Source organism: Dendropsophus ebraccatus, chromosome 4 (assembly GCF_027789765.1).
Source record: "Dendropsophus ebraccatus isolate aDenEbr1 chromosome 4, aDenEbr1.pat, whole genome shotgun sequence".
Classification (NCBI taxonomy): domain Eukaryota; kingdom Metazoa; phylum Chordata; class Amphibia; order Anura; family Hylidae; genus Dendropsophus; species Dendropsophus ebraccatus.
In genome coordinates, this window is record NC_091457.1 from 78,358,189 (window position 1) to 78,502,367 (window position 144,179).

Genomic DNA, 144,179 nt, shown 5'->3' on the forward strand with positions numbered 1-144,179 from the left:
ATAGTTGTAAAGAAGTAAGGAGAAATGAAGATAAATTTGAACCTTAGCTTCTTTTTTTTGCCCGAATAAGGGCATATAAGATTTTTTTTCTCCGTGGAGGGGAGAGATTTTTCTCTGCTGGAGAGCAGAGCTCTGTTTTATTCTAGATTCCTGAAAACTTGCTGTGAACTGGAGTTTGGGGTCGGTCCTGCCCCTTTCAAAGCTTTCATCCTTGGCGGCTATTTCCTGTCTCTTGGGAAGGGGAAGGACGCTCTCCAGGGGTGCTGTCATGGGCTCACAGAAAAACAATTACCAGTGAGTAATTTACGTTTTCAGTTAGTGCACATGTGAAAATCCCCTTAGGCCGCTTTACACAGGCCGATTAGCAATAAGTGTTCCAAACTCATTGAGCCGCTAATCAGACCATGTGTCAGCGATCAGCCGACAAGAGGGAAAAGCCCACTCGTTGGCTGATCGCGTCTTTTGTGCAGTGACAAAATCCATTGTCATTGGACGCACATCTCTGTAAACAGGAAAGGTGTGGCCGATTACAATGAATGTCAATGGCCGCACAAATGATATAGCGAACATTAGTGCAGCCTGCCCTCGTGATTCACTGTGCCTTGTAAAAGCATTGCTAGTGATCTTGCTGATTGCCACTCGTTTGCCGACATACTGAAACATCTTTTAATGTAAAGGGACCCATAAACTTAAACAATGTTTCACCTCTTTTCTGACAGAAATGAAATTGTCTGGAGCAATGTTTTTCAGCTCCAGTTCTCAAGGCCAACAGGTCATGTTCTAAGGATTTTCCTTGACTAAATTTCCACATTTGTGTTCAGCAACATTGCATGGCTATTGGGGATATAGTTTTGGCCATGCCATACTGAACCCAAATGTGAAAACACAGCATTAGTATTTCACAGGTGATATAATTCTGGTTAGTGCATCAGGTCTTCATTGTATGGGATATCCTCCAATCATGACCTGTTTGGACTACTTGAGAAACTGGTCTAGAATGTTGCAAGAACGCAACGCAAGTAACCAACTTTGTTGGCTGATCGTTTAATTCTTACATGACAAAAAAAAAATTATCTGCTGTCAGACACACATCTTCCGTGTAATAGGGGATGTGCAGCCACAGCTGGTTAAAGCAAATGGCAGCACTAACAATCTAGCAATTGTTCATGCAGCCAACGTGATCATTGAGCCTTGTAGTAGGCCCTGTAAACAAGTGCCGATCTAGGAGATAGACACTCGCTTACAGCATGCCTTGCCCTGTGTATTACAGCCGTAAAACTACTTCCTCCTTCATTACAGGCTCCAATTGCTGCAATATCTCTTCCTTGCACTTTACATTGCAGCTCCATCTGTTCAGATTGGCCATATACAGTACCTAGCAACAACTGTGTATTCCATCATTTTGCCAACAGCTGAGTCTTCTAGCATCATGATACATCCCTCACACTAAGTGAATGATATATTATTGGCAGATCAAGTAGAGGAAATTATTATAGAATCATCAACAAGAAAACTCTCAGTTCTTACTTTGTTCTTTCTCTCACTTTTATGACACCGGAGTGCTGTGAGGTCTGGGCTTTACTACTGCTAAACAATATGCTACATCACCCAGCAAAGTGGTGACAGTTCACCTTACAGGATGGAAACTTGTCATGGACCTGCTTAATGTTCACCACAAAGCCTCCAGTGACATCAGAAAATAGTGCTTTGTCTACAGAGAGATGAAGGAGAACTGTAGACAGTACATAATGGCCCAGATTTTTAAAAAGACAAAAATCTGACACTTTTTTTTTTTTTTAATTCTCTGTTTTCTTAAAGTTATTCAAATATAACAAAAACAAGCGACAGACTAGATGCAGGCAAGGAGACAATTAACAAGTTTACATGCGGTAGATCTAGCAACAGAAACAATCCACAATGGGTATAACAGGCAACGTCATAAAGTGCAGTAACCAAAAAGGGCCAAGGTCCAGGCAGCGGAGGGGCAAAAAGAGGGAAGAGAGGAAGAAGAGCACCATTATTCAGCTAGGAGAGTTTTGAACTCAGAAGTGTCTGTAAACTGGTCTCGATAATACCACGTCCGGAAGAATCGGGCAGAACGGTCATAGAGCTGCGCCTGTGAGATCCTTCATACCTATGATGTCTTCTACCCTGCACAATCACATAGACATATAATGGGTGCGGGCAGCTATGCAAGCTCTTTCAGCATTGACCATGTGACGGAGCACTGAGTTGGCAGTAGGTTGAGGTTTTGAGGGGGATGTCAGAGTGAAAGTCACTGGGTAGTTTCTGTAAAGGTAGAGGCTAAACAGAATGTCACATATTTAGGGCAACTCCAGAAAGTGTGAACGAAAGAGCCCTCCTCTCCACAATTCCTCCAACACATTGACAAAACATCTGGAAAGATCCTATGAATTTGTGCGGGTATCCGATACCACCTGGACAGGACCTTGTACCCGGCTTCCTATATCCGAGAAAAAAAAGAGACATGACGAGTGGGTTAACATGAAAACCCAGGAGACAGGGAGAAGCCCACGCAGAGCCAGGAGGAGGCCTGCAGTAAGGTCCTGGCTCTAAAGTTGTCTGCCTTGGACCATCTGCAAAAGGTAGGATCTTGCATCCCTGGAGTGAAGGCGGGATTATGGAGCATGGGAAACAACATGTAGGGATGGGGTGCCAAAAAATTGGCAGATAGATGTTTGTGGCCTATTCTAAGTGTTAGTGTAACGACCATAGAATGGAGTCTATGGCATGGGCGGAAATGTGTGCGGGGCAAAGCTGCGGCATCTGCCGCGGTTGATCAGTGCGGATTCCGTAGTGTGCACATACCCTATCACTGACCAACCTAAGAGAATGTAACCCTGTAACACCTCTGCAAGTCCTCAGTGATCTTTTTAAACATAGGAAAAAAACTTTTCTTTAAAGGGGTTATCCAGCGCTGCAAAAACATAGCCACTTTTGCCCCACTCGTCTCGAGATTGAGAAACTCAGTTCCATTGAAGTAAATGGAGCTTAATTGCAAACCGCACCTGACCTGGAGACAAGAGTGGGGCAAAAGTGGCCTTGTTTTTGTAGCGCTGGATAACCCCTTTAAACAGGTCAGCTGTGTTTGCTGTAAGCTGGCCTCCTAGATAAATTAGAGAAGTTTTTCCCACCATAAAGAGGATGTACTACCAGGTACATCCTCTTTAATCTGAACCGACGGATCAAACTGCACCGTCACGGGGAAGCCGGTGCCACGGTCCGTTTTTCGGACCGCAGCCCGGTTCTCGTGCACGGCGCCGTTCTATGCACCGGAACCTGGTGGTACATCCTGTTTAAGGGAAAGGAGGTTTCAGGGATTGGGCTGTGGAAAGGGGTAGTGATATATTTAGAGCCTCAGACTTTTGTAGATTTATTTTATGCCACGACTTGGTGCTCCTGGCCTCCTAGGGGAACCAGAAATATCAGTGTTCTGGCAAACGTGGTGCAGAAAATACTCCAGGGTAAGGATAAAAATAAGGGGCAAGAGAGGGGAACCTTGTCAAGTACCACTGGAGATAGAGAATGGCGTGGAAAGGAGACCATTAACCAAGATTGTTCCAGAAAGGCAGGCTGGCCAGCATTGGGTAAGTAGGCAGTACCAAAGGTACATAGAAGACCCATCATCATACCTTTTACAAAAAGATACCGCCGGTCTGGATCGGCACAGTGATCAACATGCTCCCAGGGAGCTGATTGAGCAATCAAGATGGATACACCTTTGGTTTTGGAGCCAGGAGAGCAGCTGTGGAAGACATTTGGGTCAAATTACGTTGCCAGGCAAGGAGGCTAACAGACCTTCTTGCCTGTCAATCACCCTGCAGAGCGTGCTGACAGGACAGGTCCCGCTCCTCCATACCTTAGATGGCCGCCCATCCTGCACTGCCGCGCTCTCAGCAAGCCGCCGCCACTGCTGAGCCCCCTCTGTCCCAAGACTTTCCTCCCTTCCTCCGTGAGGAGACCTCACAGGACAAGGCCGCAACCCCCCCGCTGGGGACCGTGAGTACAGGCACTTTGCCAACCGCCTCTGGGGCAGACATCTTAGCTCTCAGGGAGCAAATGGCCGCATTCCCTACTAAGCAAGATATGGAAGGGTACATGAGCAGAATGGAGGCTGTATGTAAAACTGAAATACGCTCCCTGCACACTGATCTTGTTTCTCTGACTTCCACAGTTCAATCACTAGAACAAACCACCTCTCAGTTACAATCTGACCAACAAACCCAGCAGCAGCAAATAGACCTGCATACTCAGCAAATACAGCAGCTCTATGACATGGTGGATGATGCGGAAAATAGGAACCGCTGCAATAGCATAAGAGTACGGGGTATCCCAGAGGCAGTACAACAACAGGATCTCATGCCCACCCTGCAGGGAATCTTTAACATACTCTTCAACAGACCCCCCCCCCCCCCCATTGAACCTATAGTGACTGACCGAGCGCACAGGACGCTGGGTCCTCCCAGCACTGACTTCCCAGGGATGTGGTGTGCAGAATCCATTATTTTCTTGTCAAAGAGGATATAATGCGCAAGGCCAGGGAGAGGGGCACCATAGACTTTGACGGGGCACAGATACAGCTCCTGACGGATCTGTCCCGTACTACTCTGGCCAAAAGACGAGCACTGAGACCGTTATTAAACGTCCTGAGGGAGAACAACATCTTATACTCTTGGGGCTACCCCTTCCAATTACAGGTCCGGCAGAGGAATAGGGCATACCATCTACGCACCCCAGATGACCTCCCGGAGCTATTAACCGCACTGGACTTGCCACCAGTCACACTTGCAGAGTGGCCCTGCTTTCCATTACCGCTGCAACGCTTTTCGCGGGCCGCTCCCCTGGCCCCAAGCCGCCTCGAAGCAGCAGGCGACGTAGGCGCACCCTGGAGCCAATGCAGGCTGAACTGTGATCCTTTTGTTGCTTTCTGCCCTTTCACTCTGCTCTAATGTTTTCACTACCGGACCCAATATGGAAATGTTATCAGAGATACGGAGCTGAGCCGTTGGACAGTGGAGTTCCATTAACTTTCCTCTCTACCAGATGCCTTACCTTGTCCCTGGCTTTGTTTCTGTGGTTCCCAGCATATACCCATCTTTTCCTGTGTTGAAGTCTCGGGGCTGTACCGTTAATGGCCCCTATGTTCTCTGTGGTGACTGCCACTTCCCGGGATCCCTGGAACTTATGCAGATGTCCGACCATGGGGGGTTGTCAGTGACATTTTCTCCATGAGGCCGGGATGACACAGTGCTGCCACTGGCCTCTTGCCGCTCATGCCACGGTCGAATAATGAGTGTCACCCTGCCACTGACCTATAACCCTCCCACAGCATGAGCGCTTTATCTTTGAACTGTAAAGCGACTATACCCCGTGTTGACTTTGCTTACTATGTGGTATTATTTTCATTAGGTTAAGGGTTAAGATGTAACCTCTACCTTGGTTAGAACTACCTCTGACCATGCTGCCTGCGATTGATCCCTCACCTGAGGTCATCTGGGCACGCTTATTATTGTGGCCCACCACAACTCTCTTGTTATTGCTATCTTCAGTGTTGACGCATCTTCTAGCTGCCCGGTGAATCCTGGGTCCGGGGACCCCTTATCTGTTATATTTTAGATATTTTACTGTTGGCTGTTGTAGTCATTATGTTCTTGAGTTAGCTTTGTAGTTTTTCCCACATTTAGGTTTTTCTGTTCCTCTCATTATATTTCTATCTGGCACAGACTAGTTCACACAGGGGGAGGCACTGGAGCTAGCTTTTTGCTCTTTCTTTCTCCAGACACCTCCCACATAGATACTAAACATGTAGATTTTTACACGATACTTGTATTGTAGTTCTCCCCTCTATCCTTAGTGGATAGTGGAGGACAGCTCTTCTTTAGACCTGTACTGTACTTTTGTCTGTTTGTTCGTTCTGCTCTCTTGTTGTCTGTCTCTTTGTCTTTTTCTGTACCATACATTGACGGCCATTCCCCCCCCCCCTCCCCTACTTTCCTTCCCTCTCCTGGTACCCCTCCCTATAGGGCCAGTTGCACCGCTCACAGATGGCGTCCTTGAAATTGACCTCGCTTAATGTTAGAGGCTTCAATAAGCCAGAACGGCGCTCACAGGTCCTGTATCACTTACAAAAAACAACGCACCCACGTAGTGCTACTCCAGGAAATCGGGGCATGTTCCTTCCATGCCAACCCGCTATTACACTCAATGGTTCCACGGCACGAACCCGGAGGCAAAGACTAAGGGTGTGAGTATAGCTCTACACAAATCCTTGTGCGCGACAGTTCTGGGCACGGAGATTGACCCTAATGGGCGCTACTTATTTCTTAAAGTGTGTATTGCTGCCAAAGTGTATACCATTGCTAATGTGTACCTTCCTAATCACAACCAGGTTCGGATCGGGATGAGGTACCTCAAGGCGCATGGGAGGTTCGCGGAGGGCCTCATCATCACAGCCGGAGACTTCAACCTGGTACTTGATAGAGTCTTGGATTCCTCTTCGGGCAGGTCTTCCATCTCCTCATCACAGGCACGCTCCCTTAAGAGACGGCTGTTTGACCTTAAGCTGGTAGATGTCTGGAGAATCCTGCACCCAGGGGTGAGAGACTATACATTTTACTCCTCGGTACACCACTCATACAGCAGGATAGATATGTTCCTAGTCAGTCACCATTTACTCTCCTGGCACCCCAGGGCGACCATTGATCCCATGACTTGGGCTGATCACGCCCCGGTCACACTCGTGTTGACTCTCCCGGATTCCACCCCCAAGGAGTGGAATTGGCGAACCCGAATTTGACATCTGTTGTCAGGCCGACATCCGGAACGCTATTACGGAGTTCCTCCAAACACGCAGATGATAGCACCCCCCTGCCCACACAGTGGGAGGCGCTTAAATGCGTCCTTCGAGGGGTTCTAATACGGTGTGGGGCGCGCCTAAAGAGAGACCTTTTATCCAAAATGTCCCAACTCCTTACCAAGATCCACACAGCAGAAACGTCCCATAAACAATCCCAAGACCCACAAGTGTGTCACGGCCGCGGCGGCGTCCCGTGTTCCGGGCCGCCGCCGCGACCTCCTCCTGCCCCATGCAGCCGCCGGGGTCCTTGTGCAGGGACCTGGCGCTGCTGCTTGTTCGGCCCCTGGGGGCGCCTCACCTCTCCTCCGCTCCTGTCTCCGTCTGTGACGGCAGGCGCGCGCGTCCCCGCCTCCTAGGGCGCGCACGCGCCGGCTGTCTCAGATTTAAAGGGCCAGTCCGCCCCTAATTGGTTAGTTGCACCAATCACTCCCTATATATTCCAGCCCTGCCCCACTACAGGTGTTGGAGCCTCTACATGCTTCCCATAGCGTTTGGCCCAGCCCCCTGTTGTTCCTGATTCCTATCCGCTACCTGGTCCCAAGTCCTTGTTCCTGATACCTATCCGCTACCTGGTCCCTAGTCCTTGTTCCTGGTTCCTGCTCCCCTGTCACTCCATTGCTCCTGTGTTCAGCCTGTCACCTGCGGTTACGCCTACAGACCTCTGTCAGCACCATCTCCTGCCTACTGCTCCTGCCACGCCTCGCCTGCCGTCACTAGCAACCAAGCCAGGGGTAGCGACCTGGGGGTCGCCTGCCGCAGCAAGTCCATCCTGCCTTGCGGCGGGCTCTGGTGAAAACCAGCGGCCCCTTAGACTCCGCTCCCTGGTGAGGTTAGTGCCATCGCTGGTGACGGTCCAGTGGATCCACTACAGGCGTTACAGTAGGCTCCAACCATGGATCCCGGCGAGGTGCCTGATATCCGTGACATAGCCCGAGTGGTCGCCCAACAGGCGCAACAAATCCAGCAACAGTTGCAGCAGATCCAGCAACTCACTGCCGCCTTACAGCAGCATACTACAGCCCAGCGCTCACCACCTCCTGCTGCTTTTTCTACACTTTGACTGGCTCTCCCAAGTAAATACTCTGGTGACTCCAAGTTGTGCAGAGGATTCCTGACCCAATGCACCATGCATATCGAACTTCTAAGCAGTCAGTTTGCCACCGAGCGCTCTAAAGTGGCTTTCATCATCAGCCTATTGGAAGCTAGAGCTCTGGCCTGGGCCACACCACTGTGGGACCGTGATGATCCTGTGGCTGCTAATCTCCGAATTTTCCTGGCCGAGTTCCGCTCTGTCTTTGAGGAACCTGCCCGTGCGTCTTCGGCTAAAACTGCTCTCCTCAACCTATCCCAAGGAACTTCCTCTGTTGGTGACTACGCCATCCAGTTCCGCACCCTGGCGGCAGAATTAGACTGGAATGAGGCCGCTCTAATAGCCACCTTCAAGAGGGGCCTGTCCAGTCGGGTGAGAGACGTGCTTTCCGCACGAGACCTACCTACCTCCCTGAACGAACTCATCCTACTGGCCACCAGGGTCGATACTCGTTTTTCTGAGAGAGAGGAGGAGGTCTGGCATGAACGGCGACTAAGCCTGTCCCGTCGCCATCACCAGCTGGCGCCGGTCTTCCAGAATCCTGACGTTCCGGTGTCCCAGCCGACTCCTGAGATTCCCATGCAGGTGGAACGGGCTCACCTGACGCCTGATGAAAGAATTTGTCGTCTGGAGCTGAATCTCTGCCTCTACTGCGGTGGTTCGGATCACTTTCGGCTGAGATGTCCCCAACGTCCTCAAGCGTCCGGGAAACGCCAGCACCTAGGTCCGGTGGGAGAGGTCCTCCTGAGTGTGAATGCCACCTCTCCAAAGTTGTCTGTGCCAGTCTCCATCCAGACACCCTCAGGACAAACTCTCCAGACTACTGCCTTTCTCGATTCTGGGTCAGCAGGCAATTTTATTGCAGCTACATTGGTCCAGAGATGGCGGCTACCCGTGACCCCACTAGCCAGACCCCTGACTATCTCCTCGGTCACGGGCGAGATTCTTACCGACCATGTGCACTACCAGACCGCACCTCTAGTCCTCCAGGTGGGCACTTCACATCTGGAAAAGATCTCCTTCTACGTCCTGCCCCATTCTTCTTCCACCATCCTCCTGGGACTCCCTTGGCTGCAATTACATGCCCCTAAGCTGGACTGGAGAACCGGGAAGATTCTTAGTTGGGGTCAGGACTGTTCCAACCAGTGTCTGAGGTCACCTCAGCCCAAGTGCTCTATGTTGTCACCCGAGCCCGCCAAACCTTTGTCCGGCCTACCGGCGGAATACCAAGACTTGCCTGATGCCTCCATCTGCAGGCAAGAAAGAGGGGGAGGCCAAAGGGGGGGGGGTACTGTCACGGCCGCGGCGGCGTCCCGTGTTCCGGGCCGCTGCCGCGACCTCCTCCTGCCCCATGCAGCCGCCGGGGTCCTTGTGCAGGGACCCGGCGCTGCTGCTTGTTCGGCCCCTGGGGGCGCCTCACCTCTCCTCCGCTCCTGTCTCCGTCTGTGCCGGCCGGCGCGCGCGTCCCCGCCTCCTAGGGCGCCCGCGGCGGCTGTCTCAGATTTAAAGGGCCAGTCCGCCCCTAATTGGTTAGTTGCACCAATCACTCCCTATATATTCCAGCCCTGCCCCACTACAGGTGTTGGAGCCTCTACATGCTTCCCATAGCGTTTGGCCCAGCCCCCTGTTGTTCCTGATTCCTATCCGCTACCTGGTCCCAAGTCCTTGTTCCTGATACCTATCCGCTACCTGGTCCCTAGTCCTTGTTCCTGGTTCCTGCTCCCCTGTCACTCCATTGCTCCTGTGTTCAGCCTGTCACCTGCGGTTACGCCTACAGACATCTGTCAGCACCATCTCCTGCCTACTGCTCCTGCCACGCCTCGCCTGCCGTCACTAGCAACCAAGCCAGGGGTAGCGACCTGGGGGTCGCTGATATGCCCCCGGATACATTCGCTGCCAGGGTGACACACTACATAGAGAACACCCCGCTCCCTACGCTACCTGTGGAGGCCGTGGAAGACTTAGAGACCCCTTTCTCAGAACAGGAGTTGTTGCAGGTTATTAAGGGTACGCCTAGCGGCAAGAGCCCTGGCCCTGATGGGTTCACGGCAGCGTTTTATAAAATGTTTGCTTCACAATTATCCCCCTTCATGACACGGGCCTTCAATGCAGTCTCCCCCTCCTGCCCAGACACCTCCTCCTGTTCTAATTACCGGCCCATTTCATTTGTAAATGGGGACGTCAAAATGTTCTCGAAAATTATTGCCAACCGGTTAGGGCCGCTTTTGCCGGAGCTCATACATACTGATCAAGTGGGCTTTGTCCCACGTAGGGAAGCAAGGGACAATCTTAACAAAACCCTTCTCCTTCAGTCTCATGCACAGAGGTCCAGGAGAAGGCATTCGACAGGGTGCACTGGACCTTTTTGCGGGCTACTTTAGAACAAATTGGACTGGGGAGGTCCCTGCGGGACAAGATCGCTTCTCTATACCTGAACCCCACAGCGCGTGTTAGAGTTAACGGCTTGCTCTCCACATCTATTGCAGTAGCAAACGGCACGCGTCAGGGTTGCCCCCTGTCGCCAATGCTCTATGTTCTAGTAATGGAGCATTTAGCTGTGGCTCTTCGGAGGGCCCCTGACGTTTCTGGCATCACTCTGGCCAACACTCAATATAAATTGGCTCTCTATGCCGCCGATCTTTTGCTTTATATAACTGACCCACTCACGTCCTTTCCAGCTATCCTCAGGGAATTTGACAAATTCGGCAGCGTGAGTAATTTTAAGGTTAATTACACCAAGACAGAAATCCTTAATGTCTCCCTGCCGCAGCTCCTGGTTTGCCGACTTCGGGAATCTTTCCCCTTCAAATGGCAATCTCCGGCCATTAAATACCTTGGGGTCTGGGTCCCCACAGACATGTCCGCACTATTCTCACTTAATTTTCTGCCGTTACTTGCATGCACCAAATTTGACTTGGCCTCCTATGACAAATCCCAGCTGTCTTGGTTCGGTCGCATAAATGTTATCAAAATGGATGTTTTGCCTAGGTTCCTATACTCCAGGGGTACTCAACAACTTTTAGTGAAGGTCCACTTATCGGGGTCTATTGTCAGGTGAAGGTCCGAGCTGAACATCAGTAGGAAACGTGTTTTGTTACTTTGTCACAAACGTTCAACTATTTATATACAGAATTGCTGCTTATTAGCGGGAAAACTGGCATTTTTTTCTCTCTCACCAGGCCTTTGATATTAGGTACAAAGGGGGTGACAGCCCTGGTAGTATATAGCCCCCCTGTTGCTCCCCCAGTAGTGTATAGCCCCCCCTGTGCGCTCTCCCTCAGTAGTATATAGCCCCCTGTTGCTCCCCCAGTAGTATATAGCCCCCCTGTGCGCTCTCCCCCTGTAGTATATAGCCCCCTGTGAGCTCCCCGCAGTAGTATATAGCCTCCCTGTGCGCTCTCCCCCTGTAGAATATAGCCCCCTGTGAGCTCCCCCCAGTAGTATATAGCCCCCTGTGAGCTCCCCCCAGTAGTATATAGCCCCCCTGTGCTCTCCCCCTGTAGTATATAGCCCCCTGTGAGGTCCCCCCAGTAGTATATAGCCCCCATGAGCTCCCCCCAAGTAGTATATAGCCCCCCTGTGAGCTCCCCCCTGTAGTATATAGCCCCCTGTGAGCTCCCCCTGTAGTATATAGCCCCCCCGTGCGCTGTCCCCCTGTAGTATATAGCCCCCTGTGAGCTCCCCCCAGTAGTATATAGCGCCCCTGTGCTCTCCCCCCAGTAGTATATAGCCCCCTGTGAGGTCCCCCCCAGTAGTATATAGCCCCCCTTGTGCTTTCCCCCTGTAGTATATAGCCCCTGTAGTATATAACCCCCTGTGCGCTCCCCCCAGTAGTATATAGCCCCCTCAGTAGTATATAGCCCCCTGTGAGGTCCCCCCTGTAGTATATAGCCCCCTGTGCGCTCCCCCCAGTAGTATATAGCCCCCTGTGAGGTCCCCCCTGTAGTATATAGCCCCCTGTGCGCTCCCCCCAGTAGTATATAGCCCCCTCAGTAGTATATAGCCCCCTGTGAGGTCCCCCCTGTAGTATATAGTCCACCTGTGCGCTCTCCCCTTGTAGATGCCCCCCAGACAGAAAAAAAAAAAAATAACAAAAACAACTCACCTAGCACCTCGTTCCCCGCTGCGGCTGTCTTCTTCTCTTCCCGTCGGTACGGCCCCCGGCTAATACGCGCTCTGTAGGGATGTCCCGGGGATTCCCCAGCAGAGCGCGCATCAGTGACCTCAGCGTACGCCGCCGGCCTGCACTTCCGGGAAGGACAGGCCGGCAGCGTACACTGAGGTCTGTGGTGCGCGCTCTGCTGGGGAATCCCCGGGACATCCCCAGAGAGCGCATATCAGCCGGGGGCCGGACTGACACTGCCCCCAGCCCCACAGGCATACTGACATGTAAGGACAGTACGACTATGGGGCAGGAGGCAGTGCGGTGGGGAGCGGGACGGACCGGATCCGGGGCGGTTAGGAGGTCTGACCAGGGGTCCGGACAGCTGGCCTCCGCGGTCCGGGTTCGGACCGCGGTCCGCCAGTTGAGGACCCCTGCTATACTCCTTTCAGGCGCTTTCCATACCTGTACCCACCTCTTACTTCAACCAGCTCCACACTATCTTACGCAAATTTGTCTGGGGCCCAGTCAGGCCACACATTAAGTACAAAACTCTCACGAGACACAAGCTGGACGGTGGAGCGGGATTACCCGATTTCTCCATATATTACAAAGCCTCTGTCCTACTTAGAGTGAATGACTGGCTTCACAATGCCACGGATAAACAATGGGTGCTTTTGGAGGGTGCGTTTTCTCCTATTGCTCTCTGGTCCCTACCATGGGTGTTCCCGATCCACCGCCCACCATTAGATACTTTTCCACATCTGACTAGGTGGCTCTTGAGATTGTGGGATAGGCTGCTCCTCTCCCACAATGTCTCTCATCGCTCCGGCATCATGAGTCCGCTTTTTGACAATCCTGCCTTCCCCCCGGCCTGTGGCGGAGAATCTTTTCTGGGTTGGCCGTTGTCAGGGGGTGCCAGGATGGGACAGATATTGGGATCCCATAAGACGTTGGGACCACTCCAAACGCTGCAAGAGGCCTGCCCGGAGAGGATCCTATCATGGTTGGAGTATGAACAGTTGAAAGCTTACCTACGTACTTCCTTCCCACAGGGAATCCCTGTGACAGCTCCCACTGATCTGGAAGCGCTCCTCCTGGAGTCCGCACTACCGCTGAAGGTGCTCTCCCGACTGTATGGTATTTTACTGGTGGCGGACGCCGATCCCGAACCCGCTTATTTGCACACTTGGGAAACTAAGTTAGGAGTTACCTTCTCAGGCCCTAATAAGCAGAAATATTCACTCTTACGCATAAAATGCCCATGGCCTGTCTCGCACAAAAGAAAAATTTTAAGATTTTGTCACGTTGGTACAGATATCCGAAGCTCCTACACCAATGTTATCCTGAGGTATCGGAACTGTGTCGGTACGATGGTGCATGTGTGGTGGAGCTGCCCTGTCCTCGTTCCTTTCTGGGATGCGGTCTTTGCTATATACAAACAGATCACGGGCAAGCCGGTCACACCTTCACCTAGTTTAGCCTTGCTCTCACTGATCCCAGGGTCTTCTTCGGCCGTCAAAGAGGGCCTCCTGCGCCACTTCCTCACTGCTGCCAGGATTGTGATTCCTAGACACTGGAAATCCACGACTCCCCCATCCATTGCTGAATGGGTGACAGAGATGGACCTTCTTTACCGCATGGAATCTTTGACGGCTGAGGAACACTCAAGGGGAACTAAGGTAGACCGCTTGTGGCTGGCCTGGACAACCTATAAAGAGGGTCCCCTGTTTGCCCATTGGTTAACCCGCTAGGCACATGTCTCCGATACACCCCTTGGGTTCCCTCACCTTCCCTCCCACCCCCCCTCTTTTCCTATCTGTCAGTGTGTGGACAGTCTTTATCCCCCCTGGGGACTCATACCTCCTCTTTTGGTCACGTCTACTTGTATGTTTTGTGTTTCTCCTATGTCTTCTGCTAGTAATATGTTCACCAGATTATTTGTTGATATGTTTCGTACATACTTGACCGAGCCTTGTTCTTTGTTTTACTGGCGTGACAGCTTGCTATATGTGACCGGTGTTGGTCGCCTCTCTCTTTGATGTACGAATTACCTAATTTGTGTGTGCACTTCTTGTTCTGTACACATTCTCCTTGTGTTGTACTTTGTTCTTTCTATGCAAAATTGTAAAATCAATAAAACCTGATTTACCAAAAAAAAAAAAAAAAATGGAAGTACAAATCTATATAACTTTCCAACAGCAACTCATTTGAAAGAAAAACAATTAGCCAGAGTTCCCCTTTAGGATTAGGTTTACCCTTACACCAGGACTCCATTTGGGGCGTTCCATTGAAAGTTTAATTTTGCAGGATCTGAGATGGACCACATTGGGATCTTTCTGGTATCCGCCTACATCTTTCCATACTGTGGTGCCAAACCGACTACAAAAGAGGGTGTGAACAGAGCTCTGGCGGAAATGTGACCCCAGCCGGAACAAGGACCTTTTTTATATTAGAAGGAAAAGGAAGCTTTTAAAGATCAACTATCTAACACAGATCCATTATATCAAACAAAAAAATGCAGTGTGAACATGGCCTTAACCCCTTGCCGCAAAATGACGTTTGGGGAACGTCATGTAAAGTAGGTAGTTAATGCAACACGACGTTCCAAAAACGTCATGTTGTTCCTGCCTCCCCCTGCTGTCGGTAAGTGAGATCGGGCAGCGGGAGGAGGCAGTATCACACCACATCCTCCCGCTGCCTCTGCCCGGGGGGAGCCGCGCTCCCCCTGGGCAGTTAACCCCATAAACGCCGCGGTCAATGCGACCGCAGCGTCTATGGGGGAGATGTCATGTTTGCCGCCAATCGGGCGGCGGGAGGAGGCTGCAGCACGTTGCCTCCTCCCGCCGCCACTGTCACCGTGTCCCCCGGCCCCCCTTCCCCTGCCGCCGGTCAACGCTATAACGGCAATCTCCGGTACAGCTTTCATCTCCCCCCACCATGAATCCCCCCACCGTGGGGGGAGATGAAAATGTAATAATCAGACCCCAGATCAGCCCCCCTAGTGCCCCGATCACTAACCCGCTCCCTCCCTGGGCGGCCATCAAATCCAAGATGGCCGCCCCCATCCCTGCGAACAAACGATGTTTGTTCGCAGGGATGGAAATGAAAAAATGATCAAAGCCCCATGCTCTCCGCCACCGGAGGTAGCGGAGAGCATGGGGCAGTGATCGGTGACCCCCCTGTGGGGTCCCGGAACAGGCGATCGGCGGTATATACTATATACCGCTGATCGCCTGTTCCCAGTGCTGCCGGCACTTTTTATCCCCTGTCACCATAAATCATTGGTGACAGGGGATAAAAAGTGTTAGTCGCCCCCCACCCCCCCAGTCACCCGCCCTTCCCCATATACTCACTGGATCCACGGAGCTCCTTCCTCCTCGACGTCCTGACTGCTTCTGATGTGCGCATGCGCGCCAGAAGCAGCCAGCTCTGAAAATGTAAAGTGACAGAGACCAATTTGGTCTCTGTCACTGAACTATAATTACTGTGATAGAAAATATCACAGTAATCATAGTAATACAGTGAAAATGAATGTATAAAGTACAAAAAGTGACAAACATACAAAAAAATAAAACACACACTTTTTATTATAGTAATAATTGCAGTTTACTCCCAAATTACCCCTAACCCCCCCAGATTACCCGTAACCACCGCACGTTGCCCATAACCGCCCCAGGTTGTCCGTAATCACGCCAGATTGCACGTAACCACCGCACATTGCCCGTAACAACCGCACGTTGCCCGTAACCACCGCACGTTGCCTGTAACCACCGCACGTTGCCCGTAATCACGCCAGATTGCACGTAATCATGCCATATTGCACGTAATCACGCAAGATTGCACGTAACCACCGCACGTTGCCCCTAACCGCCCCAGGTTGCCTGTAATCACACCAGATTACCCGTAACCACCGCACGTTGCCCCTAACCGCCCCAGGTTGCCCGTAATCACGCCAGATTACACGTAACCACCGCACGTTGCCACTGACGGCCGCACGTTGCCACTGACGGCCGCACGTTGCCACTGACCGCCACACACTGCCTCTAACCACCCCAAATTGCCAAAGACCCCCTCCAGATTGCCGTAACCAACCCAAATTACATATAAGCACTTCAGTTTATCCGTAACCAACCCAGATTGTCCGTAACCACCCCACGTTGGCCGTAACCACAGCAGGTTACCTGTAACCACCGCAGATTACCCGTAACCACCTCCAGATTACCCGTAACCACCCCACATTACCTGTAATCTAATTTTTTTTTCGTATTTTAGTAACTGCGCTATTCTAATAACTGTTTCTAGCTGAGGTTTTGCTCCAGCAAATTGGCGCTCCCTTCCTTCTGAGCCCTGCTGTGTGCCCATACAGTGGTTTATGCCCACATATGGGGTACCGTTCTACTCACGAGAACCTGCGTTGTAAATTTTTGGGTAAATTTTTTCTCCTGTTCCTCGTGAAATTGAGAAATTTCAAACTAAACAAACATATTATTGGAAAAATTCGAGTTTTTCTTTTTTACTCTCTACTTTTAAATACTTTCCTCTAATACCTGTGGGGTCAAAATGGTCACCACACCCCAAGATGAATTCTTTGAGGGGTGTACTTTCCTAAATGGGGTCACTTTTGGGGGGGTTCTATTCTGCTGACACTACAGGGGTTCTGCAAACGCACCTGCCGCTCAGAAACTTCTTCGGAAAAATCTGCACTGAAAATGCTAATTGGCGCTCCTTCCCTTCTGAGCCCGGCTGGGTGCCCATACAGTGGTTTATGCCCACATATGGGATACCGTTCTACTCAGGAGAACCTGCGTTACAGATTTGGGCATGCAGCTTCTACCTTGTTCCTAGTGAAATTGAGAAATTTCAAACTAAACGAACATATTATTGGAAAAATTCTAGTTTTTCAATTTTACTGTCTTATTTTGAATACTTTCCTCTAATACCTGTGGGGTCAAAATGGGGGGTGTACTTTCCAAAATGGGGTGACTTTTGGGGGGGGTTCTCTTCTGAGGACACTACAGGGGCACTACAAACGCACCTGGCGCTCAGAAACTACTTTAGCAAAATCTGAACTGAAAATGCTAATTGGCGCTCTCTTCCTTCTGAGCCCTCCTGTGTGGCCATACAGTGGTTTATGCCCACATATGGGGTACCGTTGTACTCAGGAGAACCTGTGTTACAAATTTTGGGGTGCGGATTCTCTCATGTTCCTTGTGAAATTGAGAAATTTTAAACTAAACAAACATATTATTGGAAAAATTCCAGTTTTTCATTTTTACTGTCTAATTTTAAATACTTTCCTCTAATACCTGTGGGGTCAAAATGGTCACCACACCCCAAGATTAATTCTTTGAGGGGTGTACTTTCCAAAATGGGGTGACTTTTGGGGGGGTTCTCTTCTGCGGACACTACAGGGGCGCTGCAAACTCACCTGGCGCTCAGAAACTTCTTCAGCAAAATCTGCATTAAAAAAGCTAATTGGCGCTCCTTCCCTTCTGACACCGGCTGTGTGCCCATACAGTGGTTTACACCCACATATGGGGTACCGTTGTATTCAGGAGAACCTGCGTTACAAATTTTGGTATGCTTTTTTTCTCATGTTCCTTTTGAAAATGAGAAACTTTAATCTAAACGTATATATTATTTGAAAATTACGGCCTAATTGTGAATACTTTCCTCCAGCCCCTGTAGGGTTAAAATGCTCATTATACCCCCAGATTAATTCTTTAAGGTGTCTAGTTTCCAAAATGGGGTCACTTATGGGGGTTTTCAGTATACAAGCCTTCTAAATCCATTTAAAAAAAGAACTGGTCCCTAAAAAAAAAAATCAGTTTTGGAAATTTTCACAAAATGTGATAATTTGCTAATAAATTTCTGAGCCCCTTAACACCCTAAAAAAGTAAAATGTTTCCAAATTATGCCAGAATAAAGAGGACATATTGGTAATGTGATTTAGTAACTAATGTATATGCTAGGACTTCCTTTTTTAGAAGCAGAGAATTTCAGAAGTTCATAAAATGCAAAATTTTTAAATTTTTCATGATATTTTGATGTTTTTCACAAAAAATACACAAAGTAATGACCAAATTTTGCTACTAATATAAAGTGTTATATGTGACGAAAAAACAATCTCAGAATCGCTAGCATACGTTAAAGCATCACTGAGCTATAAGCGCATAAAGTGAGACAGGTCAGATTTTGAAAAATGAGCCTGGTCATTAAGGCCAAAACAGGCTTTAAAGGCAAGATGTTAACGGGAAGTGGCCTGGGCATAGTCACCACCTAGGTTTGGGCCATTAAAGTGAATGGAAGTGCTGCAGTGTGGCCCAGTATGTGTAAACCCTGCGGGCTGTAATTCTTTGCCTGGTCACCTCCTGCTGAAGTCACTGACAACTGATGATATTAAAGGGGTTGTCCGGGGATAAAAAATTATTCACAGAATAACACACATTACAAAGTTATACAACTTTGTAATGTATGTTATGTCTGTGAATGGCCCCCTTCCCCGTGTTTCCCCCCACCCACGCTAGACCCGGAAGTGTGGTGCATTATACTCACCGCATATCGTGTCGTCCACGGTCTCCGATCGTCAGCAGTGACGTCTTCTTCGGGAGCTTGGCGGATCTTCCAGAGTGCCGGCCACCCTCTGCAGCGTCATCCGAAGCTCAGCCAATCGCGGCTGAGCGGCTGATGACGCGGCCACGTCATCAGCTGCTCAGCCGCGATTGGCTGAGCACAGTTATGCTCAGCCAATCGCGGCTGAGCTTCAGATGACGCTGCAGAGGGCGGCCGGCACTCGGGAAGATCCGCCAAGCTCCCGAAGAAGACGTCACTGCTGACGATCGGAGACCGTGGTCGACACGCGACAGGTAATGTATAGCGCACCACACTTCCGGGTACACGGGTGGGGGTGGTGGGACACGGGGAAGGGGGCCATTCACAGACATAACATACATTACAAAGTTGTATAACTTTGTAATGTGTGTTATTCTGTGAATAATTTTTTATCGCCGGACAACCCCTTTAAAGAAATACAAAACAGAAATGTGAGTTTCCCTTTTCAGCATGCAGTGACGTCTGTATATTCCCCCTTACACACACAGAGTTACAGCAGTGAATGGGGGAGCAAATCCCACCGCTGTAAATGGTTCCTTTTGCTTCGTGAGGAATCCTGGGAAATGTAGTTCAGCAAATCCGCCAATAATAGGGAGCGTCACAGTTGCCACAACGACTGCTGCGGTAGTTTTGCAATGGATCACATGACCCGCACAGCTGCTTCCGGTTTCGTACAGCGCTGTCTTATGGTTTCGACTAGATGTCATTTCCGGTTCCGGTGAAGTGACAGGCCCCGGAATCCAGAGAAACCCTTGAGACACCGGGACCGGGAGATGAGATGACAACGTCAACTCTGCAGGTAATGGCGGAGACCGGGGAGGAAGTCTGAGGACTGGAGGGGCGTCATGTGCGGGTGTCAGCGCGATCGGGCTGCTCTATAGCCAGTACTGGGGCGGGGGGCTCTGCGTGTGCGGACAGAGCGGGGGAGGAGGCCGGTACACCTCGGGTACCGGGAGCCACACCGCTCTCTGCCCACAACTGCCCCGCAATGTTGGGCTTAGAGTCGCCCTCTTCCTGCCGCCTGGCAGAAACCTCATTTACTCCTTTGGAGTCTATCAGGGTGGCAGCCAGTATGTCTCCTGTGATGTCCCCACTGTCACCCGGCTCTGCCCACCCTCTGCATGGCTGATCTGCCCGGTGATGGTGCCACCCCTGCAGGATCGGTACTGTTACCCCCTGCATGTTACTGCCTGCTGTGCCTAACCACGCTGGGTACCTGGGATACTGCAGCTGGCTGTGAGATCGGGGGGCAGCCCCTCAGTCTTGTAGAGATCAGGGTAGTAGCCTCCTGTGTCCTGAGCAGAGTGATGGGACCCAGGGATCAGACTGGGACTGTACAAGAGAATGGGGACCCAGGGATCAGACTGGGACTGTACAAGAGAATGGGGACCCAGGGATCAGATGGGGACTGTACAAGAGAATGGGGACCCAGGGATCAGATGGGGACCCGGGGATCAGATGGGGACCCAGAGATCAGACTGGGACTGTACAAGAGAATGGGGACCCAGGAATCAGACCGGGACTGTACAGGAGAATGGGGACCCAGGGATCAGACTGGGACTGTACAGGAGAATGGGGACCCAGGGATCAGACTGGGACTGTACAAGAGAATGGGGACCCAGGGATCAGACTGGGACTGTACAAGAGAATGGGGACCCAGGGATCAGATGGGGACCCGGGGATCAGATGGGGACCCAGAGATCAGACTGGGACTGTACAAGAAAATGGGGACCCAGGGATCAGACTGGGACTGTACAAGAGAATGGGGACCCAGGGATCAGACTGTCACTGTACAGGAGAATGGGGACCCAGGGATCAGTCTGGGACTGTACAAGAGAATGGGGATTCAGGAAGATGCCATTTGTTTCTATGCTTCTATTGAAGTCCTGCAGTTTGGGTGGCTCGTTCCTTCTGCAATCACACAAGTTTTACCAGTTCTTGCCAAAACCCTGTATAGTGGTATAGTGTAACGCAAACACAGCCAGTGTTTCAGGTGATAGAGTTCTGTGACAAATACTGAAGACAGTGGACATACATTGGCTTCAGTTGTGGAAAGTTCATCATAAAAATCCACTTATGTGCAAAGAATACTATTTCAGTGCAGCCATGGTAAAATGATGTGTAACATGTAATGGTCCTTATAAATCGCCCGATCGAACGATTAACGATTTCGAAATAACGATGTGTTTTTTCTAACGATCAGCGTTTAGACGGAACGATATATCGTATGGAAAATCGTTATGCGATTGTTTGTACGATCGTCTAAGCCTATCTCACACATAGGTTAAATCGGTGAACGACTGTTTACATGAAACAATCTGCGAATTTTTAGCGAACGACCAACGATGATTTGAGAACATGTGAAAGATCAAAATGAACGATTTCTCACTCGTCACTTGATCATTCGCCGTGTTTACATGGAACGATTATCGCTCAAATGCGATCGATATCGTGCAAATTCGAACAATAATCGTTCCGTGTAAAACCACCATAACATTGCCTCCTCCAATCGGTTGCAGCTGTTTTGCTGAGACCTCCGAGGTCTTCCTCTAATGAAATTGTGTATTGATGAATCAATATATGAGATAGGGGTCAAGTGCTTCTTTATACAGTTTCCCAGCTAAAAATTTTTCTCTTTCATATTGATTGGTTTCAGAAGGTTATATAGATTTGTAATTTACGTCCTGCAGGAAATGTTTTCTTTTCAGTGTGACACAGTACTCTCTGCTGCCACCCCTGTCAGGATCTGTCCAGAGCAGCAGCTTTCCATAGGCAACCTTTCCTGCTCTGGACGGTGCCTGTCCCGGACAGCAGAGAGCATCGGTGGCACCAGCACTACCAGTAGTAATGTTGTTACTTCCATGGTACACTAGATCAGAGGAAGGGCCATGTGCACAAGCCTGTTTATTGTTCAAATGTATGTAAAATGACGGTGAAGTAGTGAAGCCAGGCTGTTTGCAGATGGTTGCAATGTGTTGGTTTTGTTACTGTGTGACATCCTGACTGTCGCCATGTAGACCCTTTGTGTAACTGTGTCCTCTGAGCCCCCCCGCCTGACCCCTGACCCTTCCATGTCATATCTCATTCAGGTTTATTTTACAGACATTTTTAAAGGATTTTTAATAGTTTCTGAAGGTTTTTTAGATGTTAAAGAGTTCTTCATAATGCCAGAGGGTGTGACCTAAGTGATATACAGAGGATATTAGGTTAGTTCATTGTGTAGTACAGATCCATGTATTGACCCTTGTACTGTGATACTATTCCCTATAGACTCGGGATTGCTGGAAGTCAGACTATCATTCTTACAGTCATTGGGTAACAGTGAGTCTCTATATTCCTGCTTTTCCTGTTGAGTCTGACCTCATAGTGCTGTGGCTGCACCCAAACATGTAGTTAGCGGTGCATGTCATGTGATCGTGCGGCCTCGCTAAATATATCTGGTGACTCAGGTAGTGCTGGCGAGTCCAGGAGTCACATGCCGCGCTGTGACAGGCGGATGATGGTCGCGGGCTGGACTTAGTCTTTCATTGCCTAGCTTATTTATTTTTTGTCATGTGAAAATCATAAACTGCAGCACATGGTATAATGTAACAAGTTGCTTCCTTCATCCCTACTTACCTTCATCCCTATCATACCCTACTTCCCTTATCCTGTCCTACCCTATCTGCACTGGCTTCCTTCATCTCTCCCTCTATATCTGTTCTCTCAGTTTCTGCATCCTGTCCCTGGCTTCCAGGCCCAGTTTGATCCCTTCTATTTGCCCCTTCTATTTCTTACCTCATTCACTACTCTTTTCCTTTTTAATCCTACCCTAGTCTGCTTTTTGAGATAACTGTTTTTATGCAATAGGTTTTTTTTTAAAAAAAAATTTTTTAATAATTTGACTGCTTCTGAGAATTTCCATAGTATGTCATTTATTATTTACGACATACAGTATAAATGACATGTTACCTTTATTCGGCAGGTTGATGGGAATTTGGAAACACAGCATTTTATAGTTTGTTCTATAGTAAAGAAGTAAATGCTTAAAGGGGCAGAACCCACCCTACCACTGGATAAATGATTATATACTTACCCCCTCCTGCAGAGAAATTGCCGCCTGCTCGTCTGCGCGCTCAATATGCAAATAAGTAGAGATTAGTCCGACGTTCATAAGAAATCACTTCCTATTGATGTCAGACTCATCTCTGCTCATTTGCACATTGAGCGAACAGCTATATATTGAACAAGGCGAAACCAGCAGGAGGGGGTAAGTATATAATCCTTTATGCTGGGGTAGGGTGGGTTCCTCCCTGGGTTACAGGTTCCCTTAAAAAAAAATCCATAGTTTTTGTGTCAACATTCCTAAGAGCTATAACCTTTGGTTATTTTTGCCTTGTGTGTGCTTATACTTTTCATAGGTAGTATTTTATAGGTAGTATTTTGGGGTAGGGTTGTTTGTTTTTTTCTACCTTCTATACAGTGTTCACTTAGTTATAAATGTTAACCTTTTTCTCTGAGTACAGGAATAGTGATTTTTTTTTTTTTTAATAAAAATATTGTGTGGTGATGTATTGAAAGCATTTACTGTTTTGTTTTTGAGCCAAGTTTTCACTTTAAATTTTTTTCTTTTTAGGCTTTTTGATTTGCTCAATTCCGGTTTTTCTTTTTCTTTTGGGTTTTTGTGTGTGGTTGTTTATAGCATTCGCCAATGTATTATAGTTTGGTCAATACCAATTATATGGTAGGGTTTGTTTTGTTTTCAGCAGTATACCTGACCTGTGGTGTAGTAAAAAGTTAGCCATCATCATACTTTCTGCCAGAGGTTGTAGAATGTATATATTACAAATCTTTGGCGTGTTGTATCTCTTTATTGGTTGTAGAATGTGTATTGATGATAAATTTTCTTCATCCTCCCAGAAAGCCATTGATTTGGTAACCAAAGCCACAGAGGAGGATAAGAACAAGAACTACGAAGAGGCTTTGAGGTTATACCAGCATGCGGTGGAGTATTTTCTCCATGCCATCAAGTGTAAGTCTGTGAATTAATTGTGGAGGTATGGTAGGTCAGCAGTTAATTCAGACATTAGCAGCAGCACATCGTGCTAACCCTCAGTCAGCTAACTGATAAGACTTAGAACCTGCCATGGATGTTAGATTAGCATTCCGTTATTGCTATACGCTGGATAAAGAACATATTCATTATGGCTGAAAGGCTGGTGTGAAGGAAGGATGTGCCATACTGTGATGTTGGTTAAGGGTTTGCTTTTGAATGAGTCACACAGGGAGTTACAATAGTGCTGTCAAATACTGTGATTCTTTTTAATTTCACCTACAGATGAAGCTCACAGTGACAAGGCCAAGGAGAGCATCCGAGCCAAGTGCATGCAGTACCTGGATAGAGCTGAGAAGCTTAAGGATTATCTAAAAACCAAGGACAAGCAAGGCAAAAAGCCTGTGAAAGAATCCCAGAATGAGAAAGGGTGAGCTGGTTTCTGCACACTGCATACATTTATTGTGGGGCACCCCTTAAACCCCCCAATTAATAAACAAAGTGAAGCTCCACTTCTGTTATAGAGTTCACATCACAAGTGCTGTACCTCCAGGGATGTGATGCATGCCCAGTACAGGTACGTAGGGCCAAGTGAATCAATTACAATGCATTAAAATTTATAGCCTCAAGTATCCCTACTATGTATGTAAAAATAGATAAGATTACTTCACTTTTCTAATATCAAGATGTCTAATAGCTTTACAGGTATGTCAGGAGATCACATACCATAGACCTAACTTTCAAACAAATCATCTGTGTGTTTGTTTTTTTTCTTTCCACAGAAGTGATAGCGACAGTGAAGGGGAAAATCCTGAAAAAAAGAAATTACAGGAACAACTAATGGGTATGTTCATAAAGGAAAAATACAGGAGCAAGTAGAAACGACTGCAAAGTGATGGTTGGTTATTATAAGGGATCAGGCGGAGAAGAGTTAAGACCTAATAATAAATCCAACCAAAGCATTGATTTTGTTTGGACTGTATGTTGCTGAGCACCACCAGAGCAAAGGAGTGCAGTGAAACTGTTACCATTCATTATAGGACTTTGAACACTATACTGTGGTGTGTGTGAGTAGTGCCAAGGTATTGTCTTATAATTAACCAAAGGCAACCGAAGTGCTAACCACTGAGCCGTCTTGCTACCATTGATGGAGATGGGGTAGTAGGATGTAATGTGGTGTAGCTGAGTTTTTATGGGTGCAATTATGGGGCTGTGAGACAATGGGGGAATGTATTCTTCCCTCAGCTAGCACAGAGTGCAAAGTTGAGCAGATGTTTTGTGCATGCCCTGTTTTGCACACAAATGTTTGTGCTAAGTGGAAGTCTAAGCAATGTAGTTGTGCAAAAACAAGGATTTCACAACAGATTTGTACAGATATAGTCTGCATCGGTGCATGGATTGATAAATTCCCTCCTGTGACTTGCATGCTTTTGGTCAGTATTTCCAGGTTCAGTGTGAATATAGTCACATTAGTCAGATGATTCATTTCCTGATAGTATATGGCTCACTTCTACCTTTCAACTTATTGTTTTTTTTATATTTGTAGGTGCCATTGTAATGGAAAAGCCAAATGTGCGGTGGAATGATGTGGCCGGACTAGAAGGAGCAAAGGAAGCTTTGAAGGAGGCCGTCATTTTACCAATCAAGTTCCCCCATCTTTTCACAGGTTAGTCTGTCTAAAATCTGACATCTTGTAGATGTAAAGGCATTTTTTTCTTTATTTTTCATATATAATAGTCCTTATGGACTGGCTGCTGAAGTATAAAACAATACATATTGTTACCAGAAAACCAGAATGCATCCTGTAGTTGTATGGTAAATCTAGCACAGCCAGATAGTTTGTCTAAACTTAATATTTGGGTTTTATTTGTCCCTTTGACCTTATATTGTATGCTGCATAGGCTGGCTCATTCTAGTGTGATGTCTGCTTTTACTTTGGTGTAGTTTCCTGCTGCCCACACTTCCCACAGTGCTGTGCACTGTACTCTGAGACAGGTGTCTCCCTGCTTCTTCTCCCCTTGCCATCTTATAGCGTGCAGCATCACAGAAACCCAAGCTGCACCCCTTCTCCCTGCCAACTATTAACTGTATTACTGCAGACAGATTATTGAGGACTAAGGACTACAAGAGCCTGCAGTAAGGGAAAGGGGAACTACAGGCTGCTGGAAGGTGAGGAAGATGCCACTTTTCACTAATAAAATACATGACAGAATTTCCTATGTGTACTACAGATAACAAAAGGGATTTTTGCTCTGGGGGGAAGTGTGTATGCTACATTCTTGGTAGTCAGTGCTATATTTGCTAGTGATTGTAGTGTAAGCCTCTGTATCTCCTGACATATGCATGACATTACTTTTTTTTTTTTTTAACCTAGGAAAGCGTACCCCCTGGCGTGGTATCTTGCTCTTTGGACCACCTGGAACAGGAAAATCATACCTGGCCAAAGCTGTAGCAACTGAAGCCAATAACTCCACATTCTTCTCCGTATCCTCCTCTGATCTGATGTCCAAGTGGCTTGGAGAGAGTGAGAAGTGAGTGATCCGAATTGTGCAGATACATTCAGGTGTCTGAGACAAAAGTCATGTCATTTGCTATTGATGTTTTACAGGCTGGTGAAAAACCTATTTGAGTTGGCGAGGCAGCATAAACCTTCTATTATCTTCATTGATGAAGTTGACTCCCTCTGCGGCTCTCGGAATGAAAATGAAAGCGAAGCTGCCCGGAGAATCAAGACAGAATTCCTGGTGCAGATGCAAGGTAAGCTGCCGCCTCACCTATCATGTGGCTATAATATTGGTTGTTAAAAGGCAGCCATACTATAACCATGTATAACTAGCCTAAAAGAATGGTAGGCAAAGTGCAGTATATGCTGCCGTTTTTCTCTGTGACCAGTTATTAATACCCTAGTAACTTGTAGCCCATACATGGCTCTGTGTTAGATGACAGCATGTTTTGCTTTTCAGGTGTTGGGAATAACAATGATGGTATACTGGTTCTGGGTGCCACCAACATACCCTGGGTGCTGGACTCCGCCATCAGGAGGAGGTGAGGTTTCATACTATTAAGTAGTTACTATGTAAGAAAAATAATTAATTTGTTCTTAATGCTCTGCAGATTTACAGGCAAGCATATTGCCCCCAACTGGAAGATAATTCTCATTCCAGGATGTAAATCTTAGGTTAGGGACTGTGAACCTTGGGCTCAGTGGCACAGGTATATCAGTCTGTCTGAAACAAAACTGGGAATGATTTTTTTTGTCTAAAACAGATACCAACCAGTCGCAGCTCATCTTTGGAAATAACATCTGAAACCTTTTTGTCTCAAACAGATTGATAATTCTAGGCCTATATTTGAGAGGATTACATCTCCAGAGCCTCCACTGTGCCACCTCTGAGATTCAGAATCACCTTCCCCGATCACAACCCTAGATGCTGCAGTTAATTAGTTAACGGTGGTATGTGGAAGGTCATCTCACAGGTGCTAAACCTGTTGGGCTTACTATAGGTATCCCTGCAACACAATTGTGGGATGCTGATCAGCTGTCCCATGTACCCAAAAATGGTCAGGTCTTCTCCTCCGCTCTGTCTTCCTCCCCGGGTCCCGCGCGCTCTAGCTCCAGAGTGGCCTGTCAGCTGACGGAGCGCTCAGCCAATCACAGGCCGGTACTGCCGCGGCCTGTGATTGGCTGAGTGGCCTGTCAGCTGACAGGCCATTCTGAAGCTAGAGCGCGGGGACCCAGGGAGGAAGACAGAGTGGAGGAGAAGACCTGACAGGTAATGTATGCTGCAAGGTCATCGGTAACAATGTCCCTGCAGCCCTCGCTCAACGATCATCGGGCCGTGGAATAGGTCCAGTAAACGTTTACATTGTTGATCGGGCCCTGCTCGGCCCGTGGAATAAGACTTAAGAATAAATGTAAAAAATAGATCCTGACAAAAGGGTTTCTGGCTGTGAAGGACGCCCCATTAAAAGCCAATGAGTCCATAATGGTTTGTGTTCTAGCAAAACTTGTGCAAAACTTTCCTCCCATTGTGCTGCTTATCATTTTCCTGAATAGTGAGCAAGATTCCCCTGACTCTTAACACTGACACCAGAAAATTGGTGTGGAGTAAAGCAAAAATCAACTCTATGTCCAGACTGCACTGATTGTTCTGCACAAGCAGTGGAAGGGTGGTATCCAGCTACTTTCATGCAAAACAGCACCACCCCTGTCCTCAGGTTGTGTGGCATTACAGTTTAGCTCCATTCACTTCAATGGAACAGAGTGGCAAAATTACACCCAAAGCTAACAAGAGGTGCTTTTTCTGGAAGAAAGTGGCCATGTTTTCTAAACTTGGATAACCCCTTTGAAGGGAAGCAATCACCGGAAAAACGTATATAGAGCTTTTGAAATGTGCTGTTAGAGCACACAGCACACTTGCCACACGTGTTTCCATAGCCTCCGTGCCTTCCCCGTGTAAGCCGCAAAGTAACTTTATAAAACTGGCGCTCTGTATGCTAATTACCTGAGGTAGTCACCTGGGCGGTGTTCGGCTAGCAGGTAGTCACGGTCCCCTGGGCGTTCTTCCACTGTAATCACGCCCCTCTGGGCGTGATCCAAATGGCCGAGTAGCTGTGACATTCTGATGCCGGACGCCGCCGCACATGCGCAGTGCAGCCGCTTCCATTCCGGCGGTACTGCGCCTGTGCAGAATAGCCTCGAATAGCCTGTTAGCCGGAGTTCGAGGCTATTCTGCACAGGCGCAGTGCAACCGGAATGGAAGCGGCTGCACTGCGCATGTGCGGCGGCATCCAGCATCAGTACGTAAGCGCGCCGACGTTGGGCACGGCGTGCTCCCGAGTGACGCCACAGCCACTCTGCCATTTGAATCACGCCCGGAGGGGCGTGATTACAGTGGAAGAATGCCCAGGGGACCGTGACTACCTGCTAGCCGAACACCGCCCAGGTGACTACCTCAGGTAATTAGCATACAGGGCGCCAGTTTTATAAAGTTACTTTGTGGCTTACACGGGGAAGGCACGGAGGCTATGGAAACACGTGTGGCAAGTGTGCTGTGTGCTCTAACAGCACATTTCAAAAGCTCTATATGCGTTTTTCCAGTGATTGGTTCCCTTTAAAGATGTGAAATATGTGAAGATACCTGTGTTTCTAGAAACCTGTTTTAATAAAATGCTGGTCACTCACCTCACAAAAGACAAGACTTGCAATCCAAATGTCCTAAATTGCAGGTTTGAGAAGCGGATTTACATCCCTTTGCCAGAAGAAGCTGCCCGAGCCCAGATGTTTCGGCTGCACTTGGGTAACACAGCTCACAGCTTGAGTGAAGCAAACATCCGTGAGCTGGCCAACAAAACTGAAGGATACTCAGGAGCAGATATTAGTATTATTGTCAGAGATGCGCTAATGCAGCCTGTGCGCAAGGTGCAATCAGCCACACACTTTAAGAAGGTAAAAGACCAGACCATGAGGTCTGCATGCAGTAATGCTGGGGTCAATGGTGATGTAGTGCAGGGCATATAGCTGGAGGCCAGTGTACTGATGTAGCTGTACTGATGTTTTATTGGTAGGTACGAGGTCCATCTCGCACCAACCCTGGAGTCACAGTAGATGACCTCCTAACACCCTGTTCTCCTGGAGACCCAGGGGCTATTGAGATGACTTGGATGGATGTAGCCAGTGATAAACTCCTGGAGCCTGTAGTATGCATGGTGAGTACACAAGTAATGCAAAGAAAGTGCAGTTACCAGTTCAGCTTTTTTATTAAATAAAAGTTCTGTGTACTTAGCCAATCTGACTTTCTTTTCTCATAGTCTGATATGCTGAGATCTCTGGCTACCACCCGGCCTACCGTGAACTCAGAGGACCTACTGAAAGTGAAGAAATTTACAGAAGACTTTGGGCAGGAGGGATGAGGTGCATTGTGCACTATGAGGGGAGGGAGCATCAGGTTTGCTTGCTTATCTCTTAAGTGCCCCCCACCAATAACATCACAGGAAACTGCAGGCTCTGGCCACTCTCTCCTATATTCAGGACTCTTACCCTCCCCTAGGGCCTGCACTGCCTGGGAGGCACCACTTACCTTCAACAAGCTTCTTGTATCAGAGGTTTACATTCATCAACAGACCTTCAGTGTGATGGCCTTCCCTGTACCCTCTCCCCTCTAACAAACCTCTGGGGCCTCCAACTTTTCCTCAATGCCTGACTTACAATTACAACTGACTTCTAATTGACTGTAATGTCCTTTCCCTTCAGTCCCCCCTTGGGAGAAAAGGCAGGTTTGTTTCCATATACTGTCAGTCCAAGGTGCCCTTCCCCCAACTCTCCGTACCCTTCCCCCACTTCCCTGTCGGTATCTGACGTGTGCATTACTAGGGATGAGTGTTCAGCTGTGTAAATATATCCTCTCTCTCTTTCAAATCACGCCCAATGTCTGATGCTCATTCTTAAATAAAGCTGCTCATATACTGCAATCTTCTCCAGCGGAAGAGGGGCGACCAAACTCCAGAGGTGAAAACGCATACATTTCTATCACTACTTTCGCTGTATGTGATCAGTGTCTTGTATTAATGCTTGGATCTAAAAAATCAAGGTTGTATGTTGAAGAGAGGAAAAGATGGTTTCCCAGGACTTAATCCATCTTTTCCCAGCACCGGGGGTGGAGCAGTACGGACCAGAGCAGACTTTAAAGGGGTAGTGCTGTGTTAAGCATTTATTCACTAAATAACACACAATACAAAGTTATACAACTTTTGTAATGTGTGTTATTTAAGTGAATGGCCCCCACCCACGCTAGACCTGAAAGTGTGGTGCATTATACTTATGCATTCGCTGTTGACCCTGGCCGCCATCAATGACGCCATCTTCAGGAGGCCGGCCGGCCCGCTCCAGCCCTCCCTCACGCTGGCTCCCCTCCAGTGTGCCATCAGCTGCGATTGGCTGAGCATAGTTATGTTCATAGTTAAGCCGAGCAGTGATTGGCTGCTATGTCTCTGATACAAATGTGTGTCTGATTTTTGTCTGAGATTGATCATTCTGGGCCACAGCATCCTTGCATTGTGCAGTGGATCACTGTGTAACAGGGCATTAGTAACCAACACTGATTTCCACCTCCCTACACACTGCAGGAGGTCGTTGTGTGTAGTAGCACTAAAATGTAGAAAAGCAGCAGAGCTTGCTATCACAACAAGCAGAGGTTTTTGCTATAACAGAGCTGACATGGCCAGAGAGTGCAGTGCACATATTGAAACTACAAAAAAAAAAAAAAAAAAAATCTTGGAAAAGTATAATATATAGATCTGAGGCTGTGTGTTTCATGCCTATCCAGATAGGTACTATCCTGTCCTCTCTCTCTAGCTGCTGTGCTTTTAGCTGTGTCTTTATATAATTGTATAAAAAAAAAATCTCACAATGCATGTAGTGAACCTTAAGGTCTGCTAAGGTGCAAATAATGCATTACACAACGGGAGCAATGCATCTGCTCCATACCTACACACACACAACTATTATATATATATATCATGAAATGATTAAAGATATTTTCATCTTCATTCACATTCAAACCTGTATTCTGAAATATCCCTGCTCTTTTACCAGAGAATAGTATGTTGTAGGAAGTCAGATGCCAGCTACACAGATGATGTGCCTGGATAAGCAAAGCAGCCAAGGTCATCTGAGCTGGCATGCTGGTGGTACATTATTCAATGGCTCTCTATTCTAAATTGTAGTAAAATAGTCTGAGGGGTTCCATTTATATTTTAATTGATATCACAAAGTATGTTTTATATAAATCTAACAGCTGGCTACAAGAGGTACTACCTCCCCCTTCACTGTGTTGTATGAGTGACAAGATGACATTGCTGCACAGTAGGTAAGTATGGTGTTTGTTTTTCCAGCACTACTACACCAGTATACAGCTTCAGCACTGCTACTACTATGGGCTGGGCAAGCTAGTGATTTTTTATATATATATATATATATATATATATATATATATATATTGTATAAACTAACACGGACAGAGATGCAATCATGGATGGTTTCCCATGAATCACAGTTCCAGCTAGCAGATAACAGTCCTTAAAAAAAAATCACTGGACATGTAAATAAGGCCTTATAGTGATTACACTTCCCCAAAATGTTGCTTCAGAGGCTGGCAGAACCTGGTGCAATGTTCCTCTAGTCCTCATCCAAATTTTGATTTTACTAAGAGCTTGTGACAGAAGACTTGAAAGAACTTCTAGAAAGGATAAGACAGTCAGAATCCAATGCTCCCTGATATGGTAAATCCACAATGGTTGCAGAAAATTTTTACCTGTAGGAGAACCCATCTGCATGGCTGATTCTCCATTTTGTTGTAGATTTTCTGTGTCCAAATCTGCAGCACATTCCCTTATGTGCACTGACCATATCAGACTGGAAAAGCAGGCTGGGGCATGGACTATATTAGGAAGTCACCGCTGAAATCCAGCTTGTACCATTTCTTTACTGTGTACAGACTGTATAAATTCCTTTAACCCTCTTTGAGGTATTATATTCACAACAATAGTGCCAAAGGGAGGGGGAGGGGAGAAGCTGCTTCAGTCATTTACTTCCATCCAGTTAACATTCACAAAGGTTCGGGGATCCATTTTATCAACATAAAGGACTCCGTCCAAATGGTCCATCTCATGCTGGATAACTCGGGCAGCCCAGCCTTGTGCCTTCCAGCTGATGTGTTCTCCTTTTTCATTCAAGCCTGCAGATAAGAAGTGGAGATAGCCATTGACACAGGGATACAAGCTCAGTCTTAACATAGCAGTCAAAGACCTGCAGCCAGATGGGTGTTTTATTCTACAACACTATGGTCAAACCTTAACAAACGTGTCATTGTCGTCAAAAGCAAAATCAACAGAGGATGTGAAGTAATATTTTTTTTTAGTTATGCTTTAAAACAGCTATACTTACTTGTATCCAGGTCCAGTCTCTGAGGGCAGCTTTTTTAGTCTTGTGCTGGTTGCAAAAAAAGAGACTAAACACAGAAGTCTGTACAGAGTGTCACAGACTTAATGTATCCATCAATCAAATGACAGCCTTCTCTGCCAGAGTGCAGATAACCGAGACGTCCTGCGTTTGATCTCTTTTTTTAACCAGCACAACACTAAACTGCCTTCAGAAGCTGGACCTGGACACAAGTAAGTATAGCTTTGTTTTACAGCATGATAACTAAAAAAAAATCTTAATAGAATCACCCATTGTGAGATGTGTCTCTCTATACCGAACTGTGGAAAGCACATTGGAATGCATTTATTTGACTGATCCTTTAACATACTTTACATATTAAAGGGTCAAACGAAGGCTATATGCAGCATAAAAAAAAATTCAATACAACGAATTGGATTTCTTAAATGGATTTTAACTTTGTATACCACAGCATACCCATTTAATAGAACTAAATCTGCTGCTACCTGATAGTCAAGAAAAGACACTTTTTTTTACCCTTACAACACCCTAAATTGCAGAATGGATAGAAAGTGGGATGTGGATTTTCAGTTATTTCACTTTCCTGTTTTTATAAAGGTTCCACTATACTGCTATATCACCTGATATCTCCACGGAGTGGTATCGTGGCACAACAGCTGAAAATCCATGAATGCTGCTGCAGCCCTCTGGGAAGCTTAGCTTTCTAGAGTCCAGAATACGCATAGTGGGGTTAATAAAGATCTTGAGTGGGAATGGATCCATCTCACGATGTGCCCGCACATCAGGAGGCACCAAGTGGCACATCTCTTCTCGGAGTTCTAAAACCATAATGCGTAGAGAAACCCCCAACTGAGGGGCACTTAGTCCCACACAACCACAGGACCTCAGGAGCTGCACCATTTGCTTAAGGACAGCTTGAGTTTTTGGGTGGGAGATGTGGTCTTGGAGAACCGACTGTGTCTGGACCCGCAAAACTGGATCTCCAGTCTGAGCTACCCTCTTGTAAGGGGGGGACGGGGCTCCCAGTATAGACCTCTTCAGGTACTTCCAATAGCTGCGCTTTTTCACTCCAGCCCAGGAGGCATTGAGGCAAGAAGAATGGATGCCACCTAGGCTAACTCTGGGAGAGTAGTTGGATAGGAGCAGACTGAAAACTCTGCAACTTCTTGAAAACAACATGGTGGGTTCATCTGTTAAAAGAAACAAAACCATCCAATAAATCACAGACCTTAAGTAGGCTAAATGATCATCTACCAAACTGCCATGAAATTGCCATCCCCTGTAGAGATGGGCAAATTTACAGTAATAACGAAACAAATAGCTTCATTATCACGGAAATCTGCTTATTGCCCTTCTTCCTTCTGTCGGTCTGTGCTGCTCTGGGGGCTGGGAAAAGCTGGATCCAGTACTGGGAAACCGGGAGAAGTTTACCAGGACTGGATCCAGCTTTTCCCGTCACCCAGGGAGGAGCGGCAGTCAGTTAAAAAGCAACAGGCTGATAAGTAGATTTCCGTGATAAAGCAATTTTGTTATTACTGTAAATTCACTCCTCTGTAATCCCCTGTATAATCTAACCCCAACAACATGTACACCGAAAATGTACCTCTTAGTCCTAGAGCCACCCTGTAATGTCAAGCTTATAAAAATTATACTCCTGCATTACTGTCATACAGCTTTCCAGGAATCCAGAACAGCAATTCTGCCCAGCTATGCATTAACACACCTGGAAAAGCAGGTTGTGGGAGTTGTAGCGGCAAATAAATTGGAAGCCACAAGAAATAAAAAATTTTTACCCATGGCTGAAGAAGTTGGATGCAGCCTATTGTTGTATCCATGCTCTCCTGGCAGCCCTAGGGCTGCATAAAACTTCTCCGGCCACCGGTAATAAAATGCTGAGTGATCGGACTCGAGCATGGTTGTGTTGACCGTTCATAGAGATGAGCGCAACTTGAGCATGCTCAAGTCTGTCCTAACCCAGAAGTCTCAGCATTTGATTACCAGTGGCTGAAGAAGTTGGATGCAGCCCTAAGGAATCCTGGAAAACATGCATACAGCCATAGGCCACACAGCCGTACTACATCCAGAAAATATGGCTGCTAACTGGCAGATTTGTATTCATACACAATAAGAATGGCACGAAGATGAAATGGACAAAGCTAAAGGATTCATATGAATCAGCCCCACTGCACATGTTCTGTGACTGGCTGAGCAGGGAGCAGGACATCAAGCTGCCTCCAGGTGCTGCTGTCTCTTATCCACAGCTTCAGTCACCTGCCCTATAACATTGAGGGTAAGGTGGGTGATACTGCCTGCTGGAAGGGTCTCTGTCTATGGGTGGGCAGAAGCCACGCCCTTTCTACCACACACAAGACAAATTAGAACATGTGCAGCTAGTAATGGTGGCAGCGCCAGGTGAGCTCAGTGCCACACGATACTGTCTGTCTATAGGAGGCTCGCTAGTATACACCTGCCCGCCCCATATACTGATGCAACGAGACCATACATACATACATGACACTGACTGCAACGTCCTCCCGGTAGCCGGCCTGACCCTGACACATCAGCCTCACGTGTGCCCTGGGCGCGATCATTACACGTCACCACACCAAGCATGCCGGGAAATGTAGTCCTCGGCTCTTTCCCCACTAGGAGTGTGTTGCACTGCTGCACTGAGCTTGTTGTCACATTCGGCCGTGTGCTGCTCTGGAATGGCGGCTGTACTTGTCTCTTCACTTAGTAATTGTGGTTGTGTCTTAGATCCTATCCTTGTCACGTGGATCCTATAATACAACGCACGCTAATCATCTTGCTTCCTATTGCATTTCCCTCACTGATTTCAATAGGAATTATATAAAAAGTGTTCCCATACTGTCCATATTTAGGCCTGGCACCTGTTCCCTTTACAGCCCAGGGTGTGCTGGGAGTTGTAGTTTTGCAACAGCTGTAAAGCTAAGGAACACCAATTCTGTAGCCCAACATCTGAGAGGTTTTGTAAAGCTCCAGCAGAAGCCATTTTGTCTAGGCTCGATTATGTTGCCAATTATTGGCCAATATCAGCCTGTGTAACATGGCCAGCAAGTCAAAGGCCAGTTATTGAAACTGTAACTGGATGTGGAGCTAAGGAATGATGAAGGCGCAATTGTTTATGTGGCCCTCCACATTAACCTCGTAATAGACCTTCTACAATATTGGCACTCTTTAAACTGCATGGTGGGCTATGTAATAGGGCCCCCAAACTAAATTCACACATGAAGAGAATTCATTTAATGGGATGTCAAAAGTTTTGGTCAGTTGGGGTTCCCAATGCTGAGACCAGTGCCAATCAGAAGAACAAACGGGGAAAAGCATGTGGTAGCACATTTCACTCTCAAAGGGCCCATGCAGACAGCAAGGAAGTGAAAATTTCAAGAGGATCCTGCGTCACAGACGCCACTTGAAATTCTGCCTGACCCATTGCTGAGGCACACGAGAAATCCTATTGAATGGGACACGCAGAATTCCATGCAGCGTGCTCTGCTTGAAATTTCCACCTCTTTTGCGCTGTGTGCACGGGCCCAAAGTCAAAGCAGTTTCTGTCCAGTAGGTCCTTTATAGGTTGGAAGAAGAAGACTGACAGTATGGAAGTAAGGCATGCTACTATGAATTTTATTACTTCTCTTGATCAGTGGGGGGCTCAGGACTGAGACCCAGACCAATCAAAACTTTTAAACTGCCACACCAATTATCAAAAGTTTACCTCCCATAGATTTCTCAACTAAAACGGATGCCAAAGCATCTTCAGCCTTCAAATTTTTGTTTAATTCGAAAGAATTTGTCAAGTCTTTCAGCTGTTGTATATTCTTGGGTCAAATTCAAGATCAAATTCACTTGCCCTATGTGCACACTGCGGATTCCTCGGCTCCTATAAGCTTCATTCTATGGTTTGCCAGATTCCGCCGTCCGCCCAAAGAATGACCGGGTTCATTCTTCAGGCAGAATCTAGCAAGCCATAGAATGGAGCCTATGGGAGCCGTGTGCGCGGCCGCCAGAATCTGCGAGCGGGTGCGAGCTGCGGAATCTGCGATGGGTGTTCTGTCAGGATTCCGTAGTGTGCACATACCCTGAGGCTGCATTCACACATACCATGTTCCCAAAGAACACGGACGTGGAATGCCTGTAACGGACTCTCTCCCCCGTCTGGACAGCATCTTTGATAAGATGCTGAGAGCGGGGGAACTATACAGATATGCACCGCGCTGCAATGAATCAGCCGCGCGGCTCTGTCATTACAGCGCGGCGCATATCTGTACAGTTCCCCCGCTCCCAGCATCTTATTACAGATGCTGTCTGTGCCGGGGAGACTCCGTTAAAGGCGAAACAAGGAGCGTATGAATGCAGCCTTAAACTGTGAGTTAGTTCATTCTGGAGAAAAAGTAGTCAGCAAAACGTATACAGGTTTGTAGATGTATGCTTACCGGCCAGTAATATTTCAGTGGTGTGTACAGATGGTAGAAAAATCTAGGTCTACCTTAAAGGTGGACTCCAGGGAAATGTAAAAATGCCAGGCACCCAGGAAAGTGGGAGAACATAATAAAAAAGTTATACTTACCCATCCCCCCGCAAGTATCCTGCAGCGCCTGCTCAGCCCGAATGGGTGGGACATCTCTAAAGTCACTGACTGGTCAGCAGCAGAAATATCTGTTTAGCTAGTGTGTAGAAAGACTGTGGGCAGTCAGAAATATTAAACTCCACGACTTACAACTCATTTAGAGCTAATGCACACGTCCGCAGAATTCTGTCCGTGCATAACAGTAATTACTTGCCATTAAATGATGGCCATCCCCTAAATTTTCAACAGTGTGTGTGTGAACATAGCCTCTCTGTGTTTTCAGTCCACCCCTGGTTTTGGTTGCAAAATACTGCACAAAAATACTGTGTGGTAATGCCACACAGAAGCGGGTCCCAAATGCTAGGGGGAAATGTCAAGAAATGACTTCTGCCACATTCTCTGCATGTATGATTCCATCCTTCGATCTCCTTTACACTTTTTTTTCTGCCATTTTCTATTTATAAAAAGAACCACCACTAGGGACATAGAGCGAGCAGTCATACAGTAGGAACCACAGCTCAGATTTTATTTTAAATCAGGGCTCATGAATATCTGAAATATCTGGCAACAAAGAACCTTCTTCCTGTCAGACTGCTTGACAAAATCTCCCCCCTTGAGTTAAAGGAGAAGGGTGTATTGACACCCTCCAAAAGTTATTCAAGTGACCAATATACACTTATTACGGGAAATACTTCTGAAGTGCTTTTTTCCATGCACTTACTCCTGCATCAAGGCTTCACTTCCTGGATAACATGGTGATGTCACTTCCTAGATAACATGGTGATGTCACGACCCGACTCCCAGAGCTGTGGGGGCTGTGGCTGCTGGAGAGGATGATGGCAGGGGGACACTGAGGGACACAGGACACTGGAGGGACACTGAGCATCCCCCTGCCATCATCCTCTCCAGCAGCCACAGCCCGCACAGCTCTGGGAGTCGGGTCGTGACATCACTATTTTATCAAGGAAGTGAAGCTTTGATGCAATAGTATGTGCAGGGAAAAAAAGCACTTTATAAGCATTTTCCGTAATAATATATATGCTGGAAAAAAGAAGAAAGCAATGTGTGAAACCACCTTTATAGGCACCGCAAGACTATGCTACACAGACCAGTGTACATTGGGTAAAGAGGCTGATAAAGAAAAAAAAAAAAAGATATTTATACATAAAATTATTCTATACTTTACATGGGAACATCTTTTCCTTTAGACACTGATGGAGGCAAGACATTTCGTAGGATTTTGAGCACACAGAAATTTAACAGTCCAGGCAACCATTTAGATTGCATCTCTCATTGCTGAAACGCAGCTTCCAATGTGTTCCCAATGAAGCTTCATGAGTAAAAGTGCAAACATTGTTTAAACAATAATGAAAGCAGAGGTTTTACAGTATTTGGGTGCACATGTTAGAGTCACAGTGGACTTTGGTTAAAATCTACACAGGCCTCACATTACAATAACTTATTGACTGTCAGACAGATGCCAATGTAGGGTTCACACACCAACTGCAGTCACTAAGCATTTCCTGTCTGGTGGTCAGGCTCAGGTGACACTGGCACTGGTGACATAACCAATGTATCTTCCTTTGTCTTCATTTCCACATTCTGTATAAGTGGTTGAGATTTCTCTAACTCAGGGTCAGCCTGAGGTGTGGGAACAATTTCCGGCTCCTTCTGAGGCAATATGCCCTCCAAGGCTTCATGCAACAGAGTAACATTAATAGAACCCAGATTGCCATAACGGGAGAGGTGAGTAGGGGCAACACCTAAGAGGAACAGGCAAAAAAAATATTATACATTACACTGCATAAACTAAATAACTGTAAGTTCTTACTTATCTTACACTGAACCTGAAAAACAAACTGTTATTATACTTCAGAGCTGCAGTCACACTTCTGCTGGTAGTGTGCTTGCTTACAGGCGACGTGTGGCTCAGCTGAACTAATATGCATCTGCTACACTCATCAGACCTAGCTCTGTATACACACTAGACAAGCAAGTAGTGCACCAAGAGGTTAGCTCAAGGGTCTACAGAATTGTAAATACAGCTCTGGAGGACAACTGGGTAGAACCACTACAGAACACAACATTAAAAAAGAGAATTATACCAAGTATCTGGGCTCTCTGTGCTGGAGGAAAGAGGACCTGCAGACAGCGGTTGAGATACGGGGTTAGGTCTTCCAAGAAGACAGTGCAGAACTGGATAAAGAGTTCACGTTCCTGGGGGCTGAAAGCGGCGTCCTCGGCTCGGTGAAATGTCAGGATGGATTTAACAACCTACAAAGGAACAAAAGAATGATCATAAAAATACTGATTGTACAAACAAAGCTCCTGCATGACATAAATGAATGCTCCATGAAGACATGAGGAAAACCCTTACAGTAAGGATTGATGACTTCTGCTGGCCCCCCAGTGGCAAAAGCTATATCACTGTATGGTAAATGTATTCCCTAGCAATACACAGCACACCTACCTTTTCCAAAGCATCCTGCAAGGTACTGGTCACTTCCTGAGTTAAAGCCACTGGACAACAGAGTCGCAAGTCATTGAAGGCCACTAGGATGTTGTTAAGAAAGCAGGCTAAGGGTGGAAAGTCCAGGAGAACCATAGGAGGCTGCAAGGTTCCTGGCTGGGCAGGTGGTGTTGGTACTGGTGGGATGCTGGAACCCAGGACTGCAGTGGTTGAGATCAGTGTGTACATGTTCATCTCCTCCTGGAATTTCTCCACTGCCTCCTGTGCTGCCCGTGCAAAGTTCTCTCCAGCAACCCTCTGGAATATGGGTGCCAGCTGCCCACGAAAATCTGCCCCCACACGGCTGAAGGAAAGTCCAAAGTACATACACTGGCCTAAAAGAGAGTCCAAGCGACTGCCCACACCTCTCTGAAGGTCACTTTCTAGCACCTGCAGGAACTCGCTCACTTTCTGCAATACCCATCCATGGAAAATGGCTCCTTCGCTGACTGGCAAGGAGCCTGCAGGAGGAGGTGGGAGGAGGAGAGGGTCTTCATCAGAAAAGATGGCACGATACTGAGTGATAACATCAAACAGATGCACACGGCAGCTCTCAATTGTTTTGGTGAGATGGAAATAAGGATCATCTTGAGGAATTGAGCTCTGCATGGAGCGGAGCCAGGTATCCCGGGCCTGTAGGAACTTTATACGTAACTCTGCTTCAGTAAAGACATCCATCCTTCGCAGGTAGCCAATCACCCGTAAACAGGCCGGGAGCTGGATGTTACTGCATAGCTGCTGGAGTAGCTGGGTCAGCATCAGCTGTGCAGACTGGCGAACCTCTGTCACTATGCCCTGCAGAGAAGGAACATAAACACAGGTATGAGAGAGGCTGAAATTCTTCACAGTTAGGGGTCGTTCACACATAGTGGGCACAGTCTGTATACACTAACAATGTGCTAAAAATATGGTACAATATGCATCACATTACATCAAGTATGTGTTTTCCCACAGCTTGCAAGCTGATGAAGGCCATGCCTGGCCAAAACATATACTTGATGTAACATGATGCATATTGCACTGAATAAATAAGCTCATATTCATCTGGTGAGTGCCGGTTCCTTCTATACATACTACTGGATCTCTCTACCTTGTGCACTACTGACCAGTGGAGTGCCATCTTCCTACTCTCTACTAGTTGCTATGCTGTCTCAAATGCATAAGTAGAAGGGATCCTACCCATCTCTATCACTATGCCACATCCTCAGATGGAGCAGCAGCATCCTGGAGGACACAACATACTGCTCAGTATAAACTGTGAAACCAGCATTGTGCTAATATCTATTACTTACTACAAGCGTCTACTGTCTGTGTGTCTCTGCCACAAACCCTCTTTTCTACAGACTTGTATGGGCAGCTGTAACCTCATACTTTAGTGAGCTGCTCTGCCTGGAGATAGACCTGAAAAGTATTTAAGAGCAAATAAAGAGGGAGAGGAAGAAAGTTGCTCTATGTGTTTTCTGGGAAAATCCTCAGGAATACGCCATCAATAACAAATTGACGCCTGAACTACACAGAGCCGGAAGTAGTAGTGGTGGTAACGTGTAACTGCAGCTTAGCTCCTGTTTTAACCAGGTCCAGCCCCAGGAAAGAAGACAACTGCTTCCGGCCCCATTCGCTGTGTAGTGCAGGTGCTGAACAGCTGATTGGTGGGGGTGCTGGGTGTCAGCACCTATCAGTGGCTGATAACTTATCCTGTCGATAGCTCATCAGTCTATTTTGCAGGGAAAATCCAAACCCTTCCCACACAGCAAGTCAATGTATCGTGTGTGATGTGCACCAGCTTATGTTACACCTCGGTTCATATTCCACCATTCCTAGTGAACGAACAGCATACATATACAAGGTAAGAGCTCAGCCCAAACCTGTATGACAGGAATAGAGGAGAACTTCTTCTCCAGCCGCTTCACATAAGCAGCCAGTTCCAGTGCCTCCTCATAGTATCCATTACGGACACAAGTGTCCATCAGCTGCGGGATCTCCAATATTTCTAGTATCTCAGTGTGTCGGTTCAGAGTCAGTGTGTTCATCCGCCGGCTGGAGCTGATCTCCTCCGCCTGCTTCACAAAGCCCCTACAAGAAACAACATTCATGTCACAAGTCACATTATATACGAAGACTCAGGACAATAACTAGTGAGGAGAGAGTCAGGGAAGTTGAAAGCGGAGAGATGTGGTAGTAGAAGCAGTGACACAAATGTCAGCCGAGAGATGGTGGTAGTAGTGGTGACAGATGACCAGGATCAGGAGGATGGGAGTAGCAGAGACAGATTAAAGCAGAGAGACAATGGTGGTGGTAGAAGTAGTTGCAATGACACAGATGACAGCAGAGAGGTGGTGGTGGTGGTGGTAGTGACACAGGTGATATCAGGAGGATGGGAGTGGTAGTGACACAGGTGACAGCAGAGAGATGTTGGTGGCGGTGCTAGTGACACAGGTGATATCAGGAGTGGTAGTGACACAGGTGACAGCAGAGAGGTGGTGGTGGTAGTGACACAGGTGATATCAGGAGGATGGGAGTGGTAGTGACACAGGTGACAGCAGAGAGATGGTGGTGGTGGTGGTGGTGGTAGTAACACAGGTGATATCAGGAGGATGGGAGTGGTAGTGACACAGGTGATATCAGGAGGATGGGAGTGGTAGTGACACAGATGACAGCAGAGAGATGTTGGTGGTGGTGGTGGTGGTAGTGACACAGATGACAGCAGAGAGGTGGTGGTGGTGACACAGGTGATATCAGGAGGATGGGAGTGGTAGTGACACAGGTGATATCAGGAGGATGGGAGTGGTAGTGACACAGGTGATATCAGGAGGATGGGAGTGGTAGTGACACAGATGACAGCAGAGAGATGGTGGTGGTAGTAGTAGTAGTAGTATTGACACAGGTGATATCAGGAGGATGGGAGTGGTAGTGACACAGGTGGCAGCAGAGAGATGGTGGTGGTGGTGGTAGTAGTAGTATTGACACAGGTGATATCAGGAGGATGGGAGTGGTAGTGACACAGATGACAGCAGAGAGATGGTGGTGGTGGTGGTAGTGACACAGGTGATATCAGGAGGATGGGAGTGGTAGTGACAGGTGACAGCAGAGAGATGGTGGTGGTGGTAGTAGTGACACAGGTGATATCAGGAGGATGGGAGTGGTAGTGACAGGTGACAGCAGAGAGATGGTGGTGGTGGTAGTGACACAGGTGATATCAGGAGGATGGGAGTGGTAGTGACACAGGTGACAGCAGAGAGATGGTGGTGGTAGTAGTAGTAGTGACACAGGTGATATCAGGAGGATGGGAGTGGTAGTGACACAGATGACAGCAGAGAGATGGCGGTGGTAGTGACACAGGTGATATCAGGAGAATGGGAGTGGTAGTGACACAGATGACAGCAAAGAGATGGTGGTGGTAGTGACACAGGTGATATCAGGAGGATGGGAGTAACAGTGACACAGGTGACAGCAGAGATGTTGGTGGTGGTGGTGGTAGTGACACAGGTGATATCAGGAGGATGGGAGTGGTAGTGACACAGGTGACAGCAGAGAGGTGGTGGTGGTGGTAGTAGTAGTAGTAGTGACACAGGTGATATCAGGAGGATGGGAGTGGTAGTGACACAGATGACAGCAGAGAGATGTTGGTGGTGGTGGTGACACAGGTGATATCAGGAGGATGGGAGTGGTAGTGACAGGTGACAGCAGAGAGATGGTGGTGGTGGTAGTAGTGACACAGGTGATATCAGGAGGATGGGAGTGGTAGTGACAGGTGACAGCAGAGAGATGGTGGTGGTGGTAGTGACACAGGTGATATCAGGAGGATGGGAGTGGTAGTGACACAGGTGACAGCAGAGAGATGGTGGTGGTAGTAGTAGTAGTGACACAGGTGATATCAGGAGGATGGGAGTGGTAGTGACACAGATGACAGCAGAGAGATGGCGGTGGTAGTGACACAGGTGATATCAGGAGAATGGGAGTGGTAGTGACACAGATGACAGCAAAGAGATGGTGGTGGTAGTGACACAGGTGATATCAGGAGGATGGGAGTAACAGTGACACAGGTGACAGCAGAGATGTTGGTGGTGGTGGTGGTAGTGACACAGGTGATATCAGGAGGATGGGAGTGGTAGTGACACAGGTGACAGCAGAGAGGTGGTGGTGGTGGTGGTAGTAGTAGTAGTAGTGACACAGGTGATATCAGGAGGATGGGAGTGGTAGTGACACAAATGACAGCAGAGTAATCTACTGGGGCACTAGACCCCATAAACACCTATATTCCCAATTGGTTAAAATATAACTTTTATTAGATGAATAAATAAAAAGAAATCAAATGATATTAAAGAACAGCAAAAAGCAAAAAGAGATGGTGGTGGTAGTGACACAGGTGACAGCAGAGAGATGGTGGTGGTAGTGACACAGGTGATATCAGGAGGATGGGAGTGGTAGTGACACAGATGACAGCAGAGAGGTGGTGGTAGTGACACAGGTGATATCAGGAGAATGGTAGTGACACAGGTGACAGCAGAGAGATGGTGGTGGTAGTGACACAGGTGATATCAGGAGTGGTAGTGACACAGATGACAGCAAAGAGATGGTGGTGGTGGTGGTAGTGACACAGGTGATATCAGGAGGATGGGAGTAACAGTGACACAGGTGACAGCAGAGAGATGTTGTTGGTGGTGGTGGTAGTGACACAGGTGATATCAGGAGGATGGGAGTGGTAGTGACACAAATGACAGCAGAGTAATCCACTGGGGCACTAGACCCCATAAACACCTATATTCCCTATTGGTTAAAATATAACTTTTATTAGATGAATAAATAAAAAGAAATCAAATGATATTAAAGAACAGCAAAAAGCAAAAAGAGATGGTGGTGGTAGTGACACAGGTGACAGCAGAGAGATGATGGTATGAGTGGTGGTAGTGACACAGGTGACAGCAGAGAGATGATGGTATGAGTGGTGGTAGTGACACAGGTGACAGCAGAGAGATGATGGTATGAGTGGTGGTAGTGACACAGGTGACAGCAGAGAGATGATGGTATGAGTGGTGGTGACAGCAGAGAGATGATGGTATGAGTGGTGGTGACAGCAGAGAGATGATGGTATGAGTGGTGGTGACACAGGTGACAGCAGAGAGATGATGGTATGAGTGGTGGTGACACAGGTGACAGCAGAGAGATGATGGTATGAGTGGTGGTGACACAGGTGACAGCAGAGAGATGATGGTATGAGTGGTGGTGACACAGGTGACAGCAGAGAGATGATGGTATGAGTGGTGGTGACACAGGTGACAGCAGAGAGATGATGGTATGAGTGGTGGTGACACAGGTGACAGCAGAGAGATGATGGTATGAGTGGTGGTGACACAGGTGACAGCAGAGAGATGATGGTATGAGTGGTGGTGACACAGGTGACAGCAGAGAGATGATGGTATGAGTGGTGGTGACACAGGTGACAGCAGAGAGATGATGGTATGAGTGGTGGTGACACAGGTGACAGCAGAGAGATGATGGTATGAGTGGTGGTGACACAGGTGACAGCAGAGAGATGATGGTATGAGTGGTGGTGACACAGGTGACAGCAGAGAGATGATGGTATGAGTGGTGGTGACACAGGTGACAGCAGAGAGATGATGGTATGAGTGGTGGTGACACAGGTGACAGCAGAGAGATGATGGTATGAGTGGTGGTGACACAGGTGACAGCAGAGAGATGATGGTATGAGTGGTGGTGACACAGGTGACAGCAGAGAGATGATGGTATGAGTGGTGGTGACACAGGTGACAGCAGAGAGATGATGGTAGGAGTGGTGGTGACACAGGTGACAGCAGAGAGATGATGGTATGAGTGGTGGTGACACAGGTGACAGCAGAGAGATGATGGTATGAGTGGTGGTGACACAGGTGACAGCAGAGAGATGATGGTATGAGTGGTGGTGACACAGGTGACAGCAGAGAGATGATGGTATGAGTGGTGGTGACACAGGTGACAGCAGAGAGATGATGGTATGAGTGGTGGTGACACAGGTGACAGCAGAGAGATGATGGTATGAGTGGTGGTGACACAGGTGACAGCAGAGAGATGATGGTATGAGTGGTGGTGACACAGGTGACAGCAGAGAGATGATGGTATGAGTGGTGGTGACACAGGTGACAGCAGAGAGATGATGGTATGAGTGGTGGTGACACAGGTGACAGCAGAGAGATGATGGTATGAGTGGTGGTGACACAGGTGACAGCAGAGAGATGATGGTATGAGTGGTGGTGACACAGGTGACAGCAGAGAGATGATGGTATGAGTGGTGGTGACACAGGTGACAGCAGAGAGATGATGGTATGAGTGGTGGTGACACAGGTGACAGCAGAGAGATGATGGTATGAGTGGTGGTGACACAGGTGACAGCAGAGAGATGATGGTATGAGTGGTGGTGACACAGGTGACAGCAGAGAGATGATGGTATGAGTGGTGGTGACACAGGTGACAGCAGAGAGATGATGGTATGAGTGGTGGTGACACAGGTGACAGCAGAGAGATGATGGTATGAGTGGTGGTGACACAGGTGACAGCAGAGAGATGATGGTATGAGTGGTGGTGACACAGGTGACAGCAGAGAGATGATGGTATGAGTGGTGGTGACACAGGTGACAGCAGAGAGATGATGGTATGAGTGGTGGTGACACAGGTGACAGCAGAGAGATGATGGTATGAGTGGTGGTGACACAGGTGACAGCAGAGAGATGATGGTATGAGTGGTGGTGACACAGGTGACAGCAGAGAGATGATGGTATGAGTGGTGGTGACACAGGTGACAGCAGAGAGATGATGGTATGAGTGGTGGTGACACAGGTGACAGCAGAGAGATGATGGTATGAGTGGTGGTGACACAGGTGACAGCAGAGAGATGATGGTATGAGTGGTGGTGACACAGGTGACAGCAGAGAGATGATGGTATGAGTGGTGGTGACACAGGTGACAGCAGAGAGATGATGGTATGAGTGGTGGTGACACAGGTGACAGCAGAGAGATGATGGTATGAGTGGTGGTGACACAGGTGACAGCAGAGAGATGATGGTATGAGTGGTGGTGACACAGGTGACAGCAGAGAGATGATGGTATGAGTGGTGGTGACACAGGTGACAGCAGAGAGATGATGGTATGAGTGGTGGTGACACAGGTGACAGCAGAGAGATGATGGTATGAGTGGTGGTGACACAGGTGACAGCAGAGAGATGATGGTATGAGTGGTGGTGACACAGGTGACAGCAGAGAGATGATGGTATGAGTGGTGGTGACACAGGTGACAGCAGAGAGATGATGGTATGAGTGGTGGTGACACAGGTGACAGCAGAGAGATGATGGTATGAGTGGTGGTGACACAGGTGACAGCAGAGAGATGATGGTATGAGTGGTGGTGACACAGGTGACAGCAGAGAGATGATGGTATGAGTGGTGGTGACACAGGTGACAGCAGAGAGATGATGGTATGAGTGGTGGTGACACAGGTGACAGCAGAGAGATGATGGTATGAGTGGTGGTGACACAGGTGACAGCAGAGAGATGATGGTATGAGTGGTGGTGACACAGGTGACAGCAGAGAGATGATGGTATGAGTGGTGGTGACACAGGTGACAGCAGAGAGATGATGGTATGAGTGGTGGTGACACAGGTGACAGCAGAGAGATGATGGTATGAGTGGTGGTGACACAGGTGACAGCAGAGAGATGATGGTAGAAGTGGTGGTGACACAGGTGACAGCAGAGAGATGATGGTAGAAGTGGTGGTGACACAGGTGACAGCAGAGAGATGATGGTAGAAGTGGTGGTGACACAGGTGACAGCAGAGAGATGATGGTATGAGTGGTGGTGACACAGGTGACAGCAGAGAGATGATGGTAGAAGTGGTGGTGACACAGGTGACAGCAGAGAGATGATGGTAGAAGTGGTGGTGACACAGGTGACAGCAGAGAGATGATGGTAGAAGTGGTGGTGACACAGGTGACAGCAGAGAGATGATGGTAGAAGTGGTGGTGACACAGGTGACAGCAGAGAGATGATGGTATGAGTGGTGGTGACACAGGTGACAGCAGAGAGATGATGGTAGAAGTGGTGGTGACACAGGTGACAGCAGAGAGATGATGGTAGAAGTGGTGGTGACACAGGTGACAGCAGAGAGATGATGGTAGAAGTGGTGGTGACACAGGTGACAGCAGAGAGATGATGGTAGAAGTGGTGGTGACACAGGTGATATGAGGAGGATGGGAGTGGTAGTGACAGGTGATATGAGGAGGATGGGAGTGGTAGTGACAGGTGATATGAGGAGGATGGGAGTGGTAGTGACAGGTGATATGAGGAGGATGGGAGTGGTAGTGACAGGTGATATGAGGAGGATGGGATTGTGGTGACACAGGTGACAGCAGAGAGATGATGGTAGAAGTGGTGGTGACACAGGTGATATGAGGAGGAGGATGGGAGTGGTAGTGACACAGATGACAGCATAGTGATAGAGATGATGGCAGTGACACAGATGGTGGTGGTGGTGGTAGTAGTAGTAGTAATGACCTGCAGCTCTCCTGGAAGCCGGGCAGCTTGCCGAGTAGCCGGGACACGCTGTCCTCCACCTGCCCGAAGTCCCGGTATATGAGCTCGGTGCACTCGGCTGTCCGGATGAAGGTCTTGTAGTGAGTGAAGGCCAGGTCCCGGGTCTGCTGCAGGATCTGCGACCGCTCCTCCGCCAGCCTCTCCGGCTCCCTCCGCAGCTTCTCCACCCCGAACGAGCTGAGCTCCAGCAGGTAAGCGGCGAAGTCCGCATTGTCCCTCCAGGTGTCCGGGAAACTGTTCCTGAACACTGAAGCCAGCAGGCTCTCCTCTTCCACGTCCACCGCCGCCATCTTTCCGAAGCTAGAGTGACGTAAACATTTACCCCTGTCAGCAGGACATACACTCCGACTTCCTCGATTGGTTTTGTAAGCTGAGGCGTCAAATATTCCGCCATGTTGGTGGAGGCTCAACTAGCTTTATTGATAATAGACAGTGTCCTGCCTTATTGGATGAGCGGCACCTTCCCAGAATGCACGGCGCAGCTTCTCCCAGTATCCGCTGCATTAGTGACACACGTGGGCAAGATGAGGCCGCTCACTGACGAGGAGACCAAGACCATGTTCGAGAAGCTCTCCAAATAGTGAGTGCTGACCTAAAGGGTTAATAGCAGGGGGTATAGTCTGACTATGTAACCCATGGGAAGGTCATTCAGCAAAGAACCTTACTATTAGATTCACGTAGCTCTGACTGATACACTGCAGCTAACTCTCAGGACAGGAGAGACATTTGTGCAGGTGTAAGTAGCTTGTCTAGTCTAGGTTTGTACAGGTTATGAGCCACTTAAGTAAACTATAATGTCCCCACTCTGTGACAGCATTAAGTAGATGAGTACAATGCTAATCAAGGGGTCCCTTATGCTGCCTTTACACGGAACGAGTTTGCACGATAACAATAGCATTTGAGCGATAATCGTTCTGTGTAAACGCAGCGAACGATCAAGCGACGAGCGAGAAATCGTTCATTTTGATCTTTGAACATGTTTTCAAATCGTCGTTGGTTGTTTGCAAAAAAATCGCAGATCATTTTGTGTAAAGTCTTTCACCGATTTAACCTATGTGCGAGATAGGCTTAAGCAATTGCAAAACGATCGCAATACGATATATTGTTCCGTCTAAACGCTGATCGTTATCAAAACCAAATTGTTAATCATACGATCGGGCGAATTATCGCTCTGTGTAAACGCAGCATTACTGGGATCCATGATGTTCAATCTGCTCATAATGATTTTGCATATTGGTAGTAGAACTGATTCCCTAATGTCTTCTTACTTCACCCTCAGTATTGGAGAAAACATAAAGCTGCTGGTGGACCGACCTGATGGAACATACTGCTTCCGACTACACAATGACCGGGTATATTACGTAAGGTGAGGTAACATGGCTAAGGTACATTGCAGTGTACTCTCTGCAAATTTTGTGATTTCCATATTGGGGTGTCTGTTCCGTAATTACAGACCATATTACAATATGTCCGGGTTTTGTTGTCACGGATTGTGGATCCGCAGAAAAACTGGATGTATGAATAGCACCATTGAAAATAATGGGTTGTAATGGATTCCGTATTTCCTGGTCCGGGAAAACTGATGAAAAATACTGACGTGTGAATTTACGTGTGAACGGGTAGTGCGGCACTTAGAAATTATTCACAGTTATACAACTTTGTAATGTATGTTATGTCTGTGAATCGCCCCGTTCCCCGTGTCCCCCCACCCCCACCCGTGTACCCGGAAGTGTGGTGCATTATACATTACCTGATCCGTGTTGAGGGCCGTCAGCCGTCTTGTGCCAAACGTTATCTTCGGACGGACGGCCGGGTCGCTGCCGCCCGCCCCCCCTCCGCCGCATCACAACTGTGCTCAGCCGCGATTGGCCGAGCACAGTTATGCTCAGCCAATCGCGGCTGAGCATCGGATGACGCTGCAGAGGGCGGACGGCATTCGGAACAGTCGGAGCTGTTCGCCGTCCACCCGAAGAAAACGTCGCTGAATGAAGAAAGAAGACTGGTGTCGGCACGTGACAGGTATGTATAGCGCACCACACTTCCGGGTACACGGGTGGGGGGGGGGGTGGGACACGGGGAAGGGGGCCATTCACAGACATAACATACATTACAAAGTTGTATAACTTTGTAATGTGTGTTATTCTGTGAATAATTTATGAGCGCCGCACTACCCCTTTAAATGTAAATTTGCTAATCTCTAATCAATACAGTTTGCAACGTTTTTTTCACTTTTTTTTTTTTTTTTTTTTAAAGATTAATTGAAATGATTAGTGGGTTCACACGCACAGGATCTGCAGCAGATTTGAAACTGCAGATTTGTTTTAAATCAGCATTTTAAAATCTGCTGCAAATCCTGTACATGTGAAAACACCCTAATGGTTAAAAATACTTGTGTCCTCCAGTGAAAAAATCTTGAAGCTGGCAACAAATATCGCTCGTGACAAACTGGTGTCTCTTGGAACTTGTTTTGGAAAATTTACAAAGACCCAGAAGTTTCGCCTTCACGTTACAGCCCTGGATTACCTGGCGCCATATGCAAAGGTGATTATTATTTGTATGGGTTATCTAACCAGAAATTGTCATTCTACTTTTCCTGTATTTTTCCTTGTTTTTGATGCCTGTCTCTTAACCCCTGCAGTACAAGGTATGGGTAAAGCCAGGAGCGGAGCAGTCTTTCTTGTATGGCAACCATGTTCTCAAATCTGGTCTGGGCAGAATAACAGAGAACACATCACAGTACCAGGGGGTGATAGTCTACTCCATGGCTGATGTTCCCTTGGTGAGTACTGTGGTTTTCTAATAAGTTTTATAAGGGTAGTCCCATCCTATAAATTGAGGGCACTCCCCCTGGGACCTTCCCACATCCTGTGTATGAATGAGCAGCAGTGTTGATTTAAGACTGTCCTTTAAGTTTTACCTGCACAGTGGTGCTTCTGACCCCATACACTTAAATTGGTTTAGGGGAAAGCACTAAACTAGTACTGAGCCGCCTCCATTTTTAGGATTGTTGGGCTCCAACCTCACAAGTTAATAGTCCATTGTATCATATTACAAGATAGGAATGACAAAATCTAGTTCCTGCATGTACTTTAATCGATGTATCCTTGGTCAAATGCAGTGAGGTGAGAAAAAGTCTTAGCAACCTCACTTTATGGCGATTACAGCGCATGCATGCTGGAACTCAGCCTAGCTACTGTGTCATACCCACTGCTGTGGGCCATCACCAGGGACAGCGTCAGCCCATCGCTTCCAAGGGCCCGGTGTTCTGATGTTCTGTCTGCTTACTGTACTGCAGGATGAGCCGGCTTAACATCAGAAAACTGAGCAAGAGCAGGACCTGCCAGCATCCTGCAGAGAGAGAGGGATAAAGTACATGATCAGAAGGTCCTCAACCTAATTACAGTGTGGAGATCGGCTTGGCAGGAAGGAAGAGGGAGAAGACTGAGCTGTAATTGTGTGTGTGTGTGTGTCAGTTTGTAATGTGCATGTCAGTCAGTAGGTGTGTGTTTGGGTATGTTAGTGGTGTCTCAAGTGATTGTGCATGATGGCTGGATGAGGGATCTGAAGCTGTTCCTGGCCAACACTGAAGCTAGTGTGGGACGGTCAAAGCTGGGGCAGAAATGAAGTGATGAGAGGGGAAAACCAGTGACTGCAAAATGCTAAACATAAGTGCCGTGTTTTCCATGATAACTAAAAGAAAAATAATAATGTAAATTGCAAGCTTCCTTTATATCACATATACTGTCTATTTAGGTTTTGAAAGTTATAATGACAGTGACACGTTTAAGTCCTCTGTACTATGTGCCATGTATAATAGTATTGTGTGGCAGAGGGGCCTTAGAATGACTTTATTAGGAATGCCATTATCAGTTTTGCCTTTTTTCAGACCTTTTTATTCTCTATGTTCTGTTCTCTTCAGGGTTTTGGTGTAGCTGCAAAATCCACACAAGAATGTAGGAAATTGGACCCAATGCAGATTGTAGTTTTCCACCAAGCCGATGTTGGAGAATACATCAGACATGAGGACACACTCACATAAATCTCAGAGCTTTATAAAGACTTAAAAACTCTCTTAATCTACTGCCACAGTGACCCGACCAACCTGAAGACGACATCCAAATGATCAGAACAGGAGCTGCAGTGTTGTGGAAAACTCATTACTTGCCATAGCTGGATTTGTATTATAAACCGACAAACACTTTGTATTGATCAATGCCATTAAATTTTCATACTTTAGTAAAGTTCGCAACAAGACAAATCAGCAAAAGGATTTTCCACTGTAATTTTTTTTTCTGTTAAAGGGGACTGCGCCGGGGTGACAGGCTCTCGACCCACAGCTAGATCCCCTTATAGTTACCTCATGTCGCCGAGTCCCGCTGCCGGAGCCGGGAAGGAGATATCCCGGTGAGGAGCCGGCGCGTGCGTTGTGGAGATGGGTCCGGCGCCCATAGAGAATGAATGGAGCCGGACTCATCTCTGCTGCACGCACGGCTCCATTCATTCTCTATGGACGCCGGACCCATCTCCACAGCGCGCGCGCCGGCTTCTCACCGGGATATCTCCGTCCCGGGACCGGCTCCGGCAGCAGGACTCAGCGACATGAGGTAACTATAAGGGGATCTATCTGGGGGTCGGGAGCCTGTCACCCCGGTGCGGGGGGTGACAGGTCTCCTTTAAGAGCTGAAGCACAATGTGTGTTTTCTCCACAATCCTTAAAGGTATATTCATCATTCTGCAGCTTAAGGCTGGGTTTACACTACGTATATTTCAGTCAGTATTGTGGTCCTCATATTGCAACCAAAACCAGGAGTGGATTAAAAACACAGAAAGGATCTGTTCACACAATGTTAAAACTGAGTGGATGGCCGCCATATAACAGTAAATAACTGCCATTATTTCAATATAACAGCCGTTTTAAAATAACAGCAAATATTTGCCATTAAATGGCGGCCATCCACTTAATTTCATCATTGTGTGAACAGATCCTAAGTGGATGGCCGCCATTTAATGGCAAATATTTGCTGTTATTTTAAAACAACGGCTGTTGTATTGAAATAATGGTAGTTAGTTACTGTTATATGACGGCCATCCACTCAATTTTAACATTGTGTGAACAGATCCTTTCTGTGTTTTTAATCCACTCCTGGTTTTGGTTGCAATATGAGGACCACAATACTGACTGAAATATACATAGTGTGAACCCAGCCTAAAAGATGTAAGAAAACTAAATAAAAAGTTCACTAACTTTGTAAGTAACATTGCATTTTGTTATGACGTGTAGTTGCTAATGGAAACTGATCATGCACAACTTGTTGACTAGTACCTTAGCTTTTCCCATGCAGGGGGTTAGTTTTCCTAAATCAGGTTGCTAATGTAAAGACACTTATCTGCACTTCTGTGGCTACACTTTCTTAGCAACACCTGTCCTAGGTCGCTGGCTCAATACTAACTGCTGCACAAGCTTGAACATTTTACATCAGTTTAATTGCAGTGCGAGAAAATATGGATACCCCACCTATGATTTGCACAAAAGAGCAGAGTATGGTCGTGTATATAATTTTTTTGCCATCTCTGTGTCTGGTACTTAAATTTATTGGAGAAATAGTTTTGTCACAACGAAGATTATGAATAGATTGAGAATCTCAAGGAAAGATAACACAAGCATCAGCCAAAGAAGGCGCCAGGGACACATCTATAAAACGTTCTCAATCGTAAACCAGCAGCGGAAAAATGTCTAGTTTTCTGGCATTAAGGGACAGTAGTTTTCATTTAAGTGAAATGTTCAAGAGCTGTAGCCTAAAAATGAAACTAAATACAGAAGACTGCCACCGAAGGGTGTTTTTGCATGACAAATTAACACTCCCCAAAACTAAAGGCCCTTTTCTACAAATCCAATATTGGTAATAAGCGTTCCTAGGAACACTCTTTCACCAGATAAAATTATCATTAATGGCCACTCATCTCGGTCTAAACAGGAGATAATGCATTTAAATGGCCACGATTAATTGTACCACGTAAAGGCACTGCCAAAGAGTGTCAGTCTTGCTGATCGGCCCTTGGTTTTGAGGTGTTAAAGCATTCACCCTGTGTTCCTGCTGCACTGAACTGTCGCCCTTTTGGTCCCCTGAAAGAAGCCATAAAGGGGCACAGATCCACATCTGATAAGATAAAGACAGCGCTGCTCTAGTTTCTCACTTCAGACAAAATGTTTAATTAGGGAACAAAAGCTTATTACTAGATGAAGTATTAAAAAGCAGGGAGACTCAGAAAAATGTATTTTCTAAAAAAAAAAAAAATTCACAGAGTGCAGATAATTTTTTGAATCTCCCCTGTATTTTACCAAGTTGCCATAAATTCATACGATGAGGCAGATACACTTTTTTTGTTCTTTCTTCTTATATAACGGATAGAGCCATGCATACAGCATGAATATTAGTTAGTAAACCAATGGTTATAAGACTTAAGTTTTCATCTAACCATTAAGTTGTTAACAAGATATAAAAACAAAAATAGAAAGGCATGTAAAATCTTTCAGCGAAGATGCATCAGTGCAGCACTTGCAGTAGCTCTCCTCAGCAGCGTGGCTTCTGGGTCGCTGTCGTCTGCTTGTTATTGAAGAGACGCTTTAGGAAATAGAGCTGCAGGACTCCTGAGACCACAATAAGGATGCTGGTCCCCGCTGACCACCAGTTAACATAATGATAGTTGGACATCAGCCTGTAGTAGTCAGACCCCTTCCTCATGCGAGCAAAGTTATAATATCTCCACATATGAAGAACACGACCTTGTACAATCTGGGCACTTTGCTGGAGGGGAGAAACAACAGATAATCTATAGTTGTAGATGAGCATCCTTAAAGAGTTTATCGGAGTGTTACAAAAAATGAAAATTATTTTTAACTACTTTATGTTGGAATCATTCTTTCAGAAGCATTAGATTCTTCGGAATAAACAGAATAGTCTGGCATGACACTTGGAGATCATCTAGGGCAGGATCCGATGTCATACCAGACTTTTCTTTGCAATAGCAACACTCCTCTTTTCTACCAAATCAATAGCTGCTCATTTAAGTTTGGACAAATCCAATAATTTCTACATAAAGTTCAAATCCTACTCCCCAGTGTGTTCAATCCAGCAGCTCCCTGGGTTCTCTGTTATATTGGCAAATCTGGCTGCAGAGCTCACCTCAATAGATATCAGGGTGTCATTTAACTTCTGTTTGTAGTCCTGAGGGTGCTCGGGTCCTTGTCCATCGTAGAACACCCCAAAGTTGAGGTACACCTGGACTGAGCCAAAGCTGTTCTGCCAGTTATTTATACAGAGCTGATAAAACCCTAAGGAAAGTAAGCCAGGATTGTGTACAAAGATTCTGCATTAGGAGCCTTTGAAAAGACACAAGTGGACTATAAAAATATTTCAAGTGGTTTTGGCTGGCACCCCCTATGACCCAACAGAGGCCTGTCTATTATATTACCTGTCTCCTTGGTCTGGAAGTTGATTTGACCACGTATGTCCTTTGAGGTCTCAATAAGAAAACCCTGAGGATCATGGGCTGAGGCTGACACATGTCTGTCCTGCATGATGCCACTAGTCCATTGAACCTGTGGGGGAAATGTCATTTTACCAACTATTAGACACAAATACTGACATTGCTATCCTAACTACCCTGTGCATTGCAATGAATAGAAATCCTATGTGGACACATTGTTGGAGTGACTACAGGAGTAAAGTAATAGGGGTGAGAAAGCAGGAATGAGTCTGTGTATAGATGGTACAGGTCAGTGACTGGATGACCTAAGACAGTTCTCCTGACTATGTATTTTCTTACATGCCATATTTGTTATATCAAAATCAAAGACAGTTCTCAATAGCCTTCAGATTGGAAGAGCATGTCGCTAGGTACAGCAATATAGGAGCAGATAGTTGCATGAAGCCTGCTTCATTAAAGGGGTACTCCGGCGAATTTTTCTTTCAAATCAACTAGTTTCAGAAAGTTATATAGATTTAAAATTTTACTTAAAAATCTCGTCTTCCAGTACTTATGAGCTACTGTATGTCTTGCAGAAAGTGGTGTATTCTCTCAAGTCTGACACAGTGCTCTCTGCTGCCACCTCTGCCTATGTCAGGAATTGTTCAGAGCAGTAGCAAATGCCTATAGAAAACCTCTCCTGCTCTGGGCAGTTCCTGACATGGACAGAGATGGCAGCAGAGAGCACTGCGTCAGACTGGAAAGAATATGCCACTTCCTGCACAACATACAGTAGCTGATAAGTACTGGAAGACTAGAGATTTTAAAGTTTACAAATTTTAAAGTTACAAAGCTATATAACTTTCTGAAATTAGTTGATTTGAAAAAAAAAAAAAAAAAAGATTTGCGCAGGAGTACCCCTTTAAAAGGAGTTGTCCATAGTGAATACTGCTAATGTACATTGGAAGCACATCATGGTGAGGATTTTCAGAGGATTGGCAGTCTTAATGTGTCGCTCATTGATTGGCAGTTTCAATGTGTCAATATAATCTCCCAATATTACTGCTAGGTGTGTGTGCTACATCACATTTAGCACACGACAGGCTGTTTGCACTAGGAAAGGGAAGGGTCACCTTGGTATGAGTGATAAGGGGCTGCTGAGAACATTTTGGCAGGCAGCAGATGTTAAGGTTTCTGTTGTTGAATCAGCACAAGGGAACATGAAGAAAAGTGCTGTACTATAAAATGCAGGCATTTTACCTAATGGTCATTCAAACAAAACATGAGAGGACAGAAAATGTCTGCTGGCACTATAAGTCCCAGCAAGAAATGGTAGGTATCTGATAGAGATTACAACTTACGATTCCTGGATTCTACCATATCATACATGGACAATTTTTATAGATGACATAGGTCTGGGGGAATTTAACAAATGTAATAATGGTTGTCAACTCACCTCATATCCAAAGTAGAAAAAGCCATTCTGATGTGCAAAGTGCCAGAAGCATTCGGTACCTGCAGGACCCACCACAATGGCAAAGTCATAGCGATCTGCTCCACGGAATAAGGGCTGAGAGCTGTGACTGCTTAATGGCTCAGACTTCTGTGGTAAGCATGGACATAAGAGGGACAGGAGAATAGCAAGACAAAGCATGATGTGAGCGGGCAGGGGCAGCATCTGAGTGCTGTGGATTAGGTACACCTCAGCATTCATTAACCTGTCCAGCCCCCAGACAGAAGGGCTGTCCTGTTAGGATAGGGTAAGGGAAATGGACTTCTCAGACAAACCCATGGACTATAAATGAGCAGGTATTACATTTTTGCTTACATGGCACAGTGAATATTACATTGTCTACACATACTTACTTTATTTATCCTGTACTGATCTTGAGTAAGATTTTTATTCTAGTCACATCCAAAGCTTTATTCATAACTGGCTTCCACATCAGCACTGCTGACAGTCACACCCACAAATGAAGCACTTTTCTACGTCATGGGAGATACTATACTCTGATACAGAATAAAATACAACAGCTAATGTACACACTACATCTTCCACAATGCATTGCTTCATGTGAAATCGAGCAGTCAGAGACCCTCCTAAGAATGCTTTTGACAGCTGTGATATTTGCACTCTAAAAGAAGCAGAATCTACAGAAACCAATTCCTGGACAATAAACACTTAAAGTTTATTGATGAACACAACACTGTTGTATGTACAAAATAGTTTAAATATATGTTATATGGCACAATGTTATTGTGTGACAAAATGGCAAGAACAAACAAAACTAGAATGGCTGTTCCCAGCTTGCGCCTCCAGCAAATGTAAGCTATATACAGTAAAACTCCATAATGTGCAATTTTTATATTGGGGAATTCGATAAATCCTATTGACATTCAGAAAACTAGAGAATATAGCAGCCCCCCTCAGAAACAGCGCTCTGTCTGTCTATTGGCCATATCTGGTATTGTCAGTCATCCCCATTGATTGCAACTGACCTGCCATATCAGACCCAGCCTATGAAGAGAGTGGTGTGGTTTCAGGGGACAAAGGGAAATAAAGACAGATATCTTATTTTTCTGTAAAACCTCTTACTCCATGGCACAGCCACATAAAATATTGACTCATATAGGTCTCTATGAGGCTGGCAAGTTGTGTCAGGCCAGGATTTCGGGTGGTAACAGACACTAAGCTATAACAACTAAATATCTGTGTGCAAGTGGCCTTAGACCTGTCCATTTATTTAGTCCATTTTAGTCAGCCTTTTTTCGACACACACACACACACACAATAAGATGCAAACATTAGTACTGAACACTAGGAATAAAGAATGGCATCTCCATTAGAGATGAGCAAATTTACAGTATTATCGAAGCAAAGCTGTTTGTTAGCTTGGCTGTCGGCTTATCAGCCTACTGCCTTTGGCTTCTGTGCTGCTTTGGGTGCATGGAAAAGCTGGATCCAGCCCTGAGAGACTTCTCCCAGATAAGCAGACTGCCAAGATAATGAAACAATTTGCTTTATTAAGGCCATGTTCCGACTCTAAGAGACTGTCCGGTACTGCAGTACTGGCTGGATGATCTTCTCCGCTGAATTCGGATGCGGGCTCATCCGTGCGTGCCCGCACCAAAACTCCCCACTGAACACAATGGAGCGTGGCGCCGGAGATGGAAAACACAGTGAGCCAGAGAGTGAAGTACATAGCCATGCACTTCTCTCTGCTTGTTTTAGAGCTTTGTGGAGATCTAAACACACAGACCACAAACAATCAAAATTTTTGACATGTCTCTGCAACACGTCAAAAGTTTTTTTGTAATGACCCTCTTAAAATTGATTGCACATGGATTTATCTGAAAAAATATTTTGTCTGTTGTTAAAAGTTAAGGTGTTAAAGAGGTACACCAAGAGCAGTGGTTATCCGTGTTCCCCTTACTGCTGCTACTCAATGAAAGTGGATATATAAAGATAAAACTATACATTTATTTTAATGAAGTTATATCACTAAATAATATTACTATATTAAAGCAATGTATTAACAGAAAAAAAAAAAAAAACTTTCTTCTCTGGAGTACCCCTTTAAAAAGAGGACGGGGGGGGGGGGGGGGGAATGTACTAGACAATGTATTAACCTGCCACTAATCCAGTTAATGATCCAACAGTCAGTGCTTCCTTTTCTCCGCCATGACACAGGTAAGGCCTGCTCAGAAAAAAGGGAATGGTGACAGCAGGAACTAACACCATTAGGTATTGATGGCAAATAAGTACATTTTTGTGTTTGGGTGCACTTGAGTATTGCTTCATTCCTGGGGTAGCTGGGGGACAAACCAGGTGTAGCCTGCAATATTGGTAAAAGAGTTTTTTACCTAAATTTTTACCTAAAATATATATAACGTAGGAGAAATTACTTTGTATGACTGGGGTGATATCGCCGACAGGGCCTTAGAAACAGTTAAAACATCAGATAAGTTATAAAGCAGTATTAAAAAAGGTGCCTTCCAATGGGCAGGGAATCGATATGGTATGTCCACATGAAGAAATCCCGGCAGATCACCTGCCACGGATTCCGCAGCTCGCTCGCAGCCATGCGCATCTCCGCTGGTCCCATAGACTTCATTATATGGTTTGTCCGATTCCGTCTGCCTGAAGAAAGAACCCGCTCATTCTTCAGTAGGACGACGGAATCTGGCAACCCATAGAATGAAGCCTATGGAACCAGCAGAGATGGACGCAGCGCCAGCATTCACGAGCGAGTTGCAAAATCCGTGCCAGGTGATCTGCTGGGATTCCTTAGTGTGGAGATACCCTAAGACTCCAATAACATCACTCTGCAAGGTTGGGTTGTAAACCCAGCTCAACATTTGATTTTTAATGCTAATGAACCAAATAATAGTATAACGGCGACCGTTACAGACATATGGATGATGTAGAAGTGTGTCCAGCACACAGTGAGTTTTACAGTCTCCCAGAGACAATATAAGGCATATTTACAGTAGCTGGATAAGAAGCTAGATCATTCATTGGTGAAGGTGGCACTAGACATGACCCCTGTGATAAAGTCCTTCACACCAGAGAAAGTTTCTTCATAGTCCTCCACCTGTCCTTTATCATGATGGCTGTGCGCTGCTTGAAAGGATAGCTCCTCAAAATCCTAGACCATTTGCCTTCCCCATATTTTTCCACACCCATCTTTATCCATTCTGTTTCTTCTTCTGTCCATTTCTGCAAATAAAATTAAATAAAAAGAAAAAATGACATTACATACATACACATGCTGGCTAAAGTGAAAGCACTGCATCACATCCACTTGCGGGGTATTCAGCAGGCAAATCTGTTAGGTTGATATTCTTTTAAAACAAAGCTTTGTATGGCCCTTTAATTGTTGTATATGAAATTCTCAAAAGACATACAATAAATATATGAACCAAACCTCCAAAATACCCTTGTATCTAGATTGATATTCTAGAAACCACAAGTTAAAAAACCGCAGCACAGCCAGCTTACCTTCCTTCTTCCTGAACTGCTTGTGCTGTTGCCAGATTTTGAAGATCCTGCAAAAACAGATAAGTAATGTTTTATACTGAAGGTTGAAGCATTTTGATGCATACATCTTATTGACTTTTCCATGCACTTGTACTCCAGACGCTTTTTAACCAGGTGAGGACCAGTCTCCTCCTGTTTATGACCAGACACTTTCTACTTTTTAGCACACAAAAAAGTGAAAACATGTATTTGCTTACACCCTCTCAATACCAGGTTCACAAGCTAGGCCTGGTCTAGGTCTGGTGAGAAGCATCACACTCGTAAAGGATCTTTAAAAAAAAAAAGAGGACTCCAAGCCCAACGGCAGAGGCTGGCTACACAAGTTATTATCTCAGGAGGCATACTGGATAAATATGTTACAGACAGGGATTCCATACAGCCTTAACCTTCCAAATGACATTACATATTTCTACTAAATTACTTTTCCTTGTAGTCTACCCCAATAGACGTGTGCATTAATATTATTTTTAGACACATATCTTTATTCATGCATACATCTTTCAAGAAGTCAGAAAAACCATACCAAGCGTCAGTATTATATGTTCACCTATTTCTTATGACAATAAATAACCAACACCGCACTACTAGAGTAGTATATCAGTCCATGCACATCCAGCGGATTCCACTAAATCCGATATACAACAGCGATACTTATAGTAAGATGTGTCTAATGTGCGAGAAATACCTTAAAGTTGCAGCTTTTCAGTGTTCACTCCACGAGATCAAGGAGAATACTCACACAGATGCAAACTTTTGCGTAAATTTATTTTTCATTACACCGGTATCTCGTACAGGACTAAATCCAATGCTCACAGGCTGGCGTGTTCCACTCTCAGTCCAAACCATCCAACCTCGCGGCGGACGTTTCGGAGGACAGGCTCCTCCTTCCTCACGCATGAGGAAGGAGGAGCCTGTCCTCCGAAACGTCCGCCGCGAGGTTGGATGGTTTGGACTGAGAGTGGAACACGCCAGCCTGTGAGCATTGGATTTAGTCCTGTACGAGATACCGGTGTAATGAAAAATAAATTTACGCAAAAGTTTGCATCTGTGTGAGTATTCTCCTTGATCTCGTGGAGTGAACACTGAAAAGCTGCAACTTTAAGGTATTTCTCGCACATTAGACACATCTTACTATAAGTAACACCTATTTCTTATTACAGCTATACCATGATTAAAGGAGAAGTCCGGCCAAAGGTATTTTTTTAATTTAATATAAGTTAGACAAATTTCTAATGTACATTAATTATGGGAAATGCACATATACTGCTATTTCCCTTAATTTAGTAGTACATGCAGTGTTAGAATTCTGTCCCAAACCGTGACGTCACGAATGACTTGTAATTCCTATGGAGTGAACAGCAGGGGGCGCACTATATAGATAGAAGTCAATGAGTACCATTGACTTCTATATATAGTGCGCCCCCTTCTGGACACTCTATGGATTCAATTGATGTGTATGTAAAAATGTTATGTACAGTACGTTTTTGACTGAATACGTTTATGGAATACTTTGGGGAGCAAGTGTCCTTGCTCCCCAAAGTATCCCATAAATGTATTCAATGAATACATTTGGAGGGCACCGAGCAGGGAGGGAGAGAAGTGCCTATGCATCTAATTACCTCCCCCTCCCTCCCTGCTCGGTGCTGGACACATATACACAGTACTACTCCTCCCATCATCTGCTCATAGTATGGAGTAGTACCAGGGCCATCACTAAACAGTCCGCCCACCTCCCCGCCGCCATATATGCACTGTACTACTCCTCCCATCATCTGCTCATAGTATAAGCAGATGATGGGGGAGTAGTACCTGTGCTATCCCCATCACATCACAGCCCGCTACCCCTCCTCCTCCAAGCTTCAAACTTGTAACTATCCCGCCGCTGACTCCCCGCCGCCGGTCGCTGCTCTCTGTTCACACTGCATGCCGGCCGCGTCAGCCCTCCCCCACCCCGCAGGGAGCATGGCGCGCCCGATGCTTCCTGGTGTCCCCGGACGGCATGCAGTGTGAGCAGACAGTGGCGGTCAGCGGCGGGATAGTTACAACTTTGAAGCTGGGAGGAGGGGTAGCGGAGGGGGCATGAAGCAGCCCTTGTTTGAGGAGTGGCGTGGGCGATGTGATGGGGATAGCACAGGTACTACTCCCCCATCATCTGCTCATCTTATGAGCAGATGATAGGAGGAGTAGTACAGTGCATATATGACGGTGGCGGGGAGGGGGGTGGACGGACTGTTTAGTGATGGCCCTGGTACTACTTCTCCCATCATCTGCTCATACTATGAGCAGATCATGGGAGGAGTAGTACTGTGTATATGTGTCCAGCACCGAGCAGGAAGGGAGGGGGGAGGTAATTAGATGCATAGGCACCTCTCTCCCTCCCTGCTCGTTGCCCTCCAAATGTATTTATTGAATACATTTATGGGATACTTTGGGGAGCAAGGACACCTGCTTTCGAAAGTATTTCCTAAATGTATTCAATCAAAAACGGACTGTACATAATATTTTTACATACAAATCAATTTAATCCATAGAGTGTCCAGCAGGGGGCGCACTATATATATATAGAAGTCAATGGTACTCATTGACTTCTATGTGTAGTGAGCCCCCTGCTGGAGTGTTCAGCAGTGTGTAATAGGAATTACAAGTGATTTGTGACGTCATAGTTTTGGACAGAACTCTAACACTCCATGATCTACTAAATTAAGGGAAATAGCAGTATATGTGCATTTACCATAAATAATGTACATTAGAAATTTGTCTAACTTTCCATCGGTAATAACGGTCTTTTTAAGTGAAAGGAACGTTACTAAGTTTGTATTAATTCTGAAAGAATTAGAAGTTGGATTTTATATTTTATATCATGGAGTCCTCTTCCATTCAAAATTCCTCAATTTTTTTTTTTATTTTTTTTTTTTTTTAAATATGCAGGTTTAAAAGCTAAAACATATTCAGATGGGGTTTTTTTTCTGTGATACATATAGATTTATTTTTATATGTCACATGTTACTATTTATTTTATGATATCAGGAGACAAATTAAAAAAAAAAATTTTCACATTAAAAGGGGTACTCCAGCGGAGGCTGGGGGTTTGGCACTTTTTTGCTAGGACCGGGGAGGAGGTGGCTGAGGGTAAAGACGTCCACTCACCTCCCCGGTTCCAGCAGCCGGTCCCGCATCGCTCCCTGGTGTCTGATGCGGGCCCGAGACGATACGGATCCCGCCTCCATCACTGGCTGACTAAGCGGACCTGAGACGTCACGTCTCGAGCCCACGTCAGACACCAGGAAGTGGTCGGGAACCGAGGACCGGAGCGCCGAGATGCTGGACCTGCCGCCGGACGTCTTTTCCCTCAGCCACCTCCTCCCCAGTCCCAGCAAAAAGTCCCCCCCCCCCCCCGCTGGAGTACCCCTTTAATAACAGTTTAATACATTAAAATAGCTGTTTAATAGCTTTTTTTTTTTTTTTTAAAGTCTTTATACTTTATAAAGGAAATGTTTATAGGGGCCTAGGCTAGAACCTATGGTTTAGGCTTTTAGTGGCCATGTTTAATATTTTTTTAATGTAGTTTTTATTATTACCTTTAGAGGACCTTCGGGGGACATTTTAATATTAATATATACTATTAACATATACTTTTTTTTTTTTTTTTTTAAATTACCGATTTTCCCCGTAGCCCCATTGATATTCACTGTAGAGCTGCTCTGGGTCTCATGTGATCGATATGACGATTAGGAAGCATCATGTACACCTCCTGAACTGTATACATGGCACTCATTAAGCATTGTGTATGCAACATATGGGAAGGCAGGGATGGTAATAAAACATATCTGCTTTCTTTTATGGACAGACTGCTCCCCCACAGCTGCACAATGTTCATACAGCTGCAGAATCAATAACATCCTTGTAGATTGATATGCTCTCGCCTAAAAGCACTGGGAGTCATCTGACCTGGGTGTTTAAGTGATCTTGCAGTGATTTCTCCACTTAGGCTGGGTTCACACTGCGTTTTTTTCCATCCGTGTTTTTTAAAAAAAAAAAAAAAAAAACGGATGATAAACGGATTGCAAAAACGGATGCAGTTGTGTGCATCGGTTTTGATCCGTTTTTCTATTGACTTCCATTATAAGAAAAAACTAATCAAAACGGATCTGTTTTTTTTTTTTTATGGACACAAAAACGTTGCTGACACTTTTTTTTGTCCGTTAAAAAAAAAAAAAAAAAATGTATCCGTTAAACGGATTGCAAAAACGCAGAGTGAACCCAGCCTTATAAGTATTCTGGAAGAAAGCTATGGGAAACAAAGCCAGTTTGTCCAATTTTTGATAAATGAGGCTGAAGGTTTTCAATGCATGTTACTCTCTTTTACCATAACCATAGAACACACTTACTGTTTTCTTGAAACAAACTATCCTCATCGCTCCATGTGTCCTGCTCTTCCACAACAGTGTCCTTGTCTGGGACATGGTTGTCTGTTCTGCAGAAGAAACAGAGGCACCAAATCACTACCAAACACAAGTCTTATTACAAAACTGCCTCTGCTGTCAGACGTAGCTCCTGAGGGGCAATTCTCAATATTATTTAAAATATAAAGGGTTCTTACACGTTCACATACTATTTAACCACTATATAATAAATGATGTAACTTATGTTTCTGATTAAACGGGTATAATCCCTTAGGCTAGGTTCACACTGCGTTTTCAGCATCCGTTTAACTGATCCATTTTTTTTAACGGTCAAAAAAGTACTTTATTGTGCGTCAAAAAAGAAACGCATCCGTTTTGATCTGTTTTTTTTATAATGGAAGTCAATAGAAAAACGGATGCACACAAATGCATCTTTTTTTTGCAAAAAAAAAACGGATCCGTTAAACGGATGCTGAAAACGCAGTGTGAACCTAGCCTTAGTAAGCAGGTAAATTTGTCTGGGGTTCAAGTTTTGTCAGTTTTCTTCAATGCTTATTTTTTTTCTAAGGACTTTTTTTTCCCTTTATGTTCTTTTTGCTTCACAGGTTATCTTTTCCGTTTTGGGAGGAGGATAAACAAAATACTGTTCACATTAACTTACTTAACTTTTTAAAAAATTATATACTTTTATACTTTGGGTCATTTAGGACAAGGCAATATCATATACATGTTATTTTTATTCTTTTATGCTTTTTTTTAACTAATACACTGCACTTCTACAGTAGCTATGCCGACAAGAAACTTAGATAGCCACTGTATTATGCAATTTTTTCAGACACCCATAGCAGGCCTTAGGGCCTTCAGAAGGCTTCTGGCTGCCATGGAAACCAATCAGAAGGCATGTTGGTGGGCTGCCAATGTGGTGACAGAATCCCTTACATGGCAACATGTAAGACGTACTGATTGGTGGTGGTCCGAATGCAGAGATCCCCATTGATGCCTAAAAAGGAACAGGCAGCACTACAAAACTACAATTCCCATCATGCCTGGACAGCCTTTAATGGCATGATGGGAATTGTAGTTTTACAACAGCTGGAGGACCAAAGGTTCCCCATCCCCATGGGGTTAAATAGCCAGGATGAGTTTTTGCTTTGAGCTCTGCTGTTGCAGCAGGAGCAAAGCAGTCAGACACAGCCCTGTCCAGGATATTCTGAGCATAATGGGCCACTAGATCACTGTGACATATCATATATAAATAAAAGATGTCTTGGGATATTTATATTAACAATAAGGGGTTAAAGAGATTTGTGACAGGTTTACTTTAAATCTATACAATTCACATCCGGTAATGGAATGCATTAAGCGCTTACAATGTTTTCCTCCTTTTGCTTGTGGTAGGCGAGTTGAACAATCGTCGAATAGCTGCGCTGCTACGCTTCTGTTGCTGGGGCTTCACTACAATCTCCCTCTCCTCTTTATCTTCCTCTTCGATTTCGCTTTCCTGCTGACTGTCCGGTTCCATGACCAACTGGTGCAGAGTCACCAAACATCTCTGTTTTCCCATCTCACTTTTGGAAGATGTTTCCTCTCTGGGGGAGCAAGCACGGGGGCTCTTACTCTTATGGGTTTTAGCAGAGATACTTTGAGTGTTTTCCCTACAGAAGTCTGTCTCACATAGGTGTCTGATTTTAACATCTGGGTTCTCATCTTGACAGAGTAATAAGAACTTAGATCTTATAGCAGACAGGCTATACGTAGGACCACAGTCTACTTCTGACCTAGAGAGACAAGAAGGACATACAGCTCATGAATTCCAATTTCCACGTGGAGCCTGCCTTTTCATAGAATACATAGCTGGGAGGTCCTCAACCATAACAAAATCAAAATGAGATGTGTCACGATCGGAAAACATGGCTGTTTTCGTTATAGGGAAAAAAAACAAAAAACACTGCCACTCAAGGGTATGAAAGGTATTGCAGCTCAGCCATATCCACTGGAATATGGCTTAGCAGCAATACCAGAGGCAACCCAGAGTCTGCTACAGTGCTGTTTCTGGTGGACAGTAGCTATGTCTTTCTAATCTTGTACAACCCTACCAGGTTGGATAAACTATGCATGATCCTAAAATCATTGAGGCACAAGTCAATTTGGGCCTCGACCTATTCTAGAATTGAAGTTATTTGTGTATTGCTCATTAGTGAAAAGATGGGGTGGGCACATTATGAATAAATCTCAGGAGAACACTGATGAAATGGATATTAATGAGATGGTTGGCATAAGATCTTCACTACAAACCCCAAAATAAATCAGGTAAAACCCAAAAGGTGCCAACCCAGGTTGTTTGTCCTGAATCTGACGAAGGGGCGCCATAGCCCTGAAACGAGTTATTGTTGGACTGAATAAATCGTGTTTTATGTGAACATCGGTTTCTACTACGTTGTTTGGTGGTGAGAGCAATCTCCAGGTCAATTATTTTTTTTTTGTCATTTTTGGCACCTTTTGGTTTTACCTGACTCCATGGGTCCTTGCACAAGGAGCCCGGTCTAGACCTGTTGTGAAGACTGCTGCTACCCCAAACCCTGGGAGGTGTGTTGGACACACCATTACATGTGCTGTTGGGTGTTGTGGCTCTGATCCCACAATCCCAAAAGGTGAGCAGTGATTTTTTACATGTGTTAGATCATTATTTCAATCTAGAGGTACTACTCTATGAGGCGCTCTGCCTTTCTTTTTGTTCTTTGTTTCCAAAATAAATCTGTTCACTGGCTGTTAAGACACCATAGAAAAATCAAAGAGTCACCCATTGTAATCCATGGGCTGTAAATTAATTACTAATACTAATCCTTTGTCCACAATTTGGATTACAATCATAATCCAAAAATTAAGCTGTGAAATATTCCTTGAATATACTTACTCAACTTTCTTTTCCACATTAGTAACCACTTTGCTCTGGGATGGTGGAGACAGATGATGTGGTGTTGAAGTCTCACCCTGGGGAGATCCGTTTTCCATAATCGGCTCAGGTTGCTTATCTGGGCTAAGAGATTCCTTGGACTCCCCATTTAAATTGGGGACAGGATCTTTTTGTGCAAGCTTAAAACAAGAACAATAGGTTAGTAAGTATAAAGCTGGCCAAATACATTACTATTGATAAAACTATGGACACCTACAGCAGATGTCAGGGAGAAAGGGATCAGTCGGGTGAATTTCAACCTGCCGATCCTAAACCACATAGGAATCTGGCAGTGACTTTTTTCCTCTTCCCATGAGCCAAACTGAGCAAGCGAAAACTCCTGACGAAGCTGCCCTTGCACAGCTATATGCATGGAGTCACTGCACCCACTGTGTGTTTGGGACCTTGTGCACCAACAAGGTGGTATTGTTTACTATTCTTGTTCTGGCCCTTATGGGCCATTCATTTTCTATTTCTATACTTGTGTTTTCCCCTGTTTCCCTACCCACCATGTTGCTTATTGTGCTACCTTCACAGTGTGTTTCACCTCCCCAGGTATTGTTTGGGCATGTAGTTGTTTGATTTGAAATGTTTATGTCTTAGCCCTTGTCAATAAAGCTATTTTGCTATTTTATAATAATTTTCTAGGTGTGCACTAATCCTTGATGCTTGCCTTTTTAATGTTTTTAACTGAGCAAGGAGGCATAAGGAAGATGATGGTGGAGAAGGCACATCAGGAATAGCTGTCGGTCATCAATATTAGATAAGCAGGGGCATGACTCCTGGAACCCCACAGATCAGCCCATACACTTAGTGGTATTTTTATATTCCTAAACTGCAGTCAGGTGTGGATCGAAACATTGTATGCTGTACTTGGCTTTGCAATAAAGCTTTGAAGTTTTACTCTATCTGGATGCTGTTGGACTCTGTGAATCATGTTACACTGATCTATACTACTGGGATTGTGGGACTCCAGTGTGCATCCCCAACTACTTGCAATTAGATCCATTGGTGCTGCCTGATGACAGGTGGTACTTAAATATTTTTAAGACAGGATATGAATGGCTATATTAGATAATGGCAATGTCTTACCTTCAGCAGGGAAGATGGAATCTTCTGAATCTGGTTCTCAAACATACTATAAACCTTCTCTTTGATTGTAGACAAGGAAAAATTTGCAATTAATGGATGTTTTAGATTCTTCTCTTGGATTATATGCATCAGATCTGCACGTAGCTGCTAAAATATAACACAATAGCAGTGAGAAGGGCTAGAAGAGACGTGATCTGCACACAAATTACTATAAAGGTGATATATATATAAATATATTATATATATATATATATATATATATATATATATATATATATATATATATATATATATATATATATATATATATATATATATATATATACACACACACACAGAAGCAGGAGCTTTATGATGCCAGCAGCTATACCCATGGACTTCTGTGTCCTCCCAGTCAAACCAGGTGTAGTATATGTTCCTTTATTTCTATACCACTTATTCTTGAGTGCCTTACATCCCTCAGATCAGTCCCTGTCCCCAAGGGGGCTCACAATCCAAATGCACCTCTAAGGGTATGTTTACACCAGGCAGAGTTTGTTGAAAACATTTTCATGACTGTCCCAATCATCTGGCTTAGGCCCCGTTCCCACTGAGCAAAAATAGCGGAATTCCGCGGCGGAATGCAGTTAGCCTCCCTCTCATAATGGGAGTCTATGGGAGGCGCGCGCTCCTGCTTTGTCCGCGCTGAAGAATGAACATGTAAACACAATTGCTAACATTTGAACAGACAATGCCAATACTTCACTGATAGTAGGCCACATGTGATTACTTTGTTTTTTAAGGAGCCCATACACATGTAATATTGCAGGAAATGCAGAAAAATCAGTTTAACAAAATGCTTCCATGTGGGACAGACACAGAATCTCAAAGCTATTCTCTTCACTAGAAGCTGAGGCTGCAGTACTCCGCTGTTATACTGAATTCATTCTCAGTGCAATGAAGGTGCCGCACGGCTGATTGTCGGTGTGCTGACACAGCACCCATGCCAATTATTAACAGCCTATCAATAGTTTATTTCCCTTTAAACTGTACCTGTCATTAGACAGCTTGTCCCAATCAGCGTGCAGTGGCTACTGTGAGATCCGCTACGAGGTAAGGTCCTGGCAGGTCTCTGTGAATTACATACTGCGAGTATGCGAGTGCGAGTATGTAATTCAGCCACCCCCTAAACCCCTTCATCGGCTATCTGTATACATTCCCAGCTGTCTGTATACATTACCTGTCTCCTTGTTGCACGGGATCCTGGCTTCCTGCTCTGCCACCAAGCCAATCAGTGTGTTGACAAGCCACAGCCCTGTATGTATTCACAGGGACCTGCCAGGACCTTACCTCGTAGCGGATCCTGCAGCGAGATTTCCGCTGCGAGTTGTCCTGTGTGAACCCACCCTTAAAGGAGTTTTTGAGGACTATATTAATATGTTATCCAAACAATAGGCCTTCAGTGGGCCTTACTTCTGGCACCCCCTTTAAATCAACTCATCAATATTGTAGCCTGTGAAAAAGCTGTAAACCTTACCGTACACACATCCGAAAAAGGTTAATATCCACAGCTTCTTAAAATATAAGATTCTTTATTCCAGCATCAAAACATAAAAAACAAACAAAAATTGTGAACAGTGAGCTAAAAAACACAAACGCAGCGTTTTTTAGCTCACTGTTCACAATTTTTGTTTGTTTTTTATGTTTTGATGCTGGATCAAAGAATCTTATATTTTAAGAAGCTGTGGATATTCACCTTTTTCCGATGTCTTACGGGATGTGGCCCGCAATAATGTTTTTCCACGTGCTTTGGGATACCATTGCCAACTGAGTTAACCACTACAGCGTTTTGGTGAGCGGACATTTTTCCTATATTTGCTTATACATACACACATACCTAATCTTCAGATTTAAAGTTAATTTTTTATTAAAGTTTTGTATTGCCCCCCAAAAGTTATACAAATCACCAATATACACTTATTACAGGAAATGCACAAAAAGTGCTTTTTTCCCTGCAATTACTACTGCATCAAGGCTTCACTTCCTGGATGAAATAGTGATGTCACAATCCGATTCTCAGAGCTGTGCAGGCTGTGGCTGCTGGAGAGGATGGCAGAGGGATGATCAGTGTCCCTCCAGTGCCCTGTGTCCCTCAGTGTCCCCCTGCCATCATTCCCTCCAGCAGCAACAGCCCACACAGCTCTGGGAGTCGGGTCGTGACATCACCATTTTATCCAGGAAGTGAAGCCTTAATGCAGTAGTAAGTGCAGGGAAAAAAAAGCACTTTATGTGTATTTTACGTAATAAGTGTATATTTGGGATTTGTATAACTTATAGGGGGCAATACAATACTTTAATAAAACATTTGTCGGACTTCTCCTTTAGCCAATATAAGTAGCTGAATTCTGAAGCAATCAATGTTTCATTGAAACAGACAGCAGGTGAGATTCTGTGGCGAAGAGTTCCGCCGCAAAATTCCACTGATTTTACTCTGTGAACTGGCCCTAACAACAGGTGGTGTGATGTAGTGGTAATGCTTGCTGCTACTCACTCTTGTACTTCTGCTGTTAGTAATGTGCTTCTTCAGGATACTCCTGGCTCTGCTAAACTGCTGCTTCTGAATACAGGCTACCACTGCCTGGAAAAGAAACAAGACAATAAATAAGACTGTTATGACGACCCACACATAACTCCAACCTATTGCTAGAATAAGCAGAGAGAAGCAATTGGCTCCTGCAGGAATATTGGGCTCATTCTAGTTATTTGTGGGGGGTCTAAGCACACAAACACCAACCAATCTAAACATACCAGGAGATAAAGAAGTTTAACATCACCTTGGTACCAGGTCTGGGTGGGCAAGTAGAAAGGTGGATGCATGCTGAAGTGTTTGCAATCCCCAGTGCCAACTGATAATATGCAAAGATGAAAGAGTCCAATAATTGCTATTAAATGCTGTTGGACTCATCTTTGCATGTCTCTATTACATGTCAAAAGTTGTTTTAAATCACTGACACTTTAAGGTAATGTAAACTACAAAGAGCTTAAAAACAGGAAACAGTATAAAGCACTCTGGACAGCTGCAAAGCTTTTTGTGCTACAAAAGAAACAACAACGAGCAATCTTATTGTCTTATTTGTTGCAATCTGTCTATCTTATCTTAGCTGGCTTTGTAATTGGCTGTGTGTGGGAATATGTAGAAGCACTGTAATGTCAATTGTTCAGCCAATACACCTCCCCAATATTGTCAACAGTTGTGTCCAGCTGTCCAAACTTTGTAGCTCTAATTGTAAAACCATGTACCTATTGTGATTGAGAAATACATGCATATGCAAAGCAATGGAAACATTACGTCAATACCATTCATGGTCATCAGTGGTCTACATAGACATTTTTGAAAGCGCATCACCCTCCTTCAAAACTTACTATAAAAGCCGGGGGTACGTAGCTTCTAGTCAGCCTCAGCTGGGACCAGGAATGGAAGGGGCCCAGCACCCTGGTGGTCATTAAAGGAGATGAGCATAATATACAAAGGGTTTCCCCATTTCATTGTGGAATAACTATGCATCAGTCCCATCTGTAACTGCAGCTAAGTACTATTTATGTTATTAATCTCTTATCTTTGTATAATTCTGTGTGATTATAGCCTTCTTCAACTATCAAAAGCAACCGATTACAAAGGTCCAGAGAGGTTTCTGGTATCCTATAGGATAATTTTTTTTAATCAAAAACCTGTTATACTATACTCCAAATAGAACGGGAAAACTCAGTAATAATATGATAAAGACATGACATATATATAAAAGAACATGAACAAGGTTTACAAGAGTTATAAGTAGTAATCTCTTGTAACCCAGGAGTGTGCTTTGTAAGAAATGTGATGAAAGCAATCTGCTCAATGAGACAACTGTGCAGGTGCATTCACATGTACAGGACCTGCAGCCGATTTGAAGCTGCAGATTCAAAATAAATCTGCAGCAGATCCTGTACGTGTGAACCCACCTTAAGGCTACTTTTTGTGGTTAAGCTTTTGACAGCAAGTAAATGCCCAGTAATAGACCGTTGAAACCAAAAATCCAGACTGAAACATATGGAATATTCTTTAGCTGATATTAAAAAATTAAAATGGATGGATCCATCTATTACCACCATCATGCTTTTGGAAACCATAGAAACCACAACTCACATGTGAACCTAAGGAAACGTTTCTACACTTGCCGATTCAGACTCCCTCCTGCAACTGCATAATGCACACAGGGGAATACACCTGGGAGGAGATATCCCCTAAAAACACCCATCATTTCAGCAAAGAATCATTATCAGAAGAGGGTATACATCTCAAAGCCACAAATTGTTGTCCATTGGACATGATTTATGTAAAATGTTCTTTAAAGAGAATTATCTAGGAGATCTACAGTGACCTCCAGATTTAATAGAAACAGGTATCAGCTAAAAACTTACTGCTTCTTTAAGCATTTGCTGGTTTGTATTGATGAGATCTGTAGGGAATGTCTTCTCCTGACTCATTGCATCTAGTATTCCAATAGCGGATTCAAGGGGAGTCTCATTCTTTTCTTCATCAAACGTGCAGTCTGAAGATACAGAGACATTCATTGGCATACAGAAAAAGAAGGAATGACTTTCTTTCCAGTGTTAATGATAAAAAAGTGTGAGAAATAAATATCTCATGTGCATGCTTGCTTTGAGTTTACAAGATAATATTGCTCTTAATCTTCTTGGGGGATACCCAAATGATGGAAAGGAAGGGTCCCTTATTAATAAATTATGGTCACTCGCTAAGGTGATGGTTTCTCGAAAATGGATGGCCCTGCTTCCCCCTACATTGGAGGAGTGAAAAGTATTGGTTCAAAAGGTTAATAAGTTTGAGGAGATCTCTGCAAGGAGACAGCCAGAGAAGGCTCTCCGGAAATATAATGTGTTATGGGCCAAATGGAATAGGGGGTTGATGGATTAATGTGCCTCTTATTACTTCCTCCTCCTAATTATTTTTTCTCTCTCTCCCCTTTTTTTTTTTTCTTTTGTTCCCTCACTTATACGATACTGCTGTCTTCCATCGGCTGGGTTGGGGGGTTGTAAATTTTACGTGCTTCTTATGCATGGAACTGAAAAATATATATATATATATATAATCTCTATCTATCTCTCTCTATCTCATGTGCAGGATGAAGATAAGTTTTCCAATGATCTCCGAAGACATGAGAATAGGGTTTCCTCCATATAGGTTTTATATATCACTTTTTACTTCTTAAATCTGTGGCACAAATCCACAACTGAAGCCTTGATTTCTACTACTGACTGGTCAGCAGATATGCATGCAGAATAGCCCCATAGTAATCCAATGGAACCAATGTGTAGCTTTTCTAGGAAAACATATGAGGGAGGTACCTTCCATCCAGAAAAGGAGGTTTTAGTACTTACCAAGATCCCCCCCTTCTTCTACACAAGACAGAAGCTGCATGATCCGTAAAACCTGGGAGTTCTGTTCCCCACATTTTAACCGTCTCTGGATTAAAACTAGAGAAAAGAAAAATAAAGATGTTAATTAACATAGTAAAAGGATGACAGATACACTATTCGGCTACGTTTCCATGTGGTTTAAAGTTAAATCCTTAGGCTAATGGAGCAGTATGGAGCACTTGGGGCAGACTACCGCCCCCAATGCCCCAAACCGCAGTATTAGCCTAGAAATTTAACTTCAAACCACATGGAAATGGTGCACAGGTGAAATGGTGAAACTTACCTTCATCCTCCATACGAAAAAAGGGCCATATCAGCAGGTAAGATTATTCTAATCTACTGATAGTTTCCATTTAAAATTGAAACACCAAAAAAGAAAAGCTGTGGCATTATGGAAATGTTAAAGCAGTAGTCCCACAAACACTAAAATTGGCAGGCAGGCAGGGGGGAGAGAACATAATAAACGTGTAAGCTCACCTTTCCTCGTGCCTCTGCTGCGACGCTCCTTGGTCCAGTTCACAGCAGCCAGATGTCATCATCTGCTGGAAATCGGGTACGTCACATACTCGGCTCTTCCAGCAGCAACATCGGACCTGACGTTGCAGCTAGCAGAGTTGCAGGATCCCAGCTGCTGTGAACAGGACGCAGGAGCGGCAGTATGAAGCACAAGGAGAGGTGAGTTTACTGGTTTATTTTCCCACCCCTCCCCCCACCTGATGATTTTAGTGTTTGTAGGACTTCTCCCTTAAAGTGACTGTACCACCAGGCCCAGGCTGAAGCACTGGAGGCGGGCTGACCCACCCTTAGGGGGAGGGGGTCTTGGTTACAGTATGCACACGACACCACTTTTCTCACTAGGATCAGCATATGTCTTAGGCTAAAGATATACTATGCCATGAGCTAAAACCCATTACTATGTACGATTTCTTGGCTACCATATTAGGCATTACCATACCTTGTCTTCTTTTAACCTATCTATGTATATGTTCAACGTTATTGGTCAACTCGTTGGAACATGCTCAGAGAGTTGGTCAAGCTTTGCTATAAATAAAGTGGACTCACTCCACCATGGAGTGAGGCATTTGCATACGACTGGTGTATGACTGTCTACTCATTTTGGCCAGACATTCTTCCCTTCCTCCATACCAGGGAAGTTCGCAATTTGAAGCTCACAGACAAAGTAACCTGGGAGATCCATTTTGAGGTCTCAGTCGAAATTGCTCTAACAAAACCCCTGCCCCTCTATTATAGGGTTCTATTGAATCTAATGGAGTCACGTCATGGAGGGGCTGGGGTTTCTTCCCACTGGGGGTGGGTCGGCACGCCTCCAGTGCTTCAGCCTGAGTCTGGTGGTACAGTCACTTTAATGATTTAAAAAAAAAAAAAAAAAAAAAATTATATTTATATATATATATATATATATATATATATATATATATATATATATATTTATTTATTTACAGCATGAGGAGGTGGGGCCTGAAGATGCATCTAGCGGCTTGACTGGAGGAGACAAGCCAGCTCACAAGCAGCATGGCTGGTAAGTATAGTCAGCCGCTTGAGATCTTTAAACTTGATTTGTCATGTTGTGTAAAGGCAATGTAAACAAGCCCAGATCTTGCCAATTGGAGCTCATTTGCTGCCTCCACAGACGACAAATGGTGTAAAAAGGACCCTATTAACTGCTTTTACAGTTTACACAGAAGCTGTCACAGTGTTTGCCCTCTTATGAACTCCACAAAAGGTGGCAGCCAATTGTTATAAATCCTTTTCAATTATTCAAAAGTTCCTGGTAAACCTAGGTGAAACACCAGGTAGGGTCCACAGTTTTTGTGTACGTTTAAGGGAGAAGCGGGGAGGGGGGGGGGGGACATAAAACACCACTATTCACCTGTCCAGAGCCGGATCGGTTTTTCCGGGACCCCTGCCTCCAGGATTATCTTCTCAGATGATGTCACGACCCGGCTGATTAACAGCCCACTCAGCCAGTCAGTGACTGGGGTGGGACGCTGCTCCAGTCACTGATTGGCTGAGCGGACTGTCAGCATGGTCAGGCATTTTCCCAACTCAGGGAAATGCGGAAGGGGTGCTTCTGGCCCAGCAATTTCTACTTTAGGGTATAAACCCACACACCGTATACGCAGCGTATTTACTTCTGCGATACGCAGCAAATACGCAACAAATACGCCGCAGATTAGATCTAAATAACTGAACACAGCATCAAATCTGCAGCGTATTTGTTGCGTATCTGCTGCGTATACGGTGTGTGGGTTTGTACCCTTAATGTAAAGATCAAACAGATGCTGCTGTGTGCCATATGACAGGATCTGTTTCGTGTGTATATATATATATATATATATATATATATATATATATATATATTTATATATATACACACACACACACACACGTTTATGCTGTGTACAATACCATAGTCGACTACACTTTTGTATACATGAAGAAGAAATGGTCACAAGAAGCAGCATACACCCGGGGAAGGGGAGTGCACAAGACAACTCCAAATCTCCTTAACTGAACCCAGTGATTAGCTCTGCACCATAACCTAAAGGGGAGACCTGCCAATAAAACATAACCTGATGCTCTCTCTACTTGTTGCTTGTAAACACACTACAGTACTACAATGATCCTATATAAACTGTCAGCTGGCGCCCCCTTTGGTGCCACCCAGTATAGCAGCCCTCACACCACATCTCACGCACTTACTTGAGACCATATCCCGGATCTGCACGAAGTCCTCGTTTCTGCTGTTCTTAAAGGCATCCACGTAGAGATGAAAGAAGTATTCCAGCACCCACTGATTCACTACAGGCTCCAGAGCCGAGAGGCCACTGTCATCAGAGCTACCCTCCATTCTCCTAATACGAAAAATTCGCCGCGAAAGGTCCCACTTCCGGTGACGGGGTCAGATGACCTGGAAGCAAACATCCGCCATGATGGGGAGGGCGGAAGTAGATTGTGCGGCGATATAATGTGTTATAGTTAGCGAAAATACATAAAAGCATCAAATGCAATCCGCTCCTTCATGTTTTACTGCCATTACAATATACACATCTGTAAGTCCATACCGCTCCTCCCCCCAACAGGGCAACAGAACCGCCCCTAAACGTCGGCACCGCCCCCTTGACGGCAGAACCGCTGCTAAGCGTCAGTACCGCCCCCTGACGACTGAATACCGCGGTGTCTGAATCATCACAGATTGTTCTGTGAAAGCAACATGGGCTGAGAAGTGACTTGGGTAGAGTTTAGTGTCCTACATTTATTGGTAGCAGCAGAACATAGACTGTTACCTGTAACAACAAAGAAGGAATAAAAGCAGTAAGATGTCTATAATAGATTTTAGGCAGTACAGGTTTCAGATGATAGGTACTAGAGATGAGCTAACACGCCTAGAGAGGCCGAATACCATCCTGATCGCTCTGCCATTGTATCCCGCTGCCTGGATAGATGCATCCCTGTGAGACCTATGTATCCATGTTTCCAGGCAGCCCTAAGAATGCATCCATCTTTTCAGGCAGTGGGATTCAACCGCGATCAAAGCCGTGTGCCCTTCCCCCAAGAAAAACATTGTCAGCACTGTGGTACTGCATTTCTAGGTTAGGTGAGGTTCACATCACATTTTCGGCCCAACAATGGGCTACATGTCGGGAATCTAGGAGAAAAGGATGCTAAAGTAGGCCCAGCGTGGGGCCAATGGCTCCGTTGACTCTTCCACGCTTTTCAGTCCTGCACAAAAGAAGTACAGTGGTACCTTGGTTTAAGAGTAACTTGGATTGAGAGCATTTTTCAAGAAGAGCTCACAGTTTTTCAAAATTGTGACTTGGTTTAAGAGCATTGCTTTGGTTTAAGAGCTCCCTGTACTGGGTGGGAGGGGGAGTGGGGCAGGGGCATGGTCTGCATAGCGGGATCTACAGCACTGTACTCTGACCTATGAAGTCTCCCTCACCTTTCAAATCATAGCAGATCCACTTCAGGCTGGGGCTTACATCAGGGGACAGGACTGTGGGGGGTAATCTCTTCATAGCTGTAACCCCTTTCTCCCCAGACAGAGAGTGCTGCATGTATGTGCCCACATCTGAACTGCTCATTCCTTCCTGCTCCCTGCAGTATCTGTCAGCCCATCCTCTCCAATACTGTACAGTAACTTATAATATGATATTATATAAGATATATTATATGATAATATAATATTCAGCTGTTTCTAAATGTTTGTTTCATTTGTTTTACATGTTATTCAGAATAATAAAAAAAAATATTATTTAGGGGCATGGAACCAATTTTCTGCATTACAATTATTTCTTATGGGAATTATTTGCTTTGGTTTAAGAGTAATTTGCATTACGGTCCCGGAATGAATTTTGCTCATAATCCAAGGCGCCATTGTATACGTATGGGAAATGGACAGAACATAGTCACACAATGACTACATCCTGTCCATACAAGTCAACTGAGCCATCGGCCCTACGCTGGGCTTCTGCATTGATTTTTCCTAGATTCCCGACATGTAGCCAAGCAATAGGGCAAAAATGTGATGTAAACCTAGCCCAACAAGGAAACTTTAAATACCATTGGGACTACCCACAAATAAATGCCTACATGGGGGATATTAACTAACAGCGTAGCTACCTGCACAGAGAAATCTTACCCCTATATGGATGCGGGGGGGGGGGGGGGGGGGGGGGGGGGGGGGGGGGGGGGGGGGCTGTGCCTTATTACTATATGGGGGTACAGAGGCACCTAACCTCTACATGCGGTAACTACTATATGGGGGTACAAAGGTGATCTAACTAATATATGGGGGTACAGTGGGGACCTAACTACTATATGCAGACACAGGGGGACCAAACTACTACATGGTAGCTCAGAGTGACCTATTACTATATTAACTGGAACAAGGAATTTAGACTGTCTCTTTGGCAGATTCTGTAGTGAAGAGTCATGGTGGGATGGCTGGATGGAAAAGAAAAAGAAAATTGAATGACTCATAGAAGGGGGTCACCTGTGAGTCACTGGATATAACACTGTCATCATTTACATGGTCTGCAGATCCAGTGTAGAACTGCTATCTACCAATATATGGTAACTGTATATAGGGATATTGATCTTAGTATCATTATTTTTTTCTTGTATGTAAATGTTTTCATATATTAATGAGCACAGAAAGATTATCTGACAGATTGTGCCAAAGATCTGAAGATTCTGGCTTCAAATCTTTGGCAGATAATCTGTCAGATAATCTTTCTGTGTAAATGGACCCTAAGTACCAGACAGCCATAAAGTACATAGTCATTTTGTGCCATTAAAGGGGTTATCCAGTGCTACAAAAACATGGCCACTTTCTTCACATGGCGATACCAAATGTGCTTATCTGTTGCTTACATTTTCATTTGAAAAGGAGGAAAAGGGACGTGATTTGATTTTTTTATTATGGGGAAGAGAGTTTTTTTTATATATATATATATATATAAAAAAAAATTAAATGTAACTATTTCTTAACTGTACTTATTTACTTCTTGCCTTTACCACTGACATTGCACAAAAATGCTGTTTTAGCCCTTCTCACACACCTAAACATTTTCTTCCCAAACATGTAACAATTTCCTGCATCCCTGCCTGCAATACCCCGCAAACATACTTTGATAAAGTCCCATCTCTTCTCATCTAGGCATTTCCTCTGGCCCAAGTAGTCAGGGTCCAAGTGCCAGCCATTGTTGTAAACACATCTCTATAAGCGTGATTCACATCATTGTATCATAGTTCCGTAATACAATGGAAGGCCTAGCCCTACGTCTTCATTCTGGCGGACATGTGCAGTACAGCAGCATCCTATGCCTGCTGTACTGCACATAAAGTTGCTACAAATTAGCCTTAAACTCATTCTCCTTCACAGAGCTCTGAGTCTGAGGCTGTTTTGGACATGCACAGTACAGCTGCCGTGCATGTCCGCTGGAATGAAGACATCTATGCACTGCTAGGCCTTCCTGTTTGTGGCAAAACTATAATACAGCGATATGAATTATGCCAACAGAGGCGTGATTAGAACAATAATGGCTGGCCCCTGGACTGTGACTACTTTGGCCAAAGCAAATGCCTAGATGAATAGTTGAGATGAATTTGCATACAGAACAGGACTTTATCAAAGTATGTTTGTGGGGTATTCCAGGGAGGGATGCAGGCAATAGTTACATGTTTGGGAAGTCTTCTAGGGACTGTATTAGCACAAATTGATGGCGTTAGCGAATTTCAGGTGACTGGTTCCCTCTAATGCCCTATGATCTAGTGGTTGCCTATAATAGTTCCGTAAAGGGACTAGTAAAAATAAATAGTAGAAGAAACGCCAAGGGCCAAAACAGAGAACTGAAGCAAAACCTTAAACAAGGCACGGGTCAAACACCAGGAGAGAACAGAAGCTAAAAGAGAACCTTGAAACTACCTTATACAAACTGGGTGAGAACCAGGAGATAGTAGAAGACTAAATGACTGCTAATTGCAGAAACCTATTATAATCCCATGGTGCCAGAGCCACTCATGATTAGCCCGTCACGCCCACTACCCTGATAGGATGGCTCTGAAATCACTAGGATTGTCCAGGGAAGCTCTTCTGGGTAGAAATAGTGAAAAATGAAAATAGGCACAGTACTTTTTAACCCTTTCAGGACCAAGGCAAATTTTATGAATATGACCTGTGTCACTTTATTCATCAATAACTTGGGAATGCTTTTACCAATCCTTCTGATTCCAAGATTGTTTTTTTTGTTACATATTCTACTTTATGTTAGTGGTAAATTTGAGTTGATAGGTTTAGAATTTTTTGGTGAATAACTCCAAAATGTTGTTAAAAATGTAAAAAAAGGGCATTTCTCTACATTTGAAAGTCTCTGCCAATAAGGAAAATAGTAATACTACATTCATTATCAGCACCAGTTCAATTTTGGAGTATATTTTAGAGGCCTGTATGCTAAAACCCCCCACAATCCAACCCATTTTGAAATCTTCACTCTTTCAAGTCTTTAAATTTACATTCATTCAGTTATTTAACCCTTTCTGCATTTCACAGGAATAACTGCAAAGTAAGAGTGAAAAGTTAAAATTTGCATTTTCTTTCCAGAGATTCCAATGTAATCCTATGTGTTTTTTACAAAACCAATTACCGTTACTGATCCACCAAAGCCAGCAATTGCCGATGCTGGACCCCCTTTCAGCTATCAGCTGAAAGTTTAGTTGCAGCTTCCGGTCACTGTTTGTCTAAACAGTGAGCATCTGAAGCAGACTGACTTTTGCTTGAAAGGGTTAAAAGAGAACTCCGGTGCAATCCAATCCAGGCTGGGGTGGTGCAAACATAGTAAAGAAATTATACTTATGCGTCCCTGTCCCTCTGACCCAGCAGGTACTGTCCGCTCAGCTGGTCAGTGACTACAGAGGTGTCGTGCCCTAGTCACTGACTGACTGAGCGGACATTTCTGAGCCTGGTCGTGATGTCACAGAATAAGGAGCTACAGCAGACCAGCGGGCAGATTAACTCATCTGATCCTGTGGAGAGTCTTTTTTTTTTGCTAGGAAAACCTCTATATGTTGCGTTCACATGTACCAAATATATAGCAAAATCCGATTTTCATTCCACTACAAGAACATCGCCACTGCCTATTGAAACTTATTAGCTGTTGGGCTTTACACAAGATAATCCTTTAGCTGCACACACTCCTGCCTGCTTCTCTGGCTCCTGGGTCACTGACAGCTGTCCCACCACAGCCACTGATTGGCTGAGCGGGCTGTCAGACCCTGAAGCCAGAGAAGCAGGCAGGAGTGCATGAAGGCAAAGCATAATCCTGTTAAAGCCTGGCAGCTAATAAGTTAAAGGGAGCCAATTAGCAGATTTCTGCTGCTATGATTCCCAGAATCCTAGTATAGAGCTACTGCTGCAGCTACGGCAGTCAAAAAAGTATTTTTATTTTGCTGCGCTAAGCAGGGAGAGGGGCAGCAACTAGTCATCTGGGTGGGGAGCCGCTCATGACTAGTCACCGCTCTCTGCCTGTCAGTGTGCATTGTGGGGATGATTGACAGGCAGAGAGACCCCTTAGTGGCCTGTCTGCCTGTCAATCGTCCCCACAGAGCACACTGACAGGCAGAGAGCGGTGACTAGTCATGAGCAGCTCCCCACCCCTTGCACCACCCCTTACCTGCCCTGGATTTTCACACTTGGCCGCAGTACCTCTTTAATGTTAAATATGTGTTACTAATCATTGAAATGTTAAAAAAATGTTTAATATTAATTTAATATATATATATATATATATATATATATATATATATATATATATATATATATATATATATATATATATATAAAAATCATTTAACAAATACTAGTGGTAGATTAGCTTAGTGACTCCAGAGGGAGGACCTCCTCACAGAGCCCAGCATACTGATTCTTCCCTTGTAGCCCGCTGTAGAGACTAGTATGGAGTTTGCAGGAGGTCGCCCTCTGGTGTCCGTAATATATTATAGCCCTCTGTATTTGACTACAACCAGGTCAAAAATAAAAGTTTCTGGGAGCTTTACGCTTTTTGACGTATATTATAATTCGTCAGTGGCCTGAAAGCACCGACTTCCGTGATTGGTCATCAGCTTTTCACGTGAACCACCTTCTTGGATGTGATTGGTTGTCACCTAGGAGACCTCACCTATGTCCATGAGCCGAGAGTAAGGCGTCGCTGTACGGAAGCCAAGAGTAGTCATCTCGGGACGAGTTACGTAACGCGTTGTGCATACTGGCAATGGCGAACAGTGAAGGCAGCCCCAGTGAGGAGTCTCAGGTCACCTACTACACCCTGGAAGATGTGAGGAAAAGAAACAGTGCTAAGGAGCTCTGGCTGGTGATCCACGGCCGAGTCTATGATATTACTCGCTTTGTGGAAGAGGTGAGGCTCGTGGGAGCTGTGACAGCTCCTGCTATGGTGTGAGGCTGGAGGGACCACCTGGTGCAGCATCCCTTCCCCCTCCATACTTATCGCGGAGAATGAACACTGTGTGTGGCAGGTATGTGCAGAGCCACCTGTGTGTGGCGGTATGTGCAGAGCCACCTGTGTGTGACAGGTATGTGCAGAGCCACCTGTGTGAGGCAGGTATGTGCAGAGCCACCTGTGTGTGGCAGGTATGTGCAGAGCCACCTGTGTGTGACAGGTATGTGCAGAGCCACCTGTGTGTGACAGGTATGTGCAGAGCCCCCTGTGTGTGGCAGGTATGTGCAGAGCCACCTGTGTGTGACAGGTATGTGCAGAGCCCCCTGTGTGTGGCAGGTATGTGCAGAGCCCCCTGTGTGTGACAGGTATGTGCAGAGCCACCTGTGTGTGACAGGTATGTGCAGAGCCCCCTGTGTGTGACAGGTATGTGCAGAGCCCCCTGTGTGTGGCAGGTATGTGCAGAGCCACCTGTGTGTGACAGGTATGTGCAGAGCCACCTGTGTGTGACAGGTATGTGCAGAGCCACCTGTGTGTGGCGGTATGTGCAGAGCCACCTGTGTGTGACAGGTATGTGCAGAGTGACCTGTATGTGGCAGGTATGTGCAGAGCCACCTGTGTGTGGCAGGTATGTGCAGAGCCACCTGTATGTGGCAGGTATGTGCAGAGCCCCCTGTGTGAGGCAGGTATGTGCAGAGCCCCCTGTGTGTGGCAGGTATGTGCAGAGCCACCTGTGTGTGACAGGTATGTGCAGAGTCACCTGTGTGTGACAGGTATGTGCAGAGCGACCTGTATGTGGCAGGTATGTGCAGAGCCCCCTGTGTGAGGCAGGTATGTGCAGAGCCCCCTGTGTGTGGCAGGTATGTGCAGAGCGACCTGTGTGAGGCAGGTATGTGCAGAGCCCCCTGTGTGAGGCAGGTATGTGCAGAGCCACCTGTGTGTGACAGGTATGTGCAGAGTGACCTGTATGTGGCAGGTATGTGCAGAGCCACCTGTGTGTGGCAGGTATGTGCAGAGCCACCTGTGTGTGGCAGGTATGTGCAGAGCCCCCTGTGTGAGGCAGGTATGTGCAGAGCCCCCTGTGTGTGGCAGGTATGTGCAGAGCCACCTGTGTGTGACAGGTATGTGCAGAGTCACCTGTGTGTGACAGGTATGTGCAGAGCGACCTGTATGTGGCAGGTATGTGCAGAGCCCCCTGTGTGAGGCAGGTATGTGCAGAGCCCCCTGTGTGTGGCAGGTATGTGCAGAGCGACCTGTGTGAGGCAGGTATGTGCAGAGCCCCCTGTGTGAGGCAGGTATGTGCAGAGCCACCTGTGTGTGGCAGGTATGTGCAGAGCCCCCTGTGTGTGGCAGGTATGTGCAGAGCCACCTGTGCGTGTGACAGGTATGTGCAGAGCCACCTGTGTGTGGCAGGTATGTGCAGAGCCGCAGCTGCTCATTACTGCTCCCCCTTGTGGCTGTGGGCTGTAGAAATTGCTTAGCACCTGTAGACTGGTAATGTGTGACATGGTGGCCCTGCATATGTGGAGTAAGCTATGCCATATGACCCATCTATGGTGAGGGTAGACAGGATTGGGTGCTGACCATGAAGGAGCAAGTGCAACATGAGAAAATATTAACTGAAAGAGTAGTAGATATGTAGAACAAACTTCAGCAGATGTGGTTGGTAAATGTACAGTAATCAAATGTAAATATGCCAGGCATATATCCTAAGGGTGGGTTCATACTGTGTAATTCTCGTGGATAAACTCTGTGGAATTCCGCTGTCTGTCCGCGTGCACGGCCGCGCGCCTTTCCGCTGTCTCCATAGACACCATTCTATGGGCTGGCGTATTCTGCTATTCGCTGAAAGAAGTGACATGTCACTTCTTTCGGCGGATAGTGGAATACGCCGGCCCATAGAATGGTGTCTATGGAGCCGGCAGAAAGGCACGCGTGTGGACACACGACGGCATTCCGCGGACATTATCCGTGAGAATTCTGTAGTATGAACCCACCCTAAGAAAGTAATTACTAAAAGGGCAGACTAGATGAACCGAGTGGTCTTTTTCTGCCAACTATGTTGCTTGCGTTTTTTTTGTTTTCCTTCCCAACCCCCACCCCCCCCCCCGCCCCCCATTTTTCCTTTTGTAAGCATTGGTGGGCCACCTTCCGGGACCCCTACTGATGGATCTGGGCTACTGTTTCCTATAGTGGGGCTGAATTTGCTGGGTCTGCAGCAGTAACATTTAGACCTAGTGTTGCCGCAAAGATTCTTATTTCCCATTTGAGGGTCCATTCACATGTACAGGATCTGCTGCAGAATGAGCCTTTAGGGTACAAACTCACTGGGCAAGAGCCGCTGCTGATCCTGCCCTGTACAGTCTATGGGCAGACAAACTCGCAGCAGGATGCACATCCCGCTGTGAGTTTGTCAGCAGCCCGCCCCATTGACACCCCCAGCCGGCCGGAGCGTATACATCACTGGGTCCCCGCTCCGGCTTGCTTCGGGCGTCCTGGTGTCTTCACGTCCCGCTCAGCCAATCAGTGCGCTGCGGGGACCAGGTTAACAGGGCGCTCTGCAGACAAACTTACAGCAGAATGTCAATCCTGCTGTGAGTTTGTCTGCCCATAGACTGTACAGGGCAGGGATCCACAGCAGCTCTCGCTGCAGATCTACCCAGTGAGTTTGTATCCTTAAAGAAGAAGTCTGGCAAAAAAATAAAATAAAATCAGTACGGGGTGAGGGGATATAATAAAGAAAGTATACTTACTGGTCCCGTGCCCCCCCAGGACAGCTTCCAGCTGCCAGACCCCGGCCGACATCCTCCATCTCTCCCTCTTGCAAGGTTACGACCTGGTTAATAGATGCCCTGCTCAGCCGGACAGTGGCCTATTTCCTACCTCTTTCCGCTGGGTAGTGACGAAACCCGAAGCCAGAAGAATATTACATCTGGCAGGGGTCTTGGAGCCTGTTGATGCAGCGCTGCTGGGGGAACAGGGACTGGTAAGTATACTTTCTTTTTTTATGGTCCTCCATCCCTTGCCTGCCCTGTAGTTTTTAATTTTGCCGGACTTCTCCTTTAATGACCTTTAGACTCAAACAAATAAGGATTTATGATGCCCTAAATTTGGCCTCATAGAGCTGCAAGCATCCGGGTGTTACACCTACATTACAGACCAAACAGGGGTACAGTATATGCCCCTTATTCAGCTATATCTACTCTGTGAATGAAGTTTATGCAGCTGTCCGCTGTTATTGCTGGAGAATGCAATGTCTGTACACTCCTCCCCTTGCCCTATACAAAGGCAGTGTAGCATTGTATGGTGGCGCATCTGCCAGTTTCTAGAATAGTGCAGCACATCACTTCTCACACTATTGCCCTATCACACGGCTGTGTTTTGGTCAGTATTTTATATCCATATTGGTAAGCCAAAAGAGAAGTAAAATGTTTACAGAGAAGCTTCTGTGTATTGGACCCACTCCTGCTTTTGGCTGAAAATAAAATACTGATGGATGTAATGGAACTAGTGCTCCAAATATTGCCATGTGAAATTGGCCCTATGGTTAAGTTTTTTTTTTTTCTTTCATATCAACTAGTTTCAGAAAGTTCCAGGGACTTGTAATTTACTTTTATAAAAAAAAATCTCAAGTCTTCCAGTAGTTATTAACTGCTGTATGTCCTGCAGGAAGTGGTGTATTAATTCCAGTCTGGAGAGCAGAATAGGTTTTCTATGGGGATTTGCTACTTCTCTGGGCAGTTCCTGACATGGACAGAGGTGGCAGCAGAGAGCACTGTGTACTGGATTTTTTTTTTTAAATAAAAGTAAATTACAAATCTCTTGCAGTTGATTTGAAAGATTATTTTTTTTTTTTTTTTTTGTAAACTACCTCTTTAAGGCTCATAGGGGAGAAATGGTGTGTGACGGGTTGCACTCTTCAGAGTAGTAGCTGGGTGGGAATGATCACTGTATAAGTAATTGAAGCCACCCAATTACCATTCAATGGTGAATCAATTGTCCACAAACCTTGCTGATGCTTAAAGTGTATTTTATTGTGCAACAAGGAATCCACTGACCTAAAGAATGTCAAAAATTTCAGTGGGTCTCACACTCCAGTGTGTCATGGAGTCTGTGCACTGGCAGTATGAGCAGTCCTGACGTATCTCTGCTGTGTGGTGGAGAAGACTGCTTAGAGCAGACTGTGCTGCACGTGGCTGGCAATATAGTGTGAGACACACCGAAATGTCGACATATTTAGTCTGTGGACTTCTTGTTGCACAATAAAATACACTTTAAGCATCTGCAAGATTAGTGGACATTCCATTCACCATTAAATAGCAATTGGGTGGCTTCAATTACTTATACACTTAAAGGAGAAGTCTGGCAAAAAAAGTTTATTTAAAGGGAACCAATCACGCTAAAAACGGCCATAAAGCTAAGGAATCGTGCTGGTACATCACCGAGCACGCCTCCCAAACATACCCCTGTACCCTGCGTACCATGTACATATAAACCGCAAAGTTAGTTTAATTATCTCCCACGCTGTATGTAAAGTACCTGCTAAGTAGTCATGGTGGGCGAGTGGCTTGTTCAAGTAGCCACGGTCCTCGGTGGGCTCCGGCGCTGTAATCACGCCCCTCTGGGCATGTTGAAAAGAACTGCATGCTGACGTCAGCCGGGGGGGGCGGGATTGCACGTCGGCCGAGCCTGTGCGGCGTGGTACAGCAGCGCCTTCCCCTGCTGTACTGCGCATGCGGGGCACAGTAAAACCGTCAGCGCCCCCCCCTCCTTCTCGGGTGATGTCAGCATGCAGTTCTTTTCCACACGCCCAGAGGGGCGTGATTACAGAGCCCGCCCAGGACCGTGAGTAGATGAACAAGCCACCCGCCCACCATGACTACTTAGCAGGTAATTTACATACAGCCCGGGTGATAAATAACCTAACTTTGCAGTTTATATGTACATGGTACGCAAGGTACAGGGGTATGTTTGGGAAGCATGCTGGGTGATGTACCAGCACGTTTCCTTAGCTTTATGGCCGTTTTTAGCATGATTGGTTCCCTTTAAGTATACAAATTACCAATATACACTTATTACGGGAAAAGCTTATAAAGGGCTTTTTCCCTGCACTTACTACTGCATCAAGGCTTCACTTCCTGGATAAAATGGTGATGTCACGACCCAACTCTCAGAGCTGTGCGGGCTGTGGCTGCTGGAGAGGCTGATGGTAGAGGGATGCTCAGTGTCCCTCTGCCATCATCCTCTCTAGCACCCACAGCCTGCACAGCTCTGGGAGTCGGGTCGTGACATCACCATTTTATCCAGGAAGTGAAGCCTTGATGCAGTAGTAAGTGCTGGGAAAAAACACTTAATAAGCATTTCCCATAATAAGTGTATATTGTTGTTTGGTATAACTTTTGGGGGACAATACAATACTTTGATAAAAGTTTTTGCTGGACTCCTTTAAAAGAAAGTCAACATAATAGTCTAAACTTAGGCCTCATTCACACATTCCGTAGTGTGCCCGTAACTGCGGACCCAAACGGCCTGTTTACACATTCTGTGCGCATCATGAGGCCGTGATCTGTGCCGTGCAGTTGAGACCGTGATTCAACCGCTGCCCCTTCTGCACAGGCTTACCTATTCATCTGTGCTTGCGCACTAGGTTGACCAATGTTTTTTTTGTTTGGTGAGCTTATATAACTTATTGTTGTTGGTGTTGGGGATGTAGCAGAGCTGAGTTGGTGTTGAGGATGTAGCAGAGCTGAGTTGGTGTTGAGGATGTAGCAGAGCTGAGTTGGTGTTGAGGATGTAGCAGAGCTGAGTTGGTGTTGAGGATGTAGCAGAGCTGAGTTGGTGTTGGGGATGTAGCAGAGCTGAGTTGGTGTTGTAGCCTGCGGCAGCACCCGCCCCCCCACACCGTCTCACCTGCAGCCATCACCACCCCGGCATCACCTGTGGCAGCATGTTACTCCCCCCGCCCCCCGGTCTCACCCGCGGGACGTTCCTTCCCCCCTCTCACCTGCGGCAGCGCCCGACTCCCCCGTCTCACCTGCGGCAGCGCCCGACTCCCCCGTCTCACCTGCGGCAGCACCCGACCCCCCACCCCGTCTCACGGGCATTCATGACCACCCTGGCCTCACCCATGGCAGCACGTTCCTCCCCGACCCCCCCCCCCCTCACCTGCGGTAGCACCATCCCAGTCTCCCTGCTCCTCCGAGGCCTCCCGCAGCTCAGTAGCACCGATCATGCTACTGAGCTGCGGGAGGCCTCGGAAGAGCAGGGAGACTGGGATGGCGCTACCGCGGGTGAGAGGGAGGAGGAGGGGGGGGTTGCTGCGGGTGAGCGCTGTCAGTGTGAGCGCAGTCAGGGGGAACAGTGCAGGTGAGCGCTGGGGGGCACAGAGTGCTCCGGCGCTGGGGGGCACAGAGTGCTCCGGGGCTGGAGGTGGGGGCACAGAGTGCTCCGGCGCTGGGGGGGGGGCACACGGTATGGGTGACGGGGGTGGCTGCTGTTAGAGAGGGAGACAGTGACAGCTGCACTGATCACTGTCTCCTTCTCTAACATCAGCCATCCCCGTCAGTGTCCTCCTTCTCTTCAGATTGGCTGGGTTAGAAGTGCTAACCCGGCCCATTGAAGAGACGGAGGACACGTGATGCCGTCTCGGAGGGTGCGGGCCAGGAGCAGGGAGTGGAGACGGGTTAGACTTAGATTTGATGATTCTATCTGTTTGGTGGGGGTGAATGCATCTGGATAACAGCAAAACTGTGCAGAATTCGTAATAAATTGATATTGGAAAGATGGAAAGCTACGGGTGGGCAATGTATTAATGCAAAACTAATTTTTTTGGGGGGAATACCCCTTTAAGGATCCAGCCCATGTGCCGGGCTGCCACAGGTGGGAAATAGGAAGCAATCTACCTGGAGTATTCCTAATGATGAGGAGGGTGGGGAGGAAGGACAGAGAGGTTGTGCCAGCCTAATGCATATACTAATGTAAGCCCCGGCCGTTAGACACAGCGCTGCTGGATTAAAAGTTGTTTTTATGACAACTGCATCCCCTGCCGAACGGACCCCAGGACAGATCTTGGATTAAAAGCAGCTTTCTGAAGGTACAAGCGGTTTGGGGGGGTCAGATTGTGGGTACGGAGTCGCTTTAAAGGACAACTCTGGCGCAAAAGTGAAAAAATATATATATTTTCATACCCCCTTCTATTATCATCTTCGCTCTTTGGTTGGTCTCCGTTTAAACTTCTCAACGATCGCGGGTCCCCGGAGCTCCCATTGGCCTCTTCATCTCTCTGGCACTTCTTTCTTCTTTGGCTGGCAGCATCAGATGACTGACAGCTTGCTCAGCCAATCGGATGGGGAGGGACCAGCTTACCATCCCGTTTGTATGTGACTTGACTAAGTAGTACTGTGAGCTCTGCACGAAACATAGGAGCACTGGCACTGGAATGGCTAGGGGAGTAATAGGTTACTTTATTTTAAAAGATTTTCTACTCTTCGTATATTTTTCCAAAGTACCAGACAACCCCTTTAAGTGGACTCAGTAGTACCTATCAAAATCCATTCCAAAAGCCCTGTTCTGCTGCTAAAAAGAAGAGTGCTTTATGTAAGACAGTAGATCCGGATCTTTGGACGGACTCCCAGCGTGTTATTACTCAGCACTTTACAATGGTCATTGAGTTGGGAAACAAAGTTTAGCTTACTAGCAATAAATCTCAATGCCAAGCACATTGGGCTTAGCTGAGTGTACATGCTAGTCATACAAATCAGGGGAGGATGAGCGGCTGCCAGGTACCTCTACTGCCACCTATCTCTGGGAATACAAGTCCAGGCAATAATTGGTGGCATAGAGTCTCTAATGGATCCCACATACAGCCAACTGACATCCCCAATAATCATACTACATTACTATGGAGCCAATTGTACACACAGCAAATCTGATGATTTTGTGTTTTACAATAGTTAATCTTTCTTTATATCTTCTATCAGAGTTTTCACCAGCATATCTCCCCAAGCATCTGCTGTCAGGGGAGTTACACATTGCAGTACGAAGCTCATGAAGGAAGTTGCACGTCGTGGGCTAGCTTAGAGGGTTTATAAGATGTGCTGTCTGCACACATATCCTTTGATGCTCTCATGTGTAGAAGGGGCGGTTTGTTAAAGTTGCAAAAAGTGATCCTCATTGGTCCTACAGGCCAAGGGTGACCGTAAGCTGCATAGCTTGTGAACTGTTCACATGCTGCTGTGGTGGTGAAACTTTATTGTGAGTGGACATATTGCCCCATGGCATGATGTGGAAACTAGAGCAGTGATTTTCAACCTTTTTTGAGCTGCGGCACACTTTTTATAATTAAAAAATCCCGGGGCACACCACCAACCAAAATGACACTAAAACAGTACATATTATACATATAGTAAATAATATAGATTCTAAATATATTTATACTCACTCAGTGTGAAACCTGGGCCTGTTTTCTTCTCCCCCCTGTGCTTCTCTCCTGTGCTTCCCTCCACCATACTTCTCCCCCCTACTTCTCCCCTGTGCTTCTCTCCACCATACTTCTCCCCCTGCTTCTCTCCTGTGCTTCTCTCCCCCATGCTTCTCTCCTGTGCTTCCCTCCACCATACTTCTCCCCCCTACTTCTCTCCTGTGCTTCTCTCCACCATACTTCTCCCCCATGCTTCTCTCCTGTGCTTCTCTCCACCATACTTCTCCCCCATGCTTCTCTCCTGTGCTTCTCTCCACCATACTTCTCCCCCCTGCTTCTCTCCTGTGCTTCTCTCCACCATACTTCTCTGCCCCCTGCTTCTCTCCTGTGCTTCTCTCTCCCATGCTTCTCTCCTGTGCTTCTCTCCACCATACTTCTCCCCCCTGCTTCTCTCCTGTGCTTCTCTCCCCCCTGCTTCTCTCCACCATACTTCTCCCCCCTGCTTATCTCCTGTGCTCTCTCCCGCCTGCTTCTCTCCTGTGCTCTCTCCCCCCTGCTTCTCTCCTGTGCTCTCTCCCCCATGCTTCTCTCCACCAAACTTCTCTCCCCCCTGCTCCTCTCCGCTGTTTCTTTCCCCCATCCCCAGGTTTCTCTCCCCCATGCTTCTCTCCCTGTCTCTCCCCCATGCTTCTCTCCCTGTCTCTCCCCCCTGTTTCTCCCCCATGCTTCTCTCCCCCATGCCCAGGTTTCTCTCCCCCATGCCCAGGTTTCTCTCCCCCATGCCCAGGTTTCTCTCCCCCATGCCCAGGTTTCTCTCCCCCATGCCCAGGTTTCTCTCCCCCATGCCCAGGTTTCTCTCCCCCATGCCCAGGTTTCTCTCCCCCATGCCCAGGTTTCTCTCCCCCATGCCCAGGTTTCTCTCCCCCATGCCCAGGTTTCTCTCCCCCATGCCCAGGTTTCTCTCCCCCATCCCCAGGTTTCTCTCCCCCATGCTTCTCTCCCTGTCTCTCTCCCCCTGTTTCTCTCCCATGCTTCTCTCCCCCATCCCTAGGTTTCTCTCCCCATCCCCATGTTTCTCTCCCCCATTGTTTTTTCCTGTTTCTCTCCCCCCTTCCTCCTCACCTCCTCCGAGATGGTCGCCGCTGCTGTCCGCCTCACCTACTGGCCGCCTGTAGGACCCGGACGTGCTCCTCCAATCAGCGGAGACCGGGAGCGTGGTGCGCTGCTGCGGGCCGTAGCACACACGTTGATTGGATGCGTGCATCACAGCCCGCCACAGCGCACCACGCTCCCGGTCTCCGCTGATTGGATAGGAGGAGCACGTCTGGCCACTACAGGCGGCCAGTAGGTGAGGCAGACAGCAGCAGCGGGACGATCTGCAGGGGCACCATAGTTTGGGGAACTTTCCCCGCGGCACACGCGACCTTGTGTCGCGGCACACTAGTTTAAAATCACTGCTGTAGAGCATCACATGCCATTGATATGAGTGGTGCATGTCAGCTAGGACTTGGGGACATGTTTAAAACTATTATTCATTTCTGTAAGTTGGTTGCCCCCCTACTATTATTCCCCTACACTCCAGGCACTTAGACTCGTATATACAGAGGTTCACCTCTACTATCTTATTTATAATAGATGACAGGCTTAATGTAGAAATGCTAGTTCCTTCTTCAAGCCTCCTACATATTTTCTGTGGAGCTCATCCATATTCAACAGGGTGGTGACAGTGGGGAGAAAACGTGCACTGCTAAGCGCTTCTCCCGGTTCATTCTAATAATCGCGGGGGATCAACACCCTGGCCACCACCAGTGAAAACTTATGACATGTCTAAAGTTTTCCAAAAGTGACAGTGACACTTTAAATTGAGAAAGGAATTCATATGAGATGCCAAGGAACATAGTCCAAGGGACAGTGCACTGTGCCTTTTATACATTCACACGTACACGTGTTTTCAGCTACATGCTTTTTGGCTTTACTCCTACTTATCTTTGGGCTTCAAACTTAAAGGACATCTCTGAGGATTTTTTTAAACTTATTTAACTTTGTAATGTGTGTCAATAAGCTATCTGGCCCCCTTCCTCCACTTTCCGACCCCCTATTGCCCCCCCTTCCCCCGTTCTCCTCTCCTGGGCGCATCACGTGGCTTCCAGCATGCTCAGCCCTAAGTTGTCCAAAACATGCAGCTGAAAACACTATTGGTGTGAATGTACCCCAAAAGGACTTTTGGGAAGCTGTCAAGGGTGTACTCTGTTATGCTGACAAAGCTTTCTCTATTTCAGTGGTCAGTAATCCACATCTTGTAGGACCCCCAATGTTATGTTCAGAAGCAAAGTGTCATGTTGACAGCAGGTTAGATGTCCCTATAGCGCACAGGGTGCTGAGGATGAAAGTAATTTTCTTACTTTCATACTTGCTATTGTTTTTGTGTAGTTTGTAGTGTAATTCATATGTTAATCAGGTGCTTTGGTGCCCTGGGGGCGGGACTACCAGTCTTAGTGCACTGATCCACCCCAGCTGGCCTAATAAATACTGGAGCGGCGCTCTGCAGTGCCATCACTCTGGCGCTCAGCACTGTAGATTGCCGGATGAATATCCATTAAATGGGGCCAGGGTTGCACGTGGTTGTCATCTTTCCCTTGTATGTTGAAATGCTGTAAAAGCTGCACTGCTGGAGGCTACCAAATCTGTACAGGTAAAGTTTATTTTGCAGATTTTGAAGGAATTGGATGGGTAATTATTTGTTTATCATTGGAGGAAGATATCACCATCTAGTGGTAACCTTAGAATATTGTCCTGTAATGTGTAGCTAACTTTAAAGCGGCACTATCAGCAGTTTCTGCCAAGAGAACCTGCTGATATGCCCTGGAATCTGCTTACCTTAGCAGCAGGTCGCCGTTCCTAATGTTGTCCTCCTCCCCCCACATTCCTCCGGAATCCCCTAATTGTCTCTGTGCAAATAAGGTGCTTAAAAGCATGTGGGGCGTCTCCCTCCTGCTCCGAGCACCACTGTGTGCCACCCAGCCTGACCCTTAATGTGCTGCCCAGCCCACTTCACCGCCCACTATGCACTGCCCACATACACACAGCCTGCTGCAGCCATAGCGCGCACACAGCCTGCTGCAGCCATAGCGCGCACACAGCCTGCTGCAGCCATAGCGCGCACACAGCCTGCTGCAGCCATAGCGCGCACACAGCCTGCTGCAGCCATAGCGCGCACACAGCCTGCTGCAGCCATAGCGCGCACACAGCCTGCTGCAGCCATAGCGCGCACACAGCCTGCTGCAGCCATAGCGCGCACACAGCCTGCTGCAGCCATAGCGCGCACACAGCCTGCTGCAGCCATAGCGCGCACACAGCCTGCTGCAGCCATAGCGCGCACACAGCCTGCTGCAGCCATAGCGCGCACACAGCCTGCTGCAGCCATAGCGCGCACACAGCCTGCTGCAGCCATAGCGCGCACACAGCCTGCTGCAGCCATAGCGCGCACACAGCCTGCTGCAGCCATAGCGCGCACACAGCCTGCTGCAGCCATAGCGTGCGCGCACACACATACACACACACATACACACACACACACACACACAGCCTGCTGCAGCCATAGCGCACACACACGCACACATCCACACACAGCCTACTGCAGCCATAGAGCACACACAACCTGTTGCAGCCATAGCAATAGCACACACCCATGCAGCCTGCTGCAGCCATAGCACATACACGTGCAAACTGCTGCAGCCATATCGCACGCACACACACACACACAGCCTTCTGCAGCCATAGCATACACACACACACCCTGCTGCAGCCATAGCACACTGAAGAAAAACACAGTCTTCTCCCAGAGGCAAAACACAGCACTGAGGATAGAGGTTACTGCCACAATGCTTATGGCTTTTCCTTCTCTGTATCACACAGGATATCTTCATATTACACTGCTGCTCATATATAATCATCTAGCATCCAGGGAGAGAACAGCACAGATCTTCCCCCACACAATGGACTCTTCTAGCTAAGAAACAAGCTGCCAAATAGTGACCTCCAACTTTTCCCCGGCCACCCTTATCTAATAGGGCCAGTGCTACTGATATATGAAGGAAACAGAATATTTGTGAGAGAGTGTATTTCTGTTGTTATAAATAAGGGCTTAGACTGATAGAACATAAACTATATTGATGAGGGACATTTATAAAAAAAATTGACTCCACGGCCCTGGTTCTTACAGAATCTTTGAGGAGAAAAAATTTGTGGTGTTCTTTATTAAATACCACATTACTTAGGTATTTTCCCTGGCGTTGCTCCTAGAATGTCACACTAGTGTATAGGTCCCCCTATGTTGTAAAATGAAACAGGCTTCAGCTCTGCATAGCAATGATGAGGTGACCGCTGTAAAACATGGCAAGAAGCTTTCTACAGTTATCGTCAGGCCACATTTGCATCATATTTGGTTCCTACATCACTGGTCAATGTTGGGATACCTTCTGAAAGATATTGCCAATCCCAATATACCATTAAATACCCACAGCACAGACATAGACTTGAATAGACTTTTATTTGTTAATGGTTTTTTTTTTTATGCTTTTATGCCGTACAAACAAAATGCATACATTCCTAAACTGACCAGATATGGTCACTAGTAAGTTTATGGCCGCATAGTGGGCTTGCTACTGTATATGATGGACTAGTGTACTGAAGGTGTCCTGACATATACCAACAGTAGAGCCCTGAAACTGATGGGAATGGGGCTGTACTGAATTATACTTTGTCCCATATCTAACATTGTGTAGCATAGGAGCTATAGGAAGAATCGTAACACAGTAGCAGTAATCTTTATGTGATGGGTACCAGTGGCTATGTGGCACTGGGTAACTACTGTTGGCAGGACGTGCCCTGTGTAAATGTTTGCTCAGCACACACTGCTGCTTTGTGCCCTTGTAGCAGTTTGGCTGTTCCTACCTATATAACTGGAAGTAATAGTATTACTTCTGTCTAGGTATTTGCATATAGTTATACTTCAGACACTGACCCTTTTGGTAAAGCTTACTTGCTATTTATTTTTTCAGTTTTGGCTGCTTTTCTGTCTCTGTCTGGTAAGTGCAGCTTAGCCGCAGAGAGCGGTTGAGGTCCTCTAAAATCCATCTTCTGTCTTATTGGAGGCTGTAGCTGCGGTCCTACGCTGCGGCCCTACTCTGCGCCTACGCTGCGGCCCTACTCTGCGCCTACGCTGCGGCCCTACTGTGTCTACACTCCGGGCAGGGTGCAGCCATAGCTCTTCCTTTCCTCTACTCTCTGTTTTGGGGCATTTTTGCATGACCATGTTACAGCTGCAAATCCTGTCTCCACTGCAGGGATGATCACCTGATAGCAACATAGGGACTGTATGATGCTGTTATTTTAGATGATCCGATCAGAAAGGTTCCAGGATTGTGGTTGTGTGACATTGGACTTAAGTGCAGCTTACATAATAAAGTCCGCCTAGGAAAAAAACAACAAGAGATTTTATATTTCCCGTTATTAACGTGTAGGATCAAAGGTTGCTGCTCTGGTACATTATAACTGGGCCGCTGCCAGCTTCTGTCCTCTTGGCATTTGATAAAAGCTGTGTTCCAGAGAGGCTGACTGCCAACTGCTCCATCTGGTGCCCCTGACTTACAGTAACCTGGTGACTGATCAAAGACATTTTGCTCTTTATTGTTTTCCATAACTGGTATAGGGTGCATCCCAAAGGGGCAGTGCCCGCATCTGTTACCCCCCTCTCCTTTTTTTTTTTTTTTCATTTTCTCATCCTTACCTTGTAAGAGCCATAACATTTTACACTCCTCAAAAAAATAAAGGAAATACTCAAATAACACATCCTAGATCTGAATGAATAAAATATTCTCATTGAATACTTTGTTCTGTGCAAATCTGAGCTGACAACAAAATCACACGAAAATCATCAATAGAAATCACATTTATTAACCAATTGAGGCCTGGATTTGGAGGCGCACACACAAGATTAAAGTGGAAAAACACACTCCAAGTAAAAATGAGTCTCAGTATTGTGTGTGGCCTCCACGTGCCTGTATGACCTCCCTACAATGCTTGGGCATGCTCCTGATGAGGTGGTGAATGGTCTCCTGAGGGATCTCCTCCCAGACCTGACTAAAGCATCGGCCAACTACTGGACAGTCTGTGCTGCAACGTGATGTTGGTGGATGGATGATGTCCCAGATGTGCTCAATCAGATTCCAGTCTGGGGAATGGGCAGGCCAGTCCATAACTTCAATGTCTTCATCTTGCAGGAACTGCTGACACACTCCAGCCACATGAGGTCTAGCATTGTCCTGCATTAGGAAGAACCCTGGGCCAACCGCACCAGCATATGGTCTCACAAGGGGTCTAAGGATCTCATCTCGGTACCTAATGACAGTCAGGCTACCTTTGGTGAGCACATGGAGGGCTGTGCGGCCCTCCAAAGAAATGCCACCCCACACCATTACTGACCCACTGCCAAAACGGTCATGCTGAAGGATGTTGCAGGCAGCAGATCGCTCTCCATAGCGTCTCCAGACTCTGTGACGTTCTCTGTGTAAACCTGCTTTCATCTCTGAAGAGCACAGGCGCCAGTGGTGAATTTGCCCATTCTGGTGTTCTCTGGCAAATGCCAAGTGTCCTGCACAGTGTTTGACTGTGAGCACAACCCCTTTCTGTGGACGTCGGGCTCTCATACCATCCTCCTGGAGTTGGTTTCTAACCGTTTGTGCAGACACATGCACATTTGTGACCTGCAGCAGGTCATTTTTCAGGGCTCTGGGAGTGTTCCTCCTTGCACAGAGGTGGCGGTAGCGGTCCTGCTGCTGGGTTGTTGTCCTCCTACGGCCTCCTTCATGTCTCCTGGTGTACTGGCCTGTCTCATGGTAGCGCCTCCAGCCTCTGGACACTATGCTGACAGACAGCAAACCTTCTTGCCACAGCTTGCATTGATGTGCCATCCTGGTTGAGCTGCAGTACCGGAGCCACTTGTGTGGGTTGTACAGTCAGTCTCATGCTACCACGAGTGTGAAAGCACCACCGACATTCAAAAGTGACCAAAACATCAGCCAGAAAGCATAGGGACTGAGAAGTGGTCTGTGGTCCCCACCTGCAGAGCCTTCCTTTATTGAGTGTGTCTTGCTAATTGCCAATGATTTCCACCTGTTTTCTATTCCATTTGCACAACAGCATGTGAAATTGCTTCCTAAGTGGACAGTTTGATTTCACAGAAGTCATTTAGGGCAGCTTCACACAGGACAGATTCCAGCGGATTCTCGCTGCGACTGTTGTAGCAGTAAGTAGTAATCCTGTTAGTTCCTATGTGAATACATACTTGCAGCAGATCTTTTAGACCGCTGAGAGTATGTAAATCACCCGCCCCCTAACTCACATGCTGCTGGCGCATACATCACCTGTCCTCAATCTGGTTTGCTGCACGGGGTCCTAGCTTCCTGCTCTCCTGCCCAGCCAATCAGTGTGTTGCCCAGCCACAGCCACTAATTGGCTTAGGGTGGTAGGGGATTAAATAGCTGGAACATGGTCTATCTCCAATATCAGCTGCTTTCATGTATCGGTTGGAGTAAGTAGTCTGTACCCTCTGCCTATGGAGTAGACTTGTTTTCTAAGCCTGCTCCAAATTACTCCCTTGCACTTCGATGTAGGGGTTAAAAAGAAAAGAAACACATGAAACTTTTGGCTCATAGACGATACTATCATTTGGTTATGTTGGTTACCAGACAGGATCTAAAACAATCAGAGCTGTATTCACAATTCTGTTGCGTATTGTCATTATTTGTGGCCTGCAGTTATAAACGTTTACCACATGGGGGTGCTGTGTACCTCTCACCTTTCTTGAAACCCTTTTTCAGCACATGGGAACATGGCATTTGTTTCACTCATTGCATAGTAAACTGCTGAAAGGCAGGGTGGATTACTACTTTCGGCAGGGTGAAAAGTTCGGTATGCCTTGCCTTATATGTAACATTCACACAACTGTAAATTGTGTGTGCACAACAGACATCTTGTGACATCAATTAAAGCAATGACAACAATAAACCCAGCCCCGCACGCTCTGATGTCAGTTCTCCAGAGCTTTTGATTAATAACCTATTATTGGGGTGCGGTGTGCCCAGTGATTCTGCTTATTTACACTACATGTAGTTCAGTAGCAGTCATGCCACATGAGGATCATCTCATAATAGCGTCTGTACAATACAGTATAATATAAAAAACAGCATTCCTTGCAAATGTATTCCAGGAATCAACGCATCTCGAAAACGTGCAGCTTTTAATTAAAAAGTAGATGGGTCATAGCTGCATTGAGTCCCGGGGTGCTGGAGCCGCACATTTCCTGCATTGTATTCATGTTTTAGGCTAAGTTCACACAATGTATATTTTCAATTAATCACTATTCCTGGTCCGGTAACCGGCTGGTTACGCTATCTGCATACCTTCCTCCCACCTTGGTGGTGATGCCCCGGATCATTTATGCCTTCAATAGAGTTGTGCCTCCTCCAGGTGAGTGGCCCCTTGTAGTCATCTACCACCATACATCTGGCCTCCACCTACTACACAAGGAAGCGCCCCCCCCCCTCTCTCCTTTCTTTCATTTCAATTAATCACGGCTGTTGTTGCAAATTGCAGCATCGGACGTGATTAATTGAAAATATACATTGCATTGAAGTCTATGGAATCTTGGCCGGGGTGTATACACTCCCAAGGAACCATATAAATTGGATATCTAGGTGTATAATTTCCTTGACAAGTGGCTTCCTCTCTGCTATGGGTGAGGTGGCCCTCATGTATCACGCTCTCATTTGAATATTGTTGGTCTCCTGATGAGCACCTACACCTAGATATCCAAGTCATATGGTTCCTTGGGAAAGATATACCATGTAAACAAACAAGAGGGTCCTGGCTCTAACAAATGCATGAGGGGGTCATATAAACAACAGTAATATAAAACACACGGTAGTACTGTGCACCACATTACTCAAACAGCACAAGCAATTGGGTTATTCTGAGCAATGTCAGCATCGATAACATGTCGTATAAAGAAAGATGCTTAGGCTCATCCGAGCCACTCACAGATTCCAATGTCCTGATAGAAGATATGCCTAGGACGTGAGTTGGCCCACATGTATCATGCTCTCGTTTTAATATTGCTGGTTTCCTGATGAGCTGAAAGTAGTGGTCAAAACTCATTGAGACCCTTTTCGTCTTGACTGACTTTATTCAAATAGAATGTGATTGACAGTACTAACAATTTAGGCCCACTGTGTAGGAGCGTGCATTTATTGGACATGTGCAGTAGCTCTTGGTCTGGCCACCATTTTTTACCTCATAGAAGTGAACAGGATGACTCCCAAGCATACCTAGTAGGTAGCCTTGGAGCTATCCTTAGCTGCTCTCTTTGGGCTTTTGCTGTTTTGTGTACATTCCTATGATATTCCCAGTACAGTACACTGCAACATCAGGTGCTACACCTTGGTAAGATACAGAATTTGTGTTACTGTAACCGGCTGGGAAATGAGCAGCAGGACGGAGAGCGGACATCATTTGGGTAAACTATAGAAGACGAAATGTGTCTAATAGAGATGAGCGAACCGGGTTCAGGTTCAAGTCGATCCAAACCCAAACGTTCAGTATTTGATTAGCTGGGGCTGCTGAATTTGGATAAAGCTTTAAGGTTGTCTGGAAAACATGGATACAGCCAATGACTATATCCATGTTTTTCCACATAGCCTTAGGCCTTTATCCAACTTCAGCAGCCACCGCTAATCAAATGCCGAACGTTCGGGTTCAGATGGACTCGAGCATGCTCCAGGTTCGCTCATCTCTAGTGTCTAATTGTTATCTCAGATAAAATAGTTTGGAGGCAGAAAAATGAAAGTAACAATATGTTGTTGCTAGACACAGCCCAAGGGCAAAAAGACCATTCTTTCTCAAGAAAAATGGATTCTCTTAATCCCAGTCATAGTGTCCACACACTGCAATTTCCTTGTGGTTTTGCTCATAATTTTCCAAAATTGTGGAAAAAAAATGTAATTTTACTATGATTTGTGCAGCTGTTTTGCTGGGACTTATGGTACTTTTACACGGGACGATTGATCGTTTGTTTTTGCACGATAACGGTCAAATTCGAACGGTAGTCGTACGTGTAAACGCAGCGAACGATCAAACGACGAGCAAAAAATCGTTCATTTTGATCTTTCAACATGTTCTCAAATCATCGTTGATCGTTCGCAAAAAATTTGCAGATCGTTCCGTGTAAACATTCTTTCAGCGATTTCACCTATGTGTGAGATAGGCTTAAACGATCGCATAGCGAATTTTCCGTACAATGTATCGTTCCTTCTAAACGCTGATCGTTATAAAAAAAAACATTGTTCATTCAAAATCGTTAATCGTGCGATCAGGCGAATTATCGCACCGCGTACAAGTACCATTAGAAAGACCTGGTAAAACCACAATAGAACCAAAACGATAAAGCCACATGTGAACCCCCAGCCCTGGTGAAGAGCAGCTGCTGTCTCTCCACCATTAGCTAAATCCTGACATGGTTTTCAGCAGTCTGTGAGTGCAGAGAGGGAAGCACTCCTCAATGTGCCAGTGACAGTCACAACAGCTATCCTATGGTGCTGAGCTTCCACTGCTTACATTCACCAGCATGTCCCCATACTCTAAAAGCTGATATTAATGATTTGTGTTTTGTTTTGTTTTTCCTACAAGAAATAGAGGTTGGGTGAGGTGACATTGGCCATGCACAGGTTTGATATATTGCGCACATAATCTTTTAAACAATGCGTCCTTTCACTTGGTCATTTCCTAATACAGTAATAATGATTGCCTGTCTGGTCTGTTGTATCTATGCTCTGCTCCTGTTTAGTGCCCTGTGGCTGCTTGTGGAACAGTCACCCGTCATGGGTCATGTGATCTCACATGCAGCTTCCAACTCTCACTGTAATTTCTGTTGCAACATTTCTTCCCTCCTTCAGGCATCGAAACCCCTTCCTGTAACAATTCCTGCAGAAAGTTATAGTTCCTGAGTGGGGTTCCTGATAACTTTGTTGGAGTGTTGCTTTAATTTATTATAAAACATTGTTTGATGTGTGCGGCAATGTGTAAGGCTTTGTTCACACAACATTTTTTAATGACAAGAATGGCCATTGTTCCCAATTAAAACAGTGGCCATTCTTGTCGTTTAAAAAAAAAATAATAGTATTGCAGTCAATGCAAACAATGTGTTGAACAACGGCTCTTGTTTACTACGGCTGTGGAAATAATTGACATGTCAGTTACTTCTGGCCATTATGCATTGAAGTCAATGCAATTTTTTTTTTTTTTTAAAGTAAACTGCTCAAAATAAGATCATTAATAAATGTTGCTTAAAATGTTACGCCTTGCACAAAAACACCAAATTAGCCAAAATAATGGCACAAAGAGAATGATAAATGTGTGGCCCATAATATTAATTGTGGATGACAATGATGGTAGTGAAAGTATAATTAATTCATTTGCAGATGATTCACACACAACGCGTCCTCACATTATAAAAAAGCATTGTGGAAGCTTTTAGGCACATGCTAGATAAAGGAAATGCTTTATTATCTATGCTTCAGTTATGGTAAGAGCTAGTCTACACATGGGGTGTTACTGCTGCATATCAGCATGCCACATGTTGCAAATTTCACCCAGGATTATATTAATAACATCTGGTACAGGTTAATCATCCCAGTGATGCTGCATTCACCAACCCACTCCCCCATACTGCCGTGAGTAAGGTGCTATTCCCACATTCTGTGTTTTCCTTACAACTCGGACGTGAAAGGCCTGTAGTGGAATCAGGCGCGCCATCTATTTTCCTGCTGCCCTATGGCTTAAGCTACATTAGTGCAGCTTGCTCCATTATTTTCTTATAGGTATAATATCCTTTCTGTTGCTGGTGGTCTGGAGCTCCCGTTTTACAGAACTGATTCATGTTAGGGGCCATATTAATGCCTACAAACAACCTTTGGAATGAAATGAGGGTAAACTGGTAGAACTGGATGCTTGGAGCCTGAGGGAAGGCATAAAGACTGGTTTCTGTTCTTGGCACTGCTAGACATACAGATCCAGTGGGGTGTTGAAACATTAGGTTCTTAAAGGACAATGGTTGTAAGGAGTCACAGAAGGAATTATTGTGGATGTGCTTTATTTTATAAATGTAAATATTAATTACCCCTATAATTATAAGGAACAAAACCCTATGATTAAATAAGGAAGAGCTACTGATCTGACACATTGGCATCTAGTCTTCTTAAAGGGAAACGTCAGAATGGGGGGAAAAAAATCTAAACTTTCTTTTGGTCTCTCTTTAGTATTGAATGTTCTCGAATATTAGAAAGTTTATCTTTTTTTAATTTTGGTCTGAAATTTAGATAACATTGTACTGATCTCAAACTGGTCCTGTTTTGTTGAGATGGTGGGGTCCTAGAAGAGAGATCACATTAAAAAAAAAATTGTATGCCACTCTTGCCAAAGATACATCATTCATGTACTTCACCTTCTTTCCATCTTTGTGCAGCATCCAGGCGGAGAGGAGGTCCTATTTGAGCAGGCAGGAGCCGATGCAACCGAGAGCTTTGAAGATGTTGGACATTCTGTTGACGCACGGGAGATGCTGAAGCAGTATTATGTAGGAGATCTGCATCCAGTAAGATCATTACATATTACATATAATGCTTGTACCACTCCTGATCAAAGGCCTTTTTTTAATTAATACATTTTTTACTAGTGAACTAAACTGTTCACAGACATAGGTTTAGTACCTGGTTATTTGTGTTCAGGGTATGTATAGTTGCAGGGCCGTTTTAATACACTGGTGGGCCCAGTGCACAGACCTCAAGAGTGGGCCCCCTCTCCTTATGAAGCTTAACTGAATTATATTTATCAGGTATTATCACTGGTGCATTATACTCAGTGCATCAGGTTTTATGACAAGTTATAAAAAGGGAGTTTGGTCGGGGATCATTCCTATGTCAGGTACAATACCCCTAAATCTTTATGAATAATGGAGAGTGAAGCTAGTGGGGGCACGTACAGACCTAATATCACCACTGGAACAGTTTCTGGCTATAACAGGTTCCCACTGTAGGGAGTATGGGTGTGTAAGCTCTTGTGTCCCCCCAGTCCTCCTCCTAGTCTGTAGGAGGAGGACTGGGGACACAGGAGCTTACAGACTAGGAGGAGGACTGGGGGACACAGGAGCTTACAGACTAGGAGGAGGACTGGGGGACACAGGAGCTTACAGACTAGGAGGAGGACTGGGGGGACACAGGAGCTTACAGACTAGGAGGACTGGGGGGGACACAGGAGCTTACAGACTAGGAGGAGGACTGGGGGGACACAGGAGCTTACAGACTAGGAGGACTGGGGGGACACAGGAGCTTACAGACTAGGAGGAGGACTGGGGGGACACAGGAGCTTACAGACTAGGAGGAGGACTGGGGGGACACAGGAGCTTACAGACTAGGAGGAGGACTGGGGGGACACAGGAGCTTACAGACTAGGAGGAGGACTGGGGAGACACAGGAGCTTACAGACTGGGGGGACACAGGAGCTTACAGACTAGGAGGACTGGGGGGACACAGGAGCTTACAGACTAGGAGGACTGGGGGGACACAGGAGCTTACAGACTAGGAGGAGGACTGGGGGGGGGGCACAGGAGCTTACAGACTAGGAGGACTGGGGGGACACAGGAGCTTACAGACTAGGAGGAGGACGGGGGGGGGGCACAGGAGCTTACAGACTAGGAGGAGGACGGGGGGGGGCACAGGAGCTTACAGACTAGGAGGACTGGGGGGACACAGGAGCTTACAGACTAGGAGGACTGGGGGAACACAGGATCTTACAGATTAGGAGGACTGGGGGAACACAGGATCTTACAGACTAGGAGGACTGGGGGGACACAGGAGCTTACAGACTAGGAGGACTGACTCAGTCCTTCTAGTCTGTAAGATCTTGTGACCCCCCTCCCCCCCAATCATACTAAGACTAAGATCCTGGGAAAGCTGGGTGGCCTCAGTCATACAACAATATAAGATGCAGGAAAGCTGGGTGACTTCTGAATGGCAGTAAGTGTTAAAATACCACCTGTGGTCTGTGCCCGGGGCGAGGCTTGAGACCAGGGGGCGGGGCTTATCAGGACATACTCCGGACAGGTCCGGTGGGCAAATCCTCTGTCAGTGGGCCCCCAGCTTCGATTCCCCCCTCCCCCCACCTGGCTACTACTTACATCCATCGTGCAGGTGCTGCTCCCCAGCCTCCACACACTCTACCTGGGGAGAGGCTGGATGCTTGTGAAGTCGGCACTGCCTCCTGAGCTCCCCCGCAGACAGGGCCAGCAGAGCATGTAGTGCAGCCTGTAGCTGCTTCCTGTAAGACCCGGTCACTCTGTCTCACAGGAAGCAGCTACAGTCCTCTTCCTTCCCGACCACCACGAGCCCTGCACTGCCACAGGTGTCACAGAGCGCCAACACTTGTGTCTTCAGCTCCCTACCCTTCACTGCTCTCCTCAGCGGGGGGCCCCTGTCAAGTGATCTGAACTAGGGGGCCCGGTGCACGTGCACCATATGCACCTAGGTTAAAGCGGCCCTGTATAGTTGATATGTCAGCAGTTTCCTAAACTATGGCCATAGTGTACCATCATAAAGGCCCAGATTGGTTGCAGTTTGGGTTGCAGGCATCTTGATGATCTTTGTTTGCCAATAGGTTTCTCTTGCTAGTAAAAAACATTTATTTAGCACCACCTAGAGGTACAGAGTGTAAAGTGATGAGTTGGGTTCTGACCTGACCTCTGAGACCCCTACAAACCTGACAATAAGGAAGGTCCAGGGCTGAGTTAGTGCTGTTTTCCCTTCATAGCATTGCTTCTAGAAAACCAATTTTGCCAGGTGCTGACGTTCTACTCAGCCAATCACTGTGCTGTCCTGTCGCGGCCACTAATTGGCTGAGCAGGACGGCAGTGAGCTGGGAGCCCGAGAAGCGAACTGGAGCATGGACAGGTAACTTTTTTGATATTTTGATAAAAAGCTAACAAAATGTCTCATCTACCCCACACTGGTACCGATAAACTACAGATCATGGCATAAAAAATGCATCATCATACTGCTCCATAGATGAAAAAGTCAGACTGACGATATTTGTCCCACAAAAATAAGCTCCAATGTGGCTCTGTATATGAAAGAACAAAAACATTATGACTATTAGAATGTAAAGAGATACAAAGTTGCCAAAAAAATCTGTGACTGAGGAAGGAGTTAAAGAGGATGTACCATCAGATACATCCTCTTTAATCTGACCCAGATGCGGCCCGCCCCCTGTGGGAGGGGATTCCCTCCCCTCTACGACGCGGCTTCATTAGAATCAATGGAGCCGTGTCATAGTGGGGCGGGGGATTCCTTGCACCAGGGGGTGGACCGGCCTGCCTCCAGTTGTACTTTGCAATTGCAGATGTAATTTTTGCCTAAAATGCCGTGAAATCAGAAAAAATTTATGTGTGGTGGAAGTGAAAAAAAAAAAGGTTTTTATTTATTTGTGGGGGTTTTGTTTTTTATGCAGTTCCCCCTAGGGTAAAACTGACATCTTATATATGTTCTTCAAGTCAGTACGATTACAATGATATATAACTTTTATTTTATTTGATTGCTTTTTAAAATTTAAACCTTTTTTTTAAAAAAAAATATGTTCCTTAAAATTGCTCTATTCCCATCCTTATAGCGCTTTTATTGTTACATCTATCGGGCTATGTGAGGTGTCATTTTTTGCACCATGATGTGTTTCTATCGGTGCCTTGTTTGCGTATATGCGATGATCCCTTTTTATTACAATTTTTCTAGATTTGAAGCTACCAAAATGCGCAATTTTGCACTTTGGAATTTCTTTGCGCCATTTACCGTGCAAGATCAGGAATATGATAATTTAATAGTTTAGGTGATTACGCATGCGGCGATACCAAACATGTTTGTTTGTTTGTTTGTTTATTTATTTTTATTTATAAAATGGGATGGTTTTTTTATAATTTTTTTTTTTCTTTTTTTACCCACATACTAGAGGCCCCCCACATTGATCTCTCATTGAGATCTATGCAGTAAGATATCCTGCATAGATCCATGAGATCAGTGTTCTATTGCTCTCGGCTGCTGCAGCCAGGAGCAATAAAATGCAGAGCCGGGATCAGCACAGTTATGGCGCAGACCCCGGCCTGGTATAGATGCGGGGATCGCTCCTCCGCGATTAGCCGCGGTCCCGGGCTGCATATAGCGCCAGGGATCACGGCAGTTCACACCCCTCTGAACTCCGCTAGTGACACCAGGATGTACAGTAACATCCTGGTGCGCCAGAAACGCTGCTGTGGCTGATAATCATCCTATGTAAGAGTGATGCCAATTAGCTGAAGATTATTGGCTGATTGCTTGTTTAGAACAGGCTGTATCTTTATCAGCCACACATCTTTTTATATAAACAGGTTTTGTGTGGCCGATAACAATAAAGGGAAATTAACGGCACAGAGATGTATATAACTGTTCGGTCAGTTTCCAGATCACTAGCATTCTATACTTACCATGCATGCTGCTTGTGATCCCGTGTCTGGCTTTTCCAGTCGTCCGGCTGTATGCTCTGGCCCTGCCACCTCTGGCTAGTAGTCATTCCGGAAGAGGCGATGGCCTGAAGATACAAGTGGAGGCTGGAGGACTGGAGAAGCCAGATGCTGGATAACAAGCATATACATATTTATGCTGTCAATTTCCAGGGCTGCATGAATGATACATTGATTGTTTGTGCAGCCCAAGCACTCGATTTCTCGTGTGATGTAAAGGCACTGCAAACAAGCATCGATCTGGCTGATTGGCGCTTGTTTGCAGCCCTTGTGGCCGAGACATCTTTGTCTAAAATGACCTTCAGTTTCCTAATATAAAGCTATTAAAGGGAAACTCCAGGTAGAGGTAAAAAAAAATGAAACTTCTGCAGAAGCATAACGCATTACTTACCTAGCTATCCCAGTTTTCAAACTACCAAAAATCCATTTGTTTGGGGGGTTTGTTCTGTATTGTGTTTCTGTCCTTCCTGGTTGAGCAGTTCCCAGAATGCAATCCTTTCCCTCAGCTGATCATCACAGCCCCCCTCACAATCAGTAAAATTAGTGCTGCACCTGCTTCTGGTCATTCAGAGATGGTTGATCACTTAGGGGATTGGGATATCCAGCCAAGCCTCCTGTGAGATCACTCCCTGCCCCCTGTCTGCATCATCAACCTGTCCTCGGCAAACACACACAATGTGAGACAGAGGCAGAGGGAGCAGGAGACAATGTGAATTGGCACAGAGATCAGTTTTCTTCACTTCCTGGATTTCTATCGGCTACCAGTGTGGCAGAACCGTACAGATACGGTAATACATTGTATAGACACATCTATATAACGTTTGATGTACTTTTAATAGAAAACAAGTTTTTCTTATCCAGAGTTCCCCTTTAAAAAATAAAAAAAAGAAAGAAAAGAAAAAAAAGATATATGCGTCAGTGCCATTAGGCAGTTAAGTGGTCTTGTTCCAGAGGGGTTGGGGGTATTTTTTGCACATAGGTTTGTGAGAATAACACCTTTTAATCTGGCATATACTGTACTAGGTATAGGTTTTATGCAGGTTGATCCAGTTATTTACATAATTTACTGTTATTTTGACAATTTATTTTATTCTTTTTGCTGAACAGGATGACTGCAAAAACAGTGAAAAGGTAAGAATGCTTCCTTATACCACAAACCACAGCTTATACACTAAATTGCATTTGTTTGTTTTTTTAATTGATCTTGCCACTAGGGGTGCCGTCACTATATAATTGAGGTAATGACTGATCATTTAACTAGAGTATTGGGATACTAGCATCCTCTTTTCAAGGGTCACTCAGAATATCAAATTGATTAAATTTTGAAAATTGGGACCTGGTTTTTTATTTTTTTAAACTATTGTACATCTGCTCAGTGCAGAGATTAAATATGAGGACAACTCTCCTATTATTGGGGGCTGCAGAAATGTACGACAAGATTTCTGCAACTTGCCTTTTTTTTTCTTAAGGGTGCACTTACACGTACAGGATCTGCAGAAGATTTGATGGCCCAGATTTGAAGCTTCAGATTCAGAGCAAATCAATTCTGGGCCATCAAATCTGCGGATCTGCTGCAGATTCAAATCTGCTGCAGATCCTGTACGTGTGAACGCACCCTTAAAGAAATTTTGTAATACAGAGTAGAAAGAGGAGTGTGCATGAGCACAGTACCTGCTGTTAGGCCTAGAGGGCCTTTGAAAACAAATAACTGTCATTTGGCTCAATGTAGGGAACTATGAACCTTGGTGATCCTAGAGGTTAAGGGTCCTTTTACACGTACAGATAAATCGTTTAAGCGATTTGTTTAGTGAGTGACAAGCAATGATTTTTTTTCTTTTAACCATTTAAGGACAAAGTTGATCTTAACCTTAAAGGGGTATTCCACCCAATGCAGTTTTAAAAAAAAATAGCAAAAGGAGCCCTGTGTCCCCTGAGCGTTTTGACACTATTCTTGCATTTCTGCATGCTTCTGTTCTCCATATCAAAGTTTTTAAAATTCTGTCATGCTTTTCAATATGGCGCTGGCCATACTCCAACTCCAACTCCCAGCATGCACCACGCCTTTTTTTTTTTTTTTTTTTTTTTTTATAAATTGTCTTTTTATTGAAGTTTTCAATATAAACAAAACCAAACAAAGGTACATGAAAGGAAAATAGCAACAATGCGCATGACATCAAACAACATATTGCCATATAAGAAGGGTGAAATCACCCAAGTAATACAAGAAGACAGTTCAGGTAACTAGCATATGGGCCAGGCTGTATTTGAGCAAGAGCCAGCCGCAGTAAAAAAGAAGGCGAGTCCCAGCCTTATCGCTGAGATGTCTTCCCAATACCAGGTAAATTTAGCTGAACAAAAAGATTCGATGTACAGCCCGGAACTGGAAGAATAAGCTTACATTGCGGGAGCAACAGCTCACCTCTATTGTTGGCAATAAGAAGAGAGAAAAAAGGAGAGAGCAACAAAGAGAAATAAGAGAGGGGGGGGATGAAGAAAGAGTAAAGGAGGAGAAAGAAAGGTAGGGGGAGGAGAAGGGGGAAGGGGGAGGGGTGTTATCTCGGACGCCTGTCCCAGAACGTGTCCCAGGGGTCCCAGACTGCATTGAATTTTTCAACTGTATTGTTCAGGGTTGCTGTAAGCACCACACCTCTTATGTCTTCCTCCCCCACCTCCATCCTGTCATAATTTCTCCCTCTCTCCCTGATCATTGCTGTTTCCTCCTCTGCGTTCACATCTCTCCCTTCCTCTCTCATTCCCTCCCTCATGCATTGCTGTTTCCTCCCCTGCGTTCATGTCTCTCCCTCCCTCTCTCATTCCCTTCCTCATGCATTGCTGTTTTCTCCCTCCCTCATCCATCTGTGCGCAGGGGCTGCTGTGCTGGGAAAATGTATCTCCTGTCTCCCCTCACACTGCAGACATGCCTATACTGTCCTGTGTGTCTGCAGTGGGCTGGGTTAGCAGCAGTAAATGTTTACACCCAGCCCAAAACAGAGACAGGGGACATGTGATCTTGTCTTGTAAACAAGACAGAGAAATCTCAGTGTAAGAGCATTTTTGTGCTGACATGGGGTGAGACACCTAAAAATGATCAAAAACGGTGCAAAGGCCGTAATAACATCCAATTGCATATGTATTTAACTTTTTAGGTACTATTAAATATTGCAAAGAACTTTTATAGTGGAATACCCCTTTAAAGTGACACTGTCACCTCCTTTTTGCATTCTGACATCTCTACACAGGTGTAAAGGGTAAATTTATCGTTTATCATACCTTATTTTATATCATACGTCATAGTGCTTGTTCAAGTAAAAAGTCATCTTTTATCAACTACAGATTGTGTTAAGTGGGCGGGGCCTCGCGGCATTAGCGCCACCTTGCCCCGCCCACAACACCACAGTTGGCCCTGCCCCTCGCCGGCCATTGGAACAGGCTGGCCGAAAGGTCTAGACCCCACCCCCTTTACGCCGACCAACCAATGGGGGACAAGGGGCAGGGCCAATGGTGCCAAGGGCGGGGCTAAGTGGCGCTAATGCCGCGAGGCCACGCCCACTGAATACAATCTGCAGTTGATAAAAGGACACTTTTTACTTGAACAAGCACCATGACACATGATATGAAATAAGGTATGAAAAACGCTAAATTTACCCATTACACCTGTGCAGAGGTGTCAGAATGCACAAAGGGGGTGACAGTGTCACTTTAAGGACCAGGCCAATTTTAAATTTTTGCGCTTTTTCTTTTTCCTTCTTGCCTTCTAAGAGCCATAGCGCTTTGGTTTTATCACCTACAGGGCTGGTTGGGGCCTCATTTTTTGTGCTAGTCTCTAGTTTTTATTTAGTATCTTTTTTTTTTTTTTTATCTATTATTATTTATATTCATTTATTTTATTTTCTCAGATTTTTTTTCTGGCTTCCCCCCCCCCCCCCCCTCTTTTTGTTTATGTTGTTCACAGTACAGGAATACTATTGTTAAAGCAATAGTTAAATATGTTTATTTATTTTTGTTTTTTTATATATTTAACTTTTTAAAGGGATATTTCAGCAAAAAGCTTTATTCCAGTAATTGAAACACATTTCAATCCCCTATCTGCCCCCTTCCCTATCTTTTCCCCCCTCAACCCCTCACCAGGAAGTGAAGTAAACTCATTCTTACCTAATGACTGTTGACTCCAGGCTTTTCTGTGGCAGCCATTTTGTGACAATTACATCATCAAGAGGGAGGCGGGTCTTAGCCCTGTTAGGCCAGCCTCCCTTTGTCAGATGACTCAGGATGCTGAGCTCTGATTGGCTGAGCAAGATGTAAGCCATTTAACCATTTTACAGAGTCAGACATCACAGAGGACAAAGTGCATCATGGGAAAGCCCAAACCAGGAAGCTGTGCCTATGCAGAGGATGTCATTGGCACAAAATGGCTTCCACAGAACAGCCTGGGGTCAACAGTAATTAGATAAGAATGAGTTTACTTCACTTCCTGGTGAGGGATTGAGGGGGGGGGAAGAGATAGGGAAGGGGGGCAGATAGGTGATTAAAGCATATTACAAACTTATATAACTTTGTAATGTGTTTCAATTACTGGGAAAAAGCTTTTCACTGAAGTACCCTTTTAAGTCCCCCTAAGGGACTATAACATGCAATCACTCGATTTCATACACTAGTCAATGCTATGCCATAGTATAGCATTGATTAGTGTTATTGGGGATCTTCAAATAGAACCTGCCTGTGGCAAACATTATGTGAAGATCGCTGAGATGACTGAACAGAGGTAAACATTAGACCTTCAGCAGTCAGCTAAAACTATCAGGACCCCAGCAGTCACACTGCGGGGCTCCCGATCGGCTAGACTGTCAGTTAAATGCAGTAATTACGACATTGAAAGGGTTAATGGCAGACGACCACACGATTGCAGCGGCCCCTCATTAACCCCTTTCCTCCGCAGGATGTACCGGCACGTCCTGCGGGGGGTGGGGAGGTTCAGAGAGGGGCCGCGCCGCATCCCCACTCTGAACTGCCGCGATCCTGGCTGCTTACTGCAGCACGGGACCGCAGCTATTAGCGGGTGCCGCCGATCGGCAATCGCGGGGGGGAGATCCGGTGTACTGAGCCAGCCGGGGCTCAGCGTCGGACTCGGAATGACGCTGATCCCGATTCGCCAATCTATTTAGATGGTCTGATGGATCGGTGCTCTATTATATACACAGCATTGATCTCAATGGGAGATGAATGCCATCTCTGCTGCCATCTCTGGCCGAGACAGGAACTGTCCAGAGCAGGAGAGGTTTTCGTTTGGGTTTTATAGAAAACCAAGACAGAGTTCCTGTCTTGGCCAGAGATATTAGCAGAGAGCACTGTGTCAGTGTAACGCCTGGAGTAGTGGATCCACTGGACCGTCACCAGTGATGGCACTAACCTCACCAGGGAGCGGAGTCTAAGGGGCCGCTGGTTTTCACCAGAGCCCGCCGCAAGGCGGGATGGACTTGCTGCGGCAGGCGACCCCCAGGTCGCTACCCCTGGCTCGGTTGCTGGTGACGGCAGGCGAGGCGTAGCAGGAGCCGTAGGCAGGAGATGATACTGGCAATGGTCTGTAGGTGAGACCGCACGTGACAGGCAGAACACAGGAACTGAAGAATAACGGGGAAGCAGGAACCAGGAACAAGGAGTGGGGACCAGGTAGCGGACAGGGATCAGGAACAAGGACTAGGGACCAGGTAGCGGACAGGAATCAGGAACAACAGGGAGCTGGGCCAAACGCTATGGGAAGCATGTAGAGGCTCCAACACCTGTAGTGAGGCAGGGCTGGAATATATAGGGAGTGATTGTGTGCAAGGACCAATTAGGAGCGCACTGCCCCTTTAAACCTGAGACAGCCGGCGCGCGCGCCCTAGGAGGCGGGGACGCGCGCGCCGGCCGGCACAGCGATGGACGGGAGCGTGGAGAGGTGAGGCGCCCCCCGGGGCTGAAGCAACAGCAGCGCCGGGTCCCTGACTATGGACACCGGCTGCTGCATGGGGCAGGAGGCGGTCGCGGCGGCGGCCCGGAACGCGGGACGCGGCCGTGACAGTCAGACTCAAAATAAAACATTTTCTACATGACATATAGAAGCTAATAAGTATGGGAAGACTTGAGATTTTTTCAGAGAAGTAAACTTTCTGACACCAGTTGATTTGAAAGAAAACGTTTTTTGCTGGACAACCCCTTTAACAGTGAGTACCCAGCTGCTGATAGTAGCAGATGCTCACTCTCTATGAAAGAGCTTGTGAGCTTGCTTCATAGTTCTATACCATGGGATGATATACATCTATACCTGATTGCATTAAAGCCCAGCCTGCGAAGGCATAAAGGGGTTAAACGATAGGTGTTTAGACAAACAGATAAATTGCTAAGAGAAGTTTTTTAAGGAGAAGTCCGGCAAAATTTTTAAATAAAGTATGTTATTGCTCCCCAAAAGTTATACAAATCACCAATATACACTTATTATGGGAAATGCTTATAAAGTGCTTTTTTTTCCCTGCACTTATTACTGCTTCACTTCCCGGATAACATGGTGATGTCACGACCCGACTCCCAGAGCTGTGCGGGCTGTGGCTGCTGGAGAGGATGATGGCAGGGGGACACTAAGGGACACAGGGCACTGGAGGGACACTGAGCATCCCTCTGCCATCATCCTCTCCGGCAGCCACAGCCCGCACAGCTCTGGGAGTCAGGACGTGACATCACCATTTTATCTAGGAAGTGAAGCCTTGATGCAGTAGTAAGTGCAGGGAAAAAAAGCATTTTATAAGCATTTCCCATAATAAGTGTATATTGGTGATTTGTATAACTTTTGGGGGGGGCAATACAATACTTTAATAAAAATTTTCAATGGACTTCTCATTTAATGTGATTGTATATAAAATGAATAGAGCTGACCTGCAACTGTATTCAAAACAAGGGAACCACAGGCCAATCTGGAGATCGACGGAGGGTAAGAAGGTCTAATAGGGCTGCAACATCAGTCGAAAGAGCTGGGGGCGCTCTGACTTAAAGTACCATGCATATTCTTCCTCCCTTCACCCATTTTCTTTTGTTCTTCCCTCCCATGGTTCTCTCCCTCTCCCCCTTCTTCCTATTTCCCCGTTCTCTCTGACAACATACTTCTCAGACAGCAATGTTTCTAGATTATTTTTATTATTATTATTATTATTATTATTATTATTATTATTATTATTATTCCTTACAAGTTGTTGGTTTGTGAAAAACTTTAATAAACTTTGAATATGCAGAGAGCTGAGGGCAAATAAAGGAACAGTTTTAGCTATTTTTCAGGCTACATTATGAAAGCAACTCCTTGTATATAAATGGAATTGTTGATTGGTTCTGGGCCTAGTGATAGCCATAACATGATTTCTAGTCCTCTAAAAATCTCTGCATCTTTACTTGGCAGTCATTTTTGTAAATAAATGAAGCTGTTGTCAGCCCATCTGCTGCGTATACTCTCTACTGGCAGCCTGCCCTACCCAGATTAAATATCATTTCCGTTTTTTCTAATTACAACCTCTTGTAATTATTGTTTGTTTTATAATGGTGTTTTGCGCCTCTTCCTCCTTCCCCTGCACCTTGTATCTGCCCTGGGCTGGTTATCCACTTCTTGACTGTGTGCACATGCGGGGCTGCACCACCGATGACTATCACAATAAAACTCACTTTTTAGTGTAAGGGGCCCATTTTTGTCACTGTCATTAAAACCAACACACAAAATACTCCATTATAAACATGACTGATGTCCGTGTGTCATTTCCATCTAACACTTTACTGCAGTTAGTCAGGGCAGTGCCAAGAGGACCGTGGGTGTCTTGCTACACAGTGGCAGATGGAAAGGAGCAACAAATGACTGAAGCCAAAGACTATATGGTTTGTCTGTACAGTTAGTTACAGCATGATGCCAGTGATGTATGGTATTATTCTGATGAAATGCAGAATTTCCCTTTCTACCCACTGCTAAATGACAGCTTTCTCACTATTACTGTACATAGATAGAGCTGTCAATCAGCAGCAGGTGTGTAAGCAAACCTGCATCTCATGAATACGTCAGACTCCTAACTTACAGCACTGGCATTGCTCTGCAATAACTACATTATGAGTTCTTCAAAACTTCTGTGTATTGATACATAGGTCATAGACCACTGAAATCAGCATGCCTGTCTCTATATAAAGTAGTCACACTCCCAGTACATCAAACAGCCTAACTTGGCTGAGCAGGGGGAATCATCAGAAGCCGTCAGAACAGGAACACACACAGCGGGAGCAGCGAGGGGATGCATGTATGGCTCAATAATTGTTTTATGCCACAGGAAAGCAGTATGGAGAGTTTAAGATTTCCCCATACAACCTCTTTAAGGCCCAGACCGGCCACACCCTTAAAGGGTTTTTTAGGGGGGGAAATGGACTGATGGGTTGGATGCCAATGCCTGGCACCCATGCTAATCAGCTGTTCAGGGCCTGCACTACACCGTAACAGGAGCTGCCCCTTGGCTGGGTCCTTCCCGGAGGGATATCTGGCTAGTCCTGTGTTTTGAGACTCTTCAATGAGGCTCCACGGGCTCTTCTTTTGCGTAAACAGAGTTTGTCTCTTCTCACTGTGTAGCAGTGGCAACCTGTAACTGCAGCTCAGGTCCTGTTCTATTGAATAGGAACCCCGCCGATCTGTGACTGATGAGTAGTGATGAACAAATTTATCAAACGAATGCTCTGCATTTGACTCCCAGGGGCTAGAGAAGTTGGATGCAGCCCTAGACTGCCAGGAAAACATATTTTCCAGGACTGTCTAGGGCTGCGTTCAACTTCTCAAACCCCTGGGAGTCAAATGCAGAGCATTCGAGTTCGTACAGACTTGAACGATTGATAAATTTGCTCATCACTACTGATAAGCTCAGTGATTATGTATTACCCACACCTCTCCATCTTCTAATGAGAATAGTATTAATATTATAAGGAATTTCTAATTGCATTCCTGAAAGGTTGATGGGTAAGACATTTTTTCACATACCAGCCTCTGTGGACTTACTACTTAATCAACGCAAATTGAAGATTGTGATGACGTGTCTTTTGTTTTCAGTTTTTTATTGTTGTTGAAAAATAAATATTATTTAAAAATGTGTGTCTATAGATTTATGAATGTATATATTTTTTTCTTCGCTGAAAATTATCTTTTTTTTTCTCTCTCCCCAGGATGTCTTGATAACAACATCATCCAATTCATCCAGGTAACTTTTACTAAAAGGGTTGTCAGAGTGGCACAATAAAGCTGCAGCAGCCTTTGCCCCTTCTTTGCTTATAAACTGCTAAGGCTAGGTTCACACTGCGTTTTCAGCATCCGTTTAACGCATCCGTTTTTTGCAAAAAACGCATGAAAAACGGATTGCAAAAAACGGATTCATTTGTGTGCATCCGTTTTTTTATTGACTTCCATTATAAAAAAAAACGAATCCATTTTTTTTGGCGGACCAAAACGGACCAAAAAAACGTTGCTGACCCTATTTTTCTGGAAGTTAAAAAAAACGGATCCGTTAAACGGATGCTGAAAACGCAGTGTGAACCTAGCCTAAAACAAGAGTTCTTTGTTATAATAGGAGCCTATGGAACTTTTGGTATACGTAATTGTTGGAAGTTCCATAGGTTTCCATAATTCTGTAGACTGCTCGTAATAGCTGATGAGTGCGTCTACGCCTTTATTCTACCGATTGGTGGGGGGTCTCAGCACCTGGACCCTTACTGATACACACCACTTTGTGTGCTTTTTAAATGATAGTTACAATTTAAAGCTCCTTTTATGATAGGCGCTTATTGGCAAGGAGTGTTGCTGGAAATGCTTCTTCAGCCAATAATCAGCCCATGTAACAGTGTCAGTGATCAGCTGATAAAATGCCTGCTCGTCAGTTGATGGCATCTTTTGAGCTGACCCTAAAGTGATACGGTCACCCCCTTTCTGTATGAGGACTTCTCTATACAGCTGTGAAGCATAAATTCTGCAGATTTCAAATCTTACTTTATAATAGATTTCTTGGTGCATGGTCCAGTGAAAAATGCTTTTATCATTGGTGGTTTGTGCCACCTGGGCGGGGCTTCAGGTCTGCAGCACCACTTAGCCCTGCCCCTCTGGGACATCATTGGCATCTAGGCTTTAGGCCCCCCCACTCGGTGGCCATTGGAAAGGGACGAACTAGAGGTCTAGCTGATGTGGGTGAGGCTAAGTGAAGCTGCGGACCCGAAGCTCTGCCCAGATGGCACATAATACCAACCATAAAAAGCATTTTTCACAGGACCAAGCAGAATTTAGGCTTTACAGCTGTGTAGAGAAATCCTCATACAGAAAGGGGGTGACCGTATCACTTTAAAATCATTGTTAACCGGCCATACACCAGATGTGTGGCAGATGGCAATGAATTTATATGACCAAACGATACAGCAATTATCTCATGCGGTTGAGATGCTCGATTATTTGTACCGCATAAAGGCACTATAAACAAGTGTCACTGTTGCTAATTGTTGCTCGTTTGTATTGGTAGACGGTCGAAAATTGATGTATCTAAAAGGACCCTTAAACTAACAAAATACACTATACACAACTGTTTTATCCTTGCTGCCATGTTGGTAATTCCTGCTGCCATTTTATATTTAGTGCATGATGTGTGTCCGTACTATCCTGATGATGGGAGCACCCTGCAGCAACATTGCTACAACGATTGTTCTTTCTTTTGTTGGGACCAGATGGACTGAACAATGTGCAATTACACAGAACAATTAGTAAACGAATGCGGAACTACAGCGAACAAATGTGGAATTACAGCGAACAATTAGCAAACGATTAACAATGATTTTAGGGTCAGATCTTAATCACACAAGATTTTTTCGATCGTTGCCTGCAATTACACAGGATGATTACTGTTTAAATTCTAACGATATAACTATTTTCTGAACGATAATTGTCCCGTGTAATAGAGCCCATAGGCACAATAGCAGACCTATTCAGTTGTAAGGAAGTCCAAAGGGCAGCAGTCTATAGGCATGCTGTGTGATCTGTGCAGAAGTAAAGGGGTGCCTAGCGCTAATTAAATGAAAAATTGAGAAAAAAAAATGTTTAACGTAAAAGCTTGTTTTAAGTCATAAGTCATATTTTAAAGGGTATGTGTCATCTAAAAATTACCTGTCTAGGAAGCTGTATCTGCTTTCCCCAGAGAGCTCCTTTGAACTGCTACAATTACATTTTTGTTGTTTTTCCCTGTTTATACATACAGTTCGTGGAGCAATTGGCTGATCCCTGCTGTGGCTGTACTGATTCTGGGCTTGATGTATCGTTTTTACTCAGTGGACAGCCGCTCATCCTGAGCATTACAGTAACCTTAACCATAACCTGCCGGTGTCTTCACGCACAAGGAAATGAGCAGGATCCGAAGCACAGAGAAGAAACGTCCCACATCTCTGCCAGATCCAGAAGAGAAACTTGAACGGAACCTCCTCATTTTATGTTGGTGACCAAGACCTCTCGTCCATACCGTGTTCCTGTGTTGTGGTTTTAACCCCTTTCTAAACTCTGGATATTCTTACAGGACTTTTTATCAGAATATTGGGCCACAGAGCATGCCTCATACTTTGTATTTCTTCAAGCATTTTTTCACTTTCATCAACATTTTAAAAGTCTGTATCTACATAAAATGTTAAGTAACTTTGCAGAAAACTTTCTTTGCTGTTTTCAGATTATTTTCAAAATAGTTTTGGTTGTCCTTGGATACAGACAGCAGTTTACCTCCACCTTGCTGTCGGACATGTGACTTAACAACTGTCACTGTCTCCTGTGCTCTCATGTTGCTCTGCTGTCTGTAACAGGAAGCCAGCAGAGTTCTGAATTAATTTTAGGTCTGAGTAGAGAAGAGATCATTGTGTAATTCTGCAAGAAATGTAATACAAGTTATTTACAAAGTTCCCCAGCATTTCATGCAGATTCTAATTATGGAATGCTTTGGTGGGAGGCAGCTTTGTTCTGTGGGAGGAAACTGTGGATGCATGTTGGGAACAACATACTATTCAGTGTTTCAGACCCTCTAATGCCTGTGTATGAATGATTCATTGCTTTTTCAGTAGTGAAAATGGTTGTCATCAATGTCATATTTACACTAAAAGCCATAACTAAAGGTCTTAAGACATCAGTGATTTTAATAAACCTTTCCTGTGTCTTATTTGTGGAATGCTTGATACACATTGTATGGTGTGTGTTTTTGTTTTTTATTGAAACTGGGAAAAGGGATTTATAAGCTTGGTGTCATTATTCTCGTTTTGCCCACTCTTGCATGTAATACATCACAGATTATATCTCCAGTGCTACTGTCCCTTCACAAACCGTCAATTTAAATGTTAACATAAATAGTTTCTGCCATCATTAGGGAAAAGCTCACTGCAAATTAATAAATTATTTTAAAGGGGTCACCTGGCCAGGACCCTGTTTCTCAGAATAACATCTATCCAACTCCCTGGCTCCTGTGCTGTTGCCTGCATTTGGACGCTCTGGTCACCACTGTGTGGCCGCTTTCGGTGTTTGAGACATTGCAGGCTCAGTCTTTCATTGGCATGACACCCCTGAAAAAGGGTCCAGGAGGCAGAGATTGGGTTTCCAACAAAAGTCCCAGGTGATGTTACCATACACTATGCAGGGACCACTACAACAAAGAGTGCACGTGAACACTGAGACAAGTGATTAGCTGCAGCAGTCCCTTCTGTGGTGACGTCACTGGGGCGACCACTTTCAGCCACACTTACTGTAAGTTTGCTTATCTAGTGACGACAGGTTCCCTTTAGTAGTTTACATTTGGTTTTCTTATTATGGATCCTGATCCACAATCTGTTAAAAGACAAAAAAAAACAACAAACCTTTCATTTACAAAAACATTTAATATGTCAGAGTTAGGCTTTCTGCAAGAGAACAAGTGGGGATAAGCGCTCGGTAGCGCACTTCATGTCCTCTCTGTCAATGTTCTCTGTCCTGTGGCGCTATAGATTTGTAGCAGACTGGCAGGATGGAGATCACCAAGAGCCAGGGAGTGAAACTCTCTAACACACACGTCTCCCCACTTGTTCTCCTGAGTGGTGGGGGTTTTAGCGTAAGAACCTGACCGATCAAAATTCTTGACTTGTCAAAAGTTTTTGTAAATGACAGGCAGGCTTTAGTACCATATGTTTTACTGAACAGTGTGAAGGTGGGTTTCTAAGTAAAAATGGTAAGATAGGTCTCTTTATCAGCCCTTGGCAGATATAATATGATTACATTTTACATGGTCATTCTTCAATTGTTATCAAAGGCTGTAGTCTATATTTCTTTAGTAAACCAAGGAATATTTAGAGGGCCATCTCTTTATGCTGAATTATTCTTCCATATTCCAGCATGTTGGTTGCTGATGGCTCCCCCTCCCCCCGTTAGGTGAGCTGACACTTCCTTGTGGATCAGAAGGGTGCCCCAAGTCTCCCTCCCATTCATTCATAAGAAGTTTGTTTACCATTTTTGTGCATTCTCCCCCCTCCCATTACTTTCTCTTGTTAGACAGAGCTTCTTATGTGCTGTGAAGTCTCACACAGTAAATGTTTGTTTGGTTTGTGAAAGCCCACACAATGAGGCTTTGTAAAGTGTGTAGATTGTTAATACAATTGTGTCTCTTCCATCCAAGTGACACTGATGGGACTTGTGCTAAACGCTCACAAGTAATGCCTATATATAAAGTATTCATCACACTATCCATTAAACATTCAGGTCATCTTAAATGGGTGGACCATATCCATCCATGTAAACAATAGTGATCTGTACCATCTTAAAGGGGTATTCCCAACTCAACTAAAATAAACTTGTAGGACTCAAATTAAATGCTTTTGCAAATACATTCATTTATCAACCTAGCTTCCCTTGCCTGATATACTGCTCTTTCCCTCCCATTGTTGACAGCTCGTTGCCTAGGTTACAGACCACCACTCTGTTCTAAAAACAGTGGCCTGGCTATTGTGCATATGTAGCACAAATAACACATCCTAGCTGTGAATGAAATATTCTCATTAAATACTTTTTTCTGTACAAATTTGAATGAGCTGACAGCAAAATCACACAAAATGGAAATCACATTTAGTAACCAATGGAGGCCTGGATTTGGAGTCACACACAAAATTAAAGTGGAAGAACACACTACAGGCTGATCCAATTTTGATGTAATGTCCTTAAAACAAGTAAAAATGAGTCTCAGTAGTGTGTGTGGCCTCCACGTGCCTGTATGACCTCCCTACAATGCCTGGGCATGCTCCTGATGAGGTGGCAGATGGTCTCCTGAGGGATCTCCTCCCAGACCTGAACTAAGGAATCCGCCAACTTCTGGACAGTCTGTGGTGTAATGTGACATTGGTGGATAGAGCAAGACATGATGTCCCAGATGTGCTCAGTTGAAGTCAGGTCTGAGGAACGGGTGGGCCAGTCCATAGCTTCAATGCCTTCATCTTGCAGGAACTGCTGACACACTCCAGCCACATGAGGTCTAGCATTGTCCTGCATTAGGAGGAACCCTGGGCCAACCGCACCAGCATATGGTCTCACAAGGGGTCTGAGGATCTCATCTTGGTACCTAATGGAAGTCAGGCTACCACTGGGGAGCACATGGAGGGCTGTATGGCCCTCCAAAGAAATGCCACCCCACACCATTACTGACCCACTGCCAAACCGGTCATGCTGAAGGATGTTGCAGGCAGCAAATCGCTCTCCGCGGTGTCTCCAGACTCTGTCATGTCTGTCACGTGCTCAGTGTGAACCTGCTATCATCTGTGAAGAGCACAAGCACAGGGCGACAGTGGCGAATTTGCCAATTCTGGTGTTCTCTGGCAAATGCCAAGCATCCTGTATGTTTTGGGCTCTTTTGGGATGTTGGGCCCTCATACCATCCTCATGGAGTCAATTTCTAACTGTTTGTGCAGACGCATGCACGTTTGTGGCCTGCAGCAGGTCATTTTGCAGGGTTTTGGCAGTGCTGCTCCTGTGTCTCCTTGCACATAGGCGGAGGTAGCGGTCCTGCTGCAGGGTTGTTGCCCTCCTACGGCCTCCTCCATATCTCCTGGTCTACTGGCCTGTCTCCTGGTAGCGCCTCTGGACACTATGTTGACAGACACAACAAACCTTCTTGCCCCAACTCACATTGATGTGCTATCCTGGTTGAGCTGCAGTACCTGAGCCACTTAGATGGAATGTAGAGGTAATCCCATGCTACCACGAGTGTAAAAAGCAACACTAATAGAGATGAGCAAACCTCGAGCATGGATAAAGCTCTAAAGTTCTCTGGAAAACATAGATACAGCCAATGACTATATCCATGTTTTCTACATAGCCTTAGGGCTTTATCCAATTTCAGCAGCTACCGCTAATCAAATGCCGATCGGATTCGGATGGACTCGAGCATGCTAGAGGTTCGCTCATCTCTAACCACCAACATTCAAAAGTGACCACCCAGAAAGCATAGGTACTGAGAAGTGGTCTGTGGTCCCCACCTGCACTCCTTTTTTGAGTGTGTCTTGCTAATTGCATGTGAAATTGATTGTCAATCAGTGTTGCTTCCTAAGTGACCAGTTTGATTTACTTGGAGTTATATTGTGTTGTTTAGGTGACCCCTTTTTTTGAGCAGTGTGTGTATGTGTATATATATATATATATATATATATATATATATATATATGTGTGTGTATATATATATATATATATTTCTTATTATCTAAGGATAGATATATGTTTATCCGAGGCATGTGTATTCAGTTATTGTATATTTACTTACCAAATCTGTTGGAATTTTGTTCCAAGCATCTACTACCCTTTCAGCAAAGTAATGTTTTCTTGTGTTGTCTTTGACCTTTCCCCCCAACTAATTTCAGATTGTGCCCCCTTGTTCTTGTGTTCAGATTTTTTTTTTTAAAAAAACAACACTTTCCTCTTGAACCTTATTTAGTCCTTTAACATATTTAAAGGTTCAATCATGTCCCCTCTATCTATTCTTTCCTCCAGACTATACAGATTTAAACTAATGTGTGTTATTTAAGTGAATGGCGTGCAGTATACTTACTCAATTGTTGTCGACCTCGGCCGCCATCTTGGGTCAACGACGTCATCTTCGGGAGGCCGTCGGACCTCTCTGACAGATCTTTGAAGCCAAAGCCAGGAACAGACTATAAACAGAGAACATCTCATAAAGGAAAGAGGCATTTATCCTTTTTTGCAATCCATTCCTGCCTTTGGCTTCAAAAATCTGACAGATAAATCTGTCTGTGTATACGCACCATTAGATGCTGCTCTAGGTAGTCCTGGAAAACATGTATACAGCCATAGACTGTTTGGATAACGTTGCTGAACACAAACATTTTGACGGATCTAGTGACTAATTTTGAGGCTGTCAGAAATCACTATATCAAAATCTTTCTCTTCTGAAGTATTTGCTAACACAGAACTGACGGTATGATATTTGGATAGAGGGTTCCGACTGCACAAGTGCATTATTTTACATTTGGAAAACTTAAAGGGGTTATCCAGTGCTACAAAAACATGGCCACTTTCTTTCAGAGACAACATGACTTTTGTCTCCAGTTCAGGTGCGGTTTGCAATTAAGCTCCATTCACTTCAATGGAACTGAGCAGCAAAAACCCGCCCAAGCTGGAGACAAAAGTGGGTCTGTCTCTGGAGGAAAGTGGCCATGTCTGAGTAGCACTGGATAATCCCTTTAACCTGCAGTTTCCATTGTTTTCTAGTATTCTGTGATCTAGAAAAGCTAAATAATTTTCCATATTACAGACACCTCCAGGAATATTAACCCTGTTGCACACTTTTGTGTCATCAGCAAACAGACAAACCTTACCTACCAAACCTTCTCCTATGTCACTTACAAACATATTAAAAAAGAATAGGACCCAGAACAGACCCTTGTGACCACTTGTAACCAGTCTCTGTTGGGAATACACACCATTAATAACTCCATCTGATATATATGCTTCATCCAACAACAAATCCACTGAACTATCCAGGGATTAAAGGATTAAACTCTGGCCAAAACATATTTTTGAATATGTTATTACTTATGGAAAGTTAGACAAGTTCCTAATGTACATTAATTATGGAAAATGCACATATAGGGCTATTTCCATTAATTTAGTAGATCAGGCAGGGTTCAGAATCCCTTAAAAAAAAAAGTGACGTCACAAATCAGTTGTTATTCCTATGGAGTGTCCAGCAGAGGGCGCACTATATGTAGAAGTCTATGGCACTGTATTGTCTATGGAAGTGTATCTAATGTAATGTATGGCACCGAGCAGGGAGCGAGAGAGGTGCCCTTGCATCTAACTACCTCCCCCCTCCCTCCCTGCTCGGTACTGTGGGACACATATACAATGTACTACTCCTCTATCATCTGCTCATAGTATGAGCAGATGATGGGGGAGTAGTGCCAGGGCAATCTCCATCACCAGCATGCCGCTGCTGCATAGCCGTTCACATCCCCTGCTGGGGCGGCTGCCGAGCTTACCGCCGCCCCCACGTCCTGCTGACTCGTTCCCTGATGTCATCCGAGCTGCCGGGGGCTACATCAGGGAACGAGTTGGCAGGACGCGCGGGGGGGGGGGGGGGGCGGCGATGAGCTCTGCAGTCGCCTGGCAGGGGATGTGAACGGCTATGTAGCGGCGGCATCAGCAGGGGATGCTGGTGATGGGGATGGCATTGTTACTACTCCCCCACCATCTGCTCATGCTATGAGCAGATGATAGGAGGAGTAGTACAGTGTATATGTGGCGGCTGGGGGGGATGCTGGTGATGGGGATGGCCCTGGTACTACTCCCCCATCATCTGCTCATACTATGAGCCCTCTGCTGGACACTCCATAGGAATTACAACTGATTCGTGACGTCACGGTTTTTAGGGATTCTGAACCCTGTCTGACCTACTAAATTAAGAGAAATAGCACTATATATGCATTTCCCATAATTAATGTACATTAGGAATTTGTCTAAATTTCCATACGTAATAACATATTAAAAAATACTTTTAGCTGGACTTCTCTTTTACGTTCAATTCTCTCTAATTTCTCTATCAGTTCTTTATGGGGAACTGTATCAGATAGGCGATATCTATGGCACCACCATCATACAGCATGACATAATCAAAGAAATCAATGAGAATAATCAGACATGATCTCCCATAGTAAAACCATGCTGGTTTGGATCTATAAAATTGTTGATTTTTAGGTGATCCATTATCTTCTTTTTTTGACAAGTTTCCATCATTTTTACTACTACAGGTGTCAAGTTAACTGGCCTGTAGTTATTGGACTCTTCTCTACTACCCTTCTTGTGCGTGGTTTAACATCATCAACATATCCTTTTAGCAGGGATTGGGTATACAGATCCATTGGGGGGCAGCAGTCAGTAAAAAGGAGTTCTGTAAGAATCTTGGGGTGGACATATTCTGGCCTTGTCCAACATTAAATAAGCAAGTTCCTTTGCAACATCTGCCTCTGAAAACCCTGGAGCTGAACCCATACAACTAGATGCATTGCAATGTACAACCACATTGTCATTGTGAAAACCTACTACTTAAAAAACTGAGCAGAAGTAGCTATTCAAATGGTCAGCTGCCTTATCTCCACCAATAAATGTACACTCACCGGCCACTTTATTAGGTACACCATGCTAGTAACGGGTTGGACCCCCTTTTGCCTTCAGAACTGCCTCAATTCTTCGTGGCATAGATTCAACAAGGTGCTGGAAGCATTCCTCAGAGATTTTGGTCCATATTGACATGATGGCATCACACAGTTGCCGCAGATTTGTCGGCTGCACATCCATGATGCGAATCTCCCGTTCCACCACATCCCAAAGATGCTCTATTGGATTGAGATCTGGTGACTGTGGAGGCCATTTGAGTACAGTGAACTCATTGTCATGTTCAAGAAACCAGTCTGAGATGATTCTAGCTTTATGACATGGCGCATTATCCTGCTGAAAGTAGCCATCAGATGTTGTGTACATTGTGGTCATAAAGGGATGGACATGGTCAGCAACAATACTCAGGTAGGCTGTGGCGTTGCAACGATGCTCAATTGGTACCAAGAGGCTCAAAGAGTGCCAAGAAAATATTCCCCACACCATGAAACCACCACCACCAGCCTGAACCGTTGATACAAGGCAGGATGGATCCATGCTTTCATGTTGTTGACGCCAAATTCTGACCCAACCATCCGAATGTCGCAGCAGAAATCGAGACTCATCAGACCAGGCAACGTTTTTCCAATCTTCTACTGTCCAATTTCGATGAGCTTGTGCAAATTGTAGCCTCAGTTTCCTGTTCTTAGCTGAAAGGAGTGGCACCCGGTGTGGTCTTCTGCTGCTGTAGCCCATCTGCCTCAAGGTTCGACGTACTGTGCGTTCAGAGATGCTCTTCTGCCTACCTTGGTTGTAACAGTTGGCTATTTGAGTCACTGTTGCCTTTCTATCAGCTCGAACCAGTCTGCCCATTCTCCTCTGACCTCTGGCATCAACAAGGCATTTCCGCCCACAGAACTGCCGCTCACTGGATGTTTTTTCTTTTTCGGACCATTCTCTGTAAACCCTAGAGATGGTTGTGTGTGAAAATCCCAGTAGATCAGCAGTTTCTGATATACACAAAGCACGAATACACAAAGCAATTATCGTCTGTAATGGCCAATATTCGATTTGTGTAATAGGGCCTTTACATTTGTAATGCTGTTTTTCTTCTTCCTGTCCCACTAATATATCTGAAGAAGGTTGTATTCCCCTCCTTAACAGATTTTGTTGCCAATTCTTATCAGAGATGTGGAGTCGGTAAGCCACAGTGCCGACTCCAGCTCCTTCCTAAATGGCCAGTCAGACACCAGGGGAGTTATTTATCACACTGGTGTAAATTAGAACTGGCCCAGAAGCTTCAGTGTAATGTACTACATGATCCTGGGGTGACTTCTGAGTGAATAAGGGAAAGATATAAAGCACTTTGTGTTTGCAGTGGATGCAGCTAGTCTCCAGACACCATGTCCAGAAGGAGTGGAAATGGTAAATAACTATTCACCATACGCAAAGAAAAACTGCTAACAATTCAAGATACCTGTAATATACAGGTCAGACATAGTGATCTAGAGGGGTCAGCCATAGTGATATTAAGGTCACCCATATGCCCAAAGTTATCAGATCTCTGTCAGCGTCTGCGCTCCTTAATCATTGTGGCCCCACAGGAACTACCTGCTCAGCCAGTCACTGATTGCAGCTGTGTTCAGCCTCACTCATTGGCTGAGTGAAGCCATGAGATCACAGGATCGGGAGCCCCACGGGGGAACATGAGCCATGATGCCATAGCGCAAACTCATACACAGCCTGCTGTAGCCATAGCACACACATACACACACACACACACAGCCTGCTGCAGCCATAGCACACACATACACACACCCAGCCTGCTGCGGCCATAGCGTGCATACACGCACAAACTCGGCCTGCTGCAGCCACAGAGCACACACAGCCTTCTGTAGCCATAGTACACTGAAGAAAAACACACATCTTCTTCCAGAGAGAAAACACCACTACTTATGGTTTCTCCTCCTCCTCCTCCTCCTTTATATTACACAGGACATCTTCATATTACACTGCCAAATAGTGATCACCAACTTTTCTCCAACCACCTCATCTAATAGGGCCAGTGTTTTATTACTGATATATGGAGGAAACTAAATGTGTATGAGAATTTTTTTTTTTTTGGTTGTTATAAATAAGCTCCTTAGATTGATAGAACATAAACTATATTGATGAGGAACATTTATAATGTTAATATGATAACTCAATTATAAAATTTTGAAAGATTTTTTAAAGTTAGAGTCGGTACATTTTTTTCCGACTCCAAAACCAGCACCGACTTCACGACTGCGACTGCTTCTTTTAAAGCATTTGTAATCTGCTTTGCCTCCTTCTGAGTAATTGTATATACCTCCCTGTCAGCTACACTACCAGTCTCTTTATACCTCTTATAAAATCAAAGGGGTATTCTCATCTCAGCTAACACAGTTATACTTGTAGGACTCATCAACTTAAACTTAACCTTAGTTGAACACAACAGGAATTAAGCAGATATTAAATAAAAGATCTTCGAAAGTCCCTGTGGCATTCATGCTCATCAAGGATAATCCTTTCCTGAGTCACAGGATATAGAGTCTTTATCCTGGACTTATTAACCTACTTGGTACTGTGCATTAACACTCTGTACCCCCCAGTGGAAAGAAAATAATGAAAATGTAGTATTCCCAGCCCAAAATGTATCTGGCATGACAGCCTGCTTGCCTATCAGTGGCAGGATCCTCTATTAATACGGAAGTTCAGGTCTCCATGGATACGAAGATGCAATGAGACCATAATGCGCATGACCCATCCATGGACACCCGAATTTCCGGATTAACAGAGGATCCCGCCGCTGAACTCGGAAGTGAGCTGTCGCTACAGGTACATTTTGAAATAAAAGTTCTACTCATATACTAGGTATCCTTATGCATACCCAATAGAGATGGGCGAATCTACAGTACGAACAAATTGAGTCACTTTGTTCCTAGTAGCATTCTGCTGCTTCTCCCCAGGTGTTGGGAAAAGATGTTTCCCAGGACTGGGTCCAGCTTTTCCCAGCACTCAGGGAGGAGTGGCATGGAGCAGAGCAGACTCAAAGCCTGCAGCCTGATGAGCAGAATGCCGATAGGAACAAAGCGATTTGCTTTGTTCTTAATGTACATCCGCTCATCATTAATAATCAGCTTGCAACTGTAACTGATTTCCTAAAAAAACATATAAAGACTTTTTGTAAGGGGTACATAGGGCAGCACAGTAAGCGCCTAAAGGTCAGTACCAGAGGAGTTTAGGGACTCCATATGTTCCCATAGAAGCTCTGCCATGTGCCAAGGCCTGAACCATACTATGGCTTGCATGCGCAGCTTTGTTCTTTTCTCAAGGTCAGAGGACAGGTGCCTCTCAGCCTACTTTGAAACACATCAGAGTCCATATCGTACAATAATGTTTAGGAGCGATCAAGTTTCGTTCTGATCCCTTCATAATAATGCAGATTCCTCACATTTCAATTTGGTACATTTTTACCGAACTATAGAACATGCCTCGTAGAATGACAAAGCATATAGAAGTGATGATGGCATCATGTGACACACAGCGTTGGACAGAACAGCTTCTCAGCTAAAGTGTGCTTAGTAAATAATTCCTTCTCTCTTCTCTATTTCCCCCCGGTCTGATGTTAAATATCAAACTACACAAACCACCCAGCCACAGCAGTAGAGCTGTTTTCCTTGGAGAGGTTCTTTTCCGTTTTGTGGTGGCATTTTTGCGTAGTTAGCCCAGAGATCATTGGCTTGTTTAATGATGGGTATTTCATCTTATTTTTTCTATGTCCGTTCCCTGAATTTAGAGTTTGGAGAATGATATATTGGAATATGCATGATCCAAAAAACCCAGACCCAATAATAAGCTATAAAGATGCTGCATCTTATGTAGCCTCCTTCTGTCCTTCCTTCCTCTCTATTTTTCTCTGGTCAGTAGAGTAATATATTACTGTTGCATCATGTTCTTAGCATCCTGTTAGCACCTTTGTTGTGGCGTCTTGTGCTACATTTGTTGTTGTGCTCAGCTGCCAGAGGCTGACAATGCAAGAAGGTCATCCATCCCTCAGATGGTAAAGTTGAGCTAGCTTAGTCATTATAAGTGTAAGTAAACACATTCAATCAAAGAACCTCCTTCAAACTACATTAAAATACCCTGATAACTGATTTTTTAACCCTGAAACTAAACATTTTCCTTCTTTCAACGTTTACCTTACTTTCAGAGCAATGGAGAGTGCAGGGCTGCAAGCCAACTAAGGGCTTGTGGATATAAAGCTAGTGTAAGTGCAACAATTGTGTGTGACTAATCCATTAAGGTTAGCGCTGCCCAACAGACTCCAACAGTTAAAAGAAAACAAAAAGTTAAAATATTTATCAAAAGAGGACTTGTTCCTTGAAGCACATAAATTGTGCACTTTTAATAAATATTTTAACTTTTTATCTGCTTTTAACTGTTGGAGTCTGTTGGGCAACGCTAACCTTAATGGATTAGTCACACACAATTGTTGCACTTAGGGTACTATTACATGGTACGATAATCGTCCGAATCGGCCCTATCCGGCTGATTATCGTTCCGTGTAATAAAGACAACGATCAGCCGATGATCGCTGTCACCGGCTGATCGTTGATATAGGTTCAGACCTATAATCGTCAGGCGCCGACCGTGCACCGCTACGTGTAATAGCGGTGAGCGGCCGACGCTGACGATATGAAAAGAGGAATACATACCTATCCAGGCTGCAGGGCTCCTCTTCCTCTGTGCTTCTCGAGTCCCGCGCGCCCCAGCTTCACAGCGGCTTGTCTCAGCTGACAAGCCCTCGGCTAATCACAGGCCAGGACAGCCGCGGCTAGTGATTGGCTGAGCGGGCTGTCAGCTGAGACAAGCCGATGTGAAGCTGGAGCGCGCGGGACTCGGGGAGAAGCACAGAGGAAGAGGAGCCCTGCAGCCTGGACAGGTAATGTATACAGTTTAAACAAGGGCTGCAAGGACATTGGTAACAATGTCCTTGCAGCCCTTGTTAAACAATTATCGGGCTGTGTAATAGGCCCAGTAAACGAGCGCCGATCTAGCAGATCGGGACTCGTTTACAGGTATTATCGGGCCCCCATCGGCCTGTGTAATACCCCCCTTATACTATCTTTATCCCCACTAACTTTACTACTGTTTGGCAGATGATAAAACCAGAATACAAGGAAGAGACTTTCAAATTAGAACTTTAGGACTAGGTCAGATAATGGGCAAAGGAGACACCCTTTGTGAGTACCCATCTGGAGGGGCAAATAAGCTGAAAGTGTATTAAAGCAAAAAATAAAGCTGTACTTTCGGATTACTATAAAGCCCATTCAGGAAGGTTTAAAAGGCTGTCAATCACCATCCCCAGTCAGTCCCAATGGATATTATTAAATGCTTTTTCGGCAGCCAAAGCAGTATGGAGGAGTCTCTAAGCTTAGGATGTTGTTGCTCGGGAGGTTTGGGGGATTTGGGGATTTTCTACTGATCTCAACAGTTCCAGTCATGGACAGAGGTGGTGTCAGAGAGCATTGTATCACACTGGAAATAAAATACCACTTCCTGCAGGACATACAACAGCTAATAAGTACTGGAGGACGAGATTTTTTTAAAATTTTTTTAATAGAAATAAATAAAAATAAAAATCTCTGGCATGAGGTCCTTGAGCGCTTGCTGGATTTTGGCATCCGCTCGGGCTTTCGAATAAACATAGATAAGAGCACTTTACTGGAACTGAGGGCTTCCTCAGTCTCTATCTCTAGAATTAATATGAGATACTTAAGGATCTTGGTGGGTACTAGCCTGGGTACTTTATATGGGCTTAATTATCCCCCTCTTATCCAGTCGATCTTGTCCTCTTTAGACCGTTGGAAAAAGCTTCCATTACCTTTATTGGCCAGATGCCATCTTATCAAGATGCTGGCCTTCTCACGATTACTTTACCCGATGCAAACTATCCCAGTATTGCTGAAACATGATGATATCCGCAGGCTGACGTCGGCATTTACACAATTCATTTGGGGAGGAAAGCGTCCCCGTATAGGATCAGGGAGGTCTTAATTTTCCCGATCTCAGGCGCTACAATCTGTCCTGTCTCTTACGCCATGGGGTCGACTGGATGAGGGGGGGAGGACCTTATTCTAATGTGCAGCTTGAACAGGGCATGGCTAGACCTTGGCCACTTCAAGCGGTTCTCTACACGAAACTTCCTGCTCTTCCCTCCTATATGAAACAGAGTGTACTCCTCAGAGATACCATAGTAGCGTGGAAATCTACCCTAAAAGATCTAGGTATACCCTTTTGTATTGGTAAACGGATGCCCTTGTGGTCTCATCCTGATTTACCTCCGGAGATCAAGAGCAGGTTGTTTCACAAGTGGAGAGAAAAGGGTATTCTCTTGGTAGAACATTTACTACATGATACCGACCACAGGTATTTCACCTTTGAAGAGCTCAAAGCCAGGTACGTGCTGGAACCGCGTCATTTCTTAGTGTACTCTCAGGTCATGGCTTTCCTGAAGCCTAGACTGAGAGTACTCACGCATTTGTACCAATCGTCGTTCTTAGATGATGTACAACGGGTAGAGAGTCCTATACATTCCTTATCTTATCTTTCATGGTCAATGAGGAGGCAGATCTCGCTTTGCTCAGCACCACAGGTGTTCACGCATTGGGAGTCCTACTTTAATCAGCCTGATTTATCTAAGCCAATATTAGATGCCTGGATGGCGGTTTGCAAGGCAATAGTGTGGGAAACATGGAGGGAAACGCACTTTAAAATTATACATAACACCACTTATGGCTTCACTCTCCCTAGAACTCCTGCTAACCCTGAGCGTATCGAGGCCTGTCCTAATTGTCAGGAGATGAGAACAGACCTGGTTCACGGCCTGGTCACTTGCCCTATGATGAGACTTTTTTGGGTACAGCTGAGGGATCTTCTCCGAAGTAAACTGAAGGTTAATCTTTCCCTAGAACCACTATCACTCATGTTTCACATACCTCAAACGGAGGACCCCCTCACATCCTTGACTCATGTTTTCTTACTGGTAGCCAAGAGGTGCCTTCTGGCTAATTGGCTGGTCCCGCGTATGCCTACCCCTGAGGATGTGGTTTCCCAGGTTGCCCGCTACATGCAGTATGATCAACTAGAGGTTCTACGTAATAAAGAAAAGTCAACACAAGGCTTCTTTAAGAAGTGGAAAACCTTTATTTGTAGTTTTCTCCCCCAAGAGGACATTACTAATCTTATGCTACCATTTAAAGATACACTGTGGTATATGAAAAAGGACGTAGCGGGTACCCTGGGAAAACTAAAAATACCTGTGCAGTCACGACAATAGTAGGATGTTGGATGAGGTGTTGATTAGGGGCGGTTGGTTACGGAGTGAAGGACTGTGAGCATTGGGGGGGTTGGGAGGGGGGAGGGAAGGGGTTTCTGGCCTTTGACTGTTCTCTGGTCTGTGCGTCTTCGCAAAATTCGAGTTGGCATTGTGTATTTGATTCATCTGTAGATGGCAAAGTTTTGTTATTTTATTGTATCGTTTTCTGCTCTCCTTGTTGGGAGTTGGTCTCCCTTCACACTGATTATATCTGTTTTAAAATTTTCAAAATAAAATAAATATTTTAAAAAAAAGTCTCTGGCACAGTTCATTCAGAATATCTTTTTTTTTTTTTTTTTGCTGAAATACCCCTTTAAGCATGTGGTCTGCTCAAGATGGGTTTCATGCTACATGTGGCAGAAGGTCCTGTATTCCCTCATAGTCCAAAATCTGCCAAGCTTCTCGTGCTCAAATATTACTGCACTTAAAAGGAAAATAACTGCAGTACAGGTCCCTGCTGAAATTGTTATCCAAAGTAGAATTCTCAGTGTACGGTGGAGTGTCCCACTGCAGTCACATATCAGATAAAGTCACAGTTACTAGGATTGTAATTATAAGATGCTATTTATTGGATAATGGAGAGAAAGCACAAAGAATTGAGTCACTGAGACGGTCACTGTCGCTCCTGTTCATGCAATCACTCATGGGCGAAAGCTGGAATTCAGCAGGAATGTGGTGGGAGGCTGGAGGCAGTGCCCTATGCACATATTGTCACAAGAACAATTTACCAACCAAATTAGTAATGAGAAATTTTATTCAATTAATTGATGTTTGTAGTTTACTGTATAAGAATACAAAGGGGGAGATCTAGCAAATCTATCATAAGGAAAAGAAGTTTCTATAGCATCGTGTTAGGTTGCTGTTTTAAAGGGAAGAACATATATATATATATATATATATATATATATATATATATATATATAAATTTTTTTTTTTAAAGATGTTATTCAGTTTTAGAAAAACATGGCCACTTTCTTCCAAAAACTTCTCTGGTCTCCATTTCAGGTGTGGTTTGCAACTAAAGGACAACTCCAGCGGTACAACAAAAAAAAGAAAAAACACACAGACACACACTCTATACTTACCATCCCTCCGGTGACGATGGCCGCTTGGATCTCCCACCGGCCACATCCCTGTCAGCTCTGGCCAGCATCTACCGATCTCCCTCACTTCCAGGTTCCAGTGATTGGCTGAGCAAGCTGGAAGCCATGTCATGCGCTCCAGCCAATGAAAAGGCTACTGGTGCGCAAGTGTACCAGTAGCCTTTTCATCTCCCATTTACTTAACTGGAAGATGGCGAGGAAGAAGACCAGGCCCGCCCCCCGCTCTGATCCAAATAATTCACACAAGATGGCGCCCGTGAGAAGAGGACGTGGTCAAGTTATTAGGTATGCATGCTTTTATTTATTTCTAGGGGGGAAGGGGGGGGGGCAGGGCTAGATAGCTTATTAACATACATTACAAAGTTTTGGGAGGTGGGCATACCATCCACAGTAAAGAAGGGTGGAGAAACCTGGATTTCTGCTGTCTACGGTTTGTGGTTGTATGCCATTGGTAATTCAATTGTGGCCTGTATAAAAAACAAAATTGATTGTGTAGGTTTTTAGAAGAATGTGCCAAATGGGGCCAGATAACTTATTAACATACATTACAAAGTTATATAACTTTTTAATGTATGTTATATAAGCTAAAAACACAAATCACCAGAGTTGTCCTTCAATGGAACTGAGTTGAAAGCTCCACCCAAACTGGAGATGAGAGTCATGCTGTCTCTGGAAGAAAGTACTTATGTTTTTCTAATTCTGGATCCCTTTACTGATCAGTGCCTGGTATTAACATATGTTCTGTGTTTCTAATCTATTTCTATTTTCTGTCCCCTGTTGCGGTACCTGATCATCTCACCTGTCCACTGTTACTGTACCTGATTGTTGCTCCTGTCCCCTGTTGTTGTACCTAATAGTCTCCCCTGTTAGTGTATCTGATTGTCCCCTGTTACTGTACGTGAAATGTGAAAAGTTTCCATTTTTTATGAGGTTTGAGTTTTTCACAGAATAGGTGTTACTGCAGCAACCAAAATTTACTACTAACATGAAACACATTTTGTCATTTAAAAAATCTCGCAATCTCGGAAGTTCACATATCAGCATTTTAGCATGCAGTCCCTCGTTCCTGCAGTTCTACAAAACGTAATTGAATATCAACATATAGCTCTACATTGCTTTTAGTTTGGATTAGTAAGACCATAGGAAAATGGATGTTTCGTCCATATTACAAGCAGTAAAATGTGACTGCATTATAGCCACCTGAAATTGGTTTTATGTTGCCAGAAAAAAACATGCTATCCAAAATTTTGCTAGGCATAATTTAAAAATTAGAATAGTCTGGTGGTGCCTATTTGTCTTGATGGGTTGAGGTCACTAAAGGTTCCCGCAAATCTACAGGTACCTGCATTTTAGAATTGTCACATGAAAGTTTTTACTTCAATACCATTGACTTGACCTAGAATGATCTATAGCAGGTTTTGAACAAAGACATCCTGGGACACATACTTCAGCTATTGAAAACAGTTCAGGATATTGACAACAAAGAAGAATACAGTAGTTACTAAACATATAAGCTCACAAGCGTCAATGACCCTTATTGTTTAAGCAATTCACTCAAAAGATTGCCATTGTAATATGTATGTTGTTTGTGAAATAATAATGCCTTCATTTATTATTATGACTTACAACTGGAATCAAAATTATTCAACCTTCATTGCCAGGGACAATTCTAGTTATTCTGCTGCCTGAGGTGAAAATTAATATGATGCCCTCCTTCCATTGGAAATCATAAGTAAAGGTTGTGTGCTACATAAATCAGTACCATCAAAATAGACCATATGGGGAGAATCATAAAGCCTTGTGTAAAAGGAACAGTAGAGTATTTGCCCATTAGAACCAATCAGATTGCTTCTTTCATTTTTATAAAGACCTCTGAAAGCTTGAATCTGATTGGTTGATATGGGTCCCAACTGTACCTTTGCACAATGTTTGATATATCACCTGTATCTCTATATAACAGTCATACAGTTACTAAATATTACCACTATACAAGGAAAATATACCACTATATAATCACCATATATGTGAATATCATAATACCAATGTCTGTGTTGGAAACCATTGTCACGGCACCTAATGAGAATTGTGTTATTATCCAGTTGATTGGCTAATACTTTGAGGAGCAGCTCTAACAATAGTCCAACAGCATCCAAGTGGAGTAACCTTCAAAGCTTTATTGGAGGATCAAGAATACAATACGACGTTTCGGCTCACATTGAGCCTTTCTCAAGTATGACATTACACCAGTAAAGGAATAAATGTGCAAAGGGATACATTTCCTCACCAATCAGAATAAATTGGGTGGCTCCCAGGACCCTGGGACAACAGACAGTACAGCAGGAAGGTAAAAAGCGGAAAAAGAGAGCAGCTGAGGGAACAGGTCACAGTCCTGGAGCTGTCAATGTACAGAGAGCCAGTGTCTGGTCCGGCCCCTCCTTGACATCACTTCCGGCGCACCGAGACCCATGCGGGAGCTCCCGTGTGAAGTAATCTCTGCCACCCTGCCTGCCTGACCGCACGACTTCTGATCTGATTCACTGGAAACCTCGACATGGGGGTATAAATGGGGAAACCTTATACAGTCATACTCTATACAGGTAGATTGACATATTTTATTGTGTATACATTGATGCATACATAGAATTGGTTGTGACATCTGTCATCAGTACTTTATTGTTTCATACATGATCTGTAGAACTGTTGATAAAGTTCACAGTCGTCATCCCGTCCATTTTTTTTTTCTGTATTCCTTCATTAAGTGTTTTGGTCATGGGAGCCACCCACTTTATTCTGATTGGTGGGGGATTTTCCCTTTGCACATTTATTCCTGCACTGGTGTAATGTAATTTCATACTTGAGAAGGCTCAATGTGAGCTGAAGCGTCGCATTGTATTCTTGATCCTCCAATAAAGCTTTGAAGATTACTCCACTTGGATGCTGTTGGACTCCTTGCTACTAGATACTCTGTCCACAGACATTTCTGTCTGTCATCCATCCTGTGCATCTTGGAAGCTACTTTTCCATATATGCATTCATCAAATTTATCTACGCCTCCCTTGGTAAAGAAAGCATCTCCTTTTTGTAGTACTTCCTGAGTCTTTTTGTATATTTATGTGTTTTTTTCAGACAACAACAGCGGGAGGTGGGCGCACCATTCACAGCAAGGACGGGTGGAGAAACCTCAGTTGAAATGCTGCTCTCTAAGGTTTGTGGTTGTGGTTGGTAATTCAATTGTGGCCTGTATAATGATAAAAAAAAATAACACTTAATTAAAACAATTGTAGTTTTGCTTAATCTCTCTGGAAGAGGTGTGTAAAGCTATTAAGGCTCTTAAACCACAGAAAGCATCAGGCCCAGACGGGTAGAAGAGGTCAGCCCGACCTTACGCTCCCTTTACAATACCTTCCTCCAAAGCAATCGGATTTCCCAGGCCATGAACACAGCCTATATTAAAGTTCTTCCTAAGCCCGGGAAAGATCTAACGTCCCCGGGGGGGATACAGACCAATATCCCTGATCAATATAGATCTAAATATATGTTCTAAAATTATGGCTGACAGGCTGGCTTCGTTGCTCCCCAATCTGATTTCCGTGGATCAAGTTGGGTTTGTCCAGGGACGGTCTGCAGTGACCAACCTTAGAAAGGTTATTGAGGTACTGTACGAGGTCCATCTCCGTCCTGGCTCACACTCCTCCCCCGCCATTCTCTTGATTGATGCTGAAAAAGCTTTTGATAATGTGTGGTGGGAGTGGGTGTGGGCGGTGATGGACAAAATGGGCTTCAATGGCGCCTTCATGTCTTATCTTAAGGTCCTCTATACGTCCTCTTCGGCAAGAATCAGCACACACAATTATTCCAGCTAGAGAAAGGCACTAGGCAGGGGTGCCCCCTATCTCCCCTTCTATTTAATTTAGCCATGGAACCCCTATCATGGGCTTTAGCCGAACATAAGATAGAGGGAATAAAGGTGGGGGGCATCCCTGTAAAGCTTGCACTCTTTGCGGATGATCTCTTGCTGTTCCTAGAACATCCCCAAAAAGACCTTAAAGAAGTTTTTGATTGTTTGACAGACTTCGGTATATGCTCCGGTTTTCAGGTAAACATAGCAAAGAGTACCATGCTTGATTTATCCAAGGATACCCATGGTGGATCACGCATAGCCCCTGATACCCCAGTTAAATTTACCCGGGCGGTTGTTCGGTAGCTGGGAGTTAATATTGGTCCCCAACCCGGACAGATATTTCCTCTAAACTACCCCCCCCCCCCCTCTCATCCAGTCGATCCTTAAAGATGTAGATAAATGGAAAAATTTACCGCTACCCATTATGGCTCGTTGCCATTTACTTAAAATGCTGGCATTCTCCAGGATGTTATATCTTATGCAGACGATTCCAGTTTTACTGCGCCATACTGATATCACTAGGAGGAACGCTGCTTTTATTAAATTCATATGGAACGGAAAGCGTCCCCACATCTCCTTACAAAAACTGATGCTCTTTAGGGACCAGGAAGGCCTTCACTTCCCGGATATCCGCAGATATAATTTAGTGTGCCTTTTGGGGCATGGTGTTGACTGGATGAGGGGGACAGGTGCGTACTCCAATGTACGGTTGGAAGCTGCCATGGCTGCTACGTGGTCGCTACGAACACTTCTATATACCAAGTTTTCTGTGATTCCGAAGCAGATCAAACAAAGTGTCCTCCCAAGGGACAGCATAATGGCCTGGAAAGCAGTCTTGAAAGGATTAAAGCTTCCCTTCCTGATTGGGAGGCGAATGCCACTATGGACGCACCCTAAACTCCAGGGAGGGGCTTTAAACAAATTCTTTCCCTTCTGGAGGGATAAAGGAATAGTTACAGTGCAACAGCTATTACACCCCAGGGATCATAGATATGCGACCTTTGCTGAATTGAGTGAGACTTATGGATTGCGGCAGAGTCACTTTATCCTATATAACCAACTGATGGCCTTTTTACGCATACGCCTACAGGATGTGAAAACCCTTAGTCAGTCAGATGTTATAGAAGCAGTGTCGGACTGGGGTACCTGGGGCCTACCAAAGAAGAATCGGTAAAAAGCGATATACTGACCTGGCCCTATCCTGGATTCATCTGGATCTGTGATAACTCCCTTGTGAATGACGTTTTCAGTCAAATTATAACTCTCAGAATACCCTATAATTATGAAGCTTTAATGAAGGGTATGTTGTGAGTTGTAGTTTCAGACAGAACAAACCTTTAATAATTGATTGTTGTGCAGAAGCGTCTGGTGGCCGTAATCTGTTACAACCATCAGCCCTAAAGGTCCAGCACTATATGTCTCTACAGTGGCAGCTCATATGTACTACAACTCCAAGCATATCTTGAGGGATGCAGACTATCAGTAAATGCTGGGAGTTGTAGTGCTTGCAGCTGTTGTACCTGGAGGATTCTTGGTGTATTGTATACTGGAGGCTTTGTGGGAGATCAGAATACAGACTTATGTGGGGGCTCAGTGTGTGGAACTGACCCCAGAACAGCACTAAGATATATATTATCACCATACTGTACCTCTCAACATACCATCACACTGTTACTGACCAAATCATCCATCATCATACTACTACCCCTATATCCTCCTGCTCCTCCATCATCATACTACTACCCCCTTCATCCTCCTGCACCTCCATCATCATACTACTACCTCCTTCATCCTCCTGCTCCTCCATCATCATACTATTATCCCTCTCATCCTCCTGCACCTCCATCATCATACTACTACTCCTTCATCCTCCTGCACCTCCATCATCATACTATTACCTCCTTCATCATCCTCTTGCACCTCCATCATCATAGTACTACCCCTCTCATCCTCCTGTTCCTCCGTCATCATACTACTACCCCTCTCATCCTCCTGCTCCTCCATCATCATACTACTACCTTCTTCATCATCCTCCTGCACCTCCAAGATCATACTACTACCCATTCATTTTTCTGCCCCTCCATCATCATACTACGCCCTTTATCATTATACTACTACCCCCTTCATCCTCCTGCCCCTCCATCATATTACTACCCATCCATCATCCTCCTACCCCATCATACTACTAAACCCTTCATCCTCCTGCCCCACCATCATATTACTACCCCTCCATCATCCTCCTACCCCATTATACTACTACCCCCTACATCCTCCTGCCCTTCCATCATCATAGTAGTACCCCCCTCATCCTCCTGCTCTTACATCATCATAGTAGTACCCCCCTCATCCTCCTGCCCTTCCATCATCATAGTAGTACCCCTCTCATCCTCCTGCTCCTCCATCATATTACTACCCATCCATCATCCTCCTACCCCATCATACTACTTCCCCCTTCATCCTCCTGCCCCTCCATCATCATAGTAGTACCCCCTCACCCTCCTGCCCTTTCATCATCATAGTAGTACCCCCTCATCCTTTTGCCCTTCCATCATCATAGTAGTACCCCCTCATCCTTTTGCCCCTCATCAGCATACCAGTACCTCCCTCATCATTCTCCAGCCACTCCATCTGTATTTAAAACAACAAACAGATATACTTACCTCACCTGTAAGGTTCCTCTTGTGCCCCAGCAACTCCTCTCCCCACTCTGCTTGAGTGAGAACGAACGTCGGAGGGGAAACACAGTGAAAACACATATGTGAAAACACAGTGTTCATAGTTCACAAATATCCTTAGAATGTACAATTGAAGACAGGTGGGATGATCGCTCACCGGATGACGTCAGTCGGCCATAGTACGGTATAAACATATACACGAGGCGTACGTGGATCTTGGCTTGTGATGAAGATAACAGCACATGCGCCAGATGGAACCGACCAGGTTGAATGACGTGGCTGGGTCGGATAGGCGCAGGAGCATCATGTGCATCGTGACATACCCCATATGTAAAACAGAAGGGCGGCTACGCGGGTAACCTTGGAAACCAGACGCCTCAGCCGGACTTCACAGGGGATTAACCCCTTGTAGGTTAGCGGCATTTCTTCAATCACCTTATGGGAATCATAGTGGCCAAGGAGACATGGTCCAAAGTGCGGGCGGGTTCCTGCATAGGGCTGCGCCCTCGGACCCCTGTCACCCCCGGACAGCCCAGGGGTATCACGATTCCTATCTAGGCCTCATCCCAGGGACTGTAGTATAGCCAGAAAACTTACTCCGGCACGTCCGGTTCATGAACCAAGAATCCGCATCATTGCCGCAGTCACAAACGCACAGTGTAAACAAGGGTATAACAATAAGAGATAAAAATAGGTAAATTCCGACCAAGACGTCAAACAGGTGAGTGTCCCACTCTGCTTCACTGAAAAACAGATTGTAACTATAAGAAAAATGTAAAAAAGAAGTAATGTTAGTAAATATGAAATATACTGTTGACAATGAATTGTAGTGGATGTACACATGTATGTATCGGACCAGTAATACATGAGGTGGGGAGGTAACAGGAGTCAGGGTCACCAGGTGATGTATTAACAATATTTATCTGCAGTAACTGGGTAGCATTTTGAAATCTACGTTTAGACCATTTGGTCTCAATGTATTCAAGGTGTCAATCCAGAATAGTTCCCTTCTTTTTAATGATACTTGTCTATTACCGCCACGGGGTGGCACTGGTATCTGTTCGAACACAATAGCCTTCAGATCACTCTCATTATGTCCCTTTTCCAAAAAATGTTTGGAGACAGGCAGGTCAGTTCTCTGTTTACGGATACTATAACGATGTTGATTCAGTCGAGTCTTGAAGTCAAGGGTCGTTTCTACTATATATAATAGTTTGCAGGGACATGTCAAAATATAAACCACCCAATCACTTTCACACGTTAGATGTTGTTTGATCTGATAGACCTGTCCTGTTGCAGGATGTGTGAATTTCTCACATTTAATAATGTGTCTACAATTCACACATTTGTGACAGGGATAACTACCATTTTTTAGGGGGCCCAGGAGGAGCTGTGTGGTGCGTTTTTCCTGATGGGTAGCTGCCTTAACTAAAAAATCTTTGATGTTTTGGGGTCTTTTGTACAACATAAGTGGACGATTTTTAAATTCAGGAATATTGAGAAAACTATCACCCAGGATTCTCCAATGTTTACATAAAATTTTTTCTATGTGTTGACTCATAACACTATATTGACTCACAAAGGGTATACGGGCTGCTCTCACTTTTCTATCTTTTTTCTTTAGG

At 45.3% G+C, this 144,179-nt stretch overlaps 6 protein-coding genes across 14 annotated transcripts; 3 read left to right on the forward strand and 3 right to left on the reverse strand.

Moving 5' to 3' along the window:
- Positions 1-19,352: 19,352 nt before the first annotated feature.
- On the forward strand, positions 19,353-30,138 carry VPS4A (vacuolar protein sorting 4 homolog A). The gene is made up of 11 exons (XM_069966094.1): positions 19,353-19,483; positions 23,584-23,695; positions 24,002-24,146; positions 24,499-24,560; positions 25,263-25,382; positions 26,091-26,247; positions 26,325-26,473; positions 26,680-26,761; positions 28,946-29,165; positions 29,285-29,425; positions 29,528-30,138. Exons 1-11 carry the CDS (start codon positions 19,463-19,465, stop codon positions 29,627-29,629), a joined length of 1,311 nt encoding a protein of 436 aa, XP_069822195.1. The 5' UTR covers positions 19,353-19,462; the 3' UTR covers positions 29,630-30,138.
- Positions 30,139-31,455: 1,317 nt separating this feature from the next.
- Positions 31,456-48,706, reverse strand: COG8 (component of oligomeric golgi complex 8). Of its 5 annotated transcripts, none has more exons than XM_069966099.1 (5): positions 48,316-48,706; positions 41,638-41,845; positions 39,734-40,567; positions 39,369-39,537; positions 31,456-32,451 (listed from the first exon to the last, which is right to left on the reverse strand). In XM_069966099.1, exons 1-5 carry the CDS (start codon positions 48,642-48,644, stop codon positions 32,294-32,296), a joined length of 1,698 nt encoding a protein of 565 aa, XP_069822200.1. In that variant the 5' UTR covers positions 48,645-48,706; the 3' UTR covers positions 31,456-32,293. The 5 variants fall into 5 exon arrangements, with proteins under 5 accessions (XP_069822200.1, XP_069822197.1, XP_069822198.1 ...); XM_069966095.1 differs by lacking the exon at positions 31,456-32,451 and adding an exon at positions 38,234-39,026 and having other exon boundaries at positions 48,316-48,701; XM_069966096.1 differs by lacking the exons at positions 39,369-39,537; positions 39,734-40,567; positions 41,638-41,845; positions 48,316-48,706 and adding exons at positions 33,296-33,865; positions 35,183-35,394.
- Positions 48,707-48,829: 123 nt separating this feature from the next.
- NIP7 (nucleolar pre-rRNA processing protein NIP7) lies at positions 48,830-52,538 on the forward strand. Its single transcript, XM_069968532.1, has 5 exons — positions 48,830-48,934; positions 49,634-49,720; positions 50,757-50,895; positions 50,993-51,133; positions 52,274-52,538. The coding sequence occupies exons 1-5, from the start codon at positions 48,879-48,881 to the stop codon at positions 52,391-52,393; spliced, it is 543 nt and encodes a 180-aa protein (XP_069824633.1). The 5' UTR covers positions 48,830-48,878; the 3' UTR covers positions 52,394-52,538.
- A 2,003-nt stretch (positions 52,539-54,541) lies between these two features.
- Positions 54,542-57,587, reverse strand: TMED6 (transmembrane p24 trafficking protein 6). Its single transcript, XM_069966106.1, has 4 exons — positions 57,278-57,587; positions 55,828-55,954; positions 55,539-55,687; positions 54,542-55,160 (listed from the first exon to the last, which is right to left on the reverse strand). Exons 1-4 carry the CDS (start codon positions 57,533-57,535, stop codon positions 54,927-54,929), a joined length of 768 nt encoding a protein of 255 aa, XP_069822207.1. The 5' UTR covers positions 57,536-57,587; the 3' UTR covers positions 54,542-54,926.
- Positions 57,588-59,418: 1,831 nt separating this feature from the next.
- On the reverse strand, positions 59,419-78,072 carry TERF2 (telomeric repeat binding factor 2). Of its 4 annotated transcripts, none has more exons than XM_069966103.1 (10): positions 77,489-78,072; positions 74,726-74,821; positions 73,748-73,878; positions 71,841-71,927; positions 69,311-69,454; positions 68,180-68,358; positions 66,636-67,043; positions 65,251-65,336; positions 60,824-60,870; positions 59,419-60,541 (listed from the first exon to the last, which is right to left on the reverse strand). In XM_069966103.1, the coding sequence occupies exons 1-10, from the start codon at positions 77,634-77,636 to the stop codon at positions 60,383-60,385; spliced, it is 1,485 nt and encodes a 494-aa protein (XP_069822204.1). In that variant the 5' UTR covers positions 77,637-78,072; the 3' UTR covers positions 59,419-60,382. The 4 variants fall into 4 exon arrangements, with proteins under 4 accessions (XP_069822204.1, XP_069822205.1, XP_069822203.1 ...); XM_069966104.1 differs by having other exon boundaries at positions 66,636-66,854; positions 69,311-69,457; XM_069966102.1 differs by having other exon boundaries at positions 69,311-69,457.
- A 5,391-nt stretch (positions 78,073-83,463) lies between these two features.
- Positions 83,464-121,002, forward strand: CYB5B (cytochrome b5 type B). Of its 2 annotated transcripts, XM_069966107.1 has the most exons (5): positions 83,466-83,700; positions 104,736-104,864; positions 109,917-109,940; positions 118,014-118,048; positions 120,080-121,002. In XM_069966107.1, the coding sequence occupies exons 1-5, from the start codon at positions 83,557-83,559 to the stop codon at positions 120,168-120,170; spliced, it is 423 nt and encodes a 140-aa protein (XP_069822208.1). In that variant the 5' UTR covers positions 83,466-83,556; the 3' UTR covers positions 120,171-121,002. The 2 variants fall into 2 exon arrangements, with proteins under 2 accessions (XP_069822209.1, XP_069822208.1); XM_069966108.1 differs by lacking the exon at positions 109,917-109,940 and having other exon boundaries at positions 83,464-83,700.
- The last annotated feature ends 23,177 nt before the right edge of the window (positions 121,003-144,179 follow it).

Coding starts and splice junctions, on each gene's coding strand:
- VPS4A (XM_069966094.1), top strand. CDS start 19,463: ATGACAACGTCAACTCTGCAG. Junction 23,696..24,001: donor TTTTCTCCATGCCATCAAGT/GTAAGTCTGTGA, acceptor TTTCACCTACAG/ATGAAGCTCACAGTGACAAG. Junction 26,248..26,324: donor TGGCTTGGAGAGAGTGAGAA/GTGAGTGATCCG, acceptor GATGTTTTACAG/GCTGGTGAAAAACCTATTTG.
- COG8 (XM_069966095.1), bottom strand. CDS start 48,644: ATGGCGGCGGTGGACGTGGAAGAGGAGAGCCTGCTGGCTTCAGTGTTC. Junction 41,846..48,315: donor GGCTTCCAGGAGAGCTGCAG/GTCATTACTACT, acceptor TGTTTCTTGTAG/GGGCTTTGTGAAGCAGGCGG. Junction 40,568..41,637: donor CCTCTATTCCTGTCATACAG/GTTTGGGCTGAG, acceptor CCTTCTCTGCAG/GGCATAGTGACAGAGGTTCG.
- NIP7 (XM_069968532.1), top strand. CDS start 48,879: ATGAGGCCGCTCACTGACGAGGAGACCAAGACCATGTTCGAGAAGCTC. Junction 49,721..50,756: donor GACCGGGTATATTACGTAAG/GTGAGGTAACAT, acceptor TGTGTCCTCCAG/TGAAAAAATCTTGAAGCTGG. Junction 51,134..52,273: donor CCATGGCTGATGTTCCCTTG/GTGAGTACTGTG, acceptor TGTTCTCTTCAG/GGTTTTGGTGTAGCTGCAAA.
- TMED6 (XM_069966106.1), bottom strand. CDS start 57,535: ATGAATGCTGAGGTGTACCTAATCCACAGCACTCAGATGCTGCCCCTG. Junction 55,955..57,277: donor TTTTCTACTTTGGATATGAG/GTGAGTTGACAA, acceptor TTTCCCCCACAG/GTTCAATGGACTAGTGGCAT. Junction 55,161..55,538: donor ACACCCTGATATCTATTGAG/GTGAGCTCTGCA, acceptor TCTCCCCTCCAG/CAAAGTGCCCAGATTGTACA.
- TERF2 (XM_069966102.1), bottom strand. CDS start 77,636: ATGGAGGGTAGCTCTGATGACAGTGGCCTCTCGGCTCTGGAGCCTGTA. Junction 67,044..68,179: donor AATGTGGAAAAGAAAGTTGA/GTAAGTATATTC, acceptor TTGTCTCTCTAG/GTCAGAAGTAGACTGTGGTC. Junction 65,337..66,635: donor AGCAAAAGGAGGAAAACATT/GTAAGCGCTTAA, acceptor TTTCTTCTGCAG/AACAGACAACCATGTCCCAG.
- CYB5B (XM_069966107.1), top strand. CDS start 83,557: ATGGCGAACAGTGAAGGCAGCCCCAGTGAGGAGTCTCAGGTCACCTAC. Junction 104,865..109,916: donor ATGTAGGAGATCTGCATCCA/GTAAGATCATTA, acceptor TTTGCTGAACAG/GATGACTGCAAAAACAGTGA. Junction 109,941..118,013: donor ACTGCAAAAACAGTGAAAAG/GTAAGAATGCTT, acceptor CTCTCTCCCCAG/GATGTCTTGATAACAACATC.